The 144,179-nt window shown below is 41.3% G+C and overlaps 1 protein-coding gene and 1 long non-coding RNA gene across 2 annotated transcripts; one reads left to right on the forward strand and one right to left on the reverse strand.

The window, feature by feature from the left end:
* Window positions 1–3,473: 3,473 nt before the first annotated feature.
* On the reverse strand, window positions 3,474–40,236 carry JAG1 (jagged 1). Its single transcript, XM_014966477.1, has 26 exons — window positions 40,168–40,236; window positions 39,040–39,345; window positions 28,062–28,113; window positions 22,425–22,679; window positions 21,396–21,456; window positions 17,429–17,559; window positions 16,984–17,103; window positions 16,448–16,561; window positions 15,796–15,909; window positions 14,846–14,959; window positions 14,392–14,438; window positions 13,657–13,830; window positions 12,991–13,141; window positions 12,305–12,469; window positions 11,691–11,804; window positions 10,938–11,051; window positions 10,713–10,826; window positions 10,472–10,588; window positions 9,925–9,952; window positions 9,722–9,807; window positions 8,791–8,904; window positions 8,449–8,558; window positions 8,131–8,367; window positions 7,673–7,804; window positions 7,052–7,202; window positions 3,474–6,282 (listed from the first exon to the last, which is right to left on the reverse strand). Exons 1-26 carry the CDS (start codon window positions 40,234–40,236, stop codon window positions 5,825–5,827), a joined length of 3,648 nt encoding a protein of 1,215 aa, XP_014821963.1. The 3' UTR covers window positions 3,474–5,824.
* A 6,371-nt stretch (window positions 40,237–46,607) lies between these two features.
* Window positions 46,608–73,447, forward strand: LOC106902676. The gene is made up of 3 exons (XR_001414559.1): window positions 46,608–46,734; window positions 70,964–71,030; window positions 73,316–73,447. It is a non-coding gene; the product is annotated as an uncharacterized LOC106902676 (long non-coding RNA).
* The last annotated feature ends 70,732 nt before the right edge of the window (window positions 73,448–144,179 follow it).

Genomic DNA, 144,179 nt, shown 5'->3' on the forward strand with positions numbered 1-144,179 from the left:
TGCTCTGCATGTGGGGCTCATTGCCTGAGTTGTAATTGACATTTTTATATCATCATCTCATTGGCTTTTTCCCTTAAAAATTGTTTATTTTTAAGGGAAATGAGGGAGGAAATATTTTTTTTTGTTTGCAATTTGAACAAAAACATTGTAAAATGTAGCGAGACTATCCCAGATTGCACGTCACGAGCCGTTATCTCCTGGCCCATATCAGTATCTAATAAAAGGGTTCATGCTGTATTAAAACACTCTAATGCAGGCTTGAGCAAACAGTTAATAGTATCAAGAGTCTTTTAGCCAGCGGTGGGAAGTGTGGGTTGGCCTCAGAAATTAGCTTTAATAAAAGGCACTCCTCACTTCTTTGCTTTCTGCTTTTTTCTTCTCTAATAAGCATTAAGTAGCATCCAAACCCCGATGTGAACAAGATGGTGTGGGATGGGGGAGCAGCAGCACACGGAGCCTTTCATCAAAGGGATATCAAAGCGTTCTGCAGCTGAACCTGGGAGGAATATGCATATGCTTATTTTGACAGTTGGGGCAGCGCTGAGGGTAAGCAATTTCTTCAAGGTAAAGCAAGCTGGTTAAGGAACTCCCACTGCAAATTCTTTCATCAACTCGTTCAAGCATTTTTGAACACAGTTCTTGTTCGCTCCTTTTTCCAGATACTTTTAAATGGAACCTGGGTAGTGTGTGACCTTTCCGCGGTGGCAGTAAGGTGGCATTTTCAGATGTGGACTGTTTGTTTGGTGTTGGCTTATGCTGAGAAATCATAAGAGAGTTGTGAAAATGATGTAGTGTCACAGGGCATTTCAGCTGTAACCTGGAAACTGTCCAGGGAATTAACCTCCACCACCCTACCTCGTTTGCTATCCATTTCAATTATTTCAGAGCTGGGAATTGGTTCCTGTGAGAGCTGACCGTGCACCTTTTTTGAATGACAATTTCACTGATTTGCTCCTGGTCTGTCAAAGTTAGATCCTTTAGTGTAGATGAGACAGAGTAACCCAGTAGAAGGAATTGGTAATCTACTCTATAACTGCTTTATTTGATGCCATAATAATTATCTTTTTGATTTATGCATCAGATCTTTAAAGAAAAGTGTCTTGAGCTATAATTCTAGAGATGGGCATGCACCTTTTTAATATTAACATGATCTCATAGTGCTAGAATGAAAAGAATAGAGATGTATTTCTCCACCCTGTAGAGAAACTGGTTGAAACAATTTGCACATCAGAGGGAAGGCGCTCACTGGAGGATCTGGGCTGGAACTCAGGCCTGACGCCCTGTCTGATACCACATGGCTCCAGCGCTGCCCCAGTGCGAGGTAAGCCCTCTGCTGAACCTCCATCTGGTGGCCAACAGACCGCTCTCAACCTTCACCACTTTCCTCCTCCTCACCCCCAGAAATTGGAATTGATCACTGCACAGCTGGTTTACTCCTTTTTCCCCTCTTTTTGGAACAATATCTACCTTTAAATGCAAACTCTGTGTGCACTGGTGTCAATGCTGAAAAGGAGGAAGTTGACAAACTCTTAAATATTCTTTAATGTTTTTGCTGTGTTTAGAAAGGGGAGGGGGAGCTTGCACAATCACTTCCATCTTCTGGGGAGAAAAAGGCTGAATTTGGTACTTCCCCTGCCAGAACTTCTCATCTTTGCGTACGCTAATACATTAAGCCTCTGCCTTGTGCCTTGGTGCAGAGGGACCCTGGGTGCTGGATGGCTGAGGAGGCAGGGCTGAACTCTGCAGTCTTTTGGGAGCAACAGAGAGCGTACCCTTGTACGTTTGGTAGCTTGGCAGAGGGGTGATTAATAATATTAACTCTTGGTGTGTGGGTGCGTCAGCTGGTGTGAGAACAAGTGCTGTTTCTGTGGAGAGGAACGCAGCTTCATCAGCACCCTTGCTTGAAGATGCCAGTCTCGTGTTCAGGCCCTGCTGGGCTGGAGATGTACAAGCACGAGCCAGCCGTCATTGGCTCCTACTAGCAATGCAGACGGAGCTGTTCCCCAGGCCGTCCTTCCCCCAGTGCCATGAATATCTTGGCGCTCAGGCTGATGTAAGGTGCACCATCAGCAGCTTTTTGCCGGTTCCCTCTCCATAAGATGGGCCCTTTCCATGCGGAGGTGCAGCAGCTTTGATGTGGCTGCGTTCAACTCGAGCTGAACCAAACCCAGGTTCGGCAGGTTCCATTAGCTGTTGGTAGAGCAAAGCTGAGGGCGCTAAGGGGAGAATTATTTTTATTTATTTTATTTTATTTTAAAGCCTCTGTGTTTAAATGGGAGCTCAGGAAGCACACATCTCTCAGTTCTTAGATGAATAAGGATCCAAAGAACAAACACACAGTAGCAGCGGGAAACTTCTCCTGACTAAACAGAATGTATCTTCCCAGAGTAGTAAACTGTGAACTGGCAAAGTATAATTTCCACAAAAATAAATGTGCCTTGGTATTTTAATGGGAAAGCCTTAAACTTCATGTTTCTATTTATTTTCATGACAACGGAAATTACTCCATATAGCATCTTGGTGGTGGTTCTGGGCTTTGGAAGACTGTGTTAAGTTCACTCATGTAAATTTTGAAGCCACCACTGAGATAGGAGAATATAATTTAAAAAGATAATTATAGCAATTTCTCAGAATTCTCTTTCCTTCTTCCTGTCCATCTTGCATGGCTCTAATTTTATAATACCATGAGATAGCAATGAAATGAGTTATATGGGAAAAATAGGTTGTGTGTGAGGAAACTGCAGTAGTGAAACCACTGCGTGGTCAATACAGGGCTGTGTAGTGCTGGGAAGAAAGGAACACTGTGCTCAAGGCTTTGACAGGTTTTGAAGCTTAAGGAACTCAGGTTTGGCTCTGCACTGAGTCTTTGGAGATCTAAACAGCTTTGTCACTATATTAAATGATTAACTCTGTAAATAGAATTTGCCTCAGTAGGTTTTGAAGTTGCCTGTCCAATACATGTTCCCGGGAACTACCAAAAGCCCTACGTTTATTCTTCTTTTGCTTAATAGAAGGCAGACTCAGATTTATTCCTTCAAATCCAGGTATAAATGTTTCAGTCAGTGGTTTCTGTATCATTGAATTTGAGACCTATGTGAACAGTGGACTTCAGGAAGATGGTAAATTCAACATTAAGAGCACAGAACATCATTCAGTTACAGCCTCACTTTGTGCTTCTGAGGCAGGTGGAAGATTCTATTATCTTTAAGTGGCTTTTCCAGACACAACGTGTTTGCTTTATTGCAGATCGTAGAAGTCAAGGAACAAAGGGAAATAAACGCTCATGAGCTTTGTTTGATGAGGAATTATTGAAGTGGTCAGCTAAAGCTCCTCTTCTCATCTTCCCGTTCAGCAGGCACTGAACTGATGCTTCTCCAGCACTGAAGTTATGTGGCACGTGATCGTGAGGAGTAAGAGCAGCGCAAGTTAGACATCGCTTTTAAAGTGAGCTTGAAATAAGAAGTAACACTAAATAGATTTTGCCAGGTTTTTTTTTTTTAACAGCTGTAAAAAAAGGTACAGAACAGAGAATGTCTCACTATCAGAGTTTTTACGTGTTCATTATATCCATATCGCAGCAATCTTATATAAAGTATCTGTATTTACTACAAACAAAATACGGCTAAAGAGGCCTAACCTTGCAGTGGGTTGGTTCGAACTGAAGTACAAGAAGCAGACTGAAGCTATTTTTATAATATTTTTCAATTCCAATTGTTACACACTGTTAATTGTTCCTTCAGATTCATACTAGCACCTTACCAAAATGAATTTGCAGCTTCATCACAAAAGTGAGACTCCAGATCGCTAACCCACGTGTCAGACAGTGACCCCTCACAGGTGGGTGGGGCTGCAGGAGTTGAGCATTGAAAGCTGTTGTGTTGAATATTTCAAGAGTTTATTTTATGCTTTCCAAAGCACTTTTTGCCCATTAGAGATCAGTATAATCTATGGATCCTTTCCCATCCAGGTCAGCAGTTTCTATCTTGCCTAGCTACTTAGATTTGGTTACTGCCTGCTGGTAGCTCATTGGCCCATGCAAAGTAAACTCATTGCACAATTCCAGTCACATCATCATCATCCTCCTCTTAGAAGTACCTGGAGGTATGTTAGCCAAAAGTCACTGGGAACAAGGGACATGCTTCACTTTTGATTCAGAGCCAGAAGGGAACATATCATCATCTAACAAAAAACTGACTCCACTGAAGGCAGTGGCAGGTCTTGGAAACGTAAACCAGCACCTGCCACTGGTTTTGCACAACTAACTACTGGGGAGTGCCTCCAAGCTCAATAATCTCCACGCTCTTTCATGTTTTCATACAAAAAATTTAATAAATATTACTTTTCAAGATTTATTGCCAGGAACAACACATCAAAGATGCATTTTCATATAACACTAATATCACAATACAAGGTATCTTCATGATCTCAATGGTTAACCACCGAGATTACTATGTTTATAAGCCTTTTGATCTTAAACGTCGTAATAGCACTTTGATTTCCTCACTTGTTAAGGCGGGCAGTGTAATCTATGGCAAACCTACACAGTGATCTTACTGGACATTCTACTGTTCAAGTATTCAACAACTAGCTTATTAGAATACTCCCTAAATGCAGTAGATTACAAAAAAAGTCAAATCTACAAGTGGTTCAGTATTACATATTCATGGTGAAAAAAAATAATCAGAATTTACAAAATAAGATTGCTGTGTTTCCAACTTCACACGCTAATTTGATATTTTAATTACATGCAACCACTCACATTTCATCTACATAAAGTAATAGCTCAGTTTTGTTCCCTTAAACTGCTTCTTAGCAGATTATCTGCCTGTCACTCGTTTTTCAAGTCTAAAGCAGCAAAAAAATTTTCTAGTCTAATTATCTAAACTGCCTCAGTCAGTACTTACAAATAGTCTTAAAGTGATACTATGGAAGGTGTTTCAAACGTTTGACATTGTACAAAAACCAGCATCAAGGCATGAAAGCCCATCCTATTAAAAATAAACTATTTTAGAACACCTTAGTTTTGGCATATAGGCAACATGTAACAAGAAAATAAATTCAAAATAGAGAAGCCACAAGCTTACAATGCTATCAAAAACCTTCAACTCTAAACACATACATATAAATAAAAAGGAATGATATCTTAAGGCTCTTGATTATTAAGTTAATAAATCAAATATACACAGTGATTAATAAAAAAGAATTATTTACATATCTATACAAACTTCTATTTTTGACACATTTTCCTCTTTAAATTCTTCATTTACCAGCAACTGCTGACAAGTTTCCCCCCCGCCCCCAACAAAAATACAATAAAAAAATAAATAATAAACTTATTTTTGATAGTTGCTGTGGTTCCGAGCTGCAAAGGCACTTTCAAATACAGAACTAGTTGTACGTCACCATAAAACCAATATACAAAAAACTCAAATTCAATAAATATAAATAAAATGTATTATTCTAAAGAAACTGTATAAATGGGGACATCTGGCAGAAAAAAAAAAATTAACACTAAGGAAGAGTAATAAGGCTATGTAATACCTTACGAAACGTTTCTGTGATGCATCAGCTACAGCTGAATTTACGTGAGGGCACTTTTGACTAGTTTTGCATAGATGTGAAATGCAGCACTTGGTATTCCAGCCAACCACAGCAACTATCATTGCCAGTGTAAGCCAGCTTGTCAAAACTTAAATTAACACAGGGATTCTAAGTAAATAATAGCCTTAGACTCAAATATTACACAACAGTTTAAGAACTACAAGCTCTTGAGTGCCTTTATAATGATATTTAAAGGCCCTGCATGGCAGCACCCCACTGTCTGCTATACGATATACTCCATCCGATTGAGGCTTTGTGCACTTTCCAAGTCTCTGTTGTCCTGTTTATTTGTCCAGTTCGGGTGTTTTGTAGGTGTGCTGTTGGGGGGCTTTTCATCTCTGTCTACCAAAGTGTACGCTGGCTGCTTGGCAAATCGGGCCTTCTGCTGGTGTTTGTCCATGTCATCTTCCTCCACCTCTGAATTGTGTGTCCTTATTTTGGCGATTTTAGAGTTTTTGTTTTCGTAGTCTTTAATCGGGACAGTATTTGCTCCGTGTTTCTCAATGGGGTTTTTGATCTGGTTCAGCTGCTCCCTCACGTTGTTGGTAGTGTTGTCGTCGGACGCCGTGTGAGTATGGCTGCTCTGCTTTCTGCGCTTTCGGATACACCAGTAAAAAACAGTTACCAGGCAGCAGATCCAGGCCACTGTGAGGACCGAGCTCAGTAACGGCACCAGGAAATCTGGAAGAGATACGAGACCAGTTAACCCTGCTGCAGACCAGGCGTTCCGGTCAAGGCTTCCTATGAAGAAAAGAAATTTCAGTTCTTAATCCTGATTTTTTCACTGGGGTCCAGACAGTAACATAAGCATAATCTCAGCTCTTTTAGAACACAGGGTGTTTAAAGTGAGCTCAGGACTCGGGAGTGCTGCCCGACAGCCCTCACGGAAAATGCCTTCCTCACATGCACAGAGCGACTCACACTTCACTCCCTGCCTGGGCACAGCCCCCAGGGAACATCTCCCACCCAAAGGCAGCTGCCTCCATACCCACTGTGGCCTCTTCTCTCTCCACTGGTGGCTGTGGGTGAGGTACCAGCCCACGCCTGGCTCTGTGTGCCAAGCTAACAACGGAGACTTCCCACCTTAACATTTAATTCATCGCATTTGGGCAGTGGCACCACCAGGTAAATCCATGGGAGCTCTCAGAGCCAGGCAGCATGGCTTCACCAGCTTTCTCCTTCCTTATTTCCCCATGAAGAGGGCTGAAGAGTAGCAGCCCTTTTAACACAATGCTGTTTTACAGCATTTTCAAAGCTTTTTTTTTTTTTTTTAAAAAAAGTAGTAAGATCCTGGTGCAAAGACTCCTTATTGTTTCCAGTTACCAGGGCCAAAAGGCAGAGATTGTCACACTTGCTACAAACCCCTGAAGTGAGAAAAGCTTGGCCTCCTCTGAAAAGCTGCTGTAGTCACAGGAAACATCCAAGTGTTTGGAGAGAAGGCAAAGCTTACCTGTTTTGTTCTTAACTGGTCGCCGTTGTACTCTGACTTCCGCGACGGCAGCAATTAGCGTGTTGTTACCGTCACGCTTACTGACGAGGTCAATAATCTTATCTGTGATGTCTTTGATTGGGTTCTCATCTTCCCCTATATCTTCTGCAGACTACAGGAGAAGTCATACAATTAATGCCAAGTGCCAGATCAGATGCGTGGGTAATCTGCTATTTATAAACTTTCACAATCAGTTAAGGCTCTCAGTACTTTCAGTACTTAAAAAAAAACAATACAGAGACAAGCAAAAAGCCCAGCTATGGGCAGAAATTAATGTGGAATTTCTGTCCCCGTTTTTAAAAAGATGACAAAAAACCCCAAACAAACCCAAAAGGAGTGCTCAAGACAGCATAACAGAAAAATGTTTTACTGCCCTGTTAGAGCTGCTACCAGATGGTAGCCTTCAGGTATGCACGTGGAACCAGGATTTCTTCCCTGTTCTTAAAGGGTATTGAGATGGAAACTAAACCACAAGAAGTGCTGACAAAGCCAGGAATTATGATTTTTATGAAATCCATATGTTGTACACATATCCAAGCAATTAACTGCTAAGACATTTAAAAGTATTCCAGGAATACTTACAATAGCAACATGTATCTCATTATTTGCCAAGTGTGAAGGCTCACAGGTAATATAGATGGAATATTCAACAGAAACATTCTTCAGAATATTCAGATTCCTCAATTCACTGCAAATGTGCTCTGTGGTAAGACCCTGGAGGACACAAAAAAGATGTTGGTCTTTTTTAAATATACATACACACAAACACACAGATACAAGAATTTTTTTCTTTTTTGCCCTGAAGTAAGAGTTCTCAAGGGATGAGGAGGTGGAATTCCCTCCAAACCAGCTTTTGTTCTTCTCTGAACACAAAAGCATTTAGGGTAGAAGTCTACATTAATCCTTCTATGCTTTCTGTTTTCTTTGCTAGTGAACGAGCACAGCTTTTACTGTACTTCTACCAGTCGAAAAAGTTGTCTCGTGCTGTGAGAAGTAAGCACCATGTCCCACAGCACAGCAAGCTGTGTGCTGCTACTTACCGGTGCCATCATTTCTTTATTAAAGGTAAAGGTGATGTTGGCACAGTTGTCCTGGTAGTAAGAATCAGAATTGCATTTGGTCTTGACAGGCTGCTGGTTTGAAGGCCAGCATTCCCCCACCGCAGCACAGGGGTGGGTGAAGCAGTGGTCGTCCTTAACGGGAACACAAGCGTGTCCGGCTGGGCATTCGCTATGGCCCTTGGCGTGGATGACACACGGTCGAGGACCACACCAAACCTAGAGGAGAATAAATACCAGTAAGTATCCACTGGTTACAGGACAGAAGAGAGCACAACCCAAAGCTGAGTGCCGCTGTACCTTAGAACAGGTGACTTTCCCATTCAAACACTGACAGGTATTACAGTCATCGTCCCACTTGGCCCCATCTGGCATCACTCGAGCGCTGGTAATGCAAGGCCTCCCTGTAACTGCAGACAGATTGAACGGAGTTATCAACTTAAAATAGGAAAAAAGTGAAAAAAAAAAAACCCTTTCCTACGCTCATCTAAACTTATCACAGGAAGTTTGCTTCTTCAATAAATATACTTGCTTTAAAACAACAACAAATAACACCCCCCAAGAAACACCCATAAAACCGCAAACCTGTTAACACACAGGTCTTGCTACGAGTGTGATGACCAGCAATGGCATCTGGCATACCTTCTTGGCATCCTGGACCACTACGTCCTGGTGGGCAAATGCAGCGGTACCCATTTATTTCATCTACACAGGTAGCTCCAAAGGCACAGGGTGAAGACTGACATTCGTTGATATCTAGGATTGGGAAGGAGAGGAAATAAAAAAGAGTTACTCTACGGTGTCCTTCTATTTTGTCAGAAAAAAACCCACATACGAGAGATCTGCCTACTGGAGCTTTATGTTCATTTTCTAGTCTCTACTCCGGGATAGATTCTTATTAGCAACACCAGTATAATCTTAGAGCAAGTTCTTTGAAGTTTCTGCTGTGTGGCACTGAAAGATCAAAACCTGACCCCTATGGCTACTTAAGCTTTTCAAGGGCAAGGACGCATTCCTTCTCACACTAACACACTTCCTCTCCTTTGACATGGTCCAGTTTTGCCCCCCTAGTAGATTCTTCAACTGATGACAGCGTTAAACCCCTTTCCAGTTGTATTGCTACTATGAAACTTCTATTTCCATGGCTGTGATTAAAAAAAAAAAAGTGTGAGTGTTCTACCTGTAATTATTATTAAATTACAGGGAAGTGCATACATCACCTCAGGGCTTGTAGGTGGATTATTAATTGACAAGGTTTTTGGCTGGCACGCTCTCAGCTCAGGCAGAGCCCTGTGCCACACTAATGCACTCTAACTGGGAAGACTATCCCGACGGGCATTTCGCCCACTCAGCTGAACCAAGAGGTTTCGGCTCCGGCTGAACAAACTTTAAGATTTCTTTTATTTTCAGTGCAATTCCTGCCTTCCCCATATCTGCTACAGAAGTAGGTACAGATACAGAAGACACGGGACATCTATCATGGATCTGATCTACCACTTGACTATGATGATTGTCACGCAACAAAATCCAAGCGAGACGAAAGCCAAGGTGGAGCCGCCATTGGAACACTTACTGATCCTGCAGTCGGGCCCCGCGAAGCCTGGAGCACATTCGCAGCGGTACCAGTTCTCTCCGTCCACACAGGTGCCACTATTGTAACTATAAGCAAAAGTCATTATACACATTAAAGAAACTGCCACGGATGAAAAGAATCTAGAATTTTAAATCAACAAAAAAAACAACACAAAAGATGAAAGATAAACAGATTAAACTTACCAAGGATGAGGACTGCAGTCATTTGTGTCTGCAAAGCCAAGACAGACAACATTAAATATGCAGACTTTGGCTAATACAACTCTTCTGTCAGTAAAGAATGATCAAAACTTCCCCTAGTGCCCAAGTTACACTTAGCTCAACTTTAACAAAAATATACTGAAATTCTCTACTAAATTGATTCCAGGCTTCTACCACAAAATTTGTGAACTACATTGTGGAACACATGTACACAGGAAGAGATCCTTGTAAAGAATCTAACAAGGGGAAAAAAAAAGAAAAAAGTGGAAGCAGACAGAGCTGCTCGTAGAAGAAGAATGCGGGAGAAAACAAGACAACATCTGTCTCCACTTAGCTCATTTGCAACTTTCTCATGCCCAGGTCAAGGCTCTATCACATAAAGTCATTAAAAACAAAGATTCAGGTGATGCTAAAGCCCACATCAAACAAGCTTTCCCTTCTGGTTTCAATCTGGACTCCGAGGGCCACAGGATGAGCCAATGTTCTCATCAGGCAACACTCTGGAAGAGTTCAAGCGGAGACGACTTACTCTGAGTGCACGTGGGTCCCTCCCAGCCCTCCTTGCAGACACAAGTGAAAGAGTCCCCGCTGACTACGCAGGTACCACCGTTGTGACAGGGGTTTGGCAGGCAGCTGCTGTTCCTTGCTGTAACAGAAACAAGATTCGCCGCTATGTTGTTAGAAAGCCGTCAAATCCGAGCCAAGAGGAAAAACTGAGGTCACAGATTCAGTGCTGCATCTGCTTCCTGGTGATTGTAAGGAGTATTTACCTATATTACAAGTGGCTCCTTCCCATCCTGCAGGACACATGCACTTGAAAGTGTCCCCCTCATCATAACATGTTCCTCCGTTGTTGCATGTTGCCTCATCACACTGGCTGTCACCTGTGAAAAACCAAAACTACCCTTAATACCAGGGCTTTCTTCATGCAATGCAACAAGTTTAAGCAGCCTACGAGAGCACGCCTGTTACGTTTTGGAAAATGCTGAACTTACGGGAGTGGCAGGTTTTTCCTTTCCACCCATTTTTACATTCACAGAAGAAGTCGTTGACCAAGTCTCGGCAAGTTCCTCCATTGTGGCAAGGGTTTTTACTGCAGTCGTTAATATCTAGATGTGTTAAGGAGAGAAAACAAGCTAAGCAGTGTTTACAGAACTAACACTTAATGCTTGAAAGGTGCATGTCCTGTCCCTAATTTTGTCTTGTGTTTTAATCATGGATTAAACACTTAAGTCAGTATTTTAAAGCTTTAAGTGCTGTCACAGAGATGAGGAATATTCCACCAGTTTATTTTCTCTTTTTTTGGCATCTTCTTTCAGCAAAGGAGAAGTGAAAAGGCCTATTACACAAACTACCATTCAGAGGACAGGAGCTGAGTGCTCACTCCTCTTCTGTTCCCGAGACTGACAAAATACAGGTGTGACAGGCAGACATGCCATTCCTTAAGTGGTGTGTACTAACGCTAAGGGTTTCTTGCGGAGAGTTATCCAAAGGGTAGAGCAGAGAATTGAACAGTAGGAGAGCCAGGTTCTACTCCCAGTCTGGCTTCCTAACTTGTGCTTAGTTCCCATTCAAAAGCCTGGGACTCAATGGTGGTGGTGAGGAAGACACCTTGTCCTCAGCAGCCTTTGAAGCAGAGTTTATGTTGGACTGGCACTGGTCACTATCCCCTTAAAGACAGGACCGGCCATTCCTTCCTGATGTTTTCCCAAGAGATCTTTCTGCATGTTGAAAAATGGTAAACTTACTTGTTTCACAATATGTTCCTTCCCATCCATCACTACAAATACATTTGTAGGAGTTGATGCCATCGATACAAGTGCCACCATTTTTACAGGGGTTGCTCTCGCAGTCGTTAATATCTGCAACAGGTTGGAGGAGGGGGGGGGGGGGAAGAAGAAAAAAAGAAATCAAACTAGAAGTATAACTACTAGAAGTCATCTTGTTATTGCAGGCTGTTTTGAGAGGAAGGGTTGTAAGCAAGATGAAAAGTAACTGAAGAACAGTATACAAAGCGATGAGCCCATCACTTAACAATTACTATTTAAAAAAAAAAAAAATTAAACAAATCAAGAGTCCTTAAGATCCATGTTATACCCCACTATTAACCACCTCAGACCTTGTATACATAGGGTTTTTAAAAACATACAATTCAAGGCCAGAAGGTTCATTACTGTGAACTTTCCCCAAGGCCTAGCAAATTCCAATCTGCCTCGCCCAAGCGGGATATGAAAACTTAAAGCAGTTCCAAGGTTCACTGTGTTACAGGAAAGAAACCTTACAGCAGCCTGGGAGGAAAAGATGGGATCTTTTTCCAGAAAGAGTAGGGGACAGTAAAACATAGTCTCTTTTTAACTCTTACTCTCGTGACAGTAGGTGCCAGTGAATCCTTTGTTGCATTCACAGGTGAACTTTCCACCTGCTTGGCTCTTGCATTTTCCATGAGGACCGCAGACATTTGAAGAAATATAACGAACCCCTTCTGGTGTGCTGTTAGAAGCTACTGCCACCGTACAGCTGTCAATTACTGTAGAAAAAGGACAGACCTGCGTGAGTATTGCCCATTCTATTTGATTTCTTAAGCTAAGAGCAACATTTTAATTTCCAGTGATGGATGTTTAAAAGACAGGCATATAATAGAATCATTTAGGTTGGAAAAAGACCTTCAAAATCACCAAGTCCAACCATAAACCTAAATAGTGCCAAATATGCTTACTGCTTTAAAATAAAAGGACTGTACCAAGTGTTCATGCATAAAATAATCACAGTATCTCAACTGAAGATTGCTGGACCACATCAGTGGCCTGAAATAAATTCAGCAAGGCAGGTTATTTGCTACATGTGTTTTATGTCCACATTGACACAACACTGTCTGATATTTACAGATAGTACTCATCTTCTAGAAATAGAGGCACAGGGCAAAATTCAGCCTCTTTACACAGAAACTGCCCCATTGACTGCACGATTGGAGCTGCCTTGTGGCTTCTGCCAAGGGAGGGGCAGGAACTATTGTCAGTCATTCCTGTTCACCTGCAAGGGAACACCCACCTTCACAAGGAGTTGTGCGGCAGTGATCTTTCAGGTGGGAGCAGTTCTTCCCTTCGTAATCTTCAGGGCAGTTACAGAAATAGTCCATAGCAAGATTGAAGCACTGGGCACCATTCTGGCAAGGATTTGGCTCGCAATAATCTATGTCCAGCTGTAAGTAGTGCAGAGAGGAAAGGGAAATAAAAAAGGTGGTGGTGGGGTGAGAAAAAGCAGAAGGAGAAGGCTGAGTGAAACAGAAGTTTTATCATAGCTTTCCCTCACGACAACAGGCAGGCATTGTGGAATCTGACCTTTTTATCTGCTGCCTCAATGAATTGTTCATAATGCAAAGAGTTTAGTTAGACTTGCAACTATTTCCGCAGACAGGGCTCTCGATATTAAACAGCCACTGAAAGTTAATAGTTAGCGCACAACAAAACCTGACACGCAAACAACTTGCGGTCTGTTTAACAAAAAGAATCCTCAGCAGCCCATGAGGGTTTTCTGTTGGTTTCTCCCCCCCACCCCCAATATATATTAATCAAGCCCTTTCTTGGCAGGCTGACAGCGATATCAAGTACAACTTTATACTATGGTTCACTGGATGCAAGGCATTCAGGGTACAGATCCTGAGTGCTGGTAGAAACACCACTGGCTGAGGGCCTGCCTTTCACCCATGCTTCTTACCTGACAGAGGTTTCCTGAGAAACCAGCGGGACACAGACATTGGAATCCATTGATTTCATCCTGGCAGTGACCCCCATTCATGCAAGGGTTACTTGCACATTCATTGATGTCTTTCTCACAGTGATCTCCTGCATAGCCAGGTGAACAGATACACCGATAACCATTAACCAAGTCCTGGGAAGGAACAAGAAAGTTTAGAGTTAAAGGTTTTTTCCTCCCTTTTGATATATTCTTATTAAAAAAAAAAAAAAAAAAAAGGGGGAAAAAAAGAGAAAGAAGACAGTTAAAAAAAAAAAATATCCTTTTACCGTGTCCAATACCAACATATGAAACTAACTCAAATTAAAACAAGGCAAGAATATTTAGGGGGAAAATTAAACAAACACAGACACCAGCACTGGCTTACACTCTTAATTTTCAGGCAGGATACACTAATCCATGTTTTGAAGTGGAGTATCTAAATTTACAGTAGGTAGTTTGCACAACAACCAGCCCATTCACTGGTGACACCAGCAGTGAAAATGAGTCATTTATCACAGTTATATTTTTTGCCTTTGCTGTTCTACAGCCATCCCCCAACATGCTGTAGCATGATACAGCCCCTCCCCCCAACTCAAAGAAATGACAATTTATGCCAGCTAATTGCTATTTTCCACACTATTTGTGTGTAGACTCAAATGTTTTTGTTACTGTTGCAAGTCTCATGGAAACCAAAACAGAACAAGAATGGCTTACCCTACAGGATCCTCCATTCTGACATTGTCCACGACAGTCGTTAATATCTGTAATAAAATTAGCACGGTTAGAAGGCAAAAATGTATTTACACTAGATACAGAGTTCAAGTCTCTCTAAAACTGCAGCTAGATAAACCTTTTGTCAAGTTTCCTGCATGCCTTCCTTGAGATAAGGTTATTATAATGGGTGGGAACCTTTCGCGATTCTTCTACTGGAGGCAGTGAAACTTCACATCATTGTTTTAGTCACTTTATCAGAATATAGCTACGTTATGGACTAATGAGTTTGATAAAATTGTGTATTTTCATTGCACACCAACTACTCCCTTTCTAAAAACATCAACCTCTGGGACTCTGCCTGATGTTTAAATCTGAGCTTAGAACTCCGTGGCATGTGCCCATACATGTACCCACACCATGGGCCTTTAGTAAGCCCAAGGATATAGACACTTACTTATATCACAGTTGTGGCCAGACCAGCCAGTAATGCAGTCACAATAGTAGCTGCCAATCAGGTTCCTGCAGGAGTTGGCATTGACACAGGGTTTGCCCTCACATTCATTCGCATCTGAAAAAACAACGTGAATGGCCAAATGCAGGGTTTGTAGGGCAAGAGGGGGGAAGAAAAAAAGCCTACAGCCAGTTTTCACAGCAATAATCGGCAGGTCATTCAGATCCAAGAGGAACTCTTAATATACAGCATGGATTAGAGTGACTTGTACAAACAAAAGTTAAATCGTACATTACTCTCTGAAGTCCCTTTCAATTTCTCTGCAATTAGAACATACAGGCTACACTAATTATTTGATAATTACACAGCTACTTATTAAAAGCAACTCTCCCCCCCGCCCCCGACATCTCAACAGAGCATTCTGAAGGAGGAGTACTGCAGCCTGGTCATTGAGATGAGTGTGTTGTGTAAAGAATGCAGACAGCTCATTCTTCATGAAATCATCCACATTTTGGAACCCAGCTGTGAACTCCTTGGCCTGGAGGAGCTGACATGGCTGAAGAGATACAGCGACTTTCTCACAGGCTAAAGGAAGAAATACACACGGGGGTGGGACTGGAAGGCACACACATGCACCCTCTCCACTTCAGTTCATTTATGGTTTAAAGTATGTCTGTTTGGCTTAGTTAACTATTTCCTTCAACTGCTAGCGTGCATCAGCAAAACGACAACAGAAGGAAGCCACTTGATGCTTTGAGGCTGCCCTAGACCCCAGTCCTGCAAACACCAGCACTGTATGTTCTCCGTGTGCCAGAATGTGTCCACAGGCTTCAGAACCACAAACATGCCTAACACAAAGGGCATGACTGCCCTTGCTGCTGCACTATGATCCCTCTCGCGGTTATCTTCCGCCTCCCAGAGCAACACAGGATGAAGAGCAAAGCAGTTCTCACCTAGCTGGCACGTTTTGCCAGTCCACTGAGGTGGGCAAACACACTTAAACCCATCAACTAGATCTTGGCAAGTTCCTCCATGACCACAGGGATTTGGAGAGCAATCATCAATATCTGTAACGCAGAGTAAGGAGAGGCTTAGCTCTGTTCCTGAACAGGCAACGTCAGTAACTGACAAATTAGACTTCCTGCTACTAGGATTTGCCCTGAGGAAGAGAAAGGCAACAGGACTTCTGCTTGGAATTTCTAGGTCTACTCTTGATTTCAGCAAAAGCCTCCTTTAAAAATAACAGTAGCGTGAAAGGGGGTTCAAAGCACAAAGGAAGAAGTTTACACCCGTGACCTTTTAGCAAGCAGAAGTCTGATCATGATCCAGCAAGTCTCTCAAAACAGTATTTTAACAACTTGCCAGAATGCTACAAAAATTCCATGTTCTGCTTCTTTCAAGAAGCCATGGGCCATTCTGTCCCCTTACATTCAACAAAAACTTTGGTATGCAGGAGAAGAAAAGACTGCACCATGGTATAAATGGCTGCCAATACTGAAGCTGGGAAAAGTTAAACAGGCTGCCCTCGAAGTTTATCAGGGATTAGAAAGACTGATCTAGACCAGCAAACCAGCACATTTTAAATTCAGTTCCGAAAGGACTTACTATCAGTGCAAGTTGGTCCAGCCCAGCCAGGCGCACACACACATTCAAATCCCGTAGACGTCTCTAAGCAGCTTCCTCCATTGTGACAAGGATCAGAGAGGCAGGCGTGCTCCGCTGCACCCGGACAGAGGTATATTAGGGTAAAATATAGCAATATCACCAGGAGCCACCCCCTGTTCCCTCCACAGGCTTCTACTCTGGACACACCATCATTGCTCTTGATGTACTGCACCCCTGTGAGAGCTGTGACTCAAAAAGGAAGTCATCTTCTGAGCTAAATTCATTAACACGTTGACTTGCGCCTGTTTGAGTCAGAGCCAGACAAGGTAACTCGCAGTGATCTCTCCGGTGAGCAGAAGGCTGATGTTCAGAGATACCAACTGCTTGTGACGAAGCATGAAGAAGCAAGTCTGGATCTTTGTAGCCAGCCCTGACATTAATATTAGAAATGGACTTTTCCCCAGCCTCATAAAATATATCCCCAGCCATTAAAGCTGGCACAAAAGCTGCCAAAAGCGGCTACATCAAACACTTACCGATTTCGCAGTTCTGTCCCGAGTAGCCCTCAGGGCAGGAACATTGGTATTTGTCAGGGCCAGTGTTGCTGCAGGTACCACCATTCAAACAGGGTGGGTGGGTTCCACAGTAGTTCAGATCTGCAAGAGGTGAGACCCATTGAATCCACGGTTAGAAATGAACAGAAACCTCAGCACATGCCCATAATGGCTTGGTTCCATTATTCCCCAGCCTTTACAGGATACACCCACACACCAGAATAGGACGGGAAAGAGTTAAGCACACATACTAACAAACACCACAACAGCAGAGGAGACAACACTAAGTAGCTGAAGGACAAAAAAACTCCCACCACGTTTCAGGAGGCTGGGTTACTCAGTCTGACACATGCTCTCTTCTCCCTGAGTCTGCTGCCAGTGTTAAAATTCAAGTGTTAGAGTTGGCTGTGCGTTAAGATTAGCATACCTTTGTCACAGAGCTGACCACCCCAGTTGGTTTCACAGAGGCATTGCCATGGTTCAATGCAAGTGCCATGGACACATCCTGGGTGTGGAATGCACTTATCACAGTACTGGCCTTGCCATCCATACTGACACCTACATTTAAGGACAAAAAAAAAAAAATAATAAAGAGAATCAGGACAGGGAAACAAACCAAAAACCCGTTAGAACTGCTCTGTGTAGATTGAGTGTGGAACTCCAAAGCCTGGAGAAAGACTAGGAAGGTGAGGGAAAAGGGCAGGATGAGGGGAGGAGAAAAGCTATTCAAGGTTTGTTTGATGGTTTCTTGTAAACAAACATTTTAGTAGTTTTGCCAAGGTCTCTGTAACCAGCGTCCTGACAAAAGAATAACTGTTCTGAGAGAACCAGCATGGGGCCATTCTGCACAATAATACTCTTTTGGAGCCTCATACAAATGTGGCAGAGAGGGTGGGTGTGCACTACAAATCAATCTCTGGACTTTGACAGGGCGCTTTATAAATTGAGGGGGGGAGAAAAAGTCAGTGGAAACAATAATTATCCAGAGATCCTCATGAATACAGGGTTCCAGGCATTTCAGCCATGCTGGGTTTTGCAGGAAGACAAACAAAACCATAAAAATCAACTCTGAGCCCTCAGCAAGGCAGCAGCAAAGCATTAGGAGTTCTCTGGTCTATCAGAAACAAACCTTATTCTGAACTAGGAGACATAAGAGCAAGTATGGACTGGGCTACAGGACGAGATGAAAGGAAACAACACGCATCAGGGTTTTACACGTGTTCAAAGATGATCAGTTGTCAGTGTATTTCAGAGTTTGATTTATGTTAGCCTCTTTTCCGGGATTAACTAAAACATATCCAATTTTGAGAAACTTTAATTTCATGTCTGGAAAATAATTTATTATTTTTTAAATTATGTATTGTCACTATCAAAGAGCTACCTGAATTCCTTACTTAAAAGAAACATGTTCTTTTACAGTAAAGCTTCCTTAAGGGAAAGCTCATTTTGGCTTTCCTTTAGTTTTCACTAGCAAGGCAGACCACGGATTCTTCAAATTAAAGTGGATCTATAGATAGAAACAAGGAAAACAAGTTGAAAACGAAAAGCAAGGTTTGTTGAGGTACTGTATTTCATTAACAGATCCTGAGAGTAATTGATCAGCAGCAATTATGCACTAAGCCGTCTCTAAATTATGAAAACAAACCTCATCTGCACAGAAGTCGGCTAAGCTTTCTATTTATAAAACCCCCCACCATTCTTCTACTGGCAATTTCTTCTCATGGGAAAAAACTAGAAGGATCTATCCATTGGGTAATCACACACAGCTAGTGGTAAGTCTGACTTCCCTTCAGGTGACAAACTGCATCCTAATTAACTCTTTTTTTAATAGCTATTTCGATAGCAGCCTATTCAACGTCAATGGGAAATTCTTATTAGTTTGTGTGTTAAAAAGAAAAAGCCAGTCCAACTTATGTATCTTTGTGTGCAAAGAACATGAAAGAAAATCAGATCAGGCAAAACAAACTCTCTAAAGTAGCTCTTGGAAAACCCTTTTGTATAGGGAATATAATAAGAATGCACAAAGATCAACATTTAGGAACATACGCTTTTCATGTGTTGCATTCAAAGCAACTTGCCTGTGAGCTTGCACACAAGCAAAACCAAGGGACCTCACCTGCAAAAACAGGTATCCAAATTGAGAATTTTATTCCTTTCTGCCAAATCAAAGGGATGGTGGTTGTTTCTTTTTTGTTTTCTTTAAAGCAAGTGTAAAGAAAAACAATAAAAAAACCCCAGCAAACCAACAATCCAACACAGAAAAAAAAGCCCTGAGCTTTAGAGCCAAAGATATGACTTTCTTCAAACATGAGCTTCAAAGTGTAACAAACAAAACTGGATAAGGCTATGGGCATTTAAAAAAAAAAAAGTTAGATATCAATTCCAGAAAAAGATTCATGGTAATAATTCTTTTTTAATAATATGTATGCAGCAGTTTCTCATGAGAAATTTGAAGTTAACTTTCCTTGTATAGTGGTTCATGAGTAAATATGGTTTTGTTGGCTTGCCTGCATTAAAGAAAGTGACTCGCACCAAAAGGAAAAAGGATATTTTAAGAATGTTTGCAAGTTGTCTGTTGTACCAGAACCCAGAGCAGTTTCTGCTGGGATGTTATTTTTAACCTCTGTTGCATTTGTAACATACAGGCTATATGACTCATCAAAACTTAAAAGAAAAATGGAATCTTGTTTCTGTGTTCACTTTAAAGATATTGGTCTAACTTGGCAAGCAGAAGTTATCTGAAAGCACCAGAAGAACAGCATTGTTTCAAGACTATGCAAATCAAGTGTGGGAAAGTTGCACCTTAAGTAAATAAGAGCACTAGTGCATGTCTGGGCAGTGAGTGGGAGGTAAGAGACTTAGAAAGAGAAAGGAAAGAAAAAAAAATCTGGAAACAAAGCCTGTTGTTCTGACTAGGAGACAGCAGCCCCTACAAGGCATGTTTATTCTGATGACAGAAGCACAAATCACTGGTAGCCTTGACTGATACGCTCCTCTCGCCATCTGGCCCCCCGATACTTCCTAGTACTTGCTAGGCTTTCTTCTTTTTTTTTTTTTTAATTAAAAAAAGATTTAGATTTGGGGTTCTGGGGGTTAACCAGCATATATGAGCACTGCTAAACATTAAAATCACTGAACATAAACTACAACAGTCCACCTTGCGGCTTGACTTTCACTTTGCCATGTCTCTTGTGGAAGATGAGAAGTTACTTTCTACCTCACTTTTAAAATGTTCCTTAATGATTTTTTTTTTGTTTGGTTTTGAAGCGTAGATTACAGGGACAGAGAAAAAGAATGAAACACCGTGGCTATTTAGACTGACTTCTTTTATAATACAGTCTGTCCAACACCCCAGATTTAGTTCTTGTTTGAACTACAGCTTATCTAGAAAGAAAAGTAGCCTGCTTCATGCAAAAGTTTCCAGCAATACAGAATCCAGGCAGAAAAATTACTTTCTGTTCCTTCAGACTTCTGAGTTTTATTCATGAATACCCAAGCTTCACTTTTAACCCTTCCTACAGAGGATCAATATCAACATTTTGTAACTTCAGTAGCCTCAGCTCCCTATCACATGTGAACAGATATAATAAAAGGTTACATGAAACAATTTACAACCAGTTTGTTGATAAAAAAATGCCTACATTCAATATCCATTAACCCTGTATTAGTAAAGCAGAAAACTTCCCTGTGCTGTATATTTTGAGGCATTATTTAATTGTTGGGTTACGAATAAACTCTGCTTTTCATTGTCTCTTTGCCAGGACAGAACGGGCTTCAAAGCATGGGAGCAAGATTCTGCATTCATCGGAGTCTACTGACAAGATTTCATCCCAGCTATTAACCTCTCAGCACTTGGAGCCTGGCTCACAATGGTAAAGGAACGGAGAGATTTAACTAATCCCATCCTAAAGAATGCTTGACTTTTGCCTACCGATGGAAGAAACCAGGGGGTGGGTGGGAGGGAGGGAGGAAGGGGAAAACAATGAAAAGGAGGAGAGAAAAGCCACACTGTACTTCAAGCTAGTCATTGAAAAAGTCTACTAATCAGGCTGTTGAAAAAAACCCCAAACCATACCCACAAAACATTTGCACTATTTATGCAGAAACAATTAGTTAGTGCTCATTAGGCAGCATTCACACGATTTATCCCATAACCCCCCGCTTTCCCCCCCCCAGTGCTACCATTTCACAAACCAAAAGCTTCTTAAAATTATCAGTGCATTAAAAGCCTGCTCCCCCCTTATTCTGGGCAAGTCAGTGTGAATAATGTGCCTTGGTCAAAAACATGACTCCAAAGACAGCCTCCCTACCCGATCCAATTGTGTTTAGCATCATTTGTTTATTTGGGGGGGTGGGGGGGGGGGGGGAAACAAGGAGGGAGAGGGAGCATTTACCTGCACTCTCCTGGAATTGTGCAAGAACCATGCTTGGGGCTACATCCCTGACGACAAATAGCTGTTAAAACAAAAAAGAAGAGTATCAGCATGCTGCCTGCTGCCTGCATCCTCGCACTCATGGGAACATTTCTAGCCAGCATTGTAATCCTGCTAAATCCAAGGTTATAATAAGTCTCTCGTATCAAGTCTACTGGAAGGAAAACCAAGGTAGGTGGCTCCCTGTGATATCAGCTGGCTCTGCAGAGGGATCGTACCCAATGCTGTTCATAGAGCAGTTTCTACGCAAGAGAAAGCGTCTCTTGCCTTAGAGAGCTCAAGTCTCTTCAAGTCTACAGGTTTCCTCCTTTGTCTTTTGCAGGTGAACCGGCCCGCTCTCCCTGGCTTTACATCTAATTCAAAGCAACTTTTAACTACCCTGGATTCACTTTTGAGCCATATCTCTGAACAGACAGGATATTCAGGTGAGCGTCGATTCAAATTGCAGGTAAACTCAGTCAGCAAGACACGCTGATAGCCTGTTCCTATTCAGAGTGCTGCTTTCTCCTTCTGAAGTTACCTAGGAAGTTGCCATTCCCTAATAAACATGCTAAACATCATCTCGGGTAGAACAAACAGCCTGGGACTTTTCAAACACCAAAGCTTTACGCTTGCCAGGTCAGCTCTAAAACAAGTCTCTCCTTCCTGCTTGTCTTGAAGTTCTGCACCAAAGGGGAAATCCTTTTTGAAGTCAGCAGCAGAACTCCCATTGAAGTCAATGGGCTGGGTTTTCTTCCCAAGGGCAAAGATGTGGATAATCAGAGAAAGAGCATATCTGTTAAGGGCCCAGTACTTGTCAGACCTCTCCAAGATTTTAAAACGAGGCAGCAACTAGTCTTCTGCTGCCCCTAGCTCTCTGTGTAAATTAGTTGCTGTCCCATCAGCCCTGTTGTCTGCACAAACTGACCACTGAATGGCAACCTGGATACGATGCACTCAAACCCTATCCAAGCCTGCTGATCGTTTAGGGGTCGAGCATTCATCACAAACCTTTGTTGCATTCTGGTCCCATCCAGCCTTCCAAGCAGGTTTTGTTGCCATTCTGGTCACAGGTATGGTGAGTGAAGAAATCATCTCTTGGTCGACAAAACTTGTTGCAGCCAAAGCCATAGTAATGCTCTGCACAAGTTACACGGATCTGATACTCAAAGTGTGCAACTCCTGCGTTGTGTTTCAAAGTCTGCCACTGACGGCTTGGATTGATCATGCCAGAGTGGGATGCCTTCTCAATAATGCGATCGGGATCTACAAGTCAGAAGAGATATCAGAGTTAACACTTGGTTTAGCTATCATTACCTCCCACATCACAGCTCTCTAGCTTCGCAGGCAGACTCTCCGGGGCAGCCAGTCAGTTTTATTAATTTTCTGTTTTAGAAAGTAAGATAAGGCTGCCCCGGAGCTACAAACCATTAACTGAAACACACATGCAGCATCATCAAACTGAACAAAGCTTGAAATCAAAAGGGACTGATAAGTGACTGGCAGGAACCTATCTCTTTTGCACTGTAAGGACATCTAGTAAGCATCACACAGTTCATGATTAAAGAAGATTCAGCTGCTTTTACTTCTAGCTGCAACAGATTGGTACATAATGTGGTTTTCCAGGCTTCTCCATTAATGGTACTAGTTTTGTTTTTAACTGGAATATTTACAAAAACATCATACTGCAATAGCCTAATAAAGCAATGTCACCACAAAAGGTTTGCAGCTTTCTGGGACTCTGGTGTAAACAAAAAATTGAAAACTAGCAACTCTGGCATTAGTCAACATCAGTGATCTCAGCAGGTTTTGGCTGAGAAATACTGTGGCCATTCTCTCTTCAGATGTTAGCTGACACTAAAAATTCAAGACTACCAGAGCTCAGAGCAGAGAACTCGAATTACTACATATATGTGCTATAGATCCCTCTTTTCACTATAGCGCGTTTCCAAGTTTAGACTTTGCACTTGACATTTAGTTCCAGCAAAAGTCCTCTGGCTTTTAGAGACCTACAACTGTCTAAATTATGGCTTGAAATAATAATATTTCACGTTAGCTTGGAACATTGTATATATCTGTGGTATTTCACTTTGTAGTCCAGGTCTTGTGACTTAAATGATCTGACACTGCCTTACGACCTGCTGCTAGCAAGCACTTGACTGCTGAGTGAAAGTTTATCATAAAACAGCCAAAATACCCTTGCAGACATAGTACAAACCCAAAAAGAAGTATCCAGGCTACACTGTTCTGTATATGGGAGCATAATCCAACAACAGAGGAATTTTAGGTAGAAGGGCAGTTTGCCAATGATGTGTTAGGAAGCAGCATGTGAAGTCCTGGCACATTCTAGCGCTAAGAATTAAGACATACTGATGTTCAGCTTGTTCTTCCAACAATTACAAAAGAAAGTTTGGGGATTTTACATAAGGCAGAATTGAAGACTAATGAAGTTGCCACATAAAGCTTAAGATGACACACGGGCAGGTTTTAATCTAAAATACTTATAAATAGATTGCTAAAGACCTTATTTTGTGGCTTTCAAAAAGAACTTTCAAACACACTTCTCAAGCCTCAGATATGCATTATCAATTCCCCACTAGATCCTGCCTGCTCCTCTGCAGTTTTCAATAAAGTCAAGTCAAAGCACTTGCTGCACAGCCACAGAGGAGTGTCAACACACAGACACTGTAAGCATTTACTCTTTTTGGGGGGGTATTCCTTGCTCGAGACTACAGCATTCATTAAGTGTTTACAGTGTGAAATTAAGGGCAACAACTTATTCACCCTCTGGTATTTCTGGTTCTGTAATATTTTCCATTTAAATCAGTTTTTATTATTCATTGGCACTAAGCCCCCAACCCCACATCTATGTGTAAGACTTTCAAATGCACATAGGCCTTTATTAACTTCAACCCCATTCACAAGTAATGTAGATGCCTAAGGACTTTTCCATACTGGTATATCCAGAGCAATATCATGTCCTGTACTGTGCAGGTGTAAGGCTCTTAGATCTCATCAACAAGATTACTGACTAATTCTAAGAGGTACTTAAGCAGATGCATATCTATTCGCCTTGAATGGGGCTAGTCAAGCGATTATAGTTCCACTCATGCGTGCTGGGGATGGCTTTGCTGCGCTTGCCAAGATTACACCCCGATCTACAGCACAGTTGGAAAGCAAATGCATTTCCCCAAATACCGACTCTCTGCATAAAGACATCCTGTTTCTTGCGAGTGAAACAACTCTATCCTTTTCTCCTGTAAGTGGCAGAAGAAAAGGGGAGTGACATTCAATTTAGTTTTGCAAGCCAGCCCCCTGCCCCCCCCTTCCACATACACACTCTTGCTTTTCCAGTCTTTTCCTGTTCCCTGTTGGGAACATACCACTGACAGCTATTTCAGTCCTTGGCACTAGAAAAACAATCGCCTTGGAAAAGAGATCTTTCCTCTTGCCTCTGCTCTATCATTCTTCTCTATCTGCCAGCTCATTAGGAACTTGTCCTTGTTGTAGGCCTATGACATCTCACTCCAGCCACCGGCTCTTTTGAGCCCTTAGCCACAGGCTGAAATGTGTGTGTCTCAAATGGGCTAATAAGGATGTCTCCATTAGACTTTATTTTTTTTAAGGGCACAGATGAAAACCAGCTGCGATTTCACTTTAGATCACGCCTTTCATTTGATACATGTTACAAAGCTACCACCATACATTTGAATTCAAGTAAGGTCTCACAGACTTAAGATCCCTTTCCATTAGCCATCACCCAGAGTTTTCACAATGAAGTATTGGCATGTTCCTTCTTGTACAAAAATTTCTCCACCCTTCCCCATTCCCACCTGTCAGTGCACACTTACACAAGCCTGCTGACCCAGGCTTCGGGGAAGGCATTATTGCAACAACGCTTTATAGTAAGCAATCCCAAAGCAGCAGACTGGTTAAGTAAATAAAAAGCAGCAGTCAGTCAGGGCTCAAGAGAAAGCCATCTTCCCAACTGCCCTGACTCAGGATGCCATGCTTTGACAGAAAGGTTAGAGGAAATATTAACCAATTAGAAACTGATGAAGTGGAAGAGAGTGGCTTTCTGTACATCTTTACACCCTGTACTTTGCTGTCAGAGAGTTGGTTGGTTTTGTTCGCTTTTGTGGCTACACTTCAAAGCTCTTAATCCATCTTTTTTTTCAGTGGGCAATTGTATCAGAGGTTTTAGGCATAGGGAAATTAGCCCTTTTGATTGCCCACCTTTGCTTTTCAGTGCTCCTCCAATTTCTGGAAATTGTAACTACCCATCATCGGGAAGCAAACAACAACAAAAAAAGCCCAGACTCCTCTACACAGTTTGGGTGGCCAGGGACACTGGTTATTTTTGAAAGTCTTTGTTTCAGACAACTTCCAGCTATGGCTTGGTTTACATTGTGCTGAAGTCTCTTATGCCCGACTGGAATTCACATGCAACCGATACCAGTAATTTACAATAGCTCTTTGACACAGTTTGAGATGCAATGTCAGCCCCATTAGCTTTATGTATGAAGCGACAGTAGCAAGATGGCATCTAGACAAGAACCAGAGTAAGAAAACCATTTAAGTTGAATCTTTGGCTCCAACAAAGCATGATTCTCATCAGCTTCAACAGGGCCAGAATTTAACTGCAAGCCACTCTTGGAAGTGAGACAAGAGAGAGTATGTGGTAAAGGGAACGTAGGAGGAGTGGAATGTAGAGGCGGGAAGGAAGCATCCACTCTAGGATCTCCTAAGGACTGCATTGATCAGAGGATGCTAGAGCTATTGAGAAGTTACACAAAGCCTACTAAACTCATATTTTTCATTTTTCTTGAGAGCTCTCGCAGAGTCCTTACAATTCAGTGGTAATTAGGGTAAAAGAAAATCCCTGACATCAAAAAAAACCCCCTCATCGCTCTATACGGTGACAATTGTTTAATTCTAATCATTTCCTTAGCTAGTTCTTCAAGACTTATTCTTCAGTGATGGGAAAGCTGACTGTAAAGTGATGCAGTACAAAGGAAAAGCTTTATGCAGCACAGTGACTGAAGTGACCTACAGATGGATATGTGACAGCAAAGCTAGCGCAGGAATGCAAATCAGGAACATATGTAAGAACATGTCTGCACTTGGTCAAATGCACTGCTGAGAAATGAGGCAATTTTGTCTGAAGACAATTGTACTTCCAGAACATGAAAGCAAAGAAAGGGTTCATTGTGTAGCTTTGGAAATGCAGTTGTTTCATGAAAAAAGATGAGCTCTAATAATAGTAAAAGTGGCAGAGACCCAGTCTGAAAAAACTCTCAGATCCTACTGTAAACAAGACCTTCATTTTGAATTCAGGCATCTCCCATTTTTAATAGAACACTGCTGCTGTAGCAATCTATTTTCTGCTCCTCCATAAAACACTCCATAGTAAAGAGCCAACAAGTCTCCCAGCCACTGCTCCATGACTGTGTTGGTGTAGGGCCTGCTGGTGGCAGGTTGTAAGGCAAACCATGGCTGTCACAGGCAGGTCACATGAATCGTTTGCAACGGACAACTCTCCTAGAACTAAGAACTAATAGGACACCCCATGTACATTTAAAAAAAAAAAATAATTAAAAAAACAGATCTGTGTGTTCCCAGACTCAAAGGCAGTTCCCAAGCAGTGTTCTCTTCACCAATGAAAACATAAAACCATAGCACTGTGCACATTTCTACAAGACCCTTCTTTTGTGAAGGATGAAGCCCGTTTCACTGCTGTGCGGCTGTCAGCTGGGGTTCCAGAGCGGACTACAAGAAGCTGTTCTAAGATTTGTGTAAGATGGGCCACAGCGCTGCTGCTTCCTTGTTAAAGGAAAAGGCTTGTTGTGTCAACAAAAGGTTTATGAGTTCAGATTCATAGTCTCTCCTGTGGCTTTTACCACACACTATTAAAGCCTTAGATTGAAAGTAGAGCTAATTGTGCCCACCTACTTCAGTAACAGCAGAACAGTTCATATGCCAAGAGACTCTATACAGCTTTCTCTAGCCAACAGGAAAAGCTTAGCAGAAAGTTTCTGAAACCAACCAAAGACATTCCAGGCAAAAGATTCCCACCCTTGATTTCCAGCCAGCTGTACCAGGTGGTGTCTGGTAAATGTTTTTCAGCCCCTGAATATAAATCCCTAGACATCCAACTCCCAAGGAAGAGCTTGTAGTCACTCCTGTTTCTCATCTACAGTCAAGTCTTATGGGACTTTTTTTTTAAAGCAGCATGTTCAGTTTTGAGAAATACATAATTTATAGGGACATCCCAAGTCAACAAGACTTAGGCTTCCATATATAATGCCTAATAAAAAAAAATCCGAACAAAAAAACCCAAACAAAAAATCCTGAAGAAACCCCTTGGCTTTTATCCTCCCAAAGGAGAAAGAGGGAATTAACAGCATCTATTTTTAGGCATCAAACTGTTGGTGCCTAGGTGAGCAAGCTACTCACCCTCTACAGGCAGCATGAGGAAGAGAGGCTGCTGCAGAGCCTGGAGTAGTTGTTCTGAATTGTTGCCTCGGGGAGAGCTTTTTCCTCCCCTCATGCCCTACTCGCAGTGGGCTGGTTAGGCTACCAAAAGCCTTTCAATGGACAGGAAATCAAAGTGTCCAAACTAAGGAAACCAGAGGAATGAATACTTACTAGTAGAGTTATCATTGTAATCCCATGCCTCCACAAGCAACGTGTAGGATCTCTGCAAAACAGAAAGAAAAGTTAGTTTCAAAGCCCCACGCAACTGCAAGAAAAACAAAACAAAAAACCAACACACATTTTGGAAAAAAAATAAAATCCTGATCTCCACACTAAAGAGAAATAGTTGAAAACATAAATAGGTAATAGATTATACTCGAGACAAACATGAGCTTCTTGAAACCCCATAAGCTACCTTATCCAGTCTGACTTAGAAGACCTTTAACCTTGGATAGCTCATCTTTGTCATCACTAATGCATCTTATGTACTTAGCCAGGAAGTACAGCCTTTGACACTGTGCTGTAGCCACAATAAAGCGTGTGTGGAAGAATTGCACATGGAAGAGGGAAAGCACTGGGCTAGCACAGCAGCAACAAAAAAAAAAAAACAAACAAAAAAGCCCCCAGACCCCCACTTTCAAAAACTGCTTCAAAAGAATTTTAGTTACAGAAAAGTAGTCTTGATGTCCCTTCCCCCAGCCATCCTGAAAGCAAGAAGTGTTGCTAAGATTACTGTGCTCTGCCTTGACAGCGCGATCTCTAGGGACTTTGCTTTTCAGCACCCCCTTTGAAAGCTTTGTCTGCATGAGGGCCATCGCAGCTCCCACAAGTATCAGGTAACCGAGGGAAGAACTGATGGAGATGGGAAGGGGGCGGTGAGAGAGAAGCATTGTAAAACAAAGGCTAAAATCAGGCTGTTGGGAAGAGCAGGGAAAGGGAAGACGCACCATCCACCCCGTGTCACATTTACAGACGCGCTAATCTGCCAGTGAGCTCGCTAGCACTCCAGTAATAATAATCATAAGCATAAACTAACTGAAGTGACTCCACGGGTTGGAAAGATGCCAGCTATTACATCTAAGCCACCTTTATCTTCAATCCTCACTTGAGAACAAGAGCCATTAAAACATCTTCTCCTCCCCCACTTCTACTCTGAGATATTATTATCCAGGCTGTATCTTTCAAAATTGCCCTTTAGCCAGCCATATACAAAGTTACAGAATGATTCAAAACCAAAAGACACGCTCCCCCCCCCCCCCCAAAAAAAAAAAAAAAAGCTGAAGAACAATAAGGAAAAAAAGAAGTTAGTTGAAAAGTAAAAAGTATACTAATAACTATAAATCAGTTAATACATTTAACATCTTTCCGGTGAGCAGAACAATCACAGATCAAATAAAACCCTCCATGAAGGATTTTGATGCTTTGCCATCGAAGCTGTGTATTGTAACGTTTATTGCTTCTTAATTGTATCTGCACTTAGTTGCAGTCTGCAGTGCTTAACACCTTTTCTGTAATAGAAACCAAAATACAGTTTTGAGAGTAAGCTGCTGCAAGGTGCAAATGTAAGGCAGACCTCAAATTCCTTAAGAGGAAAAGAAAAAAAAAAAAAAGAAGAAAAAACAGTTGAAGCAGACTGCTTTCTCACGACTGGACACAGCATGCAGCCTCTGAATGAAAACCTAGTTTGTGATGGACACCGGCTTGGAATATTGCCTAAATATGTTTCATATTCAAAGCAGGCTAGGATTCCATTTCGTTCACTGATAACTGTGGGAAAATGCTTCAAAAAGTAAGCAAAGCTGGGCAAGCTGAGACATGTGCCCAAACCTTTATGCAGAGGCTCCATTGGCCAAAACCATTTTTGGTTAATATTTCATGAAAGTTATGTGTTATTTGTTACTATTCTAGACCAAGTCTCTTAACTTGTAAGAGACTCTGAAAAATAAAACAAAACACAACATGATCATTTAACACAGTATCAAGCAGATTTAAGAAGTCCTTACACAAGTCAGGAGTAAGAAAACAAACAAACAAAACCAGAATAGAATTCCTGAGCCATATTACAGATATAGATTGCACTATCTTGGGTGCTTCCTCACTGGTTTAATTACCAACATTAAGAAGCACCAGCACAACATGTTACTGCAAGCTTGAAAAAAATATTATGATACAGAGAATGAATTATGGCAAGTAGCACTACTTCCAATAAAGTTAAGGATGTTTTCCTTTCGGCCTTGCATAATTGTTTTGGAAGATATTTTGTCTAAACTCATAGCAACAGTTCCCGGTTGGTTCTCAGGACTGTTTACCAACACGCCTAGCCCTTAAGGAAAGGAAAGGCTGAATCCTAGCTTTAAGTGCTACTGTTGCTAGATACTTGTGTGACCACTTTCCAACACCACACAGGAGCTTGTTTAAAGACAGAAGACGCTTCTGTTTAACTGGATGGAAATAAAATGCAGGGGGAATAGACCTAACCCAGCTATTCTTCTTGCCCTATCTCACCTCATCTGAATATTTTAAATGAAGAAGCCCTGTCCTGAAAAGGGATGATACAAAGAATGGCAGTTTAATCTCCTGGCTCTGTCCCTCACAGCATGGGGCAAAGAAAGGAAAGATTTTGTGTTCAAGATGGGACACTTCTAAACAAAAGGCACATAGACACCCACAGCCACACAACAGTAGCAAGCCCCTTTCAACAATCCAGCGATGGCATACCTCCAGCCAATTCCACCACCCCCCAAAGAAAAAAAACAAAACAAAAACCAAAAAAAAACCAACCACCCAACAAAAACCACCAAAACAAAACAGTTCTGTGAAAAGACTGCACAGTTGAGATTTTTTCAAAAGGTGCGTATCATCCCCACTCTATAGATCAACAACTCAGATATCTCAGGAATGACTACTTACAGCGTGGAGGTTTAAGTTTTCCCATGCCCATAGTTGACCTCTGCCCATCTTTGAATAAATATATATATATCCAGACACAAGAATTCCACATCATGCACCTTATTCCATCAAAGCAATGTCCTAGGCAACAAGGCAGCAGTGAACTTCCCAGAGTCACACCCAATTAGCCACTGTAAACCTGAGCTTGACCAGAAGGCAGGGATTCTGACTGGAGAGGAAAGGCAGCTTGAAAGGAACAGCAAGCCAGCACAGTTTGCAGAACATCCACAGCCTGATCAGCCCGGAGGACTGAAAGGCAGCATGGTCAAACTCAAGTAAAACTTCTGAGTTAAGCTATGAGAGGATGGAACTGGTTAAATTCACACTCCAAAAAAAGCAAGCACCAATGTGCAAGAGCTATTTTCCTCAATGACAAGACACCACAACTTCATCTTGGTCCATTGATAATACAACTCAAGAAAGACTTTGAAGACCCTGAAATCCATCAGAAACTGTCCTTTTTAAGGCTCTGAAAGAGCAACACAATCTCTTTTCTGATTATTTAAATGAAATGCTAGCAGCTCCAGGTAAGCAGAAGGTATTTAAAGCTCTCAGCTTGATTACTTTCTTCCCTCCCTTCATCCAGACATCCACCCAAAAGAGATGGTTTTGTACTTTGGCTTCTAAAGGCATTCTGCAAGTCAGTGGGACAGAGCAAGATTAAAACATCGGGCTCATTAGTGAAAGGACTGCCTCCTTTTTGAAAGAGGCTGCGACTAGTCAAACTTCTTTCCCTCCTATCCTTGTGGTTAAACCATGCAAGAGCTTTGCTGAGCATGTGAAACCATGACTAGACAAATGCAGTGGGAAGTTTGCATTCTGAAGGCTGCGCCTGCTTCTCCTCTGCCAAACAAGGAGAGCAGGTTAAGCCCAGCAACGTTCTCCTCATGCTCAGCCAGCCACACACAGCTGTGAAGACCAGTGTGAGAATAGGGCTTACACCCTGCCTGCATCTTAGGGAAGAATGGCACACTGGAGACTGGCGTGCTGTCACAGCAAATTGCCAGAGCTCCAGCAATCCCTCCTCGCTTCAGCTTGAAGGGGATGAGATCGGGAAAAGGGAAACTGAGGCGTATTTCCAAGTGCCCAAGGGCCAGGGAGGAGGGCATCTCTAAGAATAATTAATGCTAGTCACAAAACCACTTCCTCTAAATGTCATCAGGACTCTTGCTTTGGTACCCCTCTTGCCACATGACAAGTCACAATGACGCCATACAGATGCATCAGAACATCATGCCACAGTCAGACAGTTAACTTTGATAAACACAATATTCCTCCAAGGGAGTTCAAGACAACCAGTTCCTCATCCACAGGAGATATCAATGTATTTGGGAAGAGGGGAGAAACAACCTAACCCTCTTAACCCTTTGTTAAACACAACATTCTCAGGAAGCTCTTCTTTGGGCCAGCCTTCATAAGGCTAAGGCAACACCCTATAAAGCTGTTACTCTCTCAACCCTGTGCATATAAACAAAGTCTAAGCTGTAACGATCTGACACCTCCGAGCCCATGGCCAAGAGCAAGGCTGAACCCGAAGCAGGCAGCCCAAAGAGCCTCATTAGAATATGCCCACATGAAAACAGAGCACTCTGTTCCTTTAGTCCCTATTTTGAGTAGTTCCTTCATTGCTGTTAATGCCAGTAAACACTTCATTGCTACATAAAGGAGAAGACATGAAAAAAAAAACTTAACTGCTACGGGCTTCCAAGAGAGACTTTTCCCTGATTCTGCCTTGGCAAAAGCCGAGCCAGTAACTGAAGTCAAGACCTTCTCTGGGATACAACTGCCACCCTCCTGCCAAACGATGAAGGACACAAAAGTACCGCTATCCAAACTATGCATACGCTTAAGCATCCAGTAAACCAGGCTGATCTCTGATCTGGCAAGCCTGCTGGAATAATGAGTATCCTGTGAATACATAATGTGCTGAAGTTGCCATTGTGTGAAGTAAGTCCATGGTTTGTCTGGGAGCCGAGCAATGCTGAGTCTACTGCTGCTTCCTGTTGCTTGTCCCGTATTAGCATTATTTTTGGATAGGCCCCATTATGTTCTGTAATCCTCACTGCAGTCAGTATGGCCACACTATTGTTCTTGGTTAATATTAGCAGTCAATGCTTCTGTCTGGGTGGCCGGACTACAATGTATTCCAATCATGAAACTAGCATGCATTAACCCAACAATGTACTGCGATAGAGCAGGGAGACTTGGGGTCCTCCCTCCTCCAAAAAAAAAAACCAAAACAGTAAAGAAAAAAAGTATAGCATCTCTTTTTTTCCTTTTTAAACTAATGATTTTAAGTGATCTCAGCTACCAGGGTGCATCGTACGACAACAGCATTTTAATCAGGACCTTATCTCGTTACAGAGCTATTTTCTCACGGAGCCCCACTTGTCAAAGACTAGCAGGTAGGCCAAGATGTCAATGGTTGCTTTCAACCTTCCCCAACAAGCAGATTACCTGCTCTTATCAGTCCCCCTACCTGTTTAAAGCATCCCACTGATAATTAAATGCACCAGTTACAAAAGGGTGGCAAGGTTAATAGAGAGAATACCTAGTAGCCAGCCAAGCAAAACAGTCAGGTTCACATAGAGCAAGCCTGAACAAGAAGCCCTTCTACTTATTTACCTAAGTGCGTAAGAACTGGGTTGAGCTGGTAAAGAACTCTGGACGTTTGACTATTTACAAACCACTTTAACCACTTCTATCCACATTTTACAGTTTCTTCTGAATACTACAAGAATAATGAGTGTAGTTTATGCTGCATAACAGCGACCACAGAACCATGAGTTCCACAGACTGACAAGAAATAAACGCAACAGCTTCTAGTTTTGACATCTTTCCCCATGTTGGGACATACGCATTACCAGCTACAATTATTAGAACTGTGTCAATTAACATATAAAACTTCTATCCATCAGCAGAAATGCAAAGTCAAGTTTAGTCTGACCTTTCAAAAGCAGTCCTGTCATTGATATTATCTAAACAGAAAAATATTTTTAAGAACTGTAGCTTAAGGTTTTTGCACATATCAGACTCAAGAACTGAAGCTGGACTAAGTGCCATGTACCAGAGTGCAAACCTCTTGTACAGCACATCATCTCACTCAATTAGCTAAGGCCCAACTTTACTAGTTTCAGTACTAGTTTACTTATACTGCAGCCTTCAGTCCACAATAAAGTGGTCAGTTTCCTTGAGTTAACTAGAATTTTAAGCATGAAGTATCAATTTTGTGCAATTCATTTTCAGACACACAGACTTCCAGCTGCATAAACAAGCTGACAGTGCTGAATGTATGCGCGCTGAGAAAGTTTAGGAATAAGCTTCAATGCCAGGCTCAATCCAGCTGCCACTGAAGTTAAACTGGAGTAGTCTTTTATTATAACAAGAACAAAATTTCTGGGAGCAGGCAGAATGAGGATTTATTTTTAGACATATTATGGTAATATAGTCAAATGGATTTACCAGGAAGATGAAGTTCTGAACTGACTGGAACATAAATAACTCTTAAGAACATGTAAGAAGCCCAAAACCTCCAAATGGATGCATCACTTCTCTGCAGTCCTGGGAAAAAACAGACTTGTGGATGCTAATTATGCTTCAGATGTCACTTAATACTCCCAGCTCCTTTTTGGATAGTAATCCTAGGCAAAACACTGCACTTTGAGTACTGAAGATTTATTCTTAAATTATTAGTCAACAATAAATGACATGGTGTAGATTTGATTAATGTGCATTTTGTTATTATAACAATTTCTTCTGATCTGCCCATACTCCAAGATGACTTATCAGGCCTTCTTTAAGAAAAGCTTGATCTGCTAGCATTTGCTTCTACAAGTTTTCAAAAAGTTAACCGGAGGGAAGGAAAAACAAAATTAAAAAATAAGCTTTAGTTTTATGCCTACAACCTACTATTGTGGGTTTTTTTTATTTTTTTGTAAAGAAAAAAAAAGGCAGTTGAATGATGTGACATTTTTCTCCAAAATTCAAAAGGCTATTACTTTAATATCAGCTGCAGATTAGCATTCTGGTAGCCTCTTGTGTCAAGTCAGGGGGGAAAAAGTTCATGAAGCTTGAAAAACACTAAAGGTCTTTCATTATCTCTTTCTAGCCAGAAAAAAAAGCAATGCCTACTGAAAAAACATATTTTACATCTTCAGGAACCAGTAGCAGTAAAATTTGTCATTAAAAGGTGGAAAGGCTGACTATTTTTTTTTTTTATAATAAGGTTGAAATAAGATGTTCAAAACTCTTTTTAATTGTATTTTATGCTAAAGTCATTTAGATGCTGGAGGATTTTTTTCCACCTCAGTAGCTTCCTGGTGTGCTGGTGCAATTGGCCCCAATATTAAATAATTACAAGGATCATAATTTCAGGATAAACAGGCCGTTTGAAATTGGAGCTATGCATACCAAAGGAATTGCCAAGTTTGACCTCCTTCTTACTCACAGTCTCGCCAAACCCCCAAAAGATCTTTCTTTACATAAAAGCAAAGTTTAGTGCTAAGCTTTGCTTAGTTAATTCATGCACAGTTCCCTTAAGGTACAGCACACATCACGCTTTGGATTCTTTAGGAAAGGCAAGAGATTTATGTCAGAGAAAAGCATGTGTCTACCATGAAACAAAACTTGTTGAGACAGACTTTGACAAGTGGAACATGGAAATTCTTTTGTTACATACTTTTCTGTATGGCCTCATAAGCCAAATTTGCCTGTCAAGAAAGTCACTAGTCTCCAAATGAATGCAAGAAGCAATACTATGAGTATTTTATTAATTTTTTTTTTTTTTTAAATTATCATCAACATCATTTCAATTTACTGAAGAATTGGTAGCTACTGCAGGGGCAGCTCTGATGCACTCTAGTTCCTTTATGCTGGTCTGCTGCCCTGTTTCCTAGCAACTTACTCAAACCTCCCATCACTTAAATTAATTTATGGCCCACCATCTCCACACCCATTACTCACAGGGGTACATATCAAAACTGACAAGAGCAAACTGCAAAAGTTATTAATATGACTCTGACACTTCAGATCTACATTACAGCTACAAGCCAAACCTAACAATACATTCAAAGCACACCATTCTCTTCTCTTCCCCTCTTGCATGATGAATAAAGACCTCTAATGCAATATAACTATCTTTCACAAACGGCACAAGCTTGACATGAGAAGAGAATTTTTTTTTTTTTTTTTTAAAGTAGTCAAGACAACAAGACTTCTTAATGTTACTGACTCAAGCTGGAACATCCCAGAAAAGCTTTCCTCAGCCAGTAGAACACAAACAATATACTTTCAGAAATGAGCATGAATTCTCAGGTGCAATATCATTAACATTTTGGTCTAGCTCCTGCTACCTTTTCTGTAATTTTCAGTTGGATGGATTCAAAGACAACTCTCATGATTAGCCACATTGCTAATGCAATGCTAGTCTTGAGCTTTTACTAAAGTCAACAGTATACACCCATCAAAAGAAATTTTAAGTTCTGAAGTTTCAGCATCAGATTTGAGTTGACTAATTAAGTTTACTACTTTATCTGTAGAGCTTTCAAAATGCCCCAAAAGATTTGTGTACACAATTTTAGTACAAATAAGAGCTTTGCCACATTAGATATTCTTTTGTTCAAATGCCATTTGAAAGTTACAATGGCTAGCGTAAAAGCTGTGTCCTATGGAAGTTAAAGCTGGGAGGCAGGCTTGATAATTGCAAACAGACTATGATCACAACCTCAAAAAGTGCATTTCTGCATGGGAATATGCAAGAGTTTATTGCAAAAAATTCCAGTGTAAGGAACTAGAGCGTCTGCAGTTGATGAGTTTTTACACATTTTAAAGGCTGCACTGAGTTTTGCTGCTGCTGCTGCTCTAGGATTCCAGTGCTCAATTAGATTCAGCAGGACAATAGAAGCATTTCTTTTACTAAGATGCAGGCAAGCTTAAGAAACTTCTCCCAGGGTCCCCACCCCCCCCAAACCCACCCTCTACCCACAGATTTCCCTTCCCAATCCTTTGAAGAGTGGGGTTGTTAAAAGGAATGCGTTCAGCTTTCACATCATTTTTATATACATGCACATATCTTCAGATTCAAGGCAGTTGAATTACTGGAAGCAGGGTAGGGGGCTATTTAAGTAAAAAAAAAAATAATCCCTGATGAACCCGACTTTTCTGAAAAAAGTCAAAATCTGCAACACAACCACTGCAGCCACTGGCAAAGCTTCAAATACCTCAGATTTTTACAAAGCCCTTTATCCCTTTGATGGCATATTTGATAACAGTTTTATCTCATTTCATGTTAGAAAAAAAGAGAAAGAAAAGAGAAAAGAAGAAAGGAAGGACTTGTACTTCCAACAGAGAATACTTTTGTTAACTCTGCTATTGTACTTTGTAATACTATCTCCTTAAAAACACAGACTTGATTTCTCCCTTGTGTCTCTCCAGCTCTCAATACTCCAGAAGTCACAACTGACAGAGGAGGCAGGTAGGAGGCAGCACAGGACATTTCAAGAGCACACGCCTGCCTGCAGCGCTTGGCCGTAGGACTACAAAGTGGGTGTCTACGCTACAACTGGTGAGGGAATGAATGCTTTTGGGGTGGGCTTTCCCTCCCAAAAGTCCAGGCCCTCCCAGCAACCAGTCCTTATCTGGCTGGGAAGGGCCAAGCTTTGGAGGGAGCGGAAAGTCTCTGCGTGCTTCCCCCTTTGCCGATAGTGATAGAGGATAGGAAACAAGATTCACCCCTCCCCTGCGTGCACGTAAGAGCCCTCCTCCCAAAAATGACCTTAGGCATCTAGGTTAGGATGACTGGATTTTCAAAACTGCTGAGCATCAACATATCCCAAGGCAGTCGGTGGGAAATTGTCTGCTCAGCGCCTTTGGAGAAAGGGAGGTGGGGGTGAGAAACAGTTTTGTTTCCTAGGTGATCTCTAAATACAAGTTTTAGGAGTTTGGGGGAGTTTTCAGCTTTCATACCATAGCATCCTAGCCAGCCATCTCAAAAGACAGACTGTTGTGTGTGCATAAAAGCCCCCCAGATCAGTCACTCTTAATTTCTGCTCGTCTGCATGGAGCACGGCACTGCTGGGCACAAAACAATGCACCTCCTGCCATCTGAGGCTGGGCAACCTTCTATGTCCAGAAACCCTATGGCCCTGGAGCCTGCATGTATGGGTCTGTCCTGGGTGACAGCCCCTTTGGAAAGGCAGCCCTCAGTTTCTGTGCAGCGAGCAGAGGATTCCTCTGCAGAGCTGACTATATCAAAGCTTCAACCCTCTTGAGACTCCAGAATAAACATGCAGCACTGAAGTCTAAGCGAGTGTTCTTTACATGACCACCAACAAAGCAGGCTTCAGCTAACGAAGGGGTGATCGTCCTCCATCTCACAGCTGTACAAAGCTGATCAGTATTTGTTAGAGTGGGCAACACTGGGAAAGTGCCTGGCAAAGAGCCCCACCTCCTTGAGCCATTGAGTTCTACATACAACTAGGAGGAAGCCAGAATCTACGGACCACAGAGGCAAGTAGCCAGGAAAAGGTGTGCTGTGGGGAGAAGTGGGTGAAATGGACCAAAAGCTAAGGCCAGGCTTTTCTCAGTCTTTAGCTCCAAGAGTCCACAAGTACCATAAAACATAGCAAGCTTCCCAGGGAAGCTGGCAACTAGTTCACCAAGAGCAGCAGCTCCCATCAACACCAAGCAGTGCAACGAGATTTTCCCTTGGGAGAAGCAGGAAGCTTTCCCAAACACGCTCCAGGGAAGGAGGCCAGCTATGACACACACTTTTCACACGGGATCCCTCTACAGCCCCTAACCCACTGCTCTTTTGGCTTATGCCCAATACTTCACTGGTTAGGAAAAAAAGAAAAAAAAAAAATGAACTTCTGACCTTCCAAGTCTCAAGAGACTTATTCATGCTGTAAAGTGCAGAGATACTGGGTTTGCTTCCCTGACCCATTTAGATCCCCCTCACTGCACATCTGACTTTCAAATTTAACAGGCTGCGCATTGTGAGCCCCAGGGAACAAAAACAAAAACACCACCACATTTTACTCATTTCTGTGCTGCGGATTCCCGACGCTCTTGCCAAGATGCCTGCTCCCTCCCCAGTCCTGGTCCCTCTCCCCCTGCGCGAGTGCTGGAGCCCAGCTCACTATACCCATCTCAACCAGGACTGTCCAACAGAAACAGAGCCAGAGCAGGCCACGCAACTCACCGGCCAGGCAAAGCTGAAAGGGATAACGATCCGGTTCTTTTCATTATTCCGGTTGTACTTTAAATTGAAGGTATTTCCTCCGATGACGGGAGTGGATTTGGATCCGAAGCTGCAAGGACCACCAGCACTGACCCGCGACTGATACTCCTTCAGGCAAACTTTAAAATAGGTATCACACTCGTCTCTGGTGCACTTTCTATCTCCTGGGTTTCGGGTGCCATCACAGCAATTTCCATTTTGCAATTCACCGTTCACATTTTGCATGGATAAGATCTCCAACTCGAACTGTCCCGATGCTAGAGTCACCTGTTAATCCCAAGAAAAGAACCGGAGGAAAAAAAAGCAAAAGAAAAAAAAAAAGGAAAAAAAAAAACAGAAACAAGAAACAGACAGTTACCTCACTTCTTTCCCAAATGCCATCTACAACAACTCTGCAGACAGGAGAAACTAATTTTAAGTATGCTTTCAAGAAGCACACACATAACATCAGAAAAAGCAACCACTGCAAGCTTTTCCCTATCAGACATCCATGAGAAAGGCTCATAAATCACCCCAAGGAAATAATGCCTTCAACACTAAAAAACAACCTTAAGTGCCGACTCCAAAAAACAGCGTGTGCAGGGAAGCCTTCTAAATCGTTAGGAAATAGAACTAAACCAACCCAAGAGTGCACACGCGAGGGCAAACCCAACAAAACGATGTCGCCTAGAAATGCTGCCCCTCTGCCTCCTCCGAGGTGCAGCTGAGACGGGGAAAAAGCAGCCTCCCCAGCTGGGGCGCAGGGCGCTGAGATTAGCCCCTTTAAAAAAAAAAAAAAAGAAAAAGAAAACGAAAAAAAGAAAAAAAAAAAAAGAAAAAGCTGTTGGCAATAATTGCAATTTTTATTCCCAGGGAATTAAACCTCCCTGCAAAGAGGACTTGTGCGTTTGCCACCCCGGCAGAGAAGTTACCGGCGGTGGCTCCGCTCCGGCTCCGCGGCAGGTCCCGGGTTCCCTTCACACCCGTCTCCCCGCAGCCCCTTGCGGGACAGGCGGCACAGCCCCCGCCGCCCGCCCGCCCTCCGCGGCGGACCCCAGCACCCGGTACCCCTTTCTCCCCCGGGGGGACCGCCGGTGCCCCGGTACGTACCTGTGCCCGCAGCCCCAGGAGAAGGAGAAGGGAGCACGCCGCCGCGGCTGCCCGCCGGGGCGCACGCATGCCGCCGCCGCCGCCGCGCTGCTGCCCGCCTGCAGGCCGCCGCCGCCGCTCGCTCCGGGACGGGACGGGTCGGGGAGGGCCAGGAGGGGAGGAGGAAAAGGAGGAGGAGGCGCCGCCGCTGCTGCCCGCCGCCGCCGCCGCCCCGCTCTAATATACCGCGCCGGCCGCGGCGCGCACCCGCGCCGAACAACGCCGCTTTTCAAGCGCTTTTCAATAGCGCCCCGGTCTTCAATGCAAAGCAGCCCGGCCTCCTTTTATTCTCCTTATTCTCTCGCCTCCCTCTTTTCTTCCCCCTTTTCTCTTTATTTTATTATTGCGATTATTATCCCGATCCTTTTATTTCTTTCAGGTCGCCGGCCACCGCGCGGCGGAGGCGCGGCGAGCCCCCACCTCCCCGCCCCCCCGAGACACACACACTCACCCTCACACACACACACATGCACACACGGCACACACACTCACACACACACCGCCCCGCCGCCGGCCGCCCGTCTGGCAGCCCCGCCGCCGCTCGCCTTCATCTAGCCCAGGGCGGCAGGCGGGGAGGCCGCCCGCCCGCGCATGCGCCCATCCATATGCATGAGGCGGGGAAGGAGGAGGGAGGGGAATGGCAGGAGCTGGGGAAGGCAGGTACCGGTAGGCGAGGAGGAGGAGGGTTACCCGGCCTCTGCCGCTGCTCCTCCTGAGGGAGGCGGCGGACCTCGCTCCGCCTCGCCCGGGAAGCCCCGCTCTGCAGGTGCCTGCCGGGCTACCGGGAGGAGCGGTGGGGTGGCCGCCGCCTGGCGCTGAGGCGGCCGGGGAAGGGCGGGCGCGTGCGTTCACCTCAGGGGCGCTCGAGCCTGAGGCGGGTTTTGCCGCGCGCTGCTCGCTGAGGGGAAGCGCGGCTCCCCCCCTCACCCGCAGCCGCCGGCCCTCTCCTCATCGCCTCCCCGGGCTGGGTAAAGGGAAAAAAAATGAAGGTTTTGGGGTCGTTTTTAGAAGGGAAAGCTGCTCCCGTCCTCGGTCGGCAGCAGCCGCCCCTCAGGCTCGCCTGCTTCCCGGCGCTGCCCGGCTTCCAAGTGAGTGTTGGGCCTTGTCAGCCCCATCCCTGCAGGAGCAGGGTCCTGAGGCGGGTGGGACTCCTTTTCCAGGGGACTCTGTGAGGCCTAAGAGTTTGCACGGGGGCAGAGGGCGTTCAGGCTACCTCCCGAAGGAAGAGCCACGCACCAAAGGGCATTGAACTAAAATAAGCAAAAAAAAAAAAAAAAAAAAAAAAAACACAACAAGAAAACAGCCCCTAACTTTGCCTCTGGTTTGGGAAGTCCCCGAGTAGGAGTTGAGTGACTGCGCTGGGAACTGCCACTGCATTGCTGTCCTGTTCTTCCTGAGGCGCTGGAGACAGGAACCCGGCCTGTGTGACGTTTGGTCTGACCCAGGACAGCTATTCTTACGGCCCTGTCTCACGTTTCACCTCTATCTAATGCAGTAGATGTGTGAAAGTCTTATTTTATACACCAGAGCATAGAGGGAAACAAGATTTCTGACCTAATTTTATATCCTTTGTTTTCACTTCCTATGGCAAGAGCGAAGTGTGTGCTTCTCTTGGCTGTGCTGAGGTCTGTCCTGTCACGACGGAGTGCCCAAGGCTGTGAAGCTGGCGGTGTTTGTGCCCATGACCCTAGAACCGAGCTCGTGCTTCCGTCAGGCTCCTGCAGATCGCTTCCCACTCGTGAGTTCCAAACTTAGATTATGTACCAGCCATTTTGGCACACCTCTGAGGTGTGCGGTAGCTGAATACTCCTTCCAGCCTCATTCAGCCCAGAAGCTCTAACAGTATCGGTTGCTCCTTACTTGGAGCCATTAACTTTTCTTAGGCTGGTAAACCTTCATTGTGTTTTATCCACAAAGCGGCTGCAGTTTGGTGATAGAAGAACCAGTGCCTCTCTTCTTTTTTTCAGCAGGTGTTGGTTAGCTTCCGCAGCCTATTTACATGTTACTCATTCACAAGTGCCACACATGTGCTCCTCTGGGCCTTTAAATACCCTACTGCTTGCTGGTACACTCTGCTCTGTACCTCTAGGGCAGGTCTGCAGTTGGCCTTTCTGCAGAAGGTTACTCCACCCTTAGGAAATCCAGGGTTCTGGTTCCCACAGTGCTTATGACTCAGCAGTGTAGCTGCCCTTAAACAGAATTACTCGTCCAACAACTTAAAATGCTTTGCAAGCACTAATGAATTAAGCCTCCCAATGTCTTGAGACGCAAAGTATTACTGATAGGTAAACCAAGGCAGAGTGTGAGTCATGTGCAGAAGTGCATTGCAAACACTCTCGCTCGCAGCCCTACAAGAAATATTGACCGCATGGAAGTCAGAAGTAAAATCCCTTTAACTTATTAAGGCCAGAATTTCACCCTTGAAGTCCTATCTCCTGCTTTTCTTCACTGAGCTCTCCAGGCCAGATCTTTAGCCGCTGAAAACCAGTTGAGCACAATGCATTATTCAGCCTGAGGATCTTTTGAAGATGCCCATTTCAGTCGGGGTGCAGCCATGTACAAATTGCTGCATGTACACGGGGGGCCTGAATTGTAGTTGCTTTGAGTAGCTCAAGAGCGGTGCATGTAAAATTCCTGCTGCAATGCTCTGCTTGCATATGCCTGTGTCACACGAGGTGCAGAGCCGATGTGTCTTCCTTTGAGGCTGGTGAATGCTTTTCAATGTCTGGCACTCGGCTTTTTACATTGCGTAAAGTTACTTCCTGCTAATCTTCCTATTCTGACATAATTAGATTACATCCACTTTAGAAGCCGTTATAAACATCTCATGTGCCAAGGTCCAGCGTTACAGACAGTACTTTGCTTCGGGCCTGAATCAGTTCCCTATTATAGAGTTAGATCCTACTTCGTTGAAGCTGCTGGGAGAATGCCCAGGACTTTGGTGGGACGAGGATCACAGCCTTTAGAGGGAGCGCCTGGCTTACGAGGGTCAGGTGTCGTGAAGTCAAGTCTTTCTATTAGGAAAGTTGTAATTTCCTTTTAAAGCTCAGTGACTCATTGAATCATGGCTGTGAACAATCCCACAGGATTTCCTTAGATTTGTGATACCTGAAGGTAAGCTTGAAATGGCGCCCCTGGAAAAATTCTTCGTTCAGGGACCTGATCCATCTCATTTTCAAGTCAGTGACTAAACTTTTGTTTACTGCTGTAATACAGATCAAGACAGTTGCATAATCTTGGGGCCTGATCCTGCATCAGCCTCCAATAAAACAGTAGAAAGGGCTACTAGGAGAGAATCAGTTGAAACATGGAATCTGTAGTCATAAAGAATTCATAAAGCTTGATGACCTCATTTCACAGCAAATGAAGAGGCTGGAGGAGCCCTTTGTTTCTCTGTAGATCTTTATAAAAGTAGTTTTGTTTCTTGGTGTTAGCCACCCTCTAAAATTCATTTGCTGCAGTTTTAGATGCAATTCTGGGCAAACTGAGTGAAAGAGTGAAGATTTCACCCACTTGGATAATCCTTTATCTAGGAGTTAAGCTTCCCTATTGCGAGGAGAAGAATGTATTGCTCCAGTCAATCGCGGATGAGTGAGCTTTTAGATAAGGCCTTGCCTATAATACACCCATAACACTTTATTTTCCTCTTGCTGTACTGGAACTGACCTCCCCACTTGGGTGAGTGTCGCGCAGGCAGAGATAGGGACTGTGCCGTGCTGCTTGGCTGACACACATTTCAGAGCAACACATTCCAGCAGATGAACCCATTTGCACAGTTGAGTGATCTAAACTTAGAAAGCTTATTTCTCTAATTACAAAGTGAGACTGAACTCCTGTAAAGCTTTTCATCACCTGAGTGGAATGGGAATTGCGCTTCCATAATCATTTAATGTTTAGAAACTAATTAGAAAGCGTTTTGTGGGGAAGCCACACCCCATGTTAGACTATTTCACAAATGGATCAGGAGAGAAAACTACCTACCATGAGAAAGTTGAGCAAGTGGCGGAGGTTAGGAGAAAGGGTACAGTTTACCAAACACTGAGTTCCATAAAAGCTGCGTTTCTTCAGAGCCAGGTGATTTCTTGAAGCTGTATCTCTAGGCAAGCTTTCCAAATGTGACAAAAGATTTTGGAGAAGAAGATGTTCTGGTGACCAGAGATCCAAATCCAGTTGGCTGCTACAAGCCCTTACTTTCCTCTTTCCCTGGAGCATGTTGCTAAAGAGAATCAAAATTTCAGAGCCCTGTTGTATATATTGTGCACGTGCGTTTTGTGACTTTGAAATTGCCATCTTAGTTTTTCTGTACCTTACCTCCCTGGAATTAAAATGGGGCAGTAAATCTAATTCAGAGGGTACTCTAAAGCAATAAAAAATAAAGACTGTGGGGTACTCAGAAATGACTGTAGTGAGAATCAGTAATGTCCCTGAAAGAGTTAAAAGTTGTAGAGCCAAAAAATATGCCTATTGTAGAGCTTTTAAGTTTTATCCAGCTGTAATTAACTGAATCCATAACATTATTGCTTTCTGTTACAGCTTAAAATTGAGACCTTACTCCATTCCAGAGAATAGTACTGTTTCTCCTTCAGTTTCCTTTATTTATATGCATATAAAACCTGCTTTCTTGTTGTTTCTCTGTTAACCCTTTGAGGATCAGATGCCTCCACTTTTACCTGTGAACCAAATCGCTTTGTCCTTCAGTTATCCTCCCCCGGTGGTGGGATTCCTATACACTGGGGATTTGATCTCAAATCCCTGCTTTCTAAAAACGGGTGAGAGCTGAGGCTACGGTTTTAGGTCTGAGTAGGGCTACAGCTTATCAAGCTAGAGTCGCTTCCAGTAGGTGCAAAGACTGTGACACTGAGCAGTGCTGGCACATCTGTCACAGACAAGATGACACTTTCATTTGATAAGCAGTAACCTCAGCTATTGTCAGTCGTAGAAAAGTCTGTACCGAAACCTAGGCTGAGCCCTGTCCTCAGGAAACAACTGATGCTTTTAAGAGAGCTCCAAATTTCTAGCAGGGTTTTCCTCACAGCTTTCTGCAAGGGTCCTTCTTTTAGCCAATTTTACTCAGTAACTGTTCAGATCAAGTTTCAGTTTCTTGTTATGAAATCATCGAAATGTCTGAAGTTTTCTTTTGATGTGGATTGTTTTGTCTTCATTGTTAAATGCATATGATGGCATATGTTTGATACATTCTCAATCACAAACAATCCTCAGGGTGCGAGACTGAAGAGTACAGGGGTGTCATTTAGCTAAGGAAATGACTAAAAAGAAGAGGGCTGCAATTAACAAACTTAAATTTAGGTGTATAGTATCTGACTTCTTGCCTTTGCTCTGTGTTATTCCATGGCTGATCTAATATTCCATGCCTTGGGTTTACTCAGTCCTGCATGGAAAATATAAGTGGAGTTGCTTTGTTTGGTGTGAAGAAAGATTTAGAGTAGTTAGGATTACTAAAACCCAGATTCAATCCAAAATATAAATTCGCCTAAATCAAGGAACAAAAAACTTTTAATTAGGGGTACACGTAAGTAACTTGCTGGAATGGCTGGTGAGTTGAGCCTCAAAGTTGGGTGGATGGGAGTGACCCTGCTGATCTGCAGGGGAGATCCAGGGAGTTAGAGGTATATACAGTGGCACAAAGACCTGTGCTTGCTTAGTCCTTTGGCACTGCCTGCTCCCTGGCAGAAGGAACCTTTTTGTATCAGCTAAATATTTTTAGATAAGGCGTAGGCCCCAGAGGGTGCCTAGAATCCTTGGGGGTACAGATAATGATGAGGCCTTAAGCAAAGGGGCTAAAAATTACTTTGTCTGTGTCCATCCTTTACACGGGGAAAAAAACCCAACCCCTTGACCAATCTGGCATGCAGGTGATATGTGTATGTGCACTGAGGGCTTTTCTGCCACTGGTCATGCAGTGAGAGAAGTGACAGGACTGTATGTTAGAGCCAGCAGCACTCGGAAGGGTCTGAGTCTGCTCTAATTTGGGAGTTCTGGTGTTGAAACACTGCATTTTGAACAAAGTCCATATCAATTTCGGCAGTTAATTGCTAGGGCTTCTCCCAATCTAGCTCGGGAGTTAGCTGTGACCAAGGTGCCTGCAGCTACCAGCAGGGTGGTGGAGACAAGAGTGAATGAGAAGGAATGAACTCAGAATAGGCTAGGGGCATCGTGGAGAACTGGCGAATAAAAGGCCTTATTCTTGGGCGTATGAGCAAGATACAGTGCCCTGTCACCTTGCCTCTCTGATGAAAGGTTTTGCTTTGCTCTTTCCACAGTACCTGGAAGGTTTTTACATTCCTGCCTCCCTGTCAGCTGTTCTGTCTCATGTTTTCAAATACGTGGGAGATGATTTTTCCTTCAATTGCTCCTGATCTCGGGCCTGAGTCACGGACCACGCTAAGAGTGGTGAAGGACATTTCCAATTTGTGGCACTGTGGTGGCAAGACAGGCTTGGAGAAGACCTGAAAGAAGAAGAGCCCTGCTGTAGAATTGGACCCTTAAAACCAATTAATTTCTTTGAAGGTAATGGCATTACCCAGTGTGCATCCGCTTTCTGTCTGAAAAGGGCCACAGCCTCTCACAGATCCACAATCTGTGTGTTGCCCTGAATGTGTGGAGTTTTTTTAATATATAATGATGATTTTTATTTACTGTGGCAGAGGGGAACGAATGAGAGTCTGCCACAACATGAATAGAAGCAATTCCACACCTGTCCCTTTAAATGCACATTTGTGGTTGGCTGCCTTTTATTGTCCTCCCTCCTCTGGGGCTGCAGGGGAGTGTGTTGGTGTGTGTAGAAGGATTTCCCAGCCTAGTGGGTGACCCCTCATCTTGCTGCTCCAAGCAGTGGCTTCCCTCCTCTCCTTTCTTTCCAATATTTATTGGAAGCACGTGCTAAGGAATCTGTGAGCCTGCAATGCTAATGAGTGCGTGGCACAGAGCGGAGCAGGGCACCAGATGCAAAGGGACAGGCATGTTTCCTAATGAGGGAGTCCCGAGACCCATCTGTTGAGTCTCGTGGGTCCTCAATGAAGTTAGCTGCGCAAGGTTGCCAGAGGAGGTTTTTTTCTCTAATGCTTTTAGTTCTCAACAAGTGCAATCCTGTATAGAGCAGCATGTCATGGGGTTAGGCTTTGTTGTTACTAGCAGATAATGTGACTTTGAAAAGAACGCCCCCACCCCAGCTGAAAGGAGGATAACCCTCCTCTACCCCCTTCCTTCCCATCCTCCTTGCTCAGATCAATAACAGGTCCCTAGGCACAAAGCCTGCATTCTTTTATTCTCAAATTAGAGCAGCTGCAGCAGCAACACCACAGCTCATTGGAAACCTATTAGCTTTTGAAAGACTTAATCCAGTTTGAAAATAACTAGTGTTTCTCAATCCTTCACGCACTCACTCCTGTAAGAGGCAATATTCTTAGGCTGCATTGAGAGCGGACTGGGCTTATTATTATAATAACCTACATCTCTCTCGGTGTCCCAACGGGGCAACAAAAAAGGCAAAATGTCAGTTTCCCAGCTTCACATCGCCTAAGAACATCGGATTTACTCTGCCATATCACACCCTATCACTGAGCTATGCTGCCTACCATCCTGCCTTCAATAGTGTCCAATACATTGTGATTCACTCTCCAATTTCATAGTTTTTAAGGCCAGAAGGGACTATTATGATAATCTATTTGACCTGCACAACATAGATATTAGAATTTCATCCTAGGTGGGACAAAAGTTGGGAGCAGCTGGATTCTTTGATGCTGCTCTACTGGGCAACAGTGGAAATGTGGGGGATTTTGGAGGGTACTCTGCTGTAAGGGGAGTTTGTTCTTTTTAAGCACATTAAATACAGAGCTTTGCAACTGGGAGCCTTGTAGATAATCAGCAAATGCCTTGCTATAGAGTTAGAGGACCTGATTTTAGGTAGAAAAGGCTTGCTCACCTGTCTTGGCTTCTTAGCTTTTGTATCTAATCACTCCTTTACTGTGGATCTCCTTGCAGTAACCCTGTGAGCTAGTTACTCCCATTTTAAAGGTGGGGACCTGAACTTCAGCAATTGCTTTGCCCTTCAGAAACATTTAGGCCCTAAATGCCTTAATATCTCATGCTCCAGGTCACACTGGAAATCTGTAGGTGATCAGGAAGCTTGTTTTCTCATTTTTCTTGAGTCCCAGCCTATTGTGTTTGCTGGTACATCTTTCTCTGCTTGGACTTTTTCTGTACCGTGCCAGTCCTAAACCTTTCCTGTAAGTGCTGCCAACTGTTATCGGTAATGACGGTACAGAGATTTTGCCAGTAGTAGCTGGGGCAGGACCACCAACTGACTTCCTGAAGGCCACCGAACAGCAACAGCTTTTGATTTCTACTGACCTGGACCAGATTCAGTGTGGTGACCTAGAGCTAAGGGGCTCAGTATCTCATTACTAATCCCTTGAGCTAGCCAATTCCTTCTACCAAGTCAATGTTTTCTAAAGTGTTAAAAGACTTTTCCTGCCTGCCTGCCCATTAAATCCTGCTCTTCTGTCCGTGTCCTTGGATCAGCCTAATCACTGAAGTGGATCAGTTTCAAGTCTTAATGATGCAAGCTGTGGTACTGACAATGCAGAAGATGGCAGGCAGCACAGCCGAGGCGCTGCATTGCGGGCAGCGGGACAGACGCTGCTCAGAGGGGTCTGCTTTGGGGTAACCCTGAGATGCTGCTTTTGTAATGCATTGCCAGCTGGGACATGAGGCGTTTCCTGCTTCTAGCTTATTTATCTGAGACTTACAATCCATATCTATTTCTAGATACTTCAAATCTAGAAAAAAGAGACCAGGTGTTTCTGTGAATCGTCCACTGGTTTTACTGTTTGGGTGCCTCAGGTATTGATTCTCTTCTGTGATATTTTAATCCTCTCACTTTCTGAGTCGGGGAACCTGGCTTCACAGAATGCATCACACAGAACGCCATCACTATGTTCTAATGTATCCTTATTATTGAAGTCTTATATTTTAAAGATACAGAGAAATGTGTTTCAAAAGAGCGTGTACAGAAAACCATCATGTTTTACATTAGAATCTGCAATAACCTCATTCACATACACGTAGCAGGAAACAGCTTCCATTTTCTTGATTTTAAATTGGATACAGAGCAGCTCAGAAGTTCAGATTTTCTATGTATGTGTCTCCTCTTCCAGCAGAGCTTCTTCAAAATTCATACAGGCTTACAAGGGTGGACATATGCATTGCTCCATGTATTTACTTTTTTCCCCCCTCATATATATGAAAAAGGGGAACTATTCTTAGACATTTCAGCTACTCATCCTTGATAGCTGTTTTCTTAATGTTTACTCTGGTAAAGTGGGCATAGCTGTATTTTTAGGAGGAATGTTTTTCTTCTTGCAAAGTAGGCACGCTGTTCCCCCCACTACTTATGCAGCTCTACGTGTGGTGGTGTCTGTGGACACACATGCACTTGAATACAAATTTCCCTCATCAGTTTTTTCTTGAAACAAAAATTATTCATAGACAGCATGTCTGCCTTTGCCTGCATAGAGCACACCAGGCTGCAGATGAAAAGAGTGTGTATCTCCAAGCTTCTGTGCGTGTTCTTAAAGAAGGACTTGTGTATTTGCTGGGCGATACTAACCACGTTTGCCCTTACTTTCAGTCAGTGGATCAGGATACTCTAATTCTAGGATATCTCATTAAGAATATTCTTACAATGGTTAATTAGTCTCCAGAATCATAGGGGCTTGCTCCTTCTCAACATTGGTGATACCAGTTAATGATCTGTTAACATTTGAAACTAAGTTCTTAATGTGGAGTTTGACATGAAGGCCCATGTCTAGTAAAGACACAGAAGCAAAACCTAACAGTGTCCTTCCTCTTGCTAGTGCTTTGTTTATCTGAATTGTTTCCCAAGTTAACTCCTGTGGCCTAACCCCATAGAAGAGAAGATCTAATCTCTGATTGTCCTAGGGGACTATTCCTGCAAGGTCCTTGAAGAATATATCCTGTTTCTCAGTCAAAGGGATGTGTCCTGTCTTCTCTTCTCATTTGAAGATTGTTTACCTGTTATTTATGAACTGTGTTTTGTCTATGGACTATTCCTAGTGTGGTGGCATTGTGATGCTTCTTAGAGGAGGAGGAAGGATTAAAATGGCTCAGACTTTACATTCAACACCACATATTGTATGCAGATTTACAGTTATATTACAAATGCCCCGAAGCCCAGCCAACCCTTGGAGGCAGCAGGAATTCTGCCATCAGTGGAAGACAGATTGAGTCTGTAATAGAGAAATATTGATAGAATTCATAATTAGATGTTCTGATGATGTTTTAGAGCATCATGGTATATGTTGTTGGGTGTCAGATGTGGAACAAAATATTGACCATGTCAGGATGGTGCTAACCTAAAAGCAGTTCAAGGATCAAATTATGCATGAGTCTAAATATTCACACTCAGCTGTAGCAAACAAAATGCTCTCATTTATGCTGGCTAGGATTACAGTTTGGCAATTTTATTAGAGTATGAAGAGGTCACTTATTGTTTCAAAGACGTTTTTTCCTGAAAGGAAGGCAACCAGTGCTGAAGGGCTGAATGCACTGAGCTGTGCTCATTTGGATTAAAAATAGGTATTTTGGGCCAGCGGAGCTTCAAAATAAGCAAATTCTCAAACCAAACAGTTTTCCTTTTAGTAGCCGAAAAGGAAACCACACATCCAGGAGGAATGTAGATCAAAGCAAACTCTGCAAATGATGCAGAAACACATAAAATAACAAACAAGGCTGGTGGGAAGAGGGGAGCTTTTGTAAGCAGATAGGTCTGTTCACATTACACTGAAACCAAATGCAAGATTGCTAAAGAAGATACTTGAGAGGGGTATATAAGGCTGTAGATTTTTTTCCTCAGAGGATTTTTTCCAGCCTGTTTTTGCATGTCTGTTGTATTTGCAAAGTAACATATGAGGGACATACTCAGCACCAGATCTCACTGATAGCAACTTTTGCCTTTCACCACTCTATCTTATCTCTTACTTTCCTTCTCTTCCTCTAGCTTCCCTGAGCCTCCCTCTGCCTAAGTCTATGGCAAAACATGTTTGCTTTACTGCTTGCCCATAATACTATTAAAGCACATAATCAAGTCATCTTCCATAACAAAACTTTCCGTATTTAGGTAGTTTAACTTTCATACATTCAGAAGAGAACATTTCTTATTGTATATAAGTACTAGCTGGTTGAATTGGAAAGCCTTTGTTTAATGTGTGATATATGAGAATACAAATCTACCTCAGAACTGTTTTTAATAGAAAATATGAAGAGGAAGTTATTGCTAAATATTTTTAAGCTCACTGGTTTACTTTTTTTAAGTAAATATGTTGCTGCAATAATCAGTGCTTGTAAAAATTGAATTGATAGGGATTTGGCAGTTGTTGCAGTGAAGTCACTCTTTAGCTTAATGGCTTGTCCAGTCCTTTCTTAAATGCATCTTCATGATGGGCATATAATTCCTGAACTCCTCAGGGTTTTGATTCACAGAGTTCTTGATATAAGAGGAAGGACCTTGCAGAAGGGAGAAGGGTCCTTTGTCCTACAGCCATGAAGAGACAGGGATTTCTGGGATAGCTGTGTTCCCTCCTGTGGGTCCAGCAGACCTCTCCCTGTCTCTTTTGTTCTGCTAGCTCCTTCCACGTGCCTCTCCAACTAAAGGAGGTGCACATGTGGTACCCATCTCACCTTTGGTAGGAAACAGCTCTTTTTTTGTGCAGAAGGTAATTTATTTCATCTAGGCCAACAAGTGAGAAGGAATTTTTTATGGGCCACGTTTCTTTACATAGAATTGAATGTGTCTCTTACCTCTCACCCCTCATCTCTTACAGCCACATACCTTTTGAAAGCACCTTGGTCTGTCTTGCCTAAGGCTGGAGCAGAGCAGGTTCCTGAGGGCTCTGTGGAAGTGAGGATAGGACACAAGCTGGATTGATGCTGCTCCTGCTTGTTGGAAAGATTCTTTTTTGGTTTTGCTTTTTTTTTTGTTCGTTGTTTTGTTTTGTTTTGTTTTTTTAAAACATAGAGTAGCCCCTTTTCTCTCTGCTTTCCAGAGCAGCCTGCCATCAGGAAGGGCAGGCTCCACTGCATCCTGTACAGGTCACAGGATATACGTTGCGCCTTCCCATCTTCCCCTTGGCTGTGCACAAAAAGATGCATGCTCATTGTGTGAACTTACTGTAGAAACGTTACTCTTCTGAAGACTGTCGCTGGGGTACTATGGGGTAGGTGGAAAACAATGCTTTCCCACTATACCAAGAGAGGCTTGTTTACACCAAACAAAGATTTCCTCTAGCAAATTTTATTTCTCTAGGACTCTGGAATTGTTTGCCGGTTCTTTGAACTTTTTTTAACATGGCCACTTTTAGCTTGAATGGAGACTAGTGAAAGTTTGAGCTCTATATCCAGGGAAGCTCATCTCTGTGTGAGCAGTGGACCACTCAGTAGGCTCCATGTATCAGATTGTTAGACAAAGGGGCAGCCTGCAGCAAAAGGGATGTTTGTACTGTGGCCAGAGTGGGCTTCCTTAAAAATAATAGCCAAGGGTAAACACTATCAATTCACCAGTTAGATGCTTGTAAAAAAAAGTGTCAGCCCATTTGCTAACCTATTAAGAAGGGAAATAAGAGTTGACAGTTCACTGTGCTGTGATTCCAAGCATGATGTTTCCCTTAGAAACAGTGCTTATGGTGCTCAGTAGGCAGGGTGAGTGCACTACAGTCAGTGATGGCAAGCCATTGGAAGATTTGTTGCTGTACAGAAGTTTGTGCATGGCTTAGTTTTAGGTTGTTTCAGCCTACCCACATCAAGTGACAGAATGCAAAGCTGTCAGACCTGAACTGGCAAAAAAAAAGGTGGCATTCTAAAAAGAATGAAATAACTTCTATTTTTCTACTCAAATGTGGTCTTTATTTTTAACTTCAGGTTACAAAAACCATGGACGATGTTGTTGAAAGAGGATTATGCCCAAGCCCAAGCTAGCTTGGGAAACTAGCTAGCTAAGGGAAACTTGCTTCTAGAGGAAGATTTTTGCAAAGTTTATTCCCAAGGTGATGCCTTCCAAGTACAGAAAAAAATTACTGTTGTGACCTTCTTTGTTCTTGGTAGACACATGGTCAGCAGATCTGAAATTCAGTCAGTGCTCTACATCCAACAGCTAACTGAGTGATCCTGGTCACCAGAGGAGAAGACACTGGACTTGCAGAGTTTTGGGAGGAAGTTCAGTGATGGGAGAAAGGATGAAGAGACCTTGATGAAAGGTATGTCCAGCCTAAAGCAGGCTGGACAAATTCTGAGTATTATACAGAGTATTTCAAAGTTGCTAGAAAATCTCTTATTGAGTCCAGGAGTTTTTATACTGTCCCACTGTGTTTGGCTGGCCTCAGATATATGGAAAGTCATATTGGAATTAGAATTTTCTTAAGGACAACGAATCTCTTGGTGAAGGCCTTGTACAGAGATGAAGAGTAAAAGGCTGACTCCTATGAGACAGCTTCCAGTATGGCTGTAATGGCTGTGCTTAGCACTGATAATTGGTATCAGAGATCAATTATGTTAAACAGGAGACAATCCCTAATCTATAAAACTGAGTTTAAGTTGGGACAGAAACATGGCATAAAGTGAATTAAAGTCCATAAGAAAGCCTGCTTAGGAATAAGCACTTAGCCCAGACCCCACACAAAACCAGCCCAGGCAGGAGATGAAATATATACTTCAACATGAAACTGAAGACATCAATTGTCTGAGGTTCTTTTGCTGAAATACCTTGCTGTGTGCCCTGTGGATTGACTACAAGGCTACTCTTTCATTCTGATGGCTCAACCAGTGTTGATAAACATAGCTTGAAAACTGATCTAAAAGGACCCGTGGGGTTTTTATTTTACACATTTTTCATCAGCATACAGCTTTCTAAAACATGATTAAATATTTGATAACTTTGACCACAATTAAAACTGATTAGTCTATAATTCAAGGTTTTTCAAAAATAAATAAACAGTTGCCCCGAAACTTCCAGAAGCACAAAAGCCTGTGAAGAAGATTCTTAAACATTAGAAACAGCTGCTTTTACATAACCGTTAATATAGCTGTTGCTTATATTGCAGTGTGGTTCCTTCACAGTATCTGTTACGCTTACGTATGTTAGCACAAGAATTGTATTCACACTCAAAATAGTCATTGGCTTTTTGTCAACAAAAAGCTATAATCAGAATAGTTTTCGTATAAGCAGCAATTTCACAATGGAAGTCCTGCATTCAAGTGATTTCTAACAACTCCGAGCTTGAAAGGGACTGTTTTTAAAAGGAAAATGCTATTGATATCACTGTGTTATAGAGAAGTAAGTTACAGAAGAAGGAAAGCAATAGAGAAGCACGGACACTGTCATACCAGATAAGATATCCAGTGTGATAACATCTGTTGGTATTGGTCAGTACAAGGAGCAAAGAAATTAGAAAGCAATTATTTGCCTAAAGGAAAAAAATATCCTGAGCATTTAATTAGTAGTTTGGATCAGATTCATGGGCTTTATAACAATTTAGTTGTATCTTGTCATAACTAACACTAATTCATTTTGAAATGCAGCATTTTTGGTTTCCCAGTTGTTCTTCTGGCAGAGAGTTGCACAGATGAACTATTCATATTGAAACTTTTCAAAAATCAGTTTTAAATATTATCTTTCTACTTCATTGGCAGAACCTTTGTCTTTTGTTATGAGAGAGGCTGAAGAGGACATGGACTTCCTGTGTGTTTGATCTGTTCTGTAACTCTCATCTCATTTTCATTTAACAATGATAATCCTAGTGTTTTCAGCCTATTTTTTTCCAGATATTTCCTTGAGCTTCTAGCCACTTCACTTGCCAATCTCTGGAGCCATCTTGTTTCTTCTCTTTTCTCTCCTTCCTGTGGATTCAGTATTTCAGACAAACAACGTACGTACCAACAGTATTGTACTAGGAAAGGAATAAAATTTATACTAAATGCCAATATATTATAAACAACTGTCTAGACAAGATTTTACAACACTTATCTCATCCAAGGCTCTAATTTTTTTTAAGTTTTAGACTGTCAAAGTAGAAGTATAACGAATTGTGTTGCTAGGAAAACGATGGCTTGGCTGAGCCAGGTAGGCATGCTGTGCTGCTACTACTTAATACAGCTGAGTGAAAATAAAGGTATTTAAATTGCAGGAGAGCTGCAGCACTGGGCATGACTTTTCAGACTGAGCATGATCTTTCATATTGCTGCTGGAGGTAAATTGATAGTGACTCATAGCATGTTGGTACTGAAAATCTCTTGGTTCAGGGCCTGTGGTCTTCTACAGAATGATCACATTACAATTTTAATGTTTCCTGTACGTTTGGGTATCTTTAATTCTGGAGTACATGTTTTAGGAAGGCTTTCACTCTCTGTATTTCAGAGGGTCTTGCTGCTGACACTGAGCATTAGGCAGTGTGAATGGCTCATTTCAAGTGATCCTGGTCTGTGGTGAAAAGAACAGGAATGAGTCCAGTACACACAGAACAACTGGCTTTTATTTACTGAGACAAGGTTGTAAAACCATAAAGGGAGCAAAAGCTGAAATCAAGGGAGATATAAATAATAGAGTGGGAATGGAAAAGGCAAATCAACATTTGAGGGTTCTTCTGTATGAAACAGAGATCTGGGTTCCAGCGATGGGGGAAAGGCATGAGTCATTCTTCCAAAACTTTGGTTGACACAAGAACCCCTTTATTTAAGTTTGGATTTGAGATTCTTGGAGGTGAAGAGTTTATTTATCAGCAAGAATTCACCAAGACCTTCCCTCCCTCTCAACTTTCAGCCTGATTCATCAAAGCCAAAAAGTAGCCTTACATGATGATAAGTATACTCTTAGACTGCTAACTGATGCTGGGGTCTCCCTTGTAAGATGCAGAAAAAGCTTTCTTAAATTTTAGTCTTAAAAAAAATAAATGCTTTCAGTGTTCCTGGTGGAAATTTCCTGCTCATTGAAGGCTACTTCTTCCTTGAAAAATCTTAGCCTTTTAGAGCATTTTAAAACACATGCTCTTAGGAAATGCTATTGCTTTGGGGCATCTGGCTTGTAATCAGTCAATCCTTTCAGAGCCTGGCTCTTCTGTAATGACACCGACCCAGAGCTTGCCTACTGTGGTCCTGGGGAGCCATGTGCCTTATATGTCCATTGCAACTTGCAGGAGGTCAAGTAGGGGGAAGCCAAAGGATTTGTGCAAATGGTGGAGCCAAGCAGAAGGTCAGGGATGGCATTTTGTGGCCCTGGGAAAGAGACAGCTCTTTCTCGTGCGTCGGGATGAGTCTCTGTCAGTGCCGAGTCTCACAGGATCATGGGGCTTCCATGGCTGGCACCCAGTGTTCTTAATTTTGTGGTGAATAAGAGCCCTGAAAGCACATAATTTAAGCCGCCTGAAGATAATTGTTGAAATAAATCATTCTCTTGGTTAAAGAATAAATCTTCAGCAAGTTTCAAGAGAGCCTAAAGCACTGCTGATTTTAATCATTATTCTACATAGGGAAGTGTCTATGCTGCTTAGTGTTTCCAAACCAGCAGTGCTGCTATTAAAAAGTCAGGCCTGGATATAGAAGCTGTTGCAATTCAAACACAACTTTTGGGGGGATTCCTGAATTCACAGCTGAAAGAGGAGAGGCCTTGGTGAGCAGAGACCCCTTGATCCTCTCCAAGTTTAACTAACCAGTAAGCCACACTGCTCCTCAGTTTCCATGTCTGAACACTGGGTTCTGTGGCCAGTGCTCTGTAGAGCATTGCCCTTCTGGAGGGGAGAAATGCTTCAGGAGAGAGGGGTATTTTTGGCTTTTGGTGTTGCTGGGCTGTTGCTGGAATATGGGTTGCGTATGACAGGAAATGTGCTGTGGTGTGTCAGACTGTACCACAGAGAGCAATTCCAGTCAATGGTGGGTGATTTTTATCAGACTGCCCTGTGGTCATCCAGTGGGCTCCCCAGGGCTCTGCTGGGGATGTTCTTGTTCCATAGAACAAGAAATTTTTGGGGGTTTGGCTAGTCCACAAGGGATTTTTTTGGGGTGTGAAAAGCATCGGTTTGGGTGAGATGCATTCTAGCAAAGTAGAAATTAGACTGGTCAGCTGAGGTCTGGTACTTCTTCGCTCAACCTCCCTGTCCTTCATTTGGGAGCTGCACTGTGACGGAGACAATTCACTCCAGAGGCAGGATGTGGGCAGTAATGACTAGTTAAGGTGTTCCATGACCAACCACGGGTGAGGTACGGTTTGGATAGACTAGAGCTTCTTTTGAGGCTTGATTGAGGCAATTCAGTTGCTCCTATGCCAGCACTCTTGATACCCTGGCTGGCTAGTTAAAAGGTGTTGTTCTGCTAATTTATGATCCTTATGTTAAGTTAAATAGCAGAGTTATTGGGCTCTTTGTACAGAAACTGTGAATCCATGATGTATTGCAGGCAGGTTCCTGCTACTTACCCCTTTTCTTCCTGGCCAATGATTGAACACGAGAGAAAGTTGGTGATCTTGCTATTCTCCCGTGATTTTGTTCGTTTCTCCCTTTTCTTGGAGAGCACTTGGGGATCTTGTTTCTGGAGCTTTCTGGGAGGAATGGCCACTGCTGTGGTCATTTCCATTGCAAACAATCCCATTTCTCTGTGTCCTCCAAACTGAGAAGTAATTACTGCTCTACTGAAGGCAGTCGTAATGTTAAAAAAATAAATTCATACAGCTTTTGGCACAGCACTACTTGAGTAATTCTAAGTGGTTGGGAATTAATTCACTGTGCCATTTAAGCTACTTTGAAGAAGAAGAGATCTAGCTACATTTTATTTTGGTTATATTTTGTGTGAAATGTGTGGAGTTATTGGAACCAGATATATTAACTTTGTGCTTGGCTAATGTACATCAGCTAAGAATTTGTCCCCTGGCACATGGAATTGAAAGCTGAGGGTTTTCTCAGACACAGATGCCACCCAGCTCCCCTGATTTTAGGTATCTTAGCCCCCTCATATGTTACTATGTCTAATAGATAAGAAGACACTGGATCCCAGTGCTATTTCCATCAAATCATCCATTTTAAAGGTCTTAGAATGTGTTTTTGTCTGAAGAAAGATATTTCTCACATGTTATTAGATGGGACCTTTACTGTGAAATAAATCAGGAATAACCATAAGGATTTAAAACATTGTTAAATATATGCAAGTACAGGGTATGTTTATCTCCAAAAGTGGTGTGCATTTAAACAGTGTCATGAATCATTCTATCATGTCTGAGTTACAATAATACACGTAAATCATAGAAGTATCATTTGTCATAAGTACAAGCTTTCACAGGCAATCATTCTTACAAGTTTTCATTTGCAGAAAATATTGGGAGCCGTTGTCTTTGTTCAAAGCTCAAAAAAAAAGTAATCTACTTACAGTATTCGTAAATCAGCCTTGAAAGAATAAATTGTAAAGGAAACAGCACCAAAGCAGAAGTGCGACGTTTCCAGCTATCTTTAGAGGGAGGTCTGTTCTACAATACATTTCAGGTGACAAAACACAAATATGATGCACAGTGCCAAATGGAAACAAAGAATAGACCCTCAGCCACTGGGAATAAAAGAAGACTATAGTAATGTGATTATGGTAATGGTCAACAAGTCATAGTCTTGAGCTTTTGTTCACTGTAATTAACTTCTTGGAATGGCACAGTCGCTTTCTCTGTGCTCATCAGATGGCCCTGCTTTTGTGTCCGCAGTCTGTTATTTCTCCTGCAGGGACTGCAAGCCTCCAAGTGCATTACTAAATGAATTCATTGCTGGAACAAAGATTCAGTAGTAGAATAGAGATTGATATCTTTTGTTGTCAGACATTCAATACCATATAGCAATCCAATTACTTAAGCTGTTTCTATCAGTCTTATTACGGCTCACTATTGAGGCATGCTTTAAAGCTGGATAATTCTGTCTTGCAAGAATGTAGTGGAACAGATTAGAGCTTTAATGAGAAGGCTTTCTGTGCACTAGGGCACTTCCATTGTATGTATTGGGATTGAGGAATCATACCTAGGCAAAGGCCCGGAGTCATTGTTGCAAAGACCGATCAAAGGGAAGCCTGAAATCTGTACAATTGCTTGAAGAAATTTTATGGGTTATAAAAAAAATAGAATAAAAACTGGCAAGGTTTCTGTCACTGCCTATCTGATGAGAATCTGTGGTACACTGGGAAAAGGAAATTGCTTATTGGAATTCAGATTGTGGAATGGATATCTCGTTTTGTGTTTGAACTTTCCCTCCAGTAGGCTATAGGTCAAATTCTGTGCTTAGCTGTAGCATTTTAGGAATGCTGGCAGCGTAAGTTCAACACGAGGCTTATTCTGCATCTAACCACCCAGGGTAGATGTTTGGAGAGGAGGGTTTGTGGTGCACAAACACACAGAAGGAAAGAAGGCATCGATAATTGCATGTAGAGAAGGAAATATTAGACTATCAAGTCAGCCTTCCCAGGTTTGCATCCTTGTTCATCCTTTCTGCACAAGGCAGGTGTAGATTGAGTCCCAGCACAGCAGAAAGCTGGAATCGGTAGGACCTCAAAACTAAGGCTGAAGTGTAGAAGTGGAAAATAGTTATTTTTCTGTGAGGAAAAAAACCCAACAATATAAATACAAACAAATCTATGTATATTTTGGAGGGTGTTTGTGTATGTAAACCACACCTAAGTTTATTGTGGCAAACACAAGCAGTAGAGACTTGGGAGATGCCAGACTAAGTTTGTATGTCCAGCAAGACAATTTGACTGTTTCATGAACGTATGATTTCTGATGGAGTTTTGAAACATGATAAAAATCTCCAACCCTGTTCCAGGCCTCAGCAGAAACGTCAGTGCTTTAAGTCAACACAGTGTGAACAGAAGCACCTAGGAATTGCTAAGGTTGAAGTAAACCGGAAACACAGATTAGAGTGTTTTTGTATGGGATACATACAGCTTGGCGTAATTGGTGAAAATAAGTATATCTAAACTTGCCTGAATTTCTGCTTCTCCAGTCACTATCTTTAAATAGCTGAGGGTATGTTTTATTTTTTTGGTATGATAAATGTGCCACAGCAAACACTCGCTTTGTGTGAGTGGCAAAGCTGTGTAATTTCTGCAGGGCAACACTGATTTCCAACAATTTGAGGAGGATATGACCTATTATTCCTAGATGCAAAGAAATGTGTATGCTGTATAATTTCATTACAATAAGCCTGATTTTCCATTTCTTATGGTTGTTTTACACTATTAACAGCTAAATGTTTTCTCATCAGGGACAAAGTTGTGAAGTATTACGATGCACACATATTGTCCGACTAATATTTTCAAAGTATTATTTAGAAGAACAGCAATTATAAAGACATTTTCCAAAGGAAATTTTATTAGAGTTAGGATAAGGACGTGGGGGTGTGAACGTATGTCTGAGGAACACCTGGAAGTTTATCTGTGCATGTGGATTTGTTTTCAGAAAGTGTTTGCGTTCCTGCATATAGACCACAAACACTGCTTTTCTTCAGCAATAAAGGTATGACCCAGTACTGGGCAGAAGCTAAACTTTTTTTTGTAGTCTCAGTTGCCTGGTGTGGACTGAAGTTAATGTTTTATGAGGCAAAGGACAGCACCTGTTCATTCCAGGAACAGTTACTGCTAAGATATTTGTTTTGGGTCAGAGTTAAGGTGATTTTGTGCTGAATTATCAGTTTCTTTCTCACTCAGGAGTGTAACAGGCAATTAAAGATTTAGGGTGGCCTGACCTTTATTCTGTTCATTGTTGACTTGCAATGAATGATGTCTACAGTAACTGCTTTCTTGTAATTTATTTACTATTTATTTACTATTTAGGAATGAGGGGTTTGGACTTGAGATCATCTAAGGGGAGCTTTTTATGTGCATTTTCATTTATTTTGTCTAAATACATTGAAACCTCCAGGTCAGATACTCAGCTGGTGTAAATCAGCTTAGTTCCATTGACGTCAGTAGAGCGACGCCAGCGGCCCATCTGACCCACTTCTTTAATCTGATCACTTGTCCATCCCATTAATTTCAGATTACATCAGAGTGAGCAGAGCCTTACCTCATTCACCATGAACTTGATATAGGATGTAGGTACAACCTTGCAAGTTTTGGCAGACGATTATCACCACTGAGAAACATGTAAAGAGCAAGAGTAGCATCCTGTCCTCTACCATGTGGAAATTGCTTGGAGCCAAGGTATCTGATAGACCCAGCTTGCCTTAATATGAGACTGTGTGACATATGAAGTTCCAACTTGCTCATAATAAATTACATTAAAACTTTAATACAGCATCTCATGTGATCTGAATATCTATTAAATAATTAGTAATATTCATTCGGTTTTCAGGATGCTCTGTGCCACTACAGCAAGCTGTGAGTCTTCAGAAACAGCAGCATCCCAGCTGTCAAGGCTGTGCTGGTACCCACCATAGAAATTTCCAAGGAAATTCAGATTTAGGTTTGCAGTCATACCTTGGGTCTGGTACCTCTAACTTGTTCCTTCAGTTTTTCCTGGTTTTCACTGTGGTTTGCTGTTGGGTCTGTTCCCTGCTGTTGTCCTCTCAGATCAGTATTGAATGGTGAGAACTGAGTATTATCTTCTTGTTGCACAGTACTCTCCCAGTGGATCTCTGGATCATCTCTTTGACTGCTTGAATGAGCACATTTGGAGGTTCAGGTTTATTTTATTTTTTTATTTGTTGGGGGGGAATGGAGGTGCCAATGCACAGCTGAAGAACTCATTTTTTTCCCTTAATCTGAGTTGATGATTGAACTGACTCTTGGCTCTTCCGCTTATTCTCAAACAATTATCTTATTCAAATATTCTAGTAGCTTCCAGGGACACTTTCCCAGGAGTGTAAGATATCACGTGTTTGGGCTCTCTGACTTTTGTGTACTTAGAGAAGTTGCTTGCCCCTGAAAGTTTATGTCAAAGTCATCATTTGTTTCTGTTCCGTAACCTTGCAGTGAATGTACACTCTTAAGAAGATCCAGGAACATGTTTTTTACCACAGCAGATACTTTCTCTTGGTACTGCTACATAATATATCTCTCTAGTTTATCTACCTCAATGCTTAGTTTACATTTCCTTAGTAAAGAGAAGTGGTTTGCCTTTTTGTTGGCTCTTTTCTATGGTTGTCGCTGATATTGACGAGGTATCACAAATATTGCTTTTTCTGGGATCAAACTGTCTTGCACATTTGTGTCCAACTTGAGCGAAGCAATCCATTTTCTCAGCAGTCAGTTGATCCTCTGCAGCATTATCTAGTGTCCTACAACCTTTTCTGAGCTAGTCATTCAATGGCCATTGACTTTGTGCTGGACTTTCTCCAGTATCTCCCTTCAAGAGTTTGCAAATGCCAAAATGATGTGAGCCATTGCAGTTCTGGTATCTTTTTCCAAATACCAGATGTTGTCTTGGCTTCTCTTATTCACAAACTATGTCTTGTTTTTGCGAACTCCAAAATTTTTGCCATAGGGCTTTTTCTGTATGTTGTTTCTCATATCTGTCAGAACTGCTCCTGCCTCCCAAGTGTCAGTTCGGGTAGAGTGGCTTTCTTTTCTTGGCAAGTTCTAGTTGGGTTATTCCTAAATACTTTAAAAATATTTCTCTCTCTCTTTCCCCCCCTACACTATAATATCAGCTTGACCCTCATACCAGCTGTCAGTTAGTAACAGAATATTTCCATCTTTTTTTCCATACTGTTCAGTATAGTATTCATGTACATTTAATAATCTGCCTCCCCTGCCTGAGTTAACTAAACTATATAAATCATCTATGCTGTCAGAATCAGCCAGTACCTGAAAGGAGACCGTGTTTCTGTTGCTTAGGAAGGCAAGCACTGCTTAAACTTCCCTTCTCTCTACTCCGCCTTTCAGAAGGGCTTTGACTTTGATGGGATTTTTAAATTCTTCTTTCTTCCACATGGACTATTGCATTTGTTCACTTTATTCCTATTGTTTTACAGTCCTCAGAAGTTGTTCCAAATAAAGGGAGACAGTACTCTGCCTAACCGACAGCCTCCTTCAATCCTAATAGCAACATCACTTAATGCTGGAGCCTGATTTGCTAATGAGAGTCTGAATGACAAATATCGGAGCCTCTTGAAGGTAGTTTCCGTAAGCTTTAAATGTACTGTTTAGGCACTTAAATTCTGGGGTATGCATAGCCCTTATGGTCTATGGCCACTGGGCTCCTTTTTGCTTTTTTCCTTAGAAACCAGAGTAGGTGACTCCTGTCTAAACCTGAAGAACCCACAGTAGTATCTCAAATCCTTTTTTCTTCCTTTCTCTATCATGGCTCTTTTCACTGCAGAGGGAGCATAAAGCCCCATTCATGTCCCTTATGTCTCTCTCCAACCAGCTGTTTTGTTCCCTGAATCCATCGGTGCAGTCTCCACTGTGCACAGAGAAGCAAAGCTGGAGGGCAGGTTTGCTCTTAGAGATAGTCTCATTGCAAGTGTAGAAGGGGAAATCCATTTTGACAAGAACCCCTTAGTCTCATTGCAAGTGTAGGAGGGGAAATCCCTTTGAAGAAGAAGCCCTAAATGCACTGGTAAACTTCAGTGAGTGCACTTTCTGTGCAAGACAAAAATTCACAGTTGTCAAGGTGAGGTTCAAGGTGTTCTGTTCGTACAGAAGGCTGTACAATTGTTTGTGGGGTATGTGCTTTAGGAGCTTTGCTGGATGAGGACCTTATTAAATTTGAGTAAACTAAATAAACCAAGCAAGCACAAAAATCAATTAAATTTTACAATATGTTTGAGAGAAAAGCAAGCAGGCAGCTTTTCTCTTACTTTTAAGAAAAAAAGAGGCAGAAAAATGAAGCAAGTAACTTGGCTCTTGGGAGCAAGTAGCAAAGCAGAACCAAAATTCAGATTTTTATTCTGGACTTCGTCTACTTCACTGACATTTTATTTTTTAAATGTTTTTCATAGGATGTTGTGCTTATTTTATTCCTGTGATTACTTTCATAAACAGAAAGCAGTAAAATCACAGTGACGTTAGTCCAAAGTTGGGACAATACTGAGTTCAAGAAGTACAGCAGAAATTTAGTGAAGATGCAAATATATCTGCATCTCGTCAAAAGTTCCTCTTTCATTTACCAAGGAAACATAACAAAATTAATGGATTTTAGATGAGAAGGAAACTCAAGACTATCTAATATGACCATATGTATTTTGCGTGCCATAGAATTCCACTTAGTTATCTCTGCAAAACTATTTCCTGCCAGATAGTGGGCCAGATCGCACCTCTGCTAACTTTAACTACTTCAGTTTCAAAGCAACAGCACTCTCTAAAGATGTAGTCTGACTTGGCTGTTGTAGGTTTACTGTATAAAGACCTAATGATTCCGAAGTCCATGAAACCTGAAATGAGTGATGTATGTAAGTACTCTTTTTGTAATCCCACAATCCAAGAGGTTGCTCAAGACAGGAATGAAAGGAGGCAAAGGAAAATCAATGTTTAACTTGGAAATATTTGTCAGTTAACAAGTCACAGGAAGTAAGTACATTTAACACCTAAGATAGTTGAAGTAGCAATCTAATTTATACTTAATTTATATTTGGGGGGGTGGTAGGAGGTGTAGGATTTAAAAAAAAAAAGTGAGCCCAGACAAAAAAAATCATCCTCGAAAGTTCATTTGAGCTTTGTTACCATTGCATTTCTGAAGTTCAGGAATATCCTCGAAATGTATTTAAACACATCTATTTTATAGAGGGCTGCTAATCCAGACTCTGACAACATTTAAACACGTACTGAAATCCTTCTTTCTTATGAACAACGTATAATTGTGTGCATAAACACCTATTCTGAGTAGGGATGATTTCCTGAACTGCAGATATCTCTTGTGTGCTTCAGCTATTTTAAGGGAGTTCTATTTTCTGGCATCTTGCTGCTTTTCTTCTTTTTTCCCTTCAAAAACACATCTGCTATAACATCCTGTTGAGTTTAAAAGTATATTCCTTTACATTCTCACAAGCTCGTAGTTTTTAAGACCTGGAATTTCTTATACAAGGAAATCTGCTGGAAATCTATAAGAGCTCTGTGTACAATGAACAGGGTACCTTCTTCACCTCCTAGTTCTGCATTTTAGGTTTTTGTCATACTGAAAAAGTGTAAACATCTTAATCCCTCTGAGGGAGGAGTCTCTCAGGTATTTCCTTATTGATCAGCGCTGTAAAGCGTTGATGTCTGTCTGGGAGGCACATCGATCTGTCTTGTCTAGAGTAGCTGAAAGGACTTTATGCATTGAATTTTCTCAGTAGTGCTATAAAATAACACATCTTGGCAAGTGAAGCCAGCCTGTTAATGTATGGATTTTCTGCCTTGAGTGATTTTCTGAAATCAATAACTCATTAAAAAGAAAAAAGTGCTATTCTTACAATTCATATCCATGCAAATAACAGGCTGACTTCAGCAACAGTGTCCAACTGAGTTGTATCACTAAGTTTGGAGGATGATGTGTTGTTTGTTCAGATGCCCTGATTGCAGTTTCATTTTTGCTTCATCCTTCTTGAAAAACACCATTTTAACAACATTATCCATTCATTAATTCTAAAGAGAAATGCTCTTCTGGCAGAATGGTTAAACAGCTACTAAAAATAAGGTCTGCTGGTGAATTCTTTAAAAATATGACTGCATCCCCACCAAGTAACTCACTTTCAGCAAAGAATCCAAGCGTAAACGTTTTTCAAAATCACAATCTCTAGATATCCTTCATGCATACTGTAATTCCTCAAAAGAAGTGGCAGATAACATGGAAGGGAAGGAAGCTTTCCATCCCAAGTGTGTAAAGCATTGCGGTTTTTAATTTATTGACTGAATTGATCTGACTTTTAAAAGACTCCCCAACTTGGCATCAGTATCCTGTTTATCTCAGATGCAATGAATCTGTCCTTCTTCCCTGTGGGTAGGTACTTAATAGCTGTTAACTTAAGAGGACAGGCCCTGCTGGATCCATAAGTATTGTACTTCAAGGTACATTTGGATTAAAGCTTTCTTTTCCTTCTGCTCTGTTCTCAAGTTGCTGCACTACCTGCTTTTTTGACTTTCTTAGTGGCTTGAAAACCATGTCAGACGTTTTTCAGCGTGTTAGTTCTTTTTTTCAGGGTGATTTTTCATGCACCCAGATGCATTAATTCAAAATTTTTGTTTTTTTTTCAAGTGCAGTGACAGGATTTAGAATGCTCCATGGGATGCTGAAGTCAGCCACTTTCACAAAACTTTTCCATATGATGCATGTCAGCAGCACAGCTTCAAGGAGTGTCTTCTCATTTTGCTTTCCACTTAGCATGAGTTTAACAGGTGTCTCAGAACACCTCGGAATATGGCAGTATTAGTGTATGTGATCTGGGAATAAAGAGAGAAGGCAGGAGGGAGGGGAAGGGAGGTAACTGGGAGCTGGAAAATGAACTGGTTCAAAGGACACCCTCCAGCAAAGGGTGGCAGAAGAATAAGATTTGGTAGGTTTAACTTTACTGTGAGAAAGAGCAAACCTTGCATGTCAGCAGGGACTCATGTGGTTTAATAAATTACTGGAAGGTTAGGAGAATGGGACGTGCCCTCTCTAGAAGAGTCTCTGGAAGGTCTGAGGGAATCCTGAGCCCAGTAATAAATTTCTTGATCTCTAATGAGAAACGCAGCCGGTAGTATGACCAAGCATTCTTGAATGACTGTGTGCTGGATTCTTAGCCCTTTAAGACTAGTGGAAGAACTGACAGAGCAGAAATAGTCCAGCCAAGGGATTAAAATCAGAAACTACTCTGTTCGTTTAGTGAAAAAAAATATAAGGACCTGTTCCTGGAGCAGCAGAAGCTCAGTTTCCTATGGAACCATCTCCCACACACCTTCTAGGGACCTTCGTAAGACCCTCTGACCCTTCCCAGAACCACTCATGACCAGAAGCACAAAAGGCAACTTCTGCTCCATCTGCTGTGGAGCTACGCACGTACTGATTTGAAGGCTAGAAATAAGCTGATTTGTACTGATTGGACAAGTAACCATTGATCCCACTCCTTCAAGGAGGTTTTCCCCAGCTGGGGGCACCAATTTAGGTCTTTTCTTCTGTGCAATGGCAAGACCTGTAGGAACATAATTATCTCCAAGACTTTTGCTTCTCCCCTGACAACTTGCGTTGAAATGTGCCAGTGGGTTTGCAAGTTATTAGGGGGAGACATGAACAGACAGACGGCATGACTGCATAAGCCTCATTTCCTTAGGAAATCAAGTGGAAATGTTTGTATAGTTTATACACAACACAATATGGTTTGGGTCTGTCATATTACCTTGAAGGTTGTTGTTGCAATTATGTGTTCCATTGTGGTGCTTCATCTAATCTAGAGTTTGTAAAAATACTGCTTTGGACCTTTGTGATTTGTTTTCATGCATCTCATAGGAACCTAGGGCTGGAAGGGGCGTCCTGGGTCATTGTGTCCAGGCTCCTGCCGAGGTATATGAACTGTAAAAGTTGAAAGAGAAAAGTACTGTATAATAAACTTCTGGTTGGTACAGTGGGGAAGTTAATGAGACAAGTGAAACCTTCTGTGTGGCCTTCACAGATCTGGAAGCCGCAGTATGGGACAGTCCCCTTGCAAATCTTGGGTCATTAGCTTATCTTCTGCAGTAATTGCAAAGGGTGAATGTCAGAGGACAAATGAATTCCCCCCTATACAGCAAAAGAGCATGAAGAATCCACATTTTCTTTAGAGAATCCTGGGGAAAAGATTGCCAGATTTTTACATATCTAAAAGGGGTTTTAAAATGTTACACATGTTTATGTGGAGGATATTATTTGGTCCAGGAAGAGGAGAGACACTCCTTAGCTTTTAAATGTGCTTGAATGATAGTAAGGCATGTTCAGCATTCTGTAGGATTTTCCTAAGCAGACCAAGAACCAGAAGTCCCTCCATGGAATAAGACAATAGGAAATAGGTAAAAGAAGGATGGCAGTTTCTTATATATAGGGCATGTGGGAACAAAAGTATCAGATTATTCCTGGAGCTATGTTACAATGCTAGAAAAAGAATCTGATGATATAAAATCAAAATACTTAAGTGCCAGTGTTTCAGAATCTGTGCCATTTGCCTTAAGAGTTTATCTGTGCACTGATTGTTAGGATTAAATGTTCTTCTTCAGATTATGTAGATATTTGCAGATTGTTAAGGACAATTTTTGAGTATTTATATTCCAGAATATCTACATTGTTTCAAATCTTTGTGATGAAGTGTCCTCTATATAACATTATAAAAGGTGCAGCTGTTTATAGAATAAGATATAGCCTGATAGAAGCACTAGAAGGACAATAGTTTATTCGACAGTTTCTACAAAATAAACAGAAAACAAAACAGCCCTTTGAAAATCTCAGTTTGGCAATACTTAAGCTGTGATCAGAAATAGCAGGATCATTTTTTAATTATTTCAAATCGTTTCCCTTTTTGAAAGTAAAGTAAATACACAATTAAAACATTGACATTTTAAATGTTTTATGTGGAGTAACTTTAGCATTAACTGGGAAGACCACTGACTTACTTCACTGCTGTCTTTTGCTTGATTTGGCTGTGTTGCAATTTTACATCTCTTTACCCTTACATCAGAGTTTGATCCAGCACGACAGGGGCAACTTAAGGCTCATCTAGAAAAATGCTTGAGGTTGTGAGTAGTTTTAAGCATTTGAATGGACTCTTTGACTTTGGTTGCACTGTTTGCATCCTAGAATATGAAGTGTATGCTTAAATACTTCAGTGAGTTATCTTGTGCTCCAAACCGGAGCTCTGAGCACAGGTCACACTGATAGTGATAAACTGAGCTCCATCAGCCTTGTGCCATGTTCACATACACCCAGAGCTGGAGTGTGCAGTGAACTACGTTCTGTGGGTAGTCCATGAAGTCATAATCAGAAAGATGGAAGTTGCAGCTTTATTTCAGAAAAGGCAGATTCCTATAAAACGTTGCATGCTTTAGTAGAATTAGGCAGTTTTAAAAAGTCATTCCAGGGTCTGAATCATTAAACTTTGGACCTTTAAAGGTATTTAACTGTTAAACTCCTGACTGAATGAAAACCTAGTTCTGGAATGTTGTAGTTACTTTTGTTTTAAGGTGTTTGGAATGAGCCTAGTCTTTTAAATACTATGTTAATGCTTTCAGTATGTTAATTTTTAACAAAGAAGTTTTCTTCATGAAAAGCACATTTTCTGCCCAACAGGATTTGATAGTGTTTTCCATTAAAACTTTGAAGACTCCTAAATTTGACATTGCTGCAAAGTTTGCTCAGTCAGGCTCAGCCTCTAGAAAAAAGTCTTCTAACTAGAAGGGGAGGGGAAAGGTTATTAAAAATCTATCATCACCTAATGGAGGGTTCCAGACTGCTTTCCATTACCAGGTTGCCCTTCATCACTCTGTGTTGCGATGGCTTTAAGCAGGTGTGACTCATTTGTATGACTCTTGGGCTCTCATGCTGCTTTGGGAAACCAGTGCACCAGCTGGCTTTGGGCTTAGTGGTTTGCTGTAAGGCTCACCAGGACCCATTTCTAAGTCCACCTTATCCTTTTCTCATATAATCTTACATCTAATCTTAAATTGCAAATATTATAGCATGGTCAGCATTCAGTGACTGATGCTCCCAGCCTGTCACTGCTCCTCCGTGTCCAGCCACCAGCAGCTAAATCCCTTTCCCCAGGCACCTATGCAGTACTAGAGCTTTGTTGCTGCAGCCGAGCAGACATGGTGAGATTTTTTTCCCCCAGTTTTTATTTAGGTAAGTACGTTATCTCCCATCCTTCTGCCCAATCAAGCTCAATTTTGTCTTTATATAAAATATTAATCTCTAGCCCAGTCCTGCTTGCTTCATTCACCTCACAGTTGAATTCAGTTGACTTGGGTGGAACTAGTGAAAAGACTGAAGCCAGCTGGACAAATACTGTTTTCAGTTACCATGACATAAAATACTCTGATTCTACTGAAGTCAATAGAGAAAACCCAGGATGAATAGATTATGTTGACTTCTGTGATAAGTGCAAATGCAATTAAAATTTCCTTTTAGCATTAGATATCACGGTGCCATATGAAAGCACTTACATTTTGCATCATCAGCTTTTGAAGAAACAGAGTCCCAGAAATTGCCCATCATCCCATAGCATGTCAGAGCTGTGGTTGAAAATACTTGTTTCCCTACCAGGTGCCTTTACATACTGGTTTCTCTTGCTTTTTGAGGAAAATACTTGCATAAAGAAGGAACTGAAAAAGTAGTTGTGTATATGCATTGCACTCAGAGGGGTGGAAATTCTTATTGAAGTTTTGTGGTCTGCATATAAGACACTTGATTATAAATAGCAAGAGAGCATAACCGTGAGTTTTATCCTTATGTTATATAAGTGCAATAATTGACAGCCCATTCCCCAAATGGTATTTACTATAGGCAATATGATGAGAGAAAAAAAGTATATTCGCTTGAAGTTCATTACTGTATTTACAGTACTGCTTTCCCATGCTTATTTTAGGGTCATTTGGGAAAAGGCTTTAACTCCAAAAAAATGAATGCATTGCTATTCTGGGAGTTAGATTGTCACTTAATAAATATATTTCTGATAATAAAAATCGGTGTCGTTTTCCTTGCAGGGACTTATTCGGAAGAAAGTTAATAAAAACTGCATGGAAAAACTAGCATCACAGCTTTTTTTTTTTTCCTTGTTTTTGTTTCAAATTCCTACAGGAAAGTCAGCCGTATCCAAAAAGTGTCAAGAAACAGAGAAACGATCTATGGTCATTAAAACCCAGAGGTAAGATTCTCTTAGTAAAGATACTATTAAGCAAGGTAGCTCTGATGAGCCTTTTAAATATATTTTAAGAACAAAGACTTAACTGGCCCTGCTGATGGGAAAGTCATAATGTGGCTTTTTTCCTGATCACTTTCTATTCTTTGTATATGTGACAGATGTCAATGAAGTTGAAAAGTGTCCATTTCCCAGCAGGATGCTGGCTGTTCCCCAAAATGCCTGGGCCGTTTATAGAGGCCCTAATATCTTCTGATCATGACTGAAGGATTTGTAGAGAAAGCATCCTGCAGGGCAGAGGCCTGCTGCCTTTGAATAGAGGGCAGCCAGCAGCTCTACGGGCCTCAGCAAGAGATGCCACTGTACCATCAGGAAACTTTGATTTATTATCTGAGAAATTCACCATCCATCTGCATGAAGAGGTCACAGAAGCAACTTTCCTAATGTGAATCTGAGACCCCCATTATTTCCCACTTATTGCTACAAGCATGAAAAATTGTTCCAACTGAGAAAGCTGGACTTTCAGGACTTGTTGCCATGGCTGAATTTATAGGAATATTTAGGAGCAACGCTTAGTGGGGTTTTTTGAATGTATAAACTCCAACAATTTTCACAGGTTTTTGCTAATTAATGCCACCACTCTGGAAATGGAAGCAGTTCTGCAAACAAGCTGCGACAAATGGGATTTTTATTGCCAGTGGAAAAGCCTAGGGAATAATTAGCGGGTCCGTAGAGATCTCTTGATTACAGACATCTGCATTGGTAATGTCCAGACGAAAAGATCGCCGAGGGAAATGTTTAGGGATTTTCACCTAAGGGCACATTTATGTTGTCAGCTACACCCTTCAAACTGCAGTCGGACAAATGTGGGAAAATATTTTGTGAAACATTAGACCGATGAACCTGATGTTGACTAATCTGGACTAAGGAAACTGGCCTTGCTTTCCAAAGTACTGTCCAGCAGCCAAGACTTGCAGATGTAATATTTTGATATCTCATTAAACTTGATTTCACAGAGATACTTCTCAGTGCTGCATTGGAGTTGCTGTGTGTTGCCTAAGACGCTTTTGCAGTTATCGCTGCTTTGTTGAACAGAACGAAGAGGAAACAAGAAGACTGATTATTAGAAAACCACATGACTCCTTGAAAATGAAGCACTGAAAAAAAGAATTCATGTCAACACAGGATTTATTAGTGCAGGTTGAAGAGTAACTTGATTTGGGATTTTCCTGCTCTCGCCAAAGTGATTCACAATATAAATCATGGATCTGCTTATAGAAGCCGTTGAGGTTTTGTCTTTTTTAAACAGCATGCTTCTAAAATGGCTAACAAAACACTAGTTTCAGGCCTTTGAAACAGAATTTTAAGCTATGAGTTTTTAAAAAAACACAATTACATTAATTTGTATAGCATTACAGTGTAGCTTCCCCATTCCTGGACTGGTTCTGTTGTATCAAATGCCATATAAATCCCAAACAAAACTAATTCCTTTCCTGAAGAACTTACAGTATACAGATTTGGTTGCTTTTACTGGTTGTGTCTGGATATAGAATTTAAAATAAATTCAATGTATAATGGTTTTGATTTTAAAATATCCATAACACAATGTACATCTGTCTTGGTTAGAATCTCTGTGATGGGATCTTCACTTTCACAAGCCTTGCAGCAGAAAATGCCCTTAAATTTGTATTTAAACCCATCCTTCTCCAGGAAAACCATTAAGCAGATGATTAATTTTAAGATACATTTCAGTCCCAGTGGCATCATTTATCCTACTCACCGGTCAGGCAGTCACTTACAACAAAGTTAAGTACTGACCAGGCCTAATTCTGAATCCGGGCACTCCTTCAAGATGTCACGAGAAGCAAGACTAATGCTTCTGGTTTTTAAGCCGCCATGTACACAGTTCGTATGTAGAGCTGCACCCAGTAATGCGCCAACATCGGAGGCAGGGGCTAATCATCAGCATGAGGCTGTCGGCTCCTGAAGTCCTCGATTAGCAGGCTATGTCAGATGTTGGCCCTTTGAGGATGTGGATTTGAACTACAACTTGTGAACCAGTTGTGCCCACAAATAAACATTTGTTTTCCTACACCTTTCTTCAGAGAAGAAAACTGGGTCAGATGTTCCCGAAGATCTCTCTTTGCATGGCTTTTCTACTCTCTTTGTGATGAGGGGTGGGGGTGGAAGGAATGAAGGGTTGGGAAAGATGAAGAATTCAGAATTGCTGAGGATACTTTTGTTCTCAAATAACTGGAACCTGTATGACAAGTACCTATATATATTCATAGGCACTAGGTACCAGAACCCATGCTTTGCTACTGTGTGACCCAGAATGTTTACAGCAATACGAAGTAACATCAGAATGAAGTTTTCAATAACCTTATTCTGACTCCTTATGAAGACTTTCCAGAAGTCCTCAGAGATGCATCACAGATCACAGCTATCTTATTGTCACGACCTTGGACAGATGGGTAAGTCCCCAGAGAAATTGCTTCACAATGGTGTTTACTGGTCAGGATGTGGACTGCAATAATGCTAGTTTTATAGAACATGCACTTTTTTTGCGTGTAGGTGAAAGGACACTATAGTTTACAATGTCCTGCAGACAGCACTTTAATTTATTACTGAGTAGTCTTTCAAATTGTAGGCAATTTACAAGTATAATCCAGATGACTTTGAGCTCAAACGTGATGCATTTTTCAGATTTATTTAAGGAAATGGTTTACAGCAGTTAAAGGTATGAGTGTGTGGCATGTATATCTGCTGTTCAGAAATATGATATGAATTCCTATAAATAAGGTATTTAAATATAAATGTGTTTGACTGTTTTCTAATGAGCCTTGTTCACAGGCCCTGCAGGGTTAATTAGGTTCCTAGATCTTATCTTTACTCTATTACACAAAAGGCAAAAACCTCTACAGGAACTGAATCCACTCAGAAAGAGCAAATAAACGAGCTCTAAATGATCACAAACTGACCAAGCTTTTCTGCTTCAGCTCCCTGTATGCCCTCAGGCAACTGGGATTTAAAAGCACTGAGATTACAGGACCATAAAAATACACATTTACATTTACATGTGGTCACATGCAAAATTTAAGATTTAGAGAAAGCCACAAAGGGAATGTTTAACATAAGTAGCCAGGCACAAGCTGAATTAATGACACAGCAGCCCCAGCAGAAACACAAGAAAAACATGTAAACCTTCATCAATTATTAGTTGCTGTAGCCCACACTCCAGAGCACAAGGACGCATGGTCATTAAAGGCGGTTCTTTTCCACTAGATTTTCAGCCGCCATATGAATGGGAGCTGAGCAAGTGCTGAGCTATAGTGAATTCACATATTAGAGTCCTTGTTTGGAATTTTGTTTCTTTGTTGGACGAGTAAGTCACTAATAATATTAAAAAAGCAGCCAGAACTCTCTCCTGACTGCTGGCCACGTGGGGAGACTCTGCAGGGGGACCCTCCAAGCTGCCTGTGTTGGGTGGCAGAAGGCTGCAGACGGTGCTCTCAGGATGTGCATCACCTCCTTCGCACACCGATGTGAGGATTTGCATTCCTGCGGCCCCTGGCAGGCACACACCCCTTTTGCACCAAGCATTGTACACCTGCTACAGGCAATCCCTTCCCTTAAAAGTCACGTGTTGTAACGCAGCGCAGACACGCTTCTGATGGAAAGCTTCAGGAGCGGACTGCCTTTTTTTCACAAGTTGGTACAGCACCCAGCATACTGGCTTTCAGGTCTGACATCTTAGCTTCTTGAAGCAAGTGCAGCACAAGCAAATGCTAGATCTGAAAAGAAACAAAGAAAAGAAAACAAATTTTCTTTTTAATTTTTTTTTTCCTTGCCTTTGTTGTCTTAGCAGGGAATATGTACTTTTTCACAGGAGTGTCCTGGCAGGGAATAAGCACTAGAATGGTTCATTTTAAGCAAATCTGAGTTCTGGTTGTGTAATTATGGATCTGCTCTGCTCGCATGCACATGCACAAAAAGAGAGTGGAGGAGTTCCCAGGGGAAAAGTAATGAAGTCTGTTTGTCTTGCGAAAGCTATCTTGTATTATAATATAGCAAATGATAGAATGAGAATTTCTCATGCAGGACATTCTTCAGTAAGTAATTTCTACTGACATAGGAGTTTCAGAAACCGGTTGTCCAGTTGAAAATTTTTTCCCCACAGAAGTATGTTTGTTTAGTTCCTTTGCATATTGCAAACTACTCACCATCTTACGTAAGGTCTGATCCTCAGCTGGTCTAGCTGAGCGTAGTAATGGAGATCAATAGAGGTGCTACTTTATTCCAGCCCTGTATTTAGAATGCTAATTGTTTAACCTTGGAAAGTGGAATGTATTGTGTTCTTTATATCACAGTGGTAGGGAGCTCAAGCTATGGAGAGGGATCCCACGTTAGGCACTGCACAAGCGAAGAGGAAAAAGGACATTCTCTTGTGCATGCACTTATTTTGTTGCACTTAATTAGACTAATGGAAACTGCTGTACTGAATGTTAAGTCTATGTAGAAATCCTTACAGGATGGTGGAATAAAGACATGGATCGTAAGACTGAGAAAAGAAGAAAACTCAGGAGGTCATGTTATTTTATCTCTCACTGGAGTTTTCTCCTAGGATTTGTTATGATTTACTGTCATTACTTATTATGTAAACAGTCACTGTTTCCATGAAGTGGGAGGTCCCCTTAATCTTCTGAATAGCTATTCAGCATTGTTTGTGAGTTTAACTAGAAATGTACATCCTTACTGTAATGGAATGATCAAGAAGCTGTACAGCCTATAGCCTCGGGTTATAGCTTTGACCCTATTTAATGTGTAGGTGGGGTCTCCCTATTAAGTCAGACAGTAAAGCCAAAGGAAGTCTGAGATGATTTCGCTGCTTCCTGCTGTTGTTTCCTCTCTAGTGGATGCTCTTGACTCATCCAGATTAGCAACTGCCTGGCCCCAGGGCCCATGAAAATACTCTGGAAGTATACTTTGGTTTTGATCTTTAGGAACTGAGTGAATGGCAGGTGTTTTAAAAAATAGTAAATAGAGAATGAAACCTCCCTTTTTCCCCTGCTTCCCTTGAAATCCTTTACAAAATTGCATCTTCATCCCCTTCCAGCAGAACCTGTATTACTTAGTCATACAGACTGTCTACACTTTATTCAGCAGCAAAGGCAAACCGATTCTAGCAAATAAATTACTTACAAACTTGTGTACAAAGTGTTAGCTTTTTCACAGCCTGGTTTCTGCTTAAAAGGAAAGTAAATATGTGGAACAATTCCTGTGTCCACAAACTGTCCTGGTACTAAACACTCTGGAGATGCTATTTCCTTTCCAGCTGGATGTAGACTTTCTAAGGAAGTATTAAACCATTTTACCATAATGCAACCCTCCCCTCAGTTTACTGAGGGCTGTGTGACTAGAAATCGTCTGACATTTCTACTACAATCTGAGACACCTGACAGTGATATCTTTTGGGGCTGTCACAAGGGTCGTAGAGTTTGTCAAAGCAAAACAATTTTTATTTTTGAATGGGAAGCTGAAAATAAACACATTGCATAATCCCTATCTGCTACCTAAACGTGATATTTATAAGGACATATTTCCATAGTTTACTCAGTTTTGTGAGTCAGCTGGCACCAAATGCTATATCTTATATAAAGTTACTGATTTATACACAAAGAGTACTATATGTATTTCCCTCTTGTTACAGAGTCCTGCCTTTTCAGGCAGGTGTTCCCTCACCCATGCCCATAACCTCACTGACATCAGCGAGAGATTTCCTAGGATGTCTGAGAGTAATATATTAATTCCTTTTTCCAGGAGTGATTCCTTCAGTGCTGCCATTCCAGCGGAGATTGCAGTAGGGTCTCCTTCCATACAAGTTGCTACATTGGAGCAGATCCTCTGGCTGTGTTTCCTGTCATTAGGAGTTGCCCCAGCTAGATGTCCGTGAGGAGACGGTAAGAAATCCACCCACTCAGCTGCCAAACATGCACATTTCACTGGTTTCTTGAACACACTTTCCTGTTGTGGAAATGTGCTATGCCTGACTAGGTAGGCCAACAGCTGTGTGATTGTCCATCTGCTGGTCTACCAGATTAAATATTAGCTCTTATGTCTGCTTTAAAGCAATGAAGTTTCTCCAAATATGGTTCTCAAAGAAGAGCATTTCTTCCTCCTCTTCTTGTGCACCAAATATACTATCAGACAAGTGGTACAGATGGGCAAGATGGGAATTTAAGCACACAACTGTCTTTAGGTCAATTTTTTCATGTAATTGCTCTTCTCTGGTAAATGAAACAAAGTGCACAATTACAGCAAGATACTGTTAGTAGTGTTAGTGAGGGAATCTTGTGTACGTCTGCACGGTGAAGGCGTCTTGGCTGTTAGCTGGGGAAATGTGTCCAGGAGACAAATATTTTACAGAGAACTTCTTCCATGAGAAATCTTTCAGCTTCTTATGAGTTTTGTTGCTACTTCTGCTCTATACTGACCATATACATTTGCTTATAGATGTCGCTAGAATTTTTAGTTTCTATAGATGGGTAAGTTTGAGCTGAGTGTGGTTTTTTTTCCAGCTGACAGAGAGAGAGATATTTGAAATAGATTTAAGAAGTAGACAGAGTCATTCTTAATTTGTTTCTTTAGGGTTTCATTTTCCTCATGCAAGTTATTCGTAACTCCCACTGAAGCCAATAAATTCCTGGTCCTTCACGGCAGGAAAGGCACTGAAGTCAGTGGGAATTATTTGTATCCTGCAGTGGAGGAATAAGCCTCCTGGGAAACTGTGAATCTCCTGTTTGCCATAAGCAATCCATTACTGCACTGTCAGTAGTAAATCATTCCAGGATTTGTAGGAATCTCTATTATTATTTAAGTGTACCTATGCTTTCATTCTCACTCCGTTCTAACATAAAAGTGACTGGTGCAAGTTATGAAATGATGGTAATGTATAGATTTCTGCTGATGCTTGGTTTATGGCTTATCCTTCATAGCCTATATTATGGCACTTGTTGCCCTGCATTGATTCAGTGTTATGTCCAGGCCTGCTGCAGATCTCCTCTCCTCAGAATTTCACCCATTGCTCGTGAGAATTTCAACTTCTGGATAAATAAATATCTTGGGTCAGGTCTTAAAAACACAGAAGTCCTTATTCGCATGTTTTTTTTGGAACGTGCCCATGTCTTAGTGGAACTCTCATACCACAATAGCTGATGGAAGAAATAAAGAAATGTAACTTCATGTCTTGGCTTTGAGGGTTAGAGGGGAGGGGAGGAGATGGGAGAAGGAGTAGACAGATTCAGTGACTGAACTTTCCCTGCAGAGGAATAAAAAGGGTTTAGTAGTGACAGTAAGTAGAATCAGTACAGTGTCAAATGCATGTGTCTTCCAAAGAGAGCTAAAAATCATATCAGGCTAAAACAAACTTATGTAGCAGCTCGGGGGGTCTCAACAAGCTGAGCTCCCCCGTCCTGTCCCTCTTGGCCTTTTGTTCTGGGAACAGATGTCCCTTCTCCCCCAACTGTCTTCTAGTTTCAGAATGAAGTATTTGGGCTCTGAACTTTTTATTCATGGTTGCTTTCATCGGCTTCTCTATTCCTTGACTGCGAGAGTGACTTCATTGTTATTCTTCTAATTATCAGTCTGTTTCTGTATTGCCTGTAAATAATAATAAAAAAAAAAAAGACAGGGCTTTGCTGACTTACTGGGCCTATGTTGGATGATCCCCACTGGCCAGATATTTTACCCTTTCCAATCTCCAGCAGCACACAAACAGAAAAGGCTTTTAGAGGGGAATACTTCCTGTCTTCAGACTAATAAACTATGTGGTACTTTACAGACTGAAACAGTTTGAAGACATCTTTAAGTATAAGAATTGGAAATTGATCTGGAAAAAAAAAAAAGAGCAGAGAAAACCTTTGGGATAAAGTGCTTAGCTTTTAATGCCATCAAGGGAGATAAGATTTTTGTTAAGTATATTAATTTTAACAGGTGGTTTGACAGTACTAAAGATCTCTTCCACACTCATGTTAGTGAACTATGTCTCATATTACAACATTCTTCATTCTTTTCCAGACTCCTTAAAATAACAGGGCAAAGACTTGCCTGATGAGACACTCAGAACAGGCTTCCGGGATTTGGTAAAAGCGTGAATGGGAAAAATTGTGTGTGATTGGTGGGCAAGCAGGGGGGGTTGTATAGGAGTGTAGTCACTGTGGGCTCAGGTTTGGCACTTTCACCCTGTGAATGGGTGCCTTCATGAAGTCCCAGTGGAGAGACAACACAGGTGTGTAATCACAGATGGGACAGACTGCTGAAGGTGGACGTCTTTCGGGCTAACCAGCAAAGCTTCACAAAATGAAGGCAAGTAGAAAGACTTCAATACAAAGAATCCTGGAAAACCTTTATGTTGTCTACGCAGACAACTAGGGAAGCATTGCCGGTTGCTTTGCTTGGCAACTGGATAAAAAAAATTATAAAACAGAGCCAGGTTTAGGTCACATAGTAAGCTTAATGTTTATAAAGAGAGCCTACAGTTATAAAACCCTGCAATGGCTTTAATCATGTGATTTATACACCATTAATTCTTTAAAAAATACCAAATGAGAGTCAGACCTATGACCAAGTCCATAGGCGATATAAACAGCCATAAGCTGACTGACTTCCTGTTGAAGAGTATTCATTGGAGTTCTTTGCCTCTCTTCTTCTCCAAACAGCAAGGACCCACGTGATTAAATGCTACATTTCATAGATCAATGAGATTCTTTTGCATATGTTTCATGCAATTATTATTATTTAGCTTCGGGCAGCCTTTCAAATGCTTGCAGTACGGGATTGTAGCAGGATGAAATCTGGCACTGCCCTGGTGATTTGACACTTGCTGCTCCTATGGTGTTATCTTCTGTGAAACACTAACTTGTTCACTGTAGAATATTGATCAGAGCATAGAATCATTAACACAAAGTAGTTTTCCACATCCTGCCCCATAGCTGCTTATGCAGTTGATGTTCAACTTTGGCAGTGTAGCATTTGGCATGTGGAAGTTTGTTTTAATCAAATATTACAAAACAAGGGCCAAATCCCTAGCTCCTGCAAATGCCCTGGCATTTGCTAATTTCCGTTCAGCTGCATTGATTTTTCACTCTCTGAAGAACCTTGTCTCTGAAGCTTATAAATTGAGATAAATACTCGGTCTTACTATAGAGCTTTCCAGTGATCAGTTAGAAGCCTGAGGTCCCCTGGCTCCATCTGGGTAATAAACTGCAGATGCTGGATGCCTCTCCACCTGATGAGCTGTCAATGTGCTGGATAAATGAGCTGTCCGGAAACTAAAGAGGTTTCAGGTTGAAATGTTTCTTGATTTTCTCCCTTCATTTAAAAAAAAAAAAAAAAAAAAAAAAAAATGATTCTATGGAATGTCTTGATTTCACCAAATCAGGATTTTTTCCAACTAATATCGCTTCTAAGTGAAGTCAGAAACGCCGTGAGTCCAGGTGAATTTTAGAAGATTGCTACTGTACGGCTTTTGAGTGAGGAGGGTTTTGGGGCTGGGCGGCTGGAGATGGCTTGGTTGCATTGCACAGGCAGCGTGGCTCAGTGGTGAGTCATGAAGCAGCAAGGAAATAGGGGGAGAGTTCAGTGGGTAGGGTAAAGGCCTTGAAGATGGAAAAGTCAGTGCTAGCAGGGAATCAGTTCAGGATCCCTGAAACACTTGGCACTGCAGGATTCCAATGTATATGGTTACGAGGTGGGTGTTACATGGAAATCAACGAAGTGGTTGGTTTAAGTACAGAATGCTAATAGACAGTGGATATAGTTTTTGGAGTTTCCATTAAGGGAATTTTCCACTGATAGTGGAAAATGTGGCACAGATCAGTCATTGTGCTAGAGGTACTAATTTCAAATACTTTGCTCTACTTTGATTTCTATCTGCCTTGATTTTCTATCACAGTTAGGAAGCATTCATGTGAAGAACCCTAAGTAGATGGAACTGGATCCTGCTTCTCTAGAACATAATGGGAGTGATGCTGTTTATTTCATTAAGAGTTAGACTGGGCCTTTAGGAATAGAGAGTTTAATTACTACTAAAATGGAATGGATCCAGCCCACAGATTCTTTCCTCCACTTTGAAAATCTCTCCAGTAAAGGCAAAGATGTTTTTAAACAGAACAAAGCATCCACAAAAGCTTTAAAAGTTCCATCTCTAAATCTCTCCTTCAAGCAGGAAGGTGGCCCTAGCAGATAGGTTTAATAGCTAGCAGCCAGGATATGGTAAGTCTCACAGCCATGCTTTTGGGCCAGTTGACAGCAGAAGAGAGTTCCCGTGTGAATGCTGAGTGCTCCGGCTAGCTCTGTCGAGCCAATCCATTTCTTCAAAGACTAGACAGTGCTGAACTTAGTAACATGAAAAATGCGACTTCTTAAAATTCTATTTTAAGTCCACAGCTGGATTTTCAGTCAATTAGGATGTTTCTTTTCTTGTGCTTTCTGGTTAAAATATTACCTTAAGTCAACCGACCTACGTTTTAGTCCACTCTTAAAATATGGAAAGTCAAGCTTGCATTTTTATGAATTTTCAAGACCAAACTTTTCTTTCTGGTTTTTTTTTTTTTTTTTTTTTTTACATAATTTCTGCAAATGGATGGTGAACAGGATCTGAGGTTTCTCTTCTCAATATTTGCTGATTCCTGCTAGTATGGAATACTCGGCCAAAGTGTCAATTTTAGTGTCAGTGAGGTATTGCAAGTCCTCTGAATAACTGCAAATTGCAGATCAGATTGTACTTCCATCTGAAATGATCCTGACTTAGAAAAAAGTTATTAGCATTACGAGAGAGCCCAAAAAAGCTTTTGGGGTCAAAATTAGCCTCTAGAACTTTATTTCGGTTTTCTATCCCACGGCACATAGTGTTGGTCCGGTTTTCCCAGGGTTTCAGTCAAACTGTTTGCCAGCAGGCAACTTGAGTCAGACTGCATTGCAAATCAGTGACATTCCGTAGAAAGCACTGAGTAAAAATTTGTATCTTTTGCTGCAAACTAATGTGTGCTAACAGAATTCATTTTCTAACAGCATTTCCTTGGAGTAAAAACTAAGGGTGAAAAAAGTAAGTAACCCTGGGTTCATATTTTAGTGAGATTGTCAAAGTTTCTTAGGTAGCCCGTGCTCCTGGCGCGCCTCACCTGAACAGCTGTAGGGCCAGGCTTAGAATCCACCTCTGACACTACTGAAGTAAACACCACTTACCACTCTGTCACCACCTTCCTTCTTTATTGTTGCCTGGGATTTTTTTTGTGATATACCCATGGTGTCATCTCCATGTCTAGGACTTCTTGATTTGGCTGACATCAGTTTTTAATTTCATTAATCAGAGATTGTTGTCTACATTGAGACTCTGGTGCTACTGATTACTATATTTTGACAATTTGTCTACACATCCTGTCTTGAGACAATTCTTTTATTGATAGCTGAGTGGCAGATGGAAGGGTTACACAGCCTTGGGCTTGGACTATTTGGGGTCTGCTCTGCAGGGATTTGACTCCTTTTATTGGAGGGTTAAAGAGAGGTAACTGTATTCTGCAGCATTCTGGAATGATAATTTGGAGTATTAAGACTGACGCTTGCTAGGTAACTTTGCTTTGTTTCATCTTTCTCTGTAAATGCTTAGAAATCACACAGTACCCTGTTTTACCACAAGTGTAAAAGCTAATAGATGTGTATTTCTATATTCAGTTGCTCCCATGTTAGTTTCAGGTACTACGGTTAAGAAATCAAGAAAGGAAGACGGAAAGAGAGAAAGGAAAGAGAAAGTGAGAGGGGGACAGAGGGGAAGGGAAGAGTTAGAGAAACCAACATGTTTTGCGTTAACTTGGGCACCAGATTATTTGATTTCTAGTAAATGCACCATCTTTTGAAAGAGAAACATCTTCAAAGTTAAGTCCAGCTCAGAGGTTTGTGTGCGTGTAACAGGAGCATTCTAAATGACCTTTAATGCAAAGTTAATAGCTACCTATACTTTGCCATTTCCTCAGCTATGCAGTGGGGAAATTGAAAAGTACGAGGAGATTATTATCCTAGGTAATTGGTGGAGACAGAAGAAGCGAGTATTTTGGTGCAGAGAGCTACCATACTTACTGCAAGACTGGGGAGCAGTAAAAGGAAGTCCATACTTCTTAAGCATGACCATTGGAATAGCATAAAGCATGGGCATTTCTGCTGTTCGTTCTTTGCAGTTTTGATGCTCTTTCTATCTCTTTTCTGTATCAATAAGACAGATCACAAATGTGGAAAAATTAGTAACAGTGCTCAAATGGTCAGCATATTTAAAACATTGCTGTGGGGGAACCAAGGCATGGGAAGAGAGATAATTTAATATTGAAAACCAGTGAAATTCTTAAGGAAAAAATGTCACTAATGGGCCTTTTTGGCCCTGCCTGACTCCCCTGGGGCTTCCGCTCGCATTCCTCTGCATGGCTCAGGGCTCCAGTTCAGCCCAGCTGGGCTGTCACTCGCTGCCTCAGTGACACCGTAGGACTCTGCTTTCCAGCTCTGCCACAGCCCTGCCCTGCCTGGCCACGGGCCCTGCTGCACTGGGCCCAACCTGCAGTCTAATGGCCTGGCATGGCCTCAGCTCCCCACAAACTTGGCTGGTAGTCTGGGCTCTGGGCTACCCAAGGGCTGTCACCCTAGACCTGCCCTGCTCACCTCGCTGGCCTGTCCCCTGGCTGTGTCATTGTGCCCAGGTTCCTTGTCCCTTAGAGAGTTACTGGCCCTTGTGTAGCCTGACATGGAACTTTTCTTCCCTTGTTTTCAGGGCTGGGCTGAATTGTTCGTTTTCAGCCTGCAGAGTGCAAGTCCAGTGCTCCAAAATGTTTAAGCTGTTAGAGGCCGCCTTTCTGGGTAAGATGCACTGCTTCTTTTGCCAAAGGTGGTGTGATGTCTACATAGTTTGTGCCTATAATTCATGACAGGTATCTAACCTCCTCCTGTGTGAGTCAACTTCCAGTAAAACAGTGCATCAGGAATTCCAGGTTGCATGTGGATACAACTCAAGGGAAGGTGTATTTGTTACCTCTTCAGTGTATTAATCAGAAAGCTTCTCAGAAAATGCTTCTGCTGTTCCAGCTTTCTTAATTTTGCCTGATTATTAAACCTTCAGTGTTTGTAATGCTGTGGGTTGCCAAACAGTGAACAAGCTTTTGGCGTGGTCTCGCGTCGTTTTTTACTTTACACTGGCAAGTATTTAATTGTTTGGGAGTTAGTCCAACGTACACTGCCCTTCCCATTATTGATTGCTAGAGCAGCCAACATGTTTTGTAACTGCCTGTTTTAAAGACCGACAACTGCATTTGAAGTGTATAGTCTGTATTTTGTCAGCTGCAGCAGGGAAACATCTTTGGAACTGGATCACATAATGCACAGACCTGATAGATGGACTCAATTAAATCAACAATAATATAGCAGTTGGCACACTCAGTATAGCCACTCTGATCCCGCTCTAAAATTTTTCCAAATCCTTTTTATTCTCCAAGCCTCTGATCAAAACTTTAGACCCTTTATAGCCCTAATTCAAACATCACTTCAGAGGTTAACACATTTGAACTCCCAAGGCAATGCTTTTAACTTCTATCCTGTGGTCAATAAGAGGCTAACTCTATCTATAAACAGTGTCAGATGGTGTCTCACACGTTGCACTTAAGAAACCTTACTCCTGATAGTTTCTTGACCTTGGTGGCCTTGCAGACTGGCCAGCTTAAATGACACTGAACAGGGCACCGACGGAGAGATCACACGCTTGATACTGTAAAGCTGACAGCAAACTGACAGCGCTCAGGGTGTGAGGAAGGAGGCAGGAGAGCATCTGAGGGAACTGAACAGTGAAATCTGTCCCAAAGCAGCAGGTTAAGGTAATTAGAAGATATTGCTATGGCCATATCCTTGTATTATTCTCTTGACCATCTATTCGCTACATGCACATATTATAGAGAGCCAGGAAAGAAGATTTGCTCCTGATGATTACTTTTTCCCTCTTGTGTTGGTAGTGTTGTAAATTACAATAATGTTAGGAATTACTTGGACCAGAAACAGTATTACTGTAGAGCAACAGTCTTATTGGCAAACAAAGGCTGGATCTTCAGCTGGTATAAATATGGGAAGATTTTGTGACATCTGTGGGTCTTAAGTTAGTTTGTACTAGCTGAGGATGTGGTCCAAAGAAGCGCAAAGAGGAATTCAGTATTTGGTTCCTATAGCAAATCCTCTAAAAGAAAAGTGACTACAGGAGTGATAAAGCTGAAATTGTATGAGAAGATTCAGATTTGTTATTTCAAGGCACTTGATTACTAAACAAAGTGGTGTGAAATGTACCGGTATATAGGATTGAAGAGAGAAGGGTTTTCATCTTGGTATCTTTGATGAGGATGACAGTACAAAATTTGGAGCAAGGTGGAGTCAGGCCCTTCTCATTCTTCACAGAAGGACAGAAGGCTGTCTTGGAAAGTGCTGCATGTAATCCCTCCACATCCAACTTCTATCCCTAGATCTCATGCCAGATTTGTACTGGGTGATTTGTATCAGTTGCAAATATCATGTGTTCTACAGCTGACGTGCTCCTACTGTAGATGCAGCCCCATTAGCAAAGCTCTGTTATATATCCTTTTGTCAAGAGCTGAACTAGAACATGGACAATTTTGCTGCTATAAATAAGACAGTAGAGACAGCTTCTGAAATCCAGCTGTGTCCAGCAGGATCATTTCACTCCATGCACCTGATGGATCTGCTATGTTGACACAAGCCTGTGATACACATGCAGCCTACAATCTATTTCTAGGCTCTTGAGTGCACAAAGTATTTATTACACATGCCTCTGTTCCGCAGCAGCATACAGTTTTCTGTTATGTATTGTGGGAACAACTTGAACATGCAGTACCTAAAAGTTTACATATGCTGAGCTGGTGGGAAGGATGGGGGGGCACAGAGGGGATACATTTCTGCCCTGACAACATGTTTCAAAGGCTCTCATTTCTTAGTGTTCACAACTGCAAATCATTTGATCACTGTGTTGTTATAGTTCAAGTTTGCAGAGAACGATACTGTGAAAATGATTGATTTATTTTTTTTTTCTCCTCTTGCTTGGACCATGTGAGGCCTGTGAGCTCTTCAGAGTTAGTTCACTGAAATCAATCAAAGTATCCACGGGGATTAAATGACAGAAAAATAGGGCTTTGTTTCCAAGCTACAGAATACTTTCAAACTGCATACAATTTCTGTCTGTCTATTTGTGGGTGAAGGAAATTAATGTGGAAAATTAGACACCCAAGTTTCAGAAATTAGTGAATAGAATTTCGGTGGTTAAAGGCACTTAAATCTTTAAGCAAAGGCTTATAATGGCACTATTGGACAAGGTTAGAGTGACAAGTAGAAGAGTGTGGTGATTGTCACCTTTTTCAAGCAAAAAATTTGGAGATGCTTAGTAAAGATGGTCAAGTTTCTAGGTATTTCCCCCTCCTACTTGCTACTTCATGTTTATTATGCTTTGGGTTACATTGGTTACCATAACTTGGGTTATTCCTTCTTTGAATAGAGTTGCCCAGAAATTGTCCCTGTAGTAGATGCTGTCAGTGGCAGGTAAACTGTTTATACAGCTGATTCCTGTTTAGTGGGTATAATGTTACTGTTATTTATTTTGTAGGAAAACAGTCAAGTTTTTGTTTAACTCCAAGTTTATTTTCTTAGGGAGCAGCTGAAAAGCTTAAATAATAGTAAATCTCTGGTTTTGGTTTATCCAGCTATTTTACCTTTGGAAAATCTCATTTCCGATCATCTTCAGAGAAGTTTGTTTGTGGGAAATTTTCAAAGATGTAACATTTGACTTTGCTGATGCACGTGTCCTCAAAGTTTTGACAAAATCTTTTTGAAATATCTTCAATTTATTCCCCAAAGGGAGAAACGGCAATATTTTCATCACCTGATTAATTTTTTCCATGTTACTCATGACCAATGACAGGTTCATTGATCAATTCTTTCGTCTATAAACATAGTTTAAACTTCACTTTTAAATGGAAAAGATAGACCAAACAATCTGATAAGGATTCCTGATTGTGTACACTGCATGTCTCCTTGTAATTGCATAGCTGTGGACTCACTGGTTGCAGTACCTTGATTATTAATAACATAAATAGACTCTCCATTCTGTGTTTCTGTAATTTCTCTGCTGGATTGAATTTGGCGTGCAGTTTTGTAGGTCTTTGGCTATAACCTGTGCCTAGATCATCTGTGTCTCTGCCTCCAAATTCACTCCTTTTTGCTGATACAGTGAAAGGATACACGGGGCACAGAGGTGCATTGTGTTCCGTGCTGTCTGGGTGTGTTCTGTAGTGCACAAAGAAAAGGTGTATCACAACACAAGCCATCTCTCAGAAGAGGAGAGGGCTGTTTGTGCAAGCTACATTCTGATCCAGTAGAAAATATCTGCCACTAAACACTGACAATCAAAACAAAGAATGGAAGAAAAGTGTGATCATCTCTCATTTATTCTTAAAATGGCACAGTGAAGAGAGCTCATAGCTCCATCTGCCCATCGGTACAAACCAGTCTTATGTCAGTGATTGAAATTCAGCCCCGGTCAGGCTAATCACTTAATTACAGTACCACCTTTTCCCTTTTGCCTGTATTTTTCTCGATTCTTCCATTTTGAAATAGCCTAGTTCAGGATTGAATACAGTATGAGAGGAACTAGAGAGATGCAGAACTTTGAGAGGGATTTTTGTCTTTTCCCCATACTTTTCTTTGAGGTGATCTTGTGAGTTTTGAGCTCATCTCTAATGAGCAGTATGACCTCGTTAGAGACGAGAGCTCTATTTTACCTTACCCTTCTGAAGGTTAGCGCCTGACCTAGGGTAACTGCCTTCAGTGATGTGTGTTCGGAGGGGATGGGTGAAGTCAAGTAACAGCAGCTGTAGCAGGAGAGATAGCCTGACTTCCCCAGGAGTGGAGGAAGGTTTCAACCATCCAGGATAAGTGTCAAATGTTTTTCTCACCAGGGAACTCAAAATAAACACAGTGACAGTCCTTGTCCCATGTTACCTTGCTGCTTGCGAAAATGTAAAGTAAGTCCCAGCCATAAGCTGGCCTGGAATTCCCCACTTGATGCTTTAAGCATTTCCTTGATGAGTGGAGGAGAGATTTGATTGTCTCTATCTTTGAAAGGTGATAGAAATACTCCAGAAAAGCATGCGCCAATTACATGCATTAATGTCTCCAGGAAAAAGCAATTCCTAGCTGAGGATGTTGTGCAGACAACGTCTCCCATCACAGCACAGAGCATGAAACAGGATAGCAGGGTCTGACGTGAAGGAGTGATAACTGAAGGGAGATAGATACCTGCAGTGTCTTGTGAACTTCCCAGGGCCTGTCACTGAGAGGCAAAGGCTGTTCAGTGGATGAAGCTGGTGTCTCTGAATCCCTGACCTCAACAGATTTTGCCTTTGTTACATAAGAGTGAGAGTGCTGCCTCTAAAATAAGAAAGGGGAAGTTGTTGTGATCGCTCCTGACAGCTACATGCAGGAGGTACACAGGGACATTTGACCTCCAGTTTTCTTGAGCAGCGAGGACTTCATTTTACGTATTTGGAGAGCTGTTATGTATTTGGGCCTTTGGAGAGTACCCAACATTTGCATTTAGTTGTGAAAATTGGGATTGGGTTTATATACCTGTGTAAAGATACAGTATAATTATGTTCTATATCAGAAGTGACTAGTACTTCCAATCTCATCTGGCCTTTTATGCAATAGTAAAAATTGAGTACAAATATATAATGAAGATGTGGCTATCCTGTCCCTTTTTCTCTAGTCTCTTAGAGAGTTGCACTGGAGATTAATAAACCAAAAGGAAAAATCCTGGAATCTGGCCTTTTTCTGGCATAATTCAAAATAGACCTGAACGTACATCCGTTCAGCGTCCGATCCCTTCTACCAGGAGAAGGGGTTTATGTCCACCAAGGATCTGGAACCCTTCAAAATTCTGGCAAATTGCAGGTAGGGCAAGAAGATTGTTGAAACCCGTGAACTGCAGAAGCTGCCACAAGTTTGTGCAGCCTTAGAGATAAAACTCTTCCCTTTTCTCAGATAACATCTCTTGGTCAGTGTTGGAAGCAGGCAGCTCATTCTGAGCCGCTTTGCTGTTCTCCTGGGTTACGTTTCAGAGGGGTGCGCGTTGGCATGGCTTGTTGGGACAGGCTTGCTGTTTCTGGTGTTCACCTCTGCTCTTCCCCCATGGAAGATTTCTGGAGAAGAGTGACGGCTGTAAGAGGCATCCAACCAGCCTGTTCTACCTGTTATGTCCCCGAGCACAGCTCCAGTACTGCATTCTCCCTTTGAGATGCAGAGCTTGGGTCAGCCTGCAGAGATTCAGTGGGCACACAAATACATCTGCCCTTGGCTTGCGTGACTTGACAAAGCTGAATTGCCTTCAGTGAGCTCTGTGGGTTTGTAGCAGTTGAAGAACTGCCCCAATAGGACATGAAGAGCTTCCTACTGCAGATGAAGCAATTCACCACCCACTTCTATTATTAGCAGTTGAAGGCTTTTCGAATCAGGAAGAATAGCAAAATTGACTTCCTTTTTGTTGGGCTCTGAAGTAAAAAACGGGCTGTTGTCATGAGCAATGTTGAAAAATACCTCCTGATTTTGAGAAAATAAACAGCTGTTGACTTGTATTAGTTATCTACCAGCATATTAAGCAGCCATTACTGATGATGGGATATTCAGAGTGTTAATATATGTTAGGCTGAGAGATTACTTTGGAAAATAGCAACATATTTCTGAAAATTGCCTTAAAGCTTTGGACTGCCCTGCACTACAATATGACATGAACTGGGACTGAGAGCCTGAGAATCTGAATTCAATTTGTGACTCTGTCACTGACACCCTGTGTGACCTCAGGGAACTTATATAAGCTCTGTGTGCCCTGTTTCCCTTTTGTTAAAGGAGAAGAAAAGAAAAACTTTCTGTTTCTCATGTTTGCCTGCTTAGAGTCAGGGCCACTCATTCTTCTGTACTGCACCAAAAAGAATGAGGCCCAAGTCTCTTTGTGAGGGGCCCAGGGCTTTACCATACAAGTCATTTGAAAGAGAACAAATTCTGTCATATCTGGAATGTTGAATCTCAATGCAAAATTAGAACAAGACAACTCTGGGCTTGTACACACAATGCTGTTTTTTTAATTACTACTTCAATCATTCATTATTTTTAAAACTAAATACAATGATGTTTACAAAATAAATAACTACATATTTTCTTGTCACCAGCAAAGTGCTAAAAGGAGAAGAAAGGAAATCATGTAGAGACCTTCCCCAGTGGGAGATCTCTTCGAGGAGGAGCTACAGAATTGGGTCCAGCATTTACCCAGTACTGATCAGTTTAAAGCACAAATGTTTTAAGTTCTCACGGTTGCAACGGCCGAAGTCTGCCTTGCTCTGAAAGCACAAGGGTGCAGTTCTCCTTCTTCTGCACTTCCATGAAGTATTGGAAGTTCTCTCTCATTATTTCCTTGGTCTGTGCCCCACAGGCCCAACCTCCCTGCTGGGCTTGGGAGTCACAACTCCATGCCACTTGAATCTGCATTGCCTGTGATCCAGCAAATAGTATGTGTTCCCCTGGGGCCTGGGTGTTTAAGAAACATGTCTTCTTTCCCTGCAGAGATGCAAAATAGCTGAATAGGGCGACCTAAGACAGTATATCACGAGATTCCCTTGGATTCACAATCAGCCGTCTGCCCTGGATACAGATGGCAAGGGATGAGAGTAAATCCCAGAGGGTAAAGACCCATATGCCCGTGTGTGTTTGCCAGTCGTACAGAGGGTCACCCGCTGCAGCACCTCTTTAAAAACTTATCATTAAGCCCGTCTCCTTTGTGAACTTTCTCATTATCATTTCATTGTGCTGTGCAGTTCTGGCCTGGCGCAATGAATATTGACTTCATGCTTGCTTTTCTAATTGAATTACAGGGGAGCAGGCTGAGCCACTGAAGTTTCCTGCCTGCAGTCCTGCTTCCCTGGCAGCCAGCTGAATAGAGGCTGAAAGAAAAGCTGTTTGCTTGGGCATTATGGATAACAGAGGCCTGTCACAAAGCTGCTACAATGATTTATTAAAAGACAGAAGAAAATGAGAGAGAAAGAGTCTTGCTCAGTTTCAGCACCAGCTGCTTGCTTTTCTTGCCTTCTTTCCTTCTTTCTTTTTTCTTTCTTTTCTTTCTTTCCTTCTTTCTTGCTTTCCTTCTTTCCTTCCTTCTTTCCTTCCTTCTTTCTTTCCTTCTTTCTTTCCTTCTTTCTTTCCTTCCTTCCTTCCTTCCTTCCTTCCTTCTTTCTTTCTTTCTTTCTGTCTGTCTGTCTTTCTGTCTTTCTGTCCTTCTGTCTTCTGTCTTTCATTTTTCTTTTGTCTTTCTTTTTCTCTTTAGCACTTTCTTGCTTTCTCCTTTGTCCTCTCTTTCTTTCTTCCTCTCCCTCCTCTTCTCTCCTCTCTCTCTCTCCCTCTCTTCCCTTCCTGGTCTTGCCTTGCCTAATTAAAAATAGAAAGAAAAAGTCAAAGAAAACCACATAATTTGAGCAAACGCTTCAAGCAAAAGGCATCATTCTCTAGTCCTTAAATAACATTCCTTGCCTAAGACAGATGTGTTTATCATTATGGTCTATTCATAACAAAGAATACAAGCATGTCGCTGTAACTGCTCCAGCAAACAACATCCCATAAATGTCTATACAGTGTTAGCAAGTCTTATTTAGGAGAGCATACTGGAAAGAAACCTGAACTCCATAGTTTACCTTTTCTTCCATTGAATTTAATTGTCACGCTCTTACTGATGTAAACAAGAGTGGAGTAAAGCCAGGTTGCAGTGGCTTTGCAAAGACCACGTTATATTATGTAGTTACCCAACAATTCCATTTACAGTGGTGCAGCACAACAGGAGGGCTCTAAAGATTGCTGATGGAGCTGCTTTTGCCAAAAAGGCCCAGAGCCTCATGGTGCTTGATTTACATGGGGATCACACTCTTGTGTTGGGTCATTTTTCCCTTTTTATTTAGCTTGCACTTGCTTTTTTTTGGTTTGTTTTTGGTTGTTTTTTTTTACTTTTAAAAAGTGTGATTCTTTTAAATAATTCATCAAGAAGCATAATTCTATTGAGTTACTTAAGTAAAATGTTTAGTTCAAGGCTGTTGCACTAAGGCAACAGTTGTTTTTGTTTTTCATTAAAGTCTGTGCTGGTTTATATTCCTTATGGTTTAAAGGTGACATTTCTGAGGTTTGGGTGGGGAGAGAAGAGAACTTCATACCCATCTCTGGTTATGTCTAGGCCAGGTCAAAAAGCGTCCCTCCAGGCTGTTGCCGAAAAAGAAGTTGGACTTTCCCATGAGAATTCGGGAAGGAGGACTTTTCTTCTTTCAACATCCGCTTCCTTGGATACATTTTCACTCCTTCAAATCAGATTTTAGCCTGGAGAAAGCCGTGTGCCCTCCCATCTCCAGCTGGTCTCCATCCTCTGTTCTCCGTACTGCAGCAACTCATTCATCTGCTAAGGATCCTTCTAACTCAACCTGCCTCTGTGATGCTGTGGGTCAGCCTCTGCTGCCCTCTCGTCCCCAGAGGGAAGCTGTGGTGCAGAGCTCGTCTTCCTGCTCCCCTGTCTCTTGAGGCACAAAAAGGAGGATTTGGCCTTCCACCAGCCTCAGTCTAACTTGTTGGTTATTTATTACTGTGTACATGGCAGAGGGTTCATTATATAGTCCTCGCCTCGGGTTTCTATCAGAGACGTGTTGGAAATACCTTCAAGGAAACCAGTGTGCTACACAGCTATTGTTGCCATCTCTGTTCTGACACTGTTTACTCGCAGAAAATACAGTAAGGAGCACTTAGCAGCTGTTCATTTTAGGTTCTGGATTTGAAAATCATAGAAAAATCGTGTAGGATATTCTGAGGAAAAATAAATGGGTTGTTAAAGGTATTACAGTCTTATCATTGATAATAAATATGTTTTACTTTAAGTTTGATATATTTTTAATTGAAAAAACAGGTGTTCAGCTCTTTTCGAAGGACTTATTCAGAGCTGACTTTTCATAGAGATGAATTTTATTCCTTTCTTCTCATTCCCAGGTTATTGCCTAAATATATACTTTGTTTGGTCATGTTGTTATTGTTATCTTTCCTGGTCCCCTGTCTATCTTGTTGTTCTGTATTATTTACTTTCTCTGTTTTTATGACCTCTCACTTTACTTTTCACAATTCTTTAAATCTTCCTTTGTCCAACTCTAGTTAGCCTCAGCATGGAAGGTTGCAATAAACCGCTACAGAAAAATCTCACTTTTCAGTGACTGGCATTTTCCTTAATGCTGATTTAACCCTTCTCAGTGGTTGATCAGGAATTAAGCTTTGTTTGGAATAAGTTTATTGGTGACTGCTCTTTGGTAGCCACTAAGCTGTTTGCAAATAAAAGGGAGGTCTTTATAGTGACCTCAGTGAAGAAAGGGCAACAGGTGGATTTATTCTCAGGTTTACATGGCTTGAAAGAGTAAACACAAAGCTTCAGCCAACACTTTGCATTTTAAAGAACACTTCCATGGGGCTTATGTGTGTTTGTTTGGTAGGTACACTCCAGGTTGAAATGGAATGGCTATTGATTGAAGTTGAAGGGCCTTGTAACTTAATAAATGGCTTTCTGGCATTTGAGTGATTAATATTTGTTGGGAAATAGTAGATGGTTAAGTTAATTCTCTGATCTGTCTTGTCCAGTTCCTGATTTTTGACCTATCTGCTGTGTGGCCATCAGTAAATCAATTCCTCTTTCTCAGTCTTCTACTATTTGTTTCCTTGCTTTATCTTGGTTTTAAGTCTTATGCGGTACTGTCCTTTAAGCACTTATCAGTCAAATACTTGTACTGTGAGGTCCCCGTTTCAGTTGGTGCACTAAAATATGAGCAGTTTTTGTCATCGTAGTAGTATCTGTTTTATGCAGTGCAACATATGTATTTTCTATCTTGTATTACATGCTAACAACAACAAATAGCAGTGTGAGTAGTGGTGTTAGTGGGCACAGGCACATGCACATGCAGAGCAACAGCCAGGTCCTTGGGCTGTGTTGAGACGTGGACGTATGCAGCCTCTCCTACATAACACTAGACACATTTCAAAGATTGTATTTGTCATTTCCTCACCTCAGGTTTGTGCTGGAACTGATACCTCAATTGGAACTGGTATCTCAATTGAAACTGGAATTGGTCCTGGTCCCACAGGGGCTTGACTTCCCTGCTGGTTACAGACTCTGGAAAAACTCCTTTTAACTTTACTGGGATCTCGATTTCATCCACCTGTTTTGGAATTTCTATGAAGTCTATTGGTCATGTGTGTATCTGAGAGCAAAATGTAGTTGTTAGCACCTAGGATTGAGAAAATTGTGGCATGAGAACCATAAGCAATTAAAAATGGTATTACAATTTCAGTAGAGAAAGAATTTAAGTAAACAATAACAATCTTTCACCATGTTTATCTTAGCTATGTCATAGATTGAAGAATTGAATACAGTTTTTTTCATGGCTAACATGTTGGCCTGTGTAACAATTGAGCCTTTGAAGCAACACAAATGATTCTGACCTTTTGCTTAGATTTGGGGTCACAGTAGAAAGGAAGTTTTATAAGCCACCTACACACTATTTCTGCCTGGAATCAGAGAGAGAATTTTACTGGATTACAGGCATTTCAAACCCATGAACTAACTTAACTTCGCAATTCATTGCATGAAGCTCTAGACAGGAACTGCTTTGTGTGGCATTCTCACATCAAGACTGGTACCCATAAATCAGGGTGAATGTCCCTCTGAATGACTTGCCACAAGATCCGGGCTTGAGGCAGTGACCACTAAGTGAAGTGCTTTGGCTTATGTTATTCATGAGGTCAGGTTTGAAGATCATGATGCTTCCTCAAAAGGCTGTGAATCTTTAAATTGTTTATTATTCTCTGTAATGAAAGTGTGCAACGAACAGAATATTTTTAATTGCTAGTAATTTATTTTTATTGTGACTTCCCAAAGTTCGGTACATTTTCTAAAGGAGATGGAAGAAAAAAAATCCTTCAACTTTGAAAAGCCCAATACTTTGACCATTTCTTCTATATGTTGGCAGGGATCCTATGTTAGAGTGAGTCCCCTGAAAGGCGACCAAATTGCCCACCACAGAGAACTATGATGAATAACATACCCTGTCTTTGCAAAAAGCATTGCTCACAGTACCCCATACAATCCCAGCATCCTGCAACATGCGGTGCATTTGGTTTTTATTTGATTTTTACAAGCTATTATTGCCGTTCGGCAAAGTTAATCCTTGAGAGCAAGGGATACTTTGTCAAGTCAAGGCTCCAGCTGCCTGAGTACGAGTCTGCTTTGCTCATTCTGGCAGCAATCATGAGTAATGCCTTGGATAAACCACTCCTGAGAACAGAACAGGGAACCGGGCTGGCAGGTGCTGGTCCAAGCTCTGTTACTGGCTTTCCGGCTGATCTTAGACGTGTAACCTCATTTATCAGTTGCTTCCTTCTCCTTCTTTCTTTTTATCCTGTTTTCCCACACTGTCCTGTCCCTGAAGCAGACTTCTTTACTGTATATTTGTACTGTGCTTAACAGAAGAGTCCTTCTCCGTGTTGCAGGATTAGAATAGCTCCAATCATCGAGATGTGCTGCCCAAACCAAAAGCCTACGGAGGGTGCACGCCCCTGTGTGCAGGCACATGCTGTGTAGGTGAGCGTGTGGCCCCACAGCCTGGAGCTCTTTGCACAGAAGGCTGGTGGAAGGAGGGAGGAGTGAGATGGGGCACCCTCTGCTTGTTGCTGCACCAAAGGGCTACCGCCAAATGGAAAAAAAACTCTCCTTCAGGATTTCATGGCTGTTATCTCTGGTGGCAGCCAAGCTGTTGCAGTACTTCTGAAGTTGTTTGCTGCCTTTTCCTAAAATACAGTAGCAGGTAAATCCTTGTGTTGCTTCCAGAACAAGGCGGCCCAACTTTGTCAGACCTCTGGGATGCAAAACTCCCTGGGAGTTTATTAGTGTGACATCATCCTGTAGGTAACATCTTAAGAAGCTTTGAATCACCAAAGAAACCTCTCAGTTTTTAAAAATTAAAATTATATACAGTGCCCTCTGAATACAAGTGTATGAATGTTTATCAATCCATTTAATTAAATATGTCTTTCTTCATTTAACAAGCTTTGCTCAGCAGGGTAGTGATAAATGCATACAATTTCACACTCCCGACAGGCATGTTTAAAAAGAAGGACGGGAATGAAGGGAAAAAAAAAGCGACAGAGCTCCCTAAATGGTAATTCAACTTAATTTTTTAAGAGGACTGTTTTGGTTTCAGAGTGATTCCATGACCTACAGCAATGATCAAAGTGATGCCGTCGTGGTGAGCCTCCTATAGCTAGAATACTACTGCGTGTGCTGTGGCAGGCTCTGTAATGTTTAAACAATCTAGCAATCTAGGTGCTTTGTTTTCCTCTGTATAGGTGCTGCTGGATGCTTAGATCCATTAGCACAGTAGCCCACAACTTAATCAGGACCATGAGAGGTACAAAGAAGGAGTGAGAGAACAGAAAGATAATTTTTTTAGAGGTTTGGAAGATTGCCTAGATTTACCTTTTTTGGGCCATCACTGTCCTGGGTGGCTCCATATCATTTGGATAATTTTTTTGGCCTAGTGGACTGAGGTTAATACTCTACAAGAATGATGTCTTGTAATCAGAAAAGTTGTTCCATTTCATGCTAAAAGGTAGAGCTGGCTCAGCACGCTTTGCGCCTGTTAGAGGAAAGCAATGAGCTGGAGGACAGTCTGTGGCCCCAGTGTCTTGGTAGGGACCGTGAGCAATCCGCACAGGGGTGTTTATGGAACGTACTCGGCAAACTTTGCAATCATTTCTCAGGGGAGTGTTTCAAGACACAAAGACTGGAGAATTTTAGAGGAGCTGGTGCGTTTCTCAGTATACATGAAAACTAGTTCAATACTGGCATAGAATTGCTCCATGCTTAGACCATTTATTAAAGTCTAGACGCAACATAAAAGCATGTAAATTGGTTCCAGTTGTCTCTAGTAAAAACTTCAGCTTGAGCTGGGAATTGATTGGTGAATCTCTTAGCGTAATTAAAATTGACTGTTAAAGTTTCTCCCACTTAATTGGTAACACTTTCTTTGGAAGTCAGTGAGCTAAGATTCTTGCTGGATCATTTAAAGGAGTTCCTGTGTATATGATCAGAACTCAAATGTAGTTTTATGGAGAGGTTTACAGTTATGTTCCACCCTGGTGGTCTTTCATCCTGTATCTTTCCTAGTTAAGATTTATGCTGTCATTCACCACAGCCTAATTGTGTTTTGATAAAAATGAAATGGTTGCTGACGCATTTCAGACTGAAAGCCGGTGATATTTTGAAGCTTTCAGTAAGCTGATCTGAAATACTGTGCTGCTCAAAGCCCCTGTCTCCCTGCAAGTCTTCATTTTTAATCCCAGCATTTGTTAGTTGGTTTTGTATGGATTCTGATAGGCACTTAAAACTACTACTCTCAGTGCCCTGCCAGCAGGGTGTCATTCAGTGTATCTAGTGCTGCCCCATGCAAACATTTTCAGTCTTTCTTCAGGAGGAGAAATGTGTGCAGTTGGTAGTCTTCTGTTTTAGATTTTTTAAATTACATAGGTTTAAAATTATGCAGGTTTCTACATTTTATGTTAAAGGCAGTTCACAAAAGCACATCTGATCCTCTGAGTACCAGACAGCTAGGGTTGTAGTGGCATTTGGCTCCTTAAGGATATCCTTCCACAGCCTTGGTACAGACCCAGTTCTGAAGGTTGGTGTTATTCAGGATGGTACTTAGCTCTCTTTAAACATAAGCTGTCTGTCTTGTCCTGACTAGCCATGGACTTAATCACAGCATTAACTGCTCTCCTGAATCAGGCACCACAGATACACTTAATTCTCCCCACAGTCACAGTATTTTTAGTGCATCACAACCAGTGCTTATCATTAGTTAAATGTAAATGTGCCAGGGCATCATCTTAGATCTGCCGTTATGTGCCCTACAAAAGTATTGTCACCAACTAGACTTAAGATGGGGAGCTTTCATAACAGTAATTAATGTCATATAGAAAAGGCAGGAAGACACTCAGGTTACTTGGCTGGAGGGTAATGCACTTGCTTCCACTGTTAGAAATTGTTTTGGATAACACTGTTCAATACTTACCAAAATTTAGTGATGGATGCAGAGTCCCTCATAGTGCGAAGGAAGGAGTTTATCGAACCCTGTTAACTCACCATCACAACCATAAAAACTGAGGCCAGTTAAACTTCTACATGCCCTGCCATCGCTTCTAATGCACGCAGATACATAGATACATGAATATGTATCTAAAACTCTTCCAGTGCCACCACAATGGGCTCAACAGTGTTTGGTGAACAGGAGATCAAGCTCAGTGCTCCATGCAGCACTTGGAAAGGAAGCACAGTGTCACCTGGACTGGTGCCAGCGTGTCCTGTGGTCAAGCCCTGAAAGTTCAAGAGAGGTGTTCAAGAATAACATGTGGGTCTGATCCCAAGCCATTGAAATCACTAGGGCTGTGGCCAGCGTGGGTCAGTCAGGCTAGGTGAATCAGTGTCCTTCATTCCAGCTTATTCAAATGAAAGCATTTCAGAGTGATGTAAGGTGTAGTTTAGTGTTAAATGAGTGCTTAAATACTCTAGCAAGTTGTTCTGCCACTCTGAACTGAGGGCCTCTGGTAACACAATTCCAGAGCTGCACAAGTCAGATCTGGACTTCAGAAATTATTTTTATTATGCTAAGGTTAAGCTGCCCTACCAGTCCTTGCTAGACCAACTACATACTGCAGTGTTTGTGTTCCATAACAGTTATGTGCATTACACCATACTGTATTCCTTTCAAAGTTACAGACCCAAATCCTAGCTTCAGCTTCAAGCCACCCAACTGCAAACAAGTGGTGACTCTAACAAACATGTAAGTATTATATTTTAAGGTGTATGTGCATTTATACAGGCACAGTTGTCTTCAATTACTTCCATCAACTTTAAAAAGATAAACTAATTTTGTAAGTTACATACCATCTTTATACCTCTCAGTTAGAGTAGTGGTAAGAAAGGGAACCCAGGTATTACTATGAACAGAATCTAGGCCTGTGACTTTGACAGTCCTATAAAATGTTTTGAGAGGGATTTCTGAATGAGGTTTGTTTCTTCTTGTGCCACTGCAGGGTCATTCCCAGTGGCTGCCTCATGGCTCTCCTTTTCTGTATGTACATTAATATATATTAATATATATTATATATATATTCATTTATATGTAATCATATATATTGCATACATTCATTTATATATATTCATATATAGGATTTATATATATTCGTATATAAAATCATAGAATGAGTTTAAAGATCACGTGGTCCAACCCATACACTCAAAGATATGCTTGCACACTTACGTATTTACAGCATTGAGCTATTAAATTGTACTCAGAATGAAGAATTATTTCAGCTCTGCAGAGTGAGGAACACAAAGGTTGTGGGACAATATATAGGCTCTATATAGGCTCCTTGACAATGACCCCTTAGTTACTCAGTGTATGAGTGAAATCTTTTTGGCTTTAAAATTTATCCTTGTTTTATGAAAAGATGAGTTCTCCTTGATTTGGCCATTTTCTCTGCTTTTGACAGAGGATCAGCAGGAGAAAGTAGTGATGAGCATGCCCAAAGAGATTGCTTTAAGCATATTTGATTTTCTTTTCATGTATGCAACATGATCCGGTTCCTTTTCAGCAGTAAGGTCATTTAAGTGTGCCATGCCAGAGGTTTGCCATTTCCCCTCATTGAGTTTCTTAAATCTTATTGTCAGCCATGTTCCCTTTGACTAGCAGAGCAGCTGCTTGGTGTCCGCTTGTGTGGTTATAATCCCATTAAAAGGCCCTCCATTATGTTGCTAATATTTTTATAAAGAAACTAGTCACCTGGGATTAACGGCTGATTCTTCCCCCTGGACATACTGTACTGAAACAGAACCATTCCCAATCCCCTGGCTTGTTAGATACAACCAGTTGCATTTGTCATGGTGCCAAATTGGCTGAAATAGATTAGCAATTAATGCAGAACATGCTTTCCTGTGTTTGTAAAGTACTTGTAATCATCACTGACAATCATATTCTCATCAGCTCTTTCCTGATAGCACTGAGATGGCAGATATGCTGGGGCTTTGGGAGTTTACGGTCTTTCATAGGAAATATGAACAGCAATAAAAGAACACCCTGACAGAGCAGGTGAGGAATCTGACAAAAAAAGAGCTCTTAAAAGCCATTTCAAAAAATATCAGCCTGTAGGTTTTTCTCAGCTATTTCCAAGTACACAGAGCTATGGAAGACAAAGTAACTGTTAGGAGGGGGGATTTGCAAAATCACTGGATACATCTGTGCTGTGATTTATGGATGTGACTGCAACCACTGGGACAATTCAGAGGTCACTTTAGACTGGCCAGAGTGGGTACTGATCATAACAAAGGAGAGGCCATGCAGATTCAGCCAAAGCTGCAAAGCCCACCTGGGATGGCTGAGTGAGTGCTCAGGCATTTATGCCGTGGTGAGGTTTGTGCTGCTACTGCCTTTACGTGGCTGTCAGTACTTTATTGGGCTACTCCCAGAAGAGTTGCAGCAATTCTGCCAGATTACATTGCCTCTCTCTGTGCAGCCTGAGTTTACAGGCAGGGTCTTTTTCACTTTCAACATCATCTGAGGGCTCACCAGCAGTCTGCCTCTCTGTGAGAGGAATCTTTCACCTGCTGCAAAGAACATTTTTCTGGGACCTTAGTGAAGCCAAATTATCACCCCAAAACTTCTCTTTATCCAGTACGGCCGGCTTCAGAGCAAGAGGCTTCTTACAACTCCAGCCATCTGGAAAGACTTTCCCTTATCTCTTCATTGGCTCTCCATCTCAGTTGAAATCATATCTCTCTTTCCTTGCCTCTGTTTCCTAGGTTCATTTTGTTCCTACTCTTGGTTTCTCTCTGTATTTATAACATTTGTGTTACAAAGCATTTTCAAATCCAGGATTGGGCGATTTGGTTTTATTTTAAGTGATGTTGTAGGATGAGCTGAACTTTCATTGAATTGTGTTCTGAACAGGAGGCAGCACAACCTTCTGCAGAAGGCAGTGGGCTAGCAGTTAATAGGTCTGACTGTAACAACCCCCTTTGAGATGGTCCTTAACCCTGGGTAGGTCACAGAATTGCTGTGTGCTTCACTTGTCTGTGTACAGGAGAGGTAATACAGTAGTCTTACCTACTGAGACTTTACCTACATTATATGTGTAGTTTTTCTGGTTGTTGAGGCAGATATTGTGGTATATGTATTTTACTAGCACCTAGCACAATGGCATGGGCTCCTGACCTAACTAATACTGGGTTGTGGCTTTCTGCTCCTCTGAGGGCTGGAGGGACCAGGGAATAGCAAGCCCTGCTCTGGGAAGCAGAACAACCCAGCCTAAGGAACAATCAGCCTGAGATGGGATACCTCAGGTGGCCGAGGGCTGAATGCTGTCTTGCAAAAGCAACTCCACTGTAAGAGCATCTGACTACATAGACACCAGTACAGGCCTGTCATGTGGAAGTCTGTTTCTCTTGAAGCTCTGTTTTTCATTCCTGCTAACAATGCTTTTCTCCGTGCACATTCCTATATTGTTCTTGTAACTGGGCTGTGTCCTTCGGAAATGCAGCGACTGAGCCAGCTAGTCTACAGGAGCAGAACATCACTTAAATACCTCTATTGTATTTTAAGCCCTGTTGTGATGTGGAAATTTGTGATAGAAAAGTAAAATTTTGGAAGACTAAACTAAAAGCAATGTCTATAGCTGGAGCAATGAATTGTGGGAGTACAATGCATACAGAAGAAGAGCAAAGCATTCTGCAAAAAGTAGTCATTCCAAAGTGCAGTCTAGCTGCTTTTAACCAAAATCTCTAATGTATGGCTTGCCAGTGGCTTCAGTCTCTCTTTTCATTTCCTCTTAGGGGAAACGGTTCCTTGGAACTGCTTTGGTCTCTTTGCACTGCTATGTTGGCAGCGAAACCCGCAGAGCCAGCTTCAGGAGCCTCCTGCCAAAGGTGTTAGGAAAGAGCTGTTCATGTCAGCGAGCTGGGGTAACTCCCAGGTCCCCGAGTACAGCACAGCATGTAGGACTTCAGTTATCACTAGCTGTCAGAAAGTCCCCGGGAGGTCCCGAGTCAGAGACACACAATTCTGAGTAGATTGGAGGCAGTTCTTAATTGCACTGGGAGGTCAAACCACTCTTGCTTGCCACCAGGACTTGAGGTCACAAAAAAACCGTCTTTTACCCAAGCCAGGCACTCTTCAGTCATGGGCTGAGTGCAGCTCGGTGGAAGCAGGGGGATCCAGCCCAAAGGTCTGTTCAAATGTTTCCATTTCATGTGGCTTGGTATTGTAACATTCTCCCCTGGTTCTAACAAGTTGTGTAAAATTGTGAAGCCAAAGCAGCATTCTTTCTTTAAAGTTTCAAAATTAAGAAAAATGGTTGTGGGGTTGGAAACTTGGGAGAGATGTGCTGTGGTTATCTGCTGGTCCAAGAATAAAATTCCTATGGCTTTGTACAAAAGCACGGAGTAGTTGTCAGTTAAAAAATGATATTAAAAAAATGAATTCAAGTCAGGACACCTTTTTAGTGGCAGCTGGACAATGTTTAGAGGATCTGAGAGGCCACACATTTCCTTCTCATATGCCTCTTTGCGATTCCATTAAGTGTGAGAAGTGCAAGTCAGAATTTTTGCCGGGGGAACTGGACAGACGAGAGGAGCAGCACACATACAGCTCACATAGCCCGCAGCTGGGCTTTGAAAGGAAATATACCTTTGACATGGGTAGAGTTGGCACACAGCTATCCAGGCTGGGGCATCAAGCACATGGGGCCTTTTGGGCTAGGGAAAATAAAATTATTACCTTTGCGGCCAGAATATGTTGCAGCATCCTGAGGGCTCTCGACCAGCCTCAAAGGCCCAGAGTTGGACTGGTTGTGACCTTAGTGGTGGATCTGGCAGGACATATCCTAGAAGTGGTTCTGTTTTGAGCAGGAAAGATTCAGTGGCTTCTAGTTGCTTTACCCAGAAGGAAGGGGACAGACTCTTGTCTTTGTGGGATAAAGGAGGTTACACATTAGCTACACATCAGCAGGGCAATCCATTTATATAGGGGGAATCCAGGCTCTCTATGGGACTGATAAATGACTCTGAGAATGAGTAAAAATAGTTGGAAAAGCTTTTAAGTTTTGTTTAAATTTAACCATCAAAAGTCAAAACATTAGAGGGTGTTTAGAGAAGTGCCTGAAACTTGGAAACCCTGAGAAGAACCAGAAAGGGAATCAAAGAGTCTGGCAAAAAAAAAAAAAAAAAAAAAAAAAGAAAGGTGAAAAACAGTTGGAAAATGTGAAGTGGAATTGCGAGGGCACTGTTAAGTCCTGAACTCCCAGAAACACGCGGCTGCACTGCTGATACTATAATATCACTTGATTGCTGGTGCCAGGAGTATCAGGGCAGCCTCACCCAGTTCTGTTCTGCTCCAAGCTGGTCTCCTAGACTCTCTGGAGTCTATGGTAATTTTCAGCAGCTCCAGACACAGGCAAAGCTTTATTCTGGTGCGTGTGTGCCATTAGAGATGTTCCTTCTGATGGAGCTGAGAGGCAGCCGAATGCAGCAGGACGTGGGTTTGGTTACTATCAGCCCGTTGCGAAAAAAAAAAAAAAAAAAAAAAAAAAGAGAGCGATTAAGATTAAACAAACCTGTCTGAATAAAGCTAATCAGCTGAGATCCTGCTCCATTGAGATCAACTGGACAAGTAGTAGGACCTCAAGATGTTAAAAGAGAGAATTCTGTATGTTTTGGGTTCGCTGGAGAAGTCTAAGCCAGACCACATTGGGTGGTATCAGTGGACCCTGCTGTATAGAAGTGGTGGTGGTGGGGTGTTGCATGTAGAGGAAGGGAGAAATTATAAAGGCCCCAACCAGCTACGTATGGTAAAGCTGAATAATGGAGTGGCCAAAGGGAAGGGAGTTCCTGGCAAAGTCTGGAGTATTTATAGGAATCCAAGTAGGATTTTGGAGTATTAGTATTTATTGCAGTGCTGTCAGTTATCAGTGCTAAGAAATCTTCAGTTATAGCATGACAAGCTGTTTTTGTTCCAGTGGCCATAACTAAACCTGCTGTGTGGCTCCCCTGCCTCCCCTGGTTCTCAAGTCACACGTGGTGGCTGATTAACTTGTTCGGTACCAGCTGCTCAGCTTCACTCTTGCCGATCTGTGGTGATTTGGGCCAGGAGCAGATTTTGGCTGCTACAGGGCTGCTTGCTGGGCCAGAGTTTCTCCTTCCTCATAGCTCCCGCTAAGAGATTCCCAGTGGTGCCAAAGAAAATAGTGATAATGTTAAGAAACAAAGACTTGGCTGTTAGGATATTTATTGCACTCATTTTCTTTTTGTATAAAATTATAAAAAATGAAAGCGAATTTGTTTTGTTTAGCCTTTGTTTATAATTATCAGTGTGATGGGTTCTGTTATCACTGCTAACATTGACCACTGGAAATTCTGGGCAGGGATTGCTCCTGGCATTCAGGGTCCTGAGCTAGATTTCCTTGACTTCAAGATCAAACCCTCAGGCTGAGCGCTAAGGAATTCCTGCAAAGATTTGCATGTGCTTCATTTTACATGCTGGGCCCAGCTGTTGAGCCTGGTGATGGCAAGGAGCCCTCTTTCTCCCCTGCATGAGATTTTCAGACTGCCAGACCCTGCACAAGGGAAGAGCAGATGTGACCGGCCTGTTTCTCCTCTTGCCTCGTGCGGAGCAGGGAGTGAGTAGTGCTGCAGCTCCACCCTCCACAGCACGCCAGCACAGCCGAGCCAGCGAAGGGAGCGGGAAGTTGTCTACTAAGAAATAAGCATTAATCCAACACACATCATCCCACAAAGGACTCATCCTTTTCCGCTGTTTTCTGCTTGCCTGGCCTGTGGCTTGGTGCAGGTACGCACTGCCCTATGTGTGGGCTTGGTCCCAGAGGGCCTGTGTTACCCACCGTCTGTGGCCCTGTCACATCCGAAAGGGTGCTCATGGTGTGTGAAGTTAAAGATGTGTGTTGGTCTTTACAGGGTCAGGAGCTAGGTCTGTTCAGGCGTGTTACACATTGTGGGTCTCCGTTGTGTTATATTCTACAAATACAATTTATCCTGGAAAACTGTAGAGTCAGTGGTGCCAAGAAAACATCAGATAATCTGAAATGTATCTACCTTTATGAGGAGATCATTGTAGAACATGTAGAGGAAAGAACTCCAAAAGTAATTCCTCATTTCTCATCTAATGGCTTTAATTAACCTGAACAGTTATGCTCTTCGATCGTGCATACTTTAGGGACCAGCTCGATGGCACCCTTCCTGCTGCTGGGAGAGTATGAGCATGACAGTACAGTTATTGCTGTGCATTGTTAATATGGTTGATCTTGGTCCTGCTCCAAAAGAACCACTAAGCAATCATGGAAAATGAAGGGTAACACATTTTTAGAAGGATTCTGGATAATTTTGGCTATAAAACAGGCTGCATAATCTTGGCAAAAAGTGGATGAATTCATTATCTGCAAATAGTGGAAAATATTATAAATGGCAGTAAATGAAATAAATGGGTGTTTCCACTGTAATATGCTATTCTCTGAGCCACCCAGAAAGAATACAGCTTGGTTTACTGGGTGGGTAGTCCTAGATGAAGTGAAAGATCATGTTCGTATGCTCAAATACTTGTTTGGGAGTGAGACATTTTATGCCTTTGTTGCAGAGGGAAATCTATACATTTTACATATAAGAAGCTATATTTTATGGCCTCATACGGATGTTGGAGTGAAACTGAAGGTCTATATGTGCCGTATATCTGTTTGCATTCCTCAGCTAACCTCATTTTCATTTACTCTACTACACCTTAAGGGTTTGGAGAACCCAGTGACTCACTCTAATGGAAAGTCACTGACCCACCTTATTAGAAGAAATTGATCTTGTGTATATTTTGGATTTGTTTACGGGCCAGAACTCTTGCTGTGAACACATGGAATTAAAGTCCTGGTGATTTTTAATAGAAAAAAATGTTGCCTGCTAATGAACAGGATTTGGCTGGATGCTCTTCATTCCTGCTTTTTTGGCCTTGGGATATATCCTCCTTTTTGATATTCCCTGCATCACAAAGTGCCTAAGCCTGTGTGCATTTCTGGGCACGTGAGTACTCCCAAGAGCGTTTGTATGCCTAAGGTTGCTCCTGGCTGAAGGTGTTTTGCTGGGTGAGAAGCTAATGCTTGTCTCATTTCGGCAAAATGGACTTTACCATTTGCACTAATTGTAAAGAGAGTGGACTATGAGGGAGGCTGCGGTCATGCCCGTGAAAGCTCTGTGCTGTGTTCAGGGCAAGACAATCATAGGTCTCGCATTTTGTAACTGCCTTCAGGAGGGTTGAGGTTTAACTGTTTGGGTCAGAGAGCCCCCGGGTAACTCCAGTGGTTTCAGCAAGAGCCAGCACCAAGGATGAATGGGATGGCTGTGCCCTGGTTTTATTATTAACACCCAGACCTTTTATCAGACAGACCTGTTGGTTTTGTCCTTTTGCCTTGCAGTCAGGTACAAAGGTAAGGTGTCAGGTTTTGGTGATTGGAGGTTTGGGTTTTCATAGTATTTGTTGGATGTTATTTTTACTTCTTAATCCGTCAGATCGTTCCTCTCCTAGATGATGATACCTCTGCTACAGTGCTTCCTTCTATATTGCTTAAATAAAATTTACCTCCATACTGCCTGTTTTATATACCTGTTAAGAAAAGCCTTTCCTCATATACTTTGATAAGATCATGGACATTACCACAGCAGCTTAGCCGCCCCTTTTCCCAGCAGCAAATACTATTGCAACTTACTGTTTTGCAAAGAAAAAAATGCATACAAAACCAAACAACTGTCTGCATCCGTGTTCACATCTGGATCTTCACATACATGCATATGATTTTATATCTGTATATGTATATCTATTTATATATATTACAAGTTTGTGCACATGTATATTTGATTACATATATCTAATTGATTTTAATTAGCTAAGCTTAAGAAGCACTTACCAGCTTCAGAGATATTACTGACTCTACTGGTATTTTGACTTTAAGGATAGTTTAAATGTATGGCCACTGCTTGTATATATTTATGTATTATGCTATCCATGGACAGATCTCTGTTCTCATGCCATGTCTGCTTTTGCAGCCATACTTCTGCATATATAAACAGCTGCACTCATAATCCTGCAAGTACAAATAATTGCAACTAAAGAGGTGAGCATTTATAGCTGCCCTTTTCAAAGGAATCTAAGGGAGTTAAGTACCCAAATCTCATTGAATTTGGTTACCTAATTCCTGTGGCTTCTTTGAAAATTCCAGCCTTAATTAACTATTTATCTTAATTAACTAATTCAGTCAACTATCTGTGAACCAAGCAGTGTAGTAGAAACATAACATGGTAAACCTAGTCAGTTTTGGTTGCACAAAAGCTGCCTGAAAACTTTTCAACTGAAACTTTAATGGCTTTATTATTAGCAACCATTATGAAGTACTTTCAGTGGATCAAACTGCAACATGTAGCAGAAGCAATGCTACCCACCCTCATTTTTAGTGTGGCTCTCAGGGTCTTTGAGTTGACTAGTTTACGTGTTTAGACTTGCTAACAAGGATGGATGGTAAACTTCACAGGCTTCCTTTAGGCATCATCTCCACCTTTAGATGCTGCTGGGAATTCCTTACTGAGACTACAGAAGGGATAGCTCCTGTGAAGGTTCCCACGTTGGACAAACACTGAGCAGTACCACTGCCACTTTGCAGTCTGTACCTTGGTGGCACCTTAGTCCGGGGAGAGATGTCTGTGTTTGGGGAGGTCAAGGAAAAAACAAACAGCAAACAAAGGAAAAACCACGGAATGAAAAGCTTCTGAGTCTTTACATTACCCTGCCCAAACTTATTTCTATTACATAATAGCTTTGCCTTCTTGCATCTTTTTAAAAAAAATTGTGTTTCAAAAAACTTTGATGTGGGTTTTTTTTTTTATTTTCTTCTTTGAAAGCCTATTCTGCTAAGTATGGAAAGCCACAGTTTTAACAGTTCCCCTGTTTGTTCAGAAATAGTATCATTCATATTTGGCATCAGAAGGAAGACTATACTGAAGTCCAAATTTACTCCTATTAAATTAAACCTAATTGAAAAAAGGCAAAGGCATTCATTAACTAGTTAAACAAATGGTATTATATTTATTTTTTTATTTAAAAGAAGAAAGAGAACAGCTTTAACTAAAGAAATGTAAGTGGAAGAGTAGCTATTAAAACGTGATGGAAGAAGTACACGTTGTTGAAAACTTAAGAAGAAACCACAAACTTGTATAACAATGTACCTTCTTGGCCATTTCTCTTCTCTGCTATTGTGTCAGATGTTTCTGATTTGAATAAGAGCTTTCCTTCATGTCCCTGAGCTTCTCCTTCCATTTGACTTTACATTGAAGTCATAAACCTGTAGTCATGGAAACAACTGTGACATCACAGATGTAGCATTAACTTCACCACAGGGCAAAATAAATGAATGTGATGGCCTGTGAGGAGAGAGAACCTTTGTTTGAACCAAAAGCCAAGCTTATCCGAATCTTGGCCTAGAGCCCAGTACCCCTAGAGCCTTCAGTGGGATCTCAGCCCTGTGTTGTAGGCACAGAACAAACACCGCCTTGTAGCAGAGACCTTCTCTTGAAGCTGATGGTCTCTGTAGACAGGACATGACACAGAAGAAAGGAAGCATTATCAGCTGTGTTTTAAGATTGGAAAACTGAGGAAGAGAAAGAGTAAGCAACTTTACCCCAGGTCACAGAGCAGATTTGAGGCAGAGCCCAGAACTGTGCTCAGATAACTCAGCAGGAGCTGCTGAAGATGCTGAAATGCAGGAGTCGGAGCCTGTTTTTACATATCAGTTCCTGGAAGTTTTTCCCAAGCTCTCTTCAAAACTGAGAAAATATGCAAAAGGCAATAGAGCTTGGGACAAGTTGAAACATTGCTGCAAGCCTTTTAAAAGGTTCAAAATGTCTTTGCCCTCTAGGAAAGTTTGTTTTAGGTAGGTATGTATCTCCAGAACCACATGTGGGGTGAAGTCTTTCATGGCAATGTTCCTGTATTCTTCCATGGGCCCAGGATTCCATCCATGGCTTTTAAAAAGCAACAATCAACACCTGGAGTTGCATTCAAATGTAAAGAAGGAGCAGATATTTTATAGAGAATAAACGTAATGTTTATTCTCTATAATAAACAGAATAAACATAAATGTTATGGCCGACATGACAAACTAAATGGTCTCAGCAGTCAATGAGTTTTACTTGCATTATGATAATGACCTTAAGTCTTAAGAGGTTCCTCTGAATCTTTGATTGCTGCTGCTGTCAAGAGGTGGCATTGGCTGCTTTGTGACCAGCGCAGCAATGAGCCCAACGCGAAACTGCCCTGTAAGATCACTAACAAGTTATGGCTGGCACGGTGTGTGTCACCTGGTTTTGAGAATAGCTACCAGAAGTGGATTACTCCAAAGTGGAATAAGCTCCCCTTGCTCCATATTTTCAGGAGGAAATCACCATTTGGATATTAGCCCACCAACCTGTCTACCTGCTGGGTTGTAGGTAGCCAAGGTATAAGGTCAGATTCTCCACTGAAGTCAGAATAATGGCAGTGGCTCCCACTAGATAAAGTAATTTTGCCCACTGTCTTACTCCCACAGACAAGCAAAGCCTCCAGCTTTATGAGAGTTACGTGGAAGGCTGCCATACCACACCCATGGACTTGAACTTCTGTTGGCTTTCATGAGAGCTGTGTGGCTAAATCCCCCTCAACTCACAAACTGGAGGGGTTAAATTCATTTCACTTTTGCCTGTTAGTCTATGGTTGAGGAAAAAATAATCCCATGTGTTTTAAATTGTTTTAACTGATAAGTCTGGCCAGCAATTGAGAGTAAATCATAGTATCAGCGCACACCCACAACCTAGCTTGATATACATCTACATTTTAAAGCGACATGAGTCATGAGAGCAGAGTTTATTAAAAGGATTGGAAGTGTCAGAATTTTCTTAAATCTTTTATAAAAAAGACTTAACCCTACACTATACTTTTGTGGGACAATAAACAACTGTGATTTGTATAATGGAATTTCAAAGAGAGTTTGGCTTTTGCAGTGTAATTTTGTACTTTGAATGCTTAACGCACACAAATGTAAAGCTGGTACTTTTATCCCAGTAATTGTTTTATCATCTTAAGTTATCAATCTTTGTGACTGCAATAGCCATTGTATTAGAAGAGACTTGTATAACACATGACAGAAAAAGAAAGGCCTGTCAAAAAACACAATCAGAGTATCACAGTACTTCAGGCCAAACCACGTATTCATTAATCAAGCAAAAATCTTTATGAAGGTGTGTACAGCAGTGAATTGGTGAAAGCTGAAGAGTCATGTTAATTCTTGATTTAATAAAATGGTGGCTGGAATAAAATCCTATTGTTTAAATTCTCGGTGGAGCCACCTTGTCAAAAGTATAATAGTCTGATTTGTCATGAAGTGTCAAACAGTGAAACGTATCAATCACAAAGCCAAATAAATACAATAAAACACGATGTTATTAAACAATCAGTAAAAAGAAAGAAAGAAAGAAATTCTTTAAAAGCTAGTTTACATGTGCAAAACTGAGTTTTGTTGGAGTGGTAACCTCAATTCACTTATATTTGGTTTATGACAATAGTGACCAGGGAAAATATTTATCAGGAGTAAATGTTAAACTAAAAGAATTTAAATAAAAATCCAACAATTGGCCCATTTGCTTTTAATATTCCACATTTAGAGTTTTCAGCCTAAATGCACATTGCTTATTTCTATGGACGAGTAGCATCTCCAGAATTAGAACTGATGATGACAACATCAGAGAGGGAATACTGAGCTTCCAGGCTTAAGGTAATATCTGACTGTAAAGACAAGGATGAGTCCTCTGTGGGAATTAAATTAATGTATGTTGCACCAACTGAGACCTTATGAATTCCTCCAGACGATCAGGTGCTGGCCACTCTAAGAGACAGCGTAAGAGGCCAAGGAGATGGGGTCAAATCCTATAGGACAGCTGAACCGTTCTTAAATTTTTCAGTCTGGAAATGAACTCTATCCCAAGCAATTTTGGTCATTACCAGCTAGAGAATGCTGGAGGTGAAGTCCTGAATATTTTTAAAGAAGCGTTTCTCAGAGAAAGTTAGAAATTTTAGAATCCTACTGAGAAAGATGCGTCACAAATTTGAAATAAATGAAATGTGAAAGTTTAAATGCAGAGACACTGTTATGAATTTATTTGCTCACCTATGATTAAGGCTTATTTTTTTCCTGCAGCAATGATTCTTTCTTTAACGTGCATAATCACTGTACTGTGCAAGCATCTCATAGGGCGTGGTGATACTCCTTGCCAGTGAGAAGAGCAGTGCCAGCATGAGCTGCCACTTAGCAGTGTTGGAACTAGCAAAGAGTTGCATTTTCCCAACTCCTTGTATGACCTGCAAAACTGTGAGTGAGATTAGTACAGAGAAGTAATGAACTAGTTCACAGTGAGACTCTGTTTTGATTGTGTTGGCTTTTGGGAAATTTATCTCTTTTCTAGAACCCTGAGCTGATCATATACCCACAGTTCTGTAGCCAGCCCTTTAGACCGAACACCGTCTTCATGTGCATGTCCTCAAGAGTCCCCAAACTATGTTAATTTTATTAGTAAAATTAAACAGGTATGTCTCAATTTAAGGGACTTTACCATCAGTTCCTATAGAGAGGTTTGAATGGACTGGACACAGATGAAAACATTACGACTTGGACAAAGGAAAGGTGAGCATGGAAATACTTCTACTTGGTTAAGAGCAGTTCTTTCCTGCTCACTTTCCTTTGCTACTCTTTACACAGGAACTAGAGGAGCCTCTATATTTCATCATTATTGTGTACTAGGGAAAAAGGTTTATCTGGAAATTGAACATTTTTGCTAAAAAGCTTTTATGGCTTGGAGAATCTAATGGCAATATTTACGAGAGCCAAATCTGACAAAGACCTGTCAGAAGCAGGAAACACATTTCTTGCATGCAAGTGGCTGTGCCAACATGTATGATGTTCATAAAGTGCACCCCAAATGTTATAATTTTCATAGGGAAAGCAGTGTATTTATATTGTATCCATCACTATACTGTCTAAGTACCTTAATATGCAGGACTGTGCCATTTACAGCAACTGGTATATAGCCATAAGAAAGACATTTTTATTTTTGTTTGCCATTTTCTGAAATGGAAGCAAGTATTGCATTTCCAACTTCTTCTTGCTAGTGCAACAGAGTTATCTTAGTTCATCCTGGGGTTATAAGGCCCCACCTAGAAGCCTGGCTGGTAGCCAACACTAGAGGGGAGCTGTAGAGCAAACCTCAAGAGCATTCTTGAGGTGTTTATTTTCCTTTGCGGGCAGAGGGTCAAAGAATAAAATACATGGGAACCCAAAAGAAGGGTTGTTGAATTGTTGAAGGCTGGTTTGGGGCACCAAAAATTACCTGATTGCTTAAAGGCAGCAGTTTTCAAAATAAAGGTCCTGCAAGGAAACCATGGGGTTAAAGAAAGCCAAGCAGAAAGTTGATCTGGTAGAAGACCCTTGCAGGAAACGGAGGGGGAAGACTTAACAGAAGAGCATTTAAAAAGGCCATACTACAAGTCTTGGATTTCAGGAAGAAACTTTAGGTCCTGTGATTAAGCCTACCTAACTTAGTAACAGTTTTGCTAAATAATGGAACTGAATAGAGGGACTAAAATGGCTCTCAGGCTTATGGTTTGGGATATCATTTTAAAGAGTACTTTCACCTTGTCTTGTTTATGAGCAAAAGGGTGGCCATTATCACATTCAAATGCCATTTTTAAGAAATACGGGATAATTCAATTTCTCTCCTCTTCGTTTGCTTTTTTAACAAAACAAGTTTCATATGGCTTCTGTAATGAATGGGCTGGAGTAAATCAGTAAAGGTGACTGTGGTTTGCCTAATGCAAAATGTGTATTAACACACTGCATTGTGGAGAGCTCGGTCAGTTTGAGTTTAAAGACTCTTGAAAGTTTTCAAGACAAGAAAGGATGTAAATTGGAAGCAGAATTACTCCTTCTGACTGACAACCACTTTGGACATTCTTAATACAAAATCAAAGTGTCTGCATATGGTTTTGTTCACCAATATGGTTATTCTGTTTTAAATTCACTCTCTGCCTTTTCTCTGAAATAGCTTTTATGTGTAGAAAGTCCCTAAAAAGGTGTGAGTCAAAAAAAAAAATTGTTTCCTAGTTTGATACTGTACAGAAAAAGGGAATTGGCTAAATGCATAATGAAAACCTTAGAAATAAAATCCCCAACACCCAAACCTAAATATCCCCCAAATAGAACACAAACTATGAAGTCCACAGGAGGACTGATCAATTATCATCTTGTATTGTGTTCTTTTGACAAATGCACAGTTTAGTGATGGACAATGTCAATTGCTCCTGAAACAATTTTCCATGCAGGTAGTGGGAAACACCTCTTCTTGGAAGTCAGAGTATAATTTCGGTCTTCCCATGAAGAGGAAGGCTTTGTTACAAATTCTCAGAGCTGAGATGGAGAGGATCAGGTGATGGTTCACTCTGTTGACACAGATCCTTGCTCATGTCATTTAAGGGCTGTGTCTAACCTGATTTGTATGAATGTAAATCAGAAGTCGCCTCCAATGAAACACAGGTAGCAACTGTTGTACAAACAGTGAGCCTGCTTTTTCTTTCTTCTGCATGAATTTTCTGTCTGTAAAGGAGGGGGGTATTCATGGTTCTTTTCTTCAATGGGTTCTTGATTGCTTGTGCAGAAGGGAAATGCTATGGTGATAATCTTCAAAACAAAGCTTACAGTCATTTCCACTTTTTTTGTTATCATGCTAATAGACATATTTCATTACTTTATGTAATGAGAAGTTCCCCTGGTTGTTTTATCCATAATTAATCATAGTGTTTCTGGCTTAAAAAACACTTCCTTTGTATGTTTAGCTGTTCATTATTGCCCTTTAGTTAGTTCCATACAATGTTTAAAATCCTGGGCAAGTCAATGATTTTTTGTTTAGCAAAAGGTATGCTTAGACCAACGCCCTGAACTCCACAGAGACACCATTCCAAATTAATTCTCCAGGTTGCAGCTGCATGATCTTGCTAAAGAAGTGAGTAATATTTTGACATTTAATATTAAATGAGTTATCTTTGAAAAATGCTTCCCTGCCCCTGGTGTACCTCAGGCAAATGGAAACATGCTTAACGTGCATAATGAAACCTTGGTAATGGAAAAAATGGGGAATTGAAACAACCTATCAGCATCTAGAATCTGCAGGACATAAAAACTGATGGTAAAATGATGGTGAGGTTAAGGCATAAACTAATCAAATTGATTGCATTTAATTGGACCACTCTTAACAATACAGCTGTGATTATTCTTAATCCTCTGCAAATCTATAGAAGGATTTTTGGCAAGTGTTTGATTTTTCAGTGTTGAAAATTAGTTTGTGAGATTTTCAATAGCACTGAGCACACCAGGTTGTCCAGCAACTGACTTCAGGGAGAATTCTGTGCTCTTCGCTTCATTCAAAGAGCATTTGCCATTCATGGAATTGTATCTTCTTATTTTGGCCATCCAAAATTTACTTTTAATTTTAAAATGTAATCAATCTGCTGATGTTGTTTGAGGATTTTTCAGGAATTGTGATTTTTCAGGAACAAGTCCTGAGATTATGGTAGGCAGAGTTTGAAACGGATTGCTTATATGTCAAGTATGTACTTGGCTCAAAAAGCAGAGCTTCAGAAAAGTAGAAGTCTGAAGTAAGCGTATAACAATTTTTCTGAAATATATAGCATCATCACTCCTTGAGGACATTTTGCATAATTCCCTAATTGTGAGCAATTCGCTTTCTCAAACCTTTGCCAATGAAGCCTTTATACCATCACATGCCATCGTTTGTCTGCAGCTATATCTAGCTTTATCTGCATACATCAATGCTATGTTTCCGGTAAAGAACATTATTGCATGTGCATATGCATGACTCAGAAACCTGTGGTCTTTATGTTATTAGCAACTCTCTCAGCAGAAGAACTGACTCATCTTTAGAAAAAAAAAAAAAAAAAGTCTGTATCAGAATATCTGAAATCATCACAGGGATTTTAAAGAAGTTAAAGGCCCAGTTCTAGAAGAGGTTGAGGGTTGAATAGGCTTCAACAGCCCGAGCAGGTCTAATTCCCATTGTTTTCCTGAGTGGTTGTGTTTGTTGACTACTAAACCACTTCGCGCCATTAGGGAGTTTGGCTCCTGCTCTTTGACTACTCCCCGCTAGATAATTTTCCCTCAAGTTAATTGATTGCCAATCAATTTGAGGTAATTTAGACAGTTGTAATGACTACTCCCCAGATGCTTGTTGAAAGCTGCAAGTATTTACTGTTTACTGTAATCGCCTAACGGGCAAACAGTTAGTTTAAGATAGAAAAAGCACTCTATAGGCAAATTTTACAATTCTTGCCTGTATATGCAGTCTTCCAAGCAAAAGGTGTTTTCAGCAGGCAGGAAGAATAGACAGTGTAAAATACTATAGATCACAAAAAGGATTGTCACCACCAAACAGGAAACTGGTTAGTCTATTCTATTTTTAAAGTAACTGGTTAATGTTGCAGAAGAAAAAAAGAAGTTTCTCAAGTTCTTTAGAGAAAATTGCCTTACTGAGACATACACTTTTATCCAGAATATTTGAAGTAAAGCAAAGGTCTTGCCACTGTTCTGTAAAAGTTATGATGTCTACAATATAAATCTAAACAAGGAGAAAAGGTTGACTGAGTGCAAAAGAAACAAATTGTGGCCCTTATGGATTATATTAGTCAGGAAACAAGAGAGCTACATGATACAGCGAGTAAAGTACTTGGCTTTCAAGCCCGGGGCTGTTTATTTTTAATAATAGCAAAAAAATTAGAAATGTGCTGGGAGAAGCAGACCCTGTGTCTTCTCTGAGAGTAATCCAGAGCATTTCACTGCCCATGTTCTGGCCCACTGCAGGTAACCTTGGCTGGGGGAGCTGGACCCTCAATGGGCAAAGGGGAAAATACTGCCCAGGGAAAAGCAGGTACTGCTACTGCCTGCCTGTCCCTCACGGTGGACAGTCAGGGATAGACTGCCTTCAGCACCTCAGACTTTGAGAGCCATTTGGGAATTTCAGATGAATGTGGGAGAGTAGGAATACTCTGGCAGACCCACTGAGAACATTGAAAGCAGACTGGGTCGCTCAGGGTCTCAATTAAAAAACTTAATTGGTGGTGAACATGAACATGCGCCCAAGTCTAGAGTCCACAGCTGCTGAATCCTGCTCAAGTACCACCTCTTTAGCGATCCCTGTGAGAAATGAATGAGCTAACAGAAACACAGTGGAGACTAGATAAGACTAGCAGTGAGGAATGTATATTCTTATGTTACACAGTACCCAATACACTTCTGCTACTATCGCAAAAGAACTAGTGTGGCTCCAGATTAGTCCATTTGAAACAAAACCAAAATAGTAGAGGATGTTATTTTGCTTCAGTACTGGTCAATAATTAAACAATTTTGATTTTCTTTTCTGATTCTATTCCTGTGGTCAAGGATTAAGCAGGATTTAAGGAGATAATTTTATTATAACTAGAGTCTTTTTTCTGTATGCTTTTACCTACAGAACTGACTGGGAAAGGAGTTCTTAGCAGGGCTAAGAGTAGGGTAGCGCATCATTTAGAAGCAAAGAGAGCATTAGACTCCCTAAATCACATACCTGTGAAGCAACGCAGTACCACTGGGAAATGCATCTTGAAAGAAAAACCTGGGTGTATTCAATAAATGAAAACAAAATATTCCATCAGTCCTGAACTGAAAGATGCAGTATATAGGTCTGCAACAGATTTATTTCAGCCAGTTTTTCATTTTGATTTGGTTTGAAAACTCGTGTAGAAATGGTAGGAATTCCCACAGGCAGAAGTAAATCACTGGATCTTGGGTTTGGCCTGTAGGTTCAAGCTTAATAATTATTTTAATAATAATAATCTGATGGCAAACCTTGAATCCACTAGAAAAATGCCTAATCTTTTTTTTTTGTGAAAACAGCCTAACTGACCTCTGGCCTGCTTTGTAATTATCATGGCTAGTTAAAATTTTGCATTGAATTAAACTTCACCCTGCTGCAGCAGCACAGTCCAGGGGTCATTTTCAAGAAATCCCAGCATTTTCATCAGTGAAACACAGCCTTATTAGAGACAATGTGTTTCCTTCCCAACCTAACTGGAAAATTCTGCCCCCTCCATCCCAATAATAATTCAAATACCAGTGTGTTAATTGTAGCCCACTGCTGACTTTTTAATGGCTTCACTTCCATATTGTGTCTTGCATCAACAGGGTCTCCAGACACTGTGCTGACTGAAGTCTCAATTCCTTATTCATATGAGTAATCTGCATTCATACAAGTAGTCACATTGACGTAAGTCACAGAATCCGGTGACGCTGATTAGATGTTTGTGTTACAGGGAAAGTTGTCTGTGGCATGGTCGAGACATGTTATGGTATGTATAGCATTAAGTCAAGAAAATTCTGTGAGGACTGGCAGTGTTTCAGACTCACCTTTTCAATGATAAATTCCTTCCTCTTGTCTTCACTACGCCTCTGATGCAATGTTATTATTGGGTGAGTGAGTAATAGCAGCATTTGATTCAAAATAATACAAAAGCAGAAGCACAAAGTTTTCATTCACCAATTGCTTTGTACATTACCGGTACAGCTAAGCACGGTTATTTCTTTCTTTTTAGCGTGTAAAGAGTGACATATATCTGGAAGGAAGACTCAAATGTTGATGTAAAAAAGCCTGTGTAGGAGCTTCTTCATTAAGATAAATTTAACCTAAAGTTATTGTAGAGAATTCTGAAATTGCAAACCTGAGTGGTTATGAAGAAGTATTTCTTGGACATTTTATTTTTCTTTTCCGAATGAAAACCCTCATGAGTTTTGCCCTCTTCATCAAGTAAACTTTAAATATAACAATTGAAGTTTTTGCATTCTGATGCAAAAAAAGAAAATCTATTTTTTTAGTATATCTTTTTGAGAATTTTTTCAGTCCTATAAGATAACAGAAAGAGAGAAAATTGTCATTCCATAAATGTGTCTTCATTTGACAAATGTGCCCTTTATGTGTGTGCTTTCAGAACGTGTCTGTTGTTTGCAGTTCTCTCTCTGTACCCACGCAAGGTCCACAGCATCAACAAACTGTGTTCCTAAGTGGCTGAGAAGACCGTATCATGCATGATTCTGTGCTTGATACTTCTGTGATTTGATTTCATTTCTGAGGAGATTTCCACAGAAAAAGGTCCATTCATATGGTGACCATGTGGTCTTGCAAAGAAAATGTGTTAAGGATTAGGCAAAGAGGTAGAATCCTGCATAGCATCTCCTCGGCAAATCTGCCTACCCTGTTTCTGTAAAATTAGGGTGGATTTGCTTCCCTTTGCTCCACCATACAGGGTGGTGGAAATCATGAAATCATAGGGTTGCTGCTTTCGTCTCATCACTTCCTGGGGACATGACATACTGTAGTTAAGATGTGCAACAAGAAATATTTTTTGTAGAGGAATTGATGCTTTTCTTCTTTGTATTTTGCTAACGGAACCAAACTATTAGAAAATAAATTGATTAGGCAGGAAGTGAAGCAGACACTTTCTGTGTCTTTCAAGAAAATGTGAACCTCCCAAATTACATCCATATTTTGGAATGAAATGGAATATATATTTTGGATTACAGTATGACTTTACCCAGTACTTTCTTTGTGTTCTAAGGATAATTTGAAACAAAAGGTAGTGTTTTGAAATGAAAATACATTGAAATGTTATTACTTCATTTTTTCATTAGTATGGCTAAATGAAATATCTTGGCATTTCTGGACTGAATTTTGTAATTTTGAAAATATTTTCCTCTGGTGAATGTGATAAACATTCCAGGAAAAAAAACATTGTGGATAGTTTTTTCTTCTGTTCACCTCTGTTCAAAATCATGCAGTTCAAATTTTAAACATTTCCAAATTATTGTGACTCACTGAGATACGATAACTGTGTAGTAGATTAATACTCATAATTCTTTGTAAGAAAAATATGTGTCTGTTGGCATATCACTTTTTAATGCAGGAGTTAAGATCATAAAAAAATTAAGGAATAGGAAATATTAAATGAAAAAAAATGGAAAATTAAAAGTGTTTGGGAAAAGGTGAGATTTTTGGTGAAAACTTAGCTTTCAGGAGGAAAACTTTAGCAGATGTAGTCATTTGAGATAGCCTTTCAGATAAAAAGACTAGCGAGGGGCAGAGGCCCCAGCTGAGCTTTTGCTTGCCTCCTGCTCTAGGTTACATTGTTCCAAGTATTACCGAGAGGTGCTTATGCTGCCGAGTAGCTGCTGTGAGCTCAGAAAATGTCCAGGTATGGTACATCTCTGAATGCTGCCTGTCACCTCCTTGTGTAGCATGCCCATGACCAAAGGAAAAGTTTTGTTCGGGTACCGCTGAACAAACATCAGAGAAACATAGTGACAAGAAATATCAGGGAACACACTGCTAAGCCATGCATTACAATGGATGTGGCACTGGAATATGTGAGGTGTGGGGTTTATTTATAGCTTTCTCACTCTCATCTGTTGCATGAACATTTGCATTATTCTTCTCCAAGTTTGATCAAGAGCTACTTGCATCTGCCTACTCTGTGCATGCCTCATCTTTGGGACCGTAACACCTTTTGGAGGTTCCAGGAGCTACTGTCATTTCAATAATAATCAAAACCTCCATTATTACTCTTTTGTCATACTTCAACCCTTCATACTTCAGAAGCTCTTCATAGACTTCTCATGGTAACTTAGGGCTCTGACCCAATGCCAAAAGGGAAGAGTCAGATCAACATTGTTTAATCTTCAGGGTCCATTGCAAAGAAGTCTGGACAATAACATTAGTATTTTATGGTTTACAGGCTCTGGGTATATCCTGTTTGAAATCTGTAGTTTCCCTTTGGCCTCCACATTTATACTGACATATGAGATGAATGGAACTTGGCCTATCTTCTTTTGAAGGATTTGGTCCTAAGTCCTGGCCAAGCGACTGGCTTAATTTCAGAAAGGTGTTAGTTATGCTCTTTTGCAGTTTAGCTAAACTGGAGTTTGGCAGCTTGTTTAGACCAGAGAATGGGTCATCACCCTGTCTTTGATGCATTTACTCTCGTAATTCTTCTGTGGGGTAAATGTCTGTTGTTAATTTCCTTTTTACAAAAGCTGAGGGAGAAAGAGGTGGCAGGAGATTGTGGAGGAGCTGGGTTTTGCACCCAGACTTTGATAGCTGTGTATTTCCCAGGCTTTTGTAGATGTCCAGTAGTCTTTCCTTGGACAAAGCACCCATTTTGGTTATTAATAGCGTTGAGGAAACTTGGGCTGAGACAGGACTCGAGGAACTGGCACAATAATCCTAAATCCTGCCTGAGCAAACTGAGAAATGTCATTGTGGGAAAAATGTTATGAAAGCAATTACTCTACCTGCTCATTAAGCGTGTGTGTGTGGGAAGCTGGGAGGGCAGTAGGGCTGGGTGTGACAGGAGGCCGCCAGAAGAGACATGCATGGCCAATGGCAGCAGAGAGGGGAAAAGCAGGTGCAGCCCTAAAGGCTGGGAGATGTGACTCTGGCACATCTGAGAGGGAGGCAACCTTGAAAGGAGTGAGAGAGGAGAGTTAAGATCAAGCAGCACTGGCAGCAATTCACCCCCAGGGCCAAGCACTAAGCAAAGGAGATGGGGGTGGCACAGACATTTCTTTCTCTGATCTCTCTGTCCCCTACCTTCCTCCCCCACCCCATACACTTACTGCGTGTTACAAGGTGTAAACAAATCTATTTAGGCTGGAAAATACATCTTTTTTTTTGTCTGTTTCCATCCTGAAATTTGTTTGGGTTTGGTTCTTTTTTAAATAGTAAAAAGGAAGAAAAAGTCCTATTCAGGAACATTTGGCACACCTTAAAATGCTTCGGTTTTTTAAATTTTTTTTTACTCGTGGAAGACTCCTCCAAACTAATAAAACCCACAACCTCCTCAAGGGACTTTCATTAACACCCTTTTACCTTTACTGTACCACTTTATAATATCCTCTCCCTGGAATTTTCAGAATAATTTAGATCCCTGACCCAAAGCCAGTGGGAAGAGTCATATCAGCTTCAGTGAATTAGGTCCTTAGAGTTCTTTGCACAGCTGCCAACTCACTCAAAAGGGTGTAATATGCAGGCTAATAAGCTACTTAAAAAACATACTATGAGCATAATTCTCCACTTCATTACATTGGTTTTACATGCCACTAAAGCCAACGGAGTTACACTGGTGGAAAACCAGGGTCACAGAATGGGGGCTCACCCCCTACATTAGCCGTTTAAAACTGGTTTCAAAGATCAGAGGCAGTTAGTCTGTATCGTATACTGATGTTGGGCCTGGTCCAAAGCTCACTGTGCTCAACTGGAGTTGTTCCATCAGGCCCTAGGGATATATATGTCTATGTGCACAGATGTGTATGTCTCTATGTCAATCTATCTGTGTAATTTATCTATTTTTACCATGCTCATCGCTGGAGTGACTAAGAGCCTGGGTGACTGAGGTTAAGCAATATGTAAAGTCCCCAAAGCCTTGATCTAATATATACTTGCTGATCCTGTAATATAAAAATAAATGTAGGTTAGCGTATGATCTGTGGGACATATACAGTCAAGCATGCAGAACACACAGAAAGAGCAGGGCTGTTTCCCATCCAGTTGGACAGGTTATGCCATTGGCAGGACATAGCAAGCTGCTGCCAAACAGGCATCACCCATTTTTTAATTCTCAGACTCTGTTTTTATATGCTGCTGATGGATATCGGATGAATTGCTCGTTGTAAATCAATAATACTTCATCTTCAGATTAATGAGGAACTAAAACTGTTTCTAATAAATGCTTAAATGCTTAGCATTTTTTAGAAACCAAGCCTTTTATGAGGAATCCATTTTTTTCTGTCAGGGAAGAATGGTATAAAAACGTTTGGGATAACCTTGTGAATTGTTGAGAAGAATAAATGGACAGGCATGTACTCTCGCTCTTTGCTTTGTAATTTCAACTGCATAGAACCTTGTGCATGCAACAGAATCATAACAGGCAGCACATAAGATGCAGTATTTGTTTTGATGAACACCCTTCAGAAGAGCAATCATACTATTAACTAATAGTGCTGTACTGTAGCTGTGATGTGATTGCTCTGCTTCAGGCTGTGTCCTGCTGAAAAAGATCTGGGGATACTACAAAGGGGAAAAAGTTGTCATAGTGTGCCTCTTGGTAGTGTCTGAGCCTGAAGTTTCACTCATGAAAAAAGAAAGGGTGTCAACTGATTGGGGTTTTTTTTTGTAGTTTTGTATTTAGGAATTCTTTCTGTGAAGTAATGAAAGATGAGTGTGAGTGATGGACTTAAAATGAATGGGGCAGAAACAATTCGTTTTCATAAAGAACAAACGTTTTATCCTCCAGAGGATCTATGTGAAGTGAAACTGTATGTCAGAAGTAGCAAAGCACTGCAGTGGTTGGTAAACTGCAAACCTTAGCTCTTCATCAAACAAAGAAAAGCAATGAAATGTTCTTAGAATTTCCTCTTTACTGTGTGAGGAATGAAAATAGCCAAAAATAATGTGGTGGGTGAACCGTATACACCGGGCAATAAACTAAACTTCCTGTCTCTAACAAAAGCCTTCTCTTTATAAAGTGCCAGCACTTTTAACTGCAAAACATTGGTATCCAATTCTCCTTTGGCTATTTAAGAATGTCTTCTGAGGAGTTTGTAGTTTGGCATTTCATTTTTTTGATTCTTTTTTTTAGAAACATAAACTGCTGATAGATGAAGAGCATAAGGTGTACTGTTTGGAGCCCTGGATTCCAAACGTTTTGGAGAGCAAACCATTGTCAAGCTCTGATCCAACTTGCAGACCCCCCTGCACAACTGCATAGAAATGAATTTATACGTTTTACTCTTTCGTGAGTTTTTGTGGACTGATTACAGACCTACTCAAGCACTAGTATCTCATAATTCGAGCTATTTCAGCTTGGAGGTTCTTTTCCCCTTTCCTGTTCTTGCTATTCATTCACATCTTTCTGTCAATCTTGCAAACAATGCTTAGCTACTAATGGATTATAGTGTATCCTACTGGAAAAAAACATTAGATCTCTTCCATCAGTTGCTTCTCAGCTGACAGGGCTATATCTTCTACCTGAATGGTAGATTGACCATTTTTCCTGAAAAAAATTAGAATTTACTCGCTTTTAGGGTTGTAGATTTGTATACTTACTCATGGTTGCAGTTTCCCTTCAAATGGTTATCCTGTTTCCCTGAAATAGTATGGGAGAGATGTGTACTGCTGAAGTCCATCTGCTTAAGTAACATTCCAAAAAGTTTAGTCCATCATGATGGTTTTGGAGTTGCTGATACCTGTTTTCTGTGGGCAGCACCAAATTTACCAATTTTTATCAGCACAGCAGCAGAGGTGACAAAGACTTCTGGTTGTGTAGAATCCAAGGGGCAATCTTGATTTACACAGGCCTATCTTGGGTATACATGAACTTCTCCACATGTGGAGTTTTGGTTCACCACCTTCAAGAGATGCACTGAGCTGAATTAAACCCAAGGCTGGCAAAGAAAGAGTTGTCAGGAGCCACTGGGGAGGGGCAGAAGGGCTCAGTCAGTGGAGAGTGGCAACACCTGGAGTGGCTAACAGTTTAAATAGGCACACCTGCAGCAGAGCTGGCTTTTCTCTCCTGGAAAAACATCCTGGGAGCTGTTCCTGTGAGAGAAGACTTGAGTTGTGTTTCAGGAACAAGTTTGGTGCAGAAGAGAGGTCTGTTCTGAGTTAGTAGTCTTCAGCTTGTTATTTTATTGAAGAACTAAGTTGAGTTTAGATGCGTCTGCGTGAGGCTACAGTTTCCATGGCTGGTATACATGGAAAACGTTTTGTAGTTTCACCGGCCTGTGGGGGAGAGAAATAACAAGCATGTAGGTATTGTGTCTGGATTTGTTGAGGATTAATTATTTTGTGGCTTTGTGTGGTGTTTGTTTGATTTTTCCTCCTGTGGTTTGCACTGAAGTTGATACCTGGAAATTGTAGGGTTATGGGTTATGCGCTGGATTGCAAAAAGGCAGACTAGGGTAGACCTGGGGCAGTGGCTATCAGCAGGCTGAGATCAGCTTGGTCTCTAACTGCAAAGAACTGGTCTTCTGTATGTTCTCCAAAGCTTAGGTTGCTTGCAGTACAGCTGCTGGGCCTGGGCTGACCTTCTGCAGTCAGGGACTGCTTGTGTCCCTGATTTCTTCATGGGATCTGTGCTCTCCTCAGAGTCATCTTGTGAGTATTGTGAGCAGAGCTGCAAAGAACCTACATACATGTTGGTGAGGCCAAAGTGTTGCTACGTGCCTGTGCTAGTGCAGTGTACTAGATGGCTCTGGCTAAATAGTCTTGATAAGAATACTGAAATGTTAACAGGCTTTTTGCTCACTTTAAAGGAGATACTGGGGTGTTGCCACAAAAGGGCGCAACAAGTGTTTAATGAGTCTTAATTCCTATGTGCTCCAGGAAAGAAACTGTGTGAAGAGGAGCATGCTGCCCTGCTGTATTTGTCTAACTTGCTTACTTTTAATTCTTTTTAGTTATTATCCTTTCATTTTATTTCTTTGTAGCTGTCATGAGGAGGGAAGATTCCCCTCTGTTCCATCATCTGTGTCTGTGAAGGATTTATAGAGGTTTCAATGTGGTATTATCATCCATTTAAGTGGAGGGGACTCAGAAATGTGTTTCGTTTCCCATATTTGAGACTAAGCACGAGGGTAGAAACCCATTGGGACCTGCTGCCCATCTCAGAAGCAAGAACATGCACACAAGTTATTTCTGCAAGAGGCAGCAGGTCGCACTGAGTTTGGAGCTGATGGAAGTACCAGCATTCTCCTGAACCACTAATTCCTCTCAGATGTCCTTGGGTCTGCTGTCTAAAATAGTGATGTCTGTTTGGGCCCTTGTGCCACAGGCACAAGGCCTAAGGGGGTGCAAGGCTTCATGTGTCTTGCAGGCCTACCCCAGTCAGTCCCCTGGGTTGGGTACCCTCAGAGATGCAATGACCCAAATGAGGGTGCTGCAGGCTTTTTGCCGGCTGGTGAGTTTGGGTGTTTCATTTGTGTGCTGTGACCATCCTCTGAGAACACGTGCTGTACCCTGAGTCACTGGGGTGTGCTTGTAGCCGGGAGAAGGCAGGGTGCTTGGGGCACTGGGGAGGCAGCATCTCCTGCCCTTGGCTTTGCTGGGAGTGGAGCAGTTGTTTGCTCCCTTGTATCTGTGGAGTCCAGGGCTTTGAAATTGTGCTGAGAGCGTGCGTGGTGGCAGACTTAAGAAGGAACACTTCACTTCCCTGTGCCACTGTGCTTCTCCAGACTCTGTACAAGGGACCCGATTTTGACCTCCCATACACCCATGTTAGTTAACACTGGTGAGAGTTGCTCTTTACTCACGCGTGCAAGACCAGGTTCAGTTGCAGTCTCTTGGTTTAACAGCAAGACTATCCAGCAGCATTCCTGCTCGACTGAAATCTTCGGAGAGATTCATGTATTTGGCTCAGCACGCCTTGACGTTAATCTGCTGTTGGAATATCTATGGGAAAGAACAGCCAAGTGACTGAAGAATATAAGAAATCTTAGTTTGTCTGGCACAGACTAGCCTGCCACCATAAAAGATGAAAACACAAGAGAGGTGGTAGGAGGAGTCCACTCAGCTGTTTCAGTTTTCAGCATGCAGTCTGGGCTGGTTTCCTTTTGATTATCAGGGAAAGCTAAGAAAAGTAAAATAATGTTGCTACTCTGTGAAACATAACCTTTAAAACAAGCTAGGTCAATAAATCAACCTATGGGTCAGCTGTGAAGGGAGTTAAGGTGTGTAGTAATGATAAAGAGATGGCATCAATATAATTTCAAAGTGGTTCATATTTAAATGTGGCTCCAAGTTTGTTGTGCACAACAGGACAAATATAACTAAGGTGGGGCTGAGCACAAGAGCTGGATCCCAGCCTGTTCTTGGAAGCCAAAATAAACACTTAAACAAATGCAACATTTCACATGGACTTTTGTGCTAATTATCTACAGTTTCTGATGCTGGCTTTTAAAAGGGAGGAGAGGGGGGAGGAGGGGAAATGGTGAAACATCCAGAAAGTGAACTGATGGGACTACTACTGGGGGCTTTATCCTGATCTTGCTGTGTAAATCGTGTCTGAATCTTCAGAAACTCTGGATGAGGGTTGCCTGGCCTTTCTCACCAGGCTATATTAGGGTAGACTTGAATATTTAAAAAGGGAAAGACCAGAAGTCACTGAGTGGATGCTGAAGTGAGGATCTGCTTGTTGGGCTTCTCTCTGCTGGCTGCTCTGCTGTGTGATTTACAGCAGGTCTGTCTCGGTTTTCCACGCGCTCTTTGTCCAGAGGCTGCTAGTTCTGTACTATTTATTTGCCTTGTGGTACTGTGGGCATAGTCCCTTCAAATTCACTCCACATCTGTTTTATCCCTCCTTCTCTGTTATTTAGCTTATCTTTTTCCAACTCTACATATTCTACTTTTGTATAATGGGCTCTGTCTGTGTGTCCAGGCTTGGCATTCTTGTTTGCTTACACTGTAACTCTTTGGAGCAGGTTGGTTTACCCACTGCAATTGTTTTATCCCTTGTAATAATAAGAGATGATCGTTACCTCAAATAGAGATTTTTTTTTTAAAATAACCCACTATAGTGTAATCCCATACTTTAGTGTAGTTGATGACAGCACTTAAAGGTTTAGGGTTTGCATCTCTGAAGCTTTTCTAATGCCTCATGCAGCAGGGCTCTGGTTGTCTTTGGAGTCTCAAGGTGCTACTGTTATACTACTAATAAAGTGCTTATAAAACAGAAATGTTTAAAGCTACTTTCTGTTCTTAGTGTGTTGTCTCTTAAAAGAAAAAAACAACCCTTTCAGTTTCTGCTTGTTTTTTGTGGCAGTAAAAGCTCAGTGATGTGTGTTAAGCTCTGTAGAGACACTTTAATTACTGTAGATCTGAATGGCTGTCACATTAGGAGTTAAAGATCTCTATTTCAAGGAAAGAAGCATTTTTATGTTTCTAATATAAATGAGTATGCTTCAGCCTTTTTACAAAATTCAAACTGCATGGAAGGGTATTTTATAATAGACTAAGAAGGCAATATAAAATTAAGTAAAGCTGGGTCTGGTGCCTAAAAATATTTGGCAGAATTCCCTGGAAAGCCACATTTGAACATTTTTAATATATATTACAAGGCAGACAAGAATAATTATCTTCTCTTGAAGTTCCCCAAGTGAGAGAATTGTATTGTAATGCCCTTTGAAAGAAAATAATATAAGTTGCCAAATGATTATGTTGTGGAATTCTTCCCCACCCCCCTGTCTCTTTCACCCATCTGACTGAATGCAAGAGAGGAAGAATATGATACAAATGAAGCTGCTGTTCTTGCATTCCTTTTTAAAAGACAAGATTTAGCACCTTTAAGTGTACCTGTCAATACACGGGGTAGTCCTTGGAAAACAGGGATTAAGACAAGTATTTGTAAATGACTAAAGCATAGCACCGTTAAAGATGAGGTAACTCTTTCTTTCAGTTTTATGCTGTGAATTCTTGGGAGAATTCAAGTAACATCACTCTGGTTATTTCCACCCACCCCTCTCAACCCCCCTTCTACATGCAGTGTTCAAAACCAGGGATGTAAAATCCTTTCTAATTTACCCCTTTAGCTACTATTAAAAGGAATGGCATAGTCTTAGCAGTGGGAGATAAACAGGATTAAGTGAACCTGTAGCAACCATTGGGATTTTAAAGGGATCTTAGTAAATGCCCAGGTCCCTCAAAAATTAAGTTGTCCCCATGAAAATCCCTATTGTGATAGACGAGGGGAAAGACATATCTTTAGATGAGAGAGAGAACTTTCTTAAAACATGGAGATCCTTTCAGAATCTGTAGAAAGACTTCTTAGTGCCAGGTATCATGGCTTTTATTTTCTTTTCAATCTTACTGTGCCTGTTAATAGATGGTTACAAGGAAGGGCAGTTGTGCCACCGTCTTTCTGTGGAGCTTTTCTTGTCCATCATCATCTGGTGATGAGGAGTGTAAAGGTAACCAGAGTAAATGGTGCAAAACATGATTCTCAGGAACTAAGATGCATACTTCACAGGTAATTTTCAGTGGTGATGAGGAAAACCTGAGTCCTGATGCTGAATTCCTAGAGGGAAAGAGGCATGGGCTCATGAAATCAACATGGGGATAGAGGGACTGAGGGAGAAACCAAATTCTCTCCTGCTATAGGCTGGAATTGCTATTTCTTGGATAAGAAAAGTTCCTTCTGATTTACACCAGCCAAGAAAGGTCCTGCAGGGTCTTGAGAGAGCTGCAGATATGTGATCCTGCAAGTGAAGAAAGAAAACTAGGAATATATGGAGGGGCAGTGAGAGAGATTTTGGCAGCAGGATTAAAAGTCAGAAACAGGGTGGGAGGCAAAGCCGTGATGAGAGTGCTGAGGCTGAGCAATCCTACCCTGGGAAATCTGTCTTAGGGGCTGCAAGCTGCTTTCTTAATTATTTATTTTTTCAGACTAAAGGATGGGAAGTTAGACTCTCTTATTTCAAGGGGGAGGTGGGAAAGCTGAAGGAAAACTGTGTTTATTTGATTTAGTGGAATCTTTCATATGAAATATACACGCACGTGCTTTGTGTACATCTGTTTCAATAAAGACCAATTAATCGGGTGTTCAGGAGAGATTGTTTAGATCTATTGGTTTTCCAAATGAAGTATCCTCATGCCTGGCCTGTTGCATTGAGATAGGGTACTTTGGCAACATCTGCAAAATTAACTTTTAGAAATGTTCTAATGTAATCTGCCTGGGACCAGTAAAACTGCGGTTTAGTTTTATGGGTAACAAATTGATCCTTGGAATACTTCTCTGCTGCAGTCAAACATGGTGCTGGGAGCGTGTAACTCTATCTCCCTCTGGCACTGATGACAGTGTTCCTGAAGCAGCGTGGAGCACAGCACAGCCCAATCACCATATATTTATTCTCCTTTTTGGAAAGGTTTAGCAGCTGATATCAAACTCAGTTTTGCAGCTATAGTTCAGCATGTGCTGTGGTTGTATTCTGAGGGCATGTTAGCGATATCATCTATTAATGTTTTGTCTGGGATGTTGGCTAAGGCTTGTCATGCTTGGTTATATGACAGGACTAACTGTCCTTATGCAAATCACTGTGATTTATGTTGTACATGGCATTAGAGGTACTGCAACTGAATGTTGTTAATTGCTATTATGGACTCGTCTCCACAAGCTTTGAGTGAATTGATTCCTGTAGGCTGCTGGTAGCAGGGAAGGCAAGGGTTGATGCACTGTGGTTGAGAGGGAAGTCATGGTGGTGATGACAACTTCATTCTTCTCTCTTCCTTTACTCTTCTGCTCTGCTGGTAGAGTGCAGTGTAATGGAATAGATCTAAAGGGACTTGGCAGTTCATAAATGTTAGACTCATCTCAGAGAGGCCAAAATGCAGTGCAGGAGAGTCCAGTCTGTCAGGTGACTGGGCCATGCAGAGAATTGGAGGAGGAGGTGGTGCTTTCATCCTCTTTCCTTTGGAAGGTAAAGCAGTTGGGTACTTTCCACCTGTGCAGAGTTCCACCATGTATAACTTGTATATGTCTCTCTGCTCCCAACTTTTATTGGCTTAAAGAAGAGAGATTTAGCTGCCAGCGGAGAGTGCAGCCGCTCAGCTGCCTTAGCGGTGCCACTATGTCGGCTATTGTACGTTTTTCAAGTCCTTTTTTTAATGTGACAGATCAGAGCTTGAAAAACAGGACGTCTTGGAACAAAAACTAGTTGAAAACAAGCTATACTGAAAGTGAAAAAAACATATCATTTTACTGCTGATTGAAAATTAGGACCAGATGAAGCCTCTGAAGCCCTGGGCATTTAATTTACTGGAGTCGGTCACTCCTCTGTGAAACCAGCATTGGTCTGCACTCTCTGCACATAAGTGATATCTTTGTTTGTTTGTATTTGACATAATTGGTTGAAGAAAATAATAAGATGGATTGTTTTGGTTTTCTTGTTTGCATAAACTTTACATACAAGTGATTTACTTTGCAAGCCACTATGATAGGGTGTCTGTAGTTTACATGGCCAAGAAATTCCGTAGAACAAAGCTGTCTAATGAAATGTTGCTCTGAATCTGGAGATGAGCTTTCTAAATAAACAGGTTAATGCAGCTCAGCAAAGTTTTTTTTCTTGTTGTTGTTGTTTTCCCTCCATTTGCATGCATATGAGTTTTATCAGTCATATTCAGTACAAAAAAAAAAGTTGCTTTGCAATCTAGCCTACTTGTTCTGTTTTTGTGAAGTAAACACACCTTTTCCTAGGGACTCCTTGCCCAAGACTTTAATTGTGTGATACTTCCTGACTCAGCACCTTTTTATTTTGTGGTCATAGATATATACATATCTCTGTTTATTTGGTTGTCAGTCTAGAAGATGGCAGGATTATAATGGACTCCACACAGCTAAATGTCATTGTCCTTTGCAAATGAATTATTCTTTGATTTATTTTTTTTTTTCAGGCTGACAAATCAGTTGTCCAGGTATCCAACTGAACTACTTTTTTTTTATACTGTTTATTTTCAGATCTGCTTCTACCTGGAAAATTTGGCTTACAGTCTGAATACCTGTGACCTAAGAGAATTCATCATGGTCAGGCATCAGGTAAGAAGACAACCTCCCTCCGTATTTGCATTTGTTTGTAGCATTTTATATGGAAACATATTTTGAGGCAAGTTTTTGGTGGTGGTCTTTTACAGGAATTAGGATCTCAAGCCATTTTAAAAACATAGCTACAACATACCCTCATGACAGTTTCGTGCACTTAAAGGCAAACAAAAACCCCCTTGTGCATGTAACCAGTCATAAGAAATGGAAGCACACTTAGCTATAGAGGAAATGGATTTCAGTGCAATGGTTAATACTCTTGGCAAACGTCTTTTAGTAAAAATACTGATTCAGAAGTGCTGAAACTTTTTATTCAGATAAAGTAATTTTACTTTGTGTAGTGCACCTAAAAGGCAAAGCCTAAGTTCGCTTTGACAAATTGGAAAAATATCTTGAAAGAAGTCAGGAGGATACTGCTGAAACAAGACATTTGGACTTTTTGATATTAAACATTGTCAAAACAGATACCTCCCACCCCAAAAGAGTAAAGCTTTTTTTCTGGAAAGCAATTTGTTGCTGAGATTTGATGAGTGTTAATAGCAACTGTTCAGTTCCAGCCCGGTCTGTTGTCAGGTTCTTGCCAAGTTGGTTGTAATACCAGTTGTAATAATGAACTATGGTGGTGTTCTCCAGCCTTGGGAACAGAATGCTGGCCAAGCTTCTAGGACTGAGGAGCTCATGTTCTCTGAGTAACGTCTTCCTTCATTCTGGTCTGAACAGTGTGCAGTATTGCTGATAGGACCTAGAATAAGTCATCTATAGAGGGAGAGGGACAGATATGTAAAAAATAAAAAAAACCACAAAGGTGTAGAGAGAAGAATAAATGATGTTTAGGGAGAAGCATGAGAGAGATCCCCTCTGCCACTGAACAAGCATAAGATAAATGCTTTCTCAGTACAGTTACTGTTACTTGTGAGCCCCGCCAGTGTATGCTTTCTGCACTTGCACACAATATGTTGATATTCAAACTTGCCAAAATGGATACCTGATTAGCAGTATACGTAACAGACTGGGTATGTGGTCATGGACTCTGTGTGGAGCTCTGCAAACATGCAGATGTGTAGGGGTTTGGGTGCTGATGGTACCCAGGAAAATCATAGCTGTCCTCTGGAATAAGTAGACGAGGAAGAGAGTGATGCACACCTGGCAGGTGTCCAGGCTGCAAAGGTGCAGTGAGAGCTCTCCAGCTTTTCTGTTGATACAGTGTGAGCAAATTGCACTTGCAGGAGAAAGTTAAACCGATTCAGAGGGCTTGTGTGTGCTTAACACTTTTAAATAGAAAAGCTTGAGAACTGTTTTCTTTTGACTTTGTTCTGGGTAAGTTTAATGTGGTCCTCTGTAAAGAAAACAAAATCTGGAAACCCAAATCTCCAGGAGACTCTGCTATATTAGATAATTTGAAAATCTGTAATGATCACACACATAGATCTGAGAGATCTCAGGCACGCAGCTGTAGTTTCACAGCACTGGCTGCATTTGCCATCTGTCTCCAAGCAAGCAGATTTTGGCTGGGTGTTCTGCTTCATATAGCTGAGTGTTACTCATTTTGCTCCTCGTCACCTACAGACTGGGCTTTCCAAGAAGATTAATGGAACCCGAGAGAAACAACCCGTTCACTTTCTGAAGAAAGCAGTATAATGTCATGTCAATTATATTAACTCAGATCAAGTTGGTGATGTTTTGATGTTTGCTATTTCTTTTCTGGGCTGACACTCCCTTTCAGTCTAAAAATGCAGAGAGGTGCTTCTGTTCAGTAGCACTAGAATTGCTTGTTTTAACCCCAAACCTATGCAAATTTCTCACTGGTGAAAAGGCAGAAAGAGAAGCTGTATTTGTATTCTGCTGGCTAGTGGGGCCCTCCTAGAATCCCATTAAATTGTCAGGAAAAAAATTGACTAATCACTGTATCTCCTCAGTCTCCTCTTTGCCAGTGGGTAAAAGGAATGTATATTGATTTGGGAAACAGAAGAAACTTTTGGTTTTCATTACAGCCTGTAAACATCTTGGGTTGAAAGCCTCAAGAGTGCTATCATGTCCTACCGCATATATGTAGTCTACCAGGCAAGTTTTGAAATAGAGATTTTTACAATAACTGTGTTTGCAGTATTCAATGAAATCAGGAATGACTGGGCAACAGGATGCCAAACCCTCCCTTCTGGGTTAAATTGTGTGGGTGGAGTTTGAAGTTGAGAGGTGTTTATTAATTGTGCTTACCTTCTTCATCACTATGGCATGAGTAGAAAAGTAGAGTTTCTCATACTCTTGCTTTTTGTTTACAGCAGTGGGATTGAGTCAGTCCCTAAATATTAATATGTGACTAACTATTAGTAAGGGGCTCATCCCTACAAACTGGTGGCTAGGAAAATGATGAGGTAATTATTAAGGTGTACATTTATTTGATTTTTTTAATGGATTTTGGGTCAATTGTAAAGGGGAAAGGTGTATGTGGAGGGGATCTTGTGCTTATCACCATGTTTTGAATGAGCTGACAGCTCTGTAAAGTAGTCATACTTAATCTCTGCCCCTCCTTTAAGAGTAGAGGATATAATCTTTCTTCTGTAAGGGGTTCATTATTTTAAAGGATAACTTGCCTGTAAGTTGGAACAAAACCTTAAAATGTTAGTAAAGCAAAAATGCAAGCAGTGTGACATTTGATCTCTATAAAATGAAAACTTAATTTATTTTCAAATTGCTGACTTGATACTTCTATTTTTCAGTGATTCTTCTATTTTTGAAGAAATAAGTACAAAAATTGAAACTGATATTTCTGGGGAAAACACATCTATTTACAGCCTTTTTTTTTTTTAGAGGTAGAACATTTCTGTGAATAGAACTCTGCTGTTCTTAAAAGACTACCTTCATGGTGAAAACCACTTTCATAGCAGTACAGATAAGACCTGTGTACTGTGACTTGGCTCCTACAGTTCCCAGTTTACACGTATTGCCATGATGCTCTTCCCGCAGGAATTTTTCTGTAGTTTACTTTTCACTTTTATCTCTTTGCTCTTGGTGATAATTTCTTATTAAAATGTTCACATCAACAGAACAATTAATTCTCCGTAATTTCCAAGTTGCTGTGGTTTTGTTAGTGAGTAATGTGGTGCAGTAGGAATGTATCAGTAGATCAAAGCAGGCCGTGCTGAGCCCCCTGAGTCTCTGCTGCACGTGTATCGGGCTGAGTCAGGGATATGCTTTAGACAGAATATAGCTCCATGCCTGTGGTCCAAAACTTTGGAGAGAAGAAGCCTAGCTTGTGTGCCATGCTGAGGCACACTGAGGCAAGCCTAGATGCGATCACTGGGGACAGTTGGTGGATTTGCTTCAAAATTACACTGTTGCTTTGAACACAACTGCTGAAATGGATGCAGTCTTTGGTTCTCAGTCTATGGTGCATGGATCAAAGCCTAGTGGTGGATTTAGTGTTCTGTATATTCCGGAAACCAGACTATAGCTAACTAATAATCAACTTGGGTTTACTGGTCTGTGTGTATCAAATACTTCCTATAATAATCTAAAAGGAAATCCATCCTTGCTTGTCAGAGACGGGGAACTCCGTCAATGGAGCACTGTAATGGCAATGTAGATGTTACCTAAAGCTCAGTGGGATGTCTTCCATTAGGCATGCTGGGCCATGTTTCCAGTTAGCTGGGAGACAATCAAACTGGCCTTTTTCCTGTGGGTTTTAAAAACCTATAATTGCAATTCCCAGAAGTCACAATTGCTTGCTGGGGCTTCACTGTGCAGCCTACAAGGTGTGTTTCCCCTGTACAGGCAACCTACACAGCCAACACACAGGTCTGTTTGAGGCAGTAGCGAGTGATTCCAAAACAGAGCTCTCCCTGTGTTGTGCTCTCTGTGCCTGCCTCTGCCTGTGTGTGGCTGGGGACACCCTATGCTTGAGCTCCTCTTCTGTCAACCAGGGGCAAACTTATCTCTCATTTGGAGAGGATTAAAGAAACATAGGTTGGTGAGTACTTCAGTGACTCTTCCCCCTCCCATCCTGCCCGTTTTTTTGTGGTTGATTTTAACCTCTTTAAAAACAGTGCTTAGGCAATAAACTGAACCTCTAGCTACGTAAGCTATTATGGAATTAAAAATCTTTCAGAGTTGCATTTGAAACTTTGTCTGAGTAGTAAGAGGGCTCAAACTCAAGTGTGGTGTCTGTCCACTGGTCAGTGTGAAATGAAGACAGATGTAGTCATAGTCCTCGCCTCCATGCATTTATAATTTGAAACTAGTGAAGGAAAAGGGTTGGGGCTAGTTGCAGAAATGCAGCATGACAAGTCATGAGCCCAGTTAGACTTAGATCCCGCTCCACTGTCTTCACATTGGCCTACATTGCTCTGCTTTCTCTAAAATTGGTAGAATAGTAGAATTGGCTTTTTAAACTGCTTATTTAAGATACCTTCTTTTCTCCCACTTCTTCAGTAGTCAACGTTGATCAGATAATGCTAACCTACCATGCTTTTCTGTGTTTTTTTTCACTGTGGTCCTTACTGAGGATTCTTTTGCCGGCTCTGCCTCCTCCCTTGAACCTAGGGAGCAGGATGTGAATGTTTGCTTAAACACTGTTCCTTTTTCTGCTGGACTGATTTGAGCTGCAAATTGAGTTCTACACTCCTGCATCTGTGAAGACGTGGGCTCCTCTTGGTAACCACCATACACAATAGCATTGACCCATACAAACTCTCACGCAGCTCTGAGAGTGGAGACCTTGTATATGGAGAGGAGGGAAAGGGGGTGGAGTGAGAAATGTGGATTCATGTTCTCACTCTGCAACAGTCTTCCTGGGTGGCCTTGAACATATCACTTACATCTTTCCTTTCTTTCCTGCCCCTCCTTTCCTTCCTTATCCTTCAGTCTCCCACCTGTGAAATGAGGATGGTAAAACTTACTCTCGCCCTTCCTCTGGCTTAAACATTCGGATGGCCAAGCTCATCCAGCTGATGCTCTCTATACGGTACCACAGCACTGAAATCAATGAGGTTAACCATGGTTGTGAGCTGGAGGGTTAAAGTATTGCATGTAACATAGATGTTCAGAAGCCAGAATTTACTGTAGGTTTCTACAATGGGATGTTAGAAGTTGTGAAGACCATACACTTGGGAGACTTTTCAGACTGATCACTTATACAGCCTAGGAAAATAAAGTTTCAAATCCATATTCAGGTCTCCGAATCAGTGGCTTGACTTCAGAAGTGGTGAACACCCAGCAGTTTGCGTGAATATGGTAGATGTGAATTTGAGGTGCTCAGTATTTTTGCAGCTGTCACAGATTTAGAGATGGACTTTGGAGACTCGCTGTAGATGCGTGAGGTTGCAGGGTGGTGGTGGTGGCGGCGGCAGCTGTGTGTGGGTTTTTTTCCCCCTTAAACCACTGCTTCGGTTCAAAATGCAACTTTTTCACAAGGACAAAGTACATGTACTAAGTGACTTGGTTAATCAGTAGATTCCAGACTGCCTGAGGCATTTGGTGGTCTTGGTTATTGTCCAACAGAAAAAGTCACAGAGACCTGACAGTGCGTGTATATATTTTCACACATAGATATTTTGGCATTTTAGCTAACTGTCTGTGTTCACTCGCTAGAAATGTGGATGGAGTTATTGCAGGAGCGAGGGGGTGGTCCCAGCAGGTCAGAGTTCGGGTTTAGTGGTAGGGCAGGGTGGGGAGGTTTGGATCGCAGCTGCCTACACAAAAATTGACCTCAGATTAACCAGACAGCTTCAGTTTCCACTGCTGCTGTCCCAAAGCCTCCATGAGCAAAAATAACCAAAGTACAAGAAAAGAATATAGATTTTTGGAATTTGTACAAAACAGGGAAGAAAAAACTTAAAGCAAAGAATTATCTCTTTCTTTGATTGATACCTGCTGACAGCTGAAAGCAAATGGTAGATATTCTGAGGCTAGTACCACAAGAGTGCATCCATATGTCAGTGCTAAACAGGTTAGACAAGATCATGTACCGATGTTAATCAACAGGTCTCTGTTGAAATTGTGCCAGTTTACACCAGTTAAGGATATAATCCATCAATGTAATAATTTACTGCTTTATTCCTTTTAAAGTTTAAACTCCTCTGTCTTCTCACTCCGAAGGCAGAGCTGTTTTTTATTAGATAATGGGTTCATAGGAATGGGGTGTTTTTATTAAATATTAAAAATTCACCATTAACCTTAACTGAATGTCTTGGCTTCATTTAGCCCTGATTGAAACTGACAGTGAAGAATATGTGCTGTTCTTGCCAAATTCTGATATGGTAGGGCAGCAAAGCGTTCTGCGCGTGGTGATGAGTCTCCCTTCTCAGAACTGATCTTACTGAGTTTCTGTAATCAAGGACAGACTTTCAAAAGGCTTAAATATGGCTTGTTTTTCAGAAGCTGCTGAGTATTGAGTGCTAATCTTCCTTTGAAAAACTATGTTCAGTTTCATTCCAGAAGCTTCTGGGTGCCAGGAACCCTTATGAACCAGTCTTTGAGTGTCTTTTGAAATATGGAGTGTCTCTCTACATAAGAAAATTCTCTACACTTGTAGGCAATTTTTTTTAACAGTATTGTTAAGCAGAGGATGGCAATGGTGTAATTAGCCTCAAAGAAAAGGGGAATTATACTAAAATCTCACTCATTTCTTGCAATGAACTTAGCTGAACTCTTTGAATAATTTGAAGAAGATCTGAGGAGAAAGCAGCTCTGTTTCATGCTTTCATATATTTGTGTGCCCTCTGTTTTGTTAAAAATGGTGTAAAAAACGTTTTGCTGAAGAATTTAACTTCTGAGCCTTATCAGAAGGAGCAATCCAAATGCCATTAGATTTAGGCCCAGCAGACTTAAATATTTTGGATAAGGATTTATGAAGCACCAAGAATTCCCTTAGTAAAATTGGATGTTGATCCCACAGACTGCCTGTTTTAACCCTGCTGACTTCGTCAGCACAATATTCAAATAATGTTTTGGAAAGATAAACTGTTGGTCTTGTCCCGCAATGCATCAGACTTGACCTCTTCTCTTAGCCTTGCTCTATCTAAGAGTGCTACAGGTGTTGTTCAGAGTTCTGTGTCTTCCAACAAATGTTATGCTGAATTAAATTTGGGGGTTTTTGTGCCTAAAAATCTCATTATTTCACAAAAAAAATCATGGAGTAAACCAAATTATTCCTTATGGTATCATAAGTAACTGTGTCACTCAAGTGGTACCATGGACTGAAGCATCTTCAACTTTCTGTGAACAGGATTATTCATTTCAAAAGATACCTGCAGACTGTAGAAGCAATAAGTGACAAGAAATAGCTGATAAAGGTTGTTAGTAGCCAAAACAGGAAATATCAATGAATTCTGAGATTAAGGTACGTAAAGATATTGTATAAACACCAAGTTCTGCTTTTTCTAAATTTGAAGGTAAAACTTCTATTCACTTCAGCACACAGTTATTAAAAATAAAAAAAGTCTCTCCAATCAATCCCCTTTGGTTAATGTTCCGTGCATAAAGAGTGTAGAGGGAGAAATATTCAATTAGGAAAAGCTTAAAGGTAAAACTCTGAATTTAATTTCTAGGAACACCTTTTTGCATTGCTATGGCTGCAGGCTTCTCCAAAAGGTTAAAGGTATCTTCAATTGACATTAAAGGAGAGTAAGAGTGGAATAAGTGCCTTGGTGAAAGGTATCTGAAGGGAGAGTTCGTCATTGCCACAAAGGAAGGATTAGGTTAACTTTGAGGTAATGTCTTCCTCTTCCTGGGTAGGTCTGGGTAAGGTCCCAGTGATTGGCCTGTGACTAAAAGTACAGGCTGTGGTTGCATCCTCTGTTCTCCTTCCACAATGCCAGGAATGGTCAATCCATGAACGTGTTATTAAAACACAGAGCTGCAACTCTTCTGGTGCTCAGTCCCATAGTCATCCAAAGTAGGATGACTCACCAGTGCTGGATTGTCAGGGAGATGGATTTTGGATCAGGCTTTGAATGGATGTCCCTGACTCTTACTAAATTGCTGAAATACAGGTCTAGAAACAGGTTTTCAAAACCAGTTTGCACCCAGTTGTGACTCACTTGAAGTCCATTCTAAAGCTGCCTTGTACTCATTTCAGCCAATACTGAATACTTTTAGATATTCAGTCTTTCTAATTCTGTTTTTTGTCACTTATGTTTGCACTGAATGGTATAACTACAACTTGGGGTTAACCCTCCTATGTTTTAATTACTTGTAAGTGAAAGAATTGATTTTTGCTCCTTCATCATCTTAATCTGTCTGCATTTGCAATTGTGTGCAACCATCATTTTAGGGGATGAAAGGGCAAAGGTGATGTCAGTTTACTTTTCCCCAGATGGCAAAGAATTCATAAAAGCTTTACTGCCTGGTATATTCCTGCTTTCTAGATAGCTTTGTCAGTGCTCAAAGATTCCTTTCAGACTTCAGATGTTGAGAAATGAAACAAATAAACAGCTTGTTTTGGTTAACATAGAAAAGTATTGGATTTTGGAGTACAGAAGTTAAGCAGTTTCTTAATATAGAAAATCACCATATTTTTGAAAACCATGAAGTTGAACTGTTAAGTATGTTTGTATTGACTGAAGCAAAGCTAGAAAAATCCTGGGTGGAAAATCCATGATCTGAATAAATTACTCATCCCTACATCTCAGTGTGATGACATAACCTTACAGAGTATCTTAAAACAAAGCAAATAATTTTGCTTTCTCCCTTGTTGCTCTTCAACTCAGTAACTTCTTCCTTCCCGTGACTTGTTCCATTATCTTCAGTGTGGCAAGTTTAGCATGAATTTACTGTCTTCAACATGAGTGAAATGATTAAATCTGCTCCAGTAAATGGTTTCAATATGTCAGAAGAAAGATCATCTTCCTCCTATCTTCTTCCCCACCCTCCCTCTCCTTGCCCACATGTTTTTGATACAGTTGCTGTAGTGGCTCAAGCTCTGCAAAGCATCCCAAAACATACCTGCTGCTGGGTGTTTGGACTCATCTTGGATGTACTTTCATATCTCAGTGTGCACAGAAACCTTGTGCTGCATTCAGGTTTATGGCACCTTTTCTCCTTCCCTCCCAAAAATAGAAATGAGGTCTGGGCATGGAGCTCTCATGAAAGTCCTGGGCCACAAACCCATCCCAGTTAATTCAGAAATGTCGTGTTGTGGAAGTCACATGTAAAATATCCATAGGGCGAGGCACTAGTTGTCTGTAGACCTATGTGTGACCTTTTCCTCTGGAAAGTGCTTTGCAACAGAAGGTAAGTATCTGACAGGATATATCAAGATTTAAATGACTCTTAAAATCTAAATTTACTGGCTGTGTGTATGTGTACATGTAGTAGAGATTTTGAGACAGTCATGTCCTTGACAGGACAAGGGGTAACGGTTTTAAATTGGCAGAGGGGAGATTAGGTACTAGATACTACATTAGATACTAGACAAATTCTTTCCTGCGAGGGTGGTGAGGCACTGGCCCAGGTTGCCCAGGGAAGCTGTGGCTGCCCCATCCCTGGAGGGGTTCAAGGCCAGGCTGGAAGGGGCTTTGAGCAACCTGGTCTTTGTGGGGGGTGTCCCTGCCCACGGCAGGGGGGTTGGAACTTGGTGATCTTTAAGGTCCCTTCCAACTCTACCCATTCTATGATTCTGTATAACAAACTATAAAGTTCCTCCTGTTTAGTTAATCTGGCTTCAGATATATTGATCAATTTTTTTGCTTCTAATGCGAATTGCGCCTAAATTTTTGAGACTGAAGTTTTAATGGGACTGCTATTTCAGACAGACAAACTTCTCTGTAAAGGAAGAATTAATAATTATCGATAGGCTTTCACTATTGTCTTTCTGTGGTTGTTTAATGTGTTTGAATGTTGAATTATGCTAAATTATGTACATGCTAAGTGATAAATTATGTAATGCTCCAATGTAGTGGGAATTAATAGTGGAACTGTCTTCATTTGCTCTTTTGTTTTTGGTGTTTTGTTTTTTTTGTTTTTTTTTTTTTTTTTTTTTTTTGCTATAAACCCCATTAGATCTCTCTATGTAGATGGCTTTGTCAAATAGTATTCATAAGAAAGGAAGGGGGGAACTGGGGAGGGGAGAGGAGGAGGAGGAGCGGGAAGCCCAAACCAAACAGAGCCTTGCTCCCTTTGGACAGATGGTGAGGGCTGAACCTTCATGAATTTGTTATTGACTTAATTGAAATCACATTTGTGTATTGTTCTCAAGCTATGCTAGGGATGGGGCTGGCAGGGGCGGGAGAGAAGGGTTGCGCTGCAAAAATGCAGTGCTGTGAAAATCCTCCAGAAGGTTAAGAGGGATTCCAGCACCTCCTGGGCTATTGCCCCTGCCCGCACGGCCCACTGCTGACCCAGGGTCAGACATGGGCAGGCACCTCGCAGCTGCAGGGCTTTGCCTCCCTTTTCCCAATGGAAATTGCTACAGGGAATGGATTGCTTCAGATGGCGTAGCTGAAGCCTGGGAAAACGCGCTGCTTCTGAGCAGTTAGTTTACAATATGGTTAAATTAGAGGCAGGTCTTGTAGTCTCAATACCCATTAAATTAAATCAGGCCTGTAAGTTTGTGCAGTATTTCAGTATAAAGGTAGTCCTGTTTCACTAGTTGATGAATTGTGAAGAGGTGTTAATGGTGGGTGGGATAAAGAATGGCTTTAATTCCTAGGGCAGACTGTGAAGGTGATGCTCTAGGATGTTCTCTTGATTGCACATCTGGGTACGATATGGAAATGTGGTTTAATCCCACATGCTGGCAAAATTCCCAACAGTTTAAAAGGAGCAAGTGCATGCCTCTATGTCTGCCTGTTGCTTGGATGTTGAAGGAACAGTTTTACAGACAAAACAGAGGATTTTTTGTTCCCCTCTTAGTTAATGGTGTTTACCTGTGACACCTGTGAGTTCTGGCCTTAACATAAAAAGTGTCCTTTCAGAAATGTCAGTGTTGAATATGTTATTCCATCATGATTCTGGTGTACATTTGAAGTCAAAGATGGGCTTCTGGTCATCGTTGCAGGCCAGAGCAATCCAGAGAGTTCAGGGGCTTGCGTTTACTTGTCGTCTTTTCCAGGCTGACAGGAAAAGTTACTCTAAGTCCATGGAGTTTGGACGTTGCACTTAAAGCAACATTCTTTCTCTAGCTAACTGTCTTTTGATCACTAATTACCAGGAGTGGGGCTATCTTATATTCCTGCCAAAAGAGTGAGCTTAGATTTTAAAAACACTAGAGGTACTAATGTCTTTAATTTCAAAATTCATTGCATTTTTTCAGTCCTCTGGAGTGCAAGTGGTGTGTACGAGTAAAGTGCAGGGGAAGTGAAGTGCCCTTTTATCCCAGGGATGAAGCTTGATGTGGCTGATGCTTTATTTTTCATATAAAACTGATATGTTTTATGTAAAACCTTTCTGTTTTCCTGCATTTTCTAAATCGGCAAGTGACAAGAACACACACTAAGTACAAATGATATGCTAAGAGACCACATTCCTCTTATACTAAGAATGCTGGTTTCAGTATATATGTGTGCATGTGTGTATATTGTGTTTATTGTTGTGGAGTCCCTGGTGATGACTGATGTTGTTGTAACAAGCATAATAGTACTAATAGTGCAGATTCAGACATAGGAAAGACTTTTTCGAAATTAAGAGAAATCAAACTACTTTTCCTTCTTAGAGAAGTTTAGAGAATGAATTCTTATACCTGGAAAAATTACTGATAGAACTTTTGAGTTTTGATTTCTAGGGTTTCAAACTTTGTGTACTTCTTTTCCTCTCTCTTTTTTTTTTTTTGAACTTTTATTCCTGTCACTCTTTATCCTTTTCTACTTCTCTTTATCCTTTTCTATTTAATAATAACATGGAAACAGAAAGAATAAAACCAAAAGTGCCTTTCAAATGTTGAAAGTTTAATTTTTTGTGAAAAATCTTGTCTTAAAGTTGGAGGTAAAGGTTTTCCATGCTCTTGCTGTCATGAACAGTTGTATGTATATATATTCATATAGCTATGACAGCAATGTGGAAATTCTCTCTACACTGGAACAATATAGTTACTTCATCTTGCTTTGTTACAAATAAAAAGCAGGACTACCAAAGAGGTAATGGGCTTCTAATTTCCAAATTTAGTTAAAAGATAATTCTGAGGAACAGATAGAATTATTATCCATTATCTTTCTGATCAATTGTCTTCTGTGCATGTGAACATACAGGGAAGGCATAAAACCACATCATTTTTGTATAGAAACCCATTCAATATATAGAGGGAAACTAAGACTAAGGATGGAGAACAAAGCTAAAGATTATCAATTAATTGAAGTGTATCTTTCAGGAGTACTTTGAACATCAGATCAATTGCTGAGTAATGTAGGTATATTAACTTCTCTCTCTCTGTCCCTTTCAGGACAGACCTCTTGATGGCTTTTTGACACTCTATTATTGTAGTCTTCATATATATATAGTGTTTTCAGCCCATCTGTAATGGGATGTGTAAGTTTTGATGTACAGCTATGCCACTTATTTCCTAAACAAACATGGCAGATGCCAAAAAGGTCACAGTTTCTTAGGCTGTTCTTTTGTTAAAATATAGGAAGGAAAAAAAAACTATGCATAACCATGTGGTGTGGAAAGCTCACAACTTCCGAGTGAGACAAGTTGAATTTATTCTCCTACTACGTTTTTGCAGGGTGCTTTTGTGTCATTCAGTCTTGCTTTGTGTCTAATAGTTATTGCTGAATTTTGAAGTTGCAGCAAATTCCATGCAGTGCCTATGGAGCCTTTGAATATTCTACATCTTTCCACAAATGTTGAAGCTTTTTTTGTTTTTTTAAGGTCTTTGCTGTAGACAAGTCCCTCTCAGGAGTCTGCCAGCTTCCATTCATGCTCTTTTCTTGCTGTTTAAGAATGCTAGCTGGACCCATCCTGCCCTCAAGAAACTTCAGTGTAGTATATTCAGTTATTCTCAGGAGAGATGCCACCTTTCCTTTGCCCTGGAGGCCCTATTTGACCCGCAACCCCTGAAGGAGCAAGAAGTAAGCATATTTTGCCTCCCCAGTTTTTATAACAGCATATGCTGTTGTGTAGCATTGATACGACAAGCTGGAGACAAATTAAGCACTTTTTCCATCTGCTAGATAATCTG

The sequence above is a fragment of the Calidris pugnax genome, unplaced genomic scaffold, assembly GCF_001431845.1.
Source record: "Calidris pugnax isolate Ruff unplaced genomic scaffold, ASM143184v1 scaffold31, whole genome shotgun sequence".
Classification (NCBI taxonomy): domain Eukaryota; kingdom Metazoa; phylum Chordata; class Aves; order Charadriiformes; family Scolopacidae; genus Calidris; species Calidris pugnax.

What these genes read in the sequence shown, in the direction of transcription:
- JAG1 (XM_014966477.1), bottom strand. Translation starts at nt 40,236, where the DNA reads ATGCGTGCGCCCCGGCGGGCAGCCGCGGCGGCGTGCTCCCTTCTCCTT. An exon ending in TGGACCAACTTGCACTGATA is followed by an intron (nt 15,910 to 16,447) that starts GTAAGTCCTTTC and finishes TCTGCGTTACAG; the next exon opens with ATATTGATGATTGCTCTCCA. An exon ending in GACTGCAGTCCTCATCCTTG is followed by an intron (nt 9,808 to 9,924) that starts GTAAGTTTAATC and finishes TTTTGCTTATAG; the next exon opens with TTACAATAGTGGCACCTGTG.